Source organism: Podarcis raffonei, chromosome Z, assembly GCF_027172205.1.
Source record: "Podarcis raffonei isolate rPodRaf1 chromosome Z, rPodRaf1.pri, whole genome shotgun sequence".
In the NCBI taxonomy this organism is placed as follows: Eukaryota; Metazoa; Chordata; class Lepidosauria; order Squamata; family Lacertidae; genus Podarcis; species Podarcis raffonei.
In genome coordinates, this window is record NC_070621.1 from 33,267,382 (window position 1) to 33,383,992 (window position 116,611).

Below are 116,611 nucleotides of genomic sequence, written 5' to 3' on the forward strand. Positions count from 1 at the left end.
GCTGTCCGGAGACACTTCCAGGTCACGTGGCCAGCGTGACATCGCTGCTCTGGCGAGCCAGAGCCGCACACGGAAACACCGTTTACCTTCCTGCTAGTAAGCAGTCCCTATTTATCTACTTGCACCCGGGAGTGCTTTCGAACTGCTAGGTTGGCAGGCGCTGGGACCGAACAACGGGAGCGCACCCCGCCGCGGGGATTCGAACCGCTGACCTTTCGATCGGCAAGTCCTAGGCGCTGAGGCTTTTACCCACAGCACCACCCGCGTCCCAGCTTGGCATGATAACCACATGTAATAGGAAGCCCCACTATGCAATGGCCACATTTCCAACCCAGAGAATTATATCGTTACCTGTTATCTTGGTCAGTTTATATGGAATGTACTACTTAGTCTTCAATTTTGTATAATTCTCTACAACTGAAATTTTGACAGTGGAGGAGTCAACAGAGGGAAGGCAGAAATGGGAGATGCAAAGAGAAGAAATAATGAATATATGCAAACATAGGATGTACTGTTCTTACATGTTACCTGGGAGATCCATGTGACTGGCTGCTTCCAGACTATTGCTACTTTATGAGTAGAATTCAGTTGTGCATGGTCAGATTCAGGTTGCATAATTAAAGTGGATTTTGTACCCTTCTACAATCAATCCACTTTTTTAAAGGATTTTTTTTTCAGTAAGGAAAGTGATGTGAAAATGCACTGAGAAGTTTTAGATTATAACTGCTTGACCTAACTTCATGGTGCAAACAACTAAGCCACCATAGGGCTGGTGTGCAGCAACTCTTTCTGGTATTTTGAATTACTATAACATTATTAGTTTACAAAGTTTTGATTAATTTGTTGCTATTGTTTTCTTTATTTATATGCTGCTTCGTTTGTTATTACAGTGATCACAGTGTTAGTCGTTTTTAATGCTATCGTAACTATTGTGAGCTGCTTTGAGCTCAACATTTGTTGTTGGAAAAGTGGGATACAAATATTAAGCCAAGTAAAATCAAATAAAAAGCAGCATGAATGTTCAACTCTAGTCTTCTCATATATTGATCTACTTGTAAAGGAAGTTATGCAGAGCCCAGTTTGGATCAGGCCCATATTGTGGGAGCACAAGATTAAGCAGCTGGCATGTGTGTGTTGGGAGGGTGCAATTCCATTCCATACCCTGCACCAGTTCCCCTTCCCCAATGCAAATTGCACCTGCAAGAATTTGTTGCCCAGCTCTTGCTCTGTCTTTTATATTTCCCCCAATACAGCTAATATCAGGTGGCAGGGGCTAGGATTTGAATTTTAGTATCAGTATAGGGAGGGCAGTCCTGATCAAATCACCTCCCATTCTACCCATGATGCTTTTAGGAAATCTAAACAGAAATCTCCTGCTTTACATGCAGTCTGAGGCTTTCTGGCAGAGTGGTTTGTCGAGTAATCACACACCTCTGGGATGGGAGACAAAAGTGTAGGCTTTCTTTTGTTCCATTTGGCAGGGGCGAAACTTGACTTCATTTCACCCAGGTGAACGGCCCAGTTTGACACCTCCCATCTCGCATTTGTGTGTGTGCACGCACACACGCGCACACACACACAGGCTGGGAGCTTCACTGACACTCCTCTGGAAGCTTCACCCAGGGCAAAAAACCTGGCTAGACCCCTGTAGCCATGGCCCTGCATTTGGTGAAAGTGCTGCAGCTCACCTGTGTGCAAGAAGTCCCTGGTTCTATCCCCAGAATCTCCAGGTAGATCTGGGGCAGACTCCTGTCTGAAACCCTGGAGAACCACAACTAAGAGAGTGCTGAGCTACATCAGCCAATGGTCTGACGCAAGGCAGCGTCCAGTGTTCCATCTGCACTACTCAGATCTCATTTGGAGTATTGTGTTCAGGTCTGTGAGTCACACTATTAAGATGGTGATGTAGTGATGGCCACCAGTGTGTGTGTGTGTAGGTTTAGACCGTAGTGCTGATAACACCAAGGTTGCAGGTTCAACCCCCATATGCAACAGCTGCTTATTCACAGTATAGTAGTAGGGGGTTCGACTAAATCAGTGTTTTCAAACTTGGGTCTCCAGTTGTGGTTGGACTACAACTCCCACCATTCCTGCCCACTGGGATGATGGGAGTTGTAGTCCAACAGCAGCTGGAGATCCAAGTTTGCTAAACACTGGACTAGATGATCCTCAGGGTCCCTTCCAACTATGATTCTGATTCTAATTTGGATAGAAGAAGAGTAGAAGAGTTTGGATTTGATATCCCGCTTTATCACTACCCGAAGGAGTCTCAAAGCGGCTAACATTCTCCTTTTCCTTCCTCCCCCACAACAAACACTCTGTGCGGTGGGTGAGGCTGAGAGACTTCAAAGAAGTGTGACTAGCCCAAGGTCACCCAGCAGCTGCATGTGGAGGAGCGGAGACGCGAACCCGGTTCCCCAGATTACGACACTACCGCTCTTAACCACTACACCACACTGGCTCCCCAGCTCAAGAATTAGGCAAATTCATGGAGGATGGGGTTGTCAATAGTCACTAGCCACTGTGGCTTGACTCTGCCTCCACAATTGGAGGCAGCAATGCTTCTGAATATGCTACTTGCTGGAAACTACAGGAAGGGAGAGTGCTATTGCACTCAGGTCTTTCCACTTTAGTTTCTGGTTAGCCACTGTAAAAATAGGATGCCTGATTAGCTGGGGATATCGGTCTGCTCCAGCAGAGCTGCTGTTATGTACTTCTGAAAGCATTTTCATTTGTATTGATCAAGTGACTAGCAACAAGGTTATTAACCCAGGTGCTCAATGAGGTAAGTGGGCAAGCTTGAGACCTGCTGTGTTACCAAATGGTTCGCTTGCTCTAGAGATGAGAGGTCTGGTATGCCTCTGAATATGCATTGCTGGGAATCACAAGTGGTGGGGACAGGGGACAATTGCACTCAGGTCCTGCCAATCCAGCAGGGCTCTTCTTCCGTTCTTATAAACAGATTGGAATAGGTTAAGAGGGAAGCAATGTAGATGGTCAACAGTATGGAAAGCAAGTTATTTCAGAAAAGATGAACAGAGTTTGGTATGATTAGCCTAGAGAAGAGAAGTCTGGGAAGTCAGGGGGCAATGATTACCACGGCAACATGACAGCAGTCTTCAAGTATCAAGTTGTTGTTGTTTAGTCATTTAGTCGTGTCCAACTCTTCGTGACCCCATGGACCAGGCACTCCTGTCTTCCACTGCCTCCCGCAGTTTGGTCAAACTCATGTTCAAGAACACTGTCCAACCATCTCGTCCTCTGTCATCCCCTTCTCCTTGTGCCCTCCATCTTTCCCAACATCAGGGTCTTTTCCAGGGAGTCTTCTCTTATCAAGTATCTGAAGATAATTACTCTCTGCTGCCCAAGAGGGCAGGGCAAGAAATTGAATAGATTTAAATAAGAGGAGGGTGAATTTTGGTTGAATATTAGGAGACGCTCCTTTATAGTCGGAGCAATTTGACATTGGAGCAGTTACTGGCAGGGTTTGGGGGGCACTAGAGGACTTCAAGGAGAGGCTAAGAGAGACTGGCCCAAGGCCACCCAGACAGCTTTACGGCTTACTGGAAACTCAAACCCTGGCTTCTCAAGGTTCTTACCCAATAGTCTAATTCAGGGATGTGGAACCTATGGCTCTGCAGATATTGCTGGACTACAGCTGCTGTCATCCCTGACCATTGGATGTACTGGGAGTCCAGAAACATATGGAGGGCCACAATTCCCCCATCCTACTCTAACTATAGAAACATAGAATTGGAGAGCCAGCGTGATGTAGTGGTTAAGAGCGGTAGACTCGTAATCTGGTGAACTGGGTTCGCGTCTCCGCTCCTCCACATGCAGCTGCTGGGTGACCTTCTTTGAAGTCTCTCAGCCCCACTCACTTCACAGACTCGTAATCTGGTGAACAGGGTTCGTGTCTCCACTCCTCCACATGCAGCTGCTGGGTGACGTTGGGCTAGTCACACTTCTTTGAAGTCTCTCAGCCCCACTCATCTCAAAGAATGTTTGTTGTGGGGGAGGAAGGGAAAGAAGAATGTTAGCTGCTTTGAGACTCCTTAGGGTAGTGGTAAAGTAAGATATCAAATCCAAACTCCTCTTCTTCTTCTTCTAGAGTTGGAAGGAACCCTGAGGCTCCTCTGGTTCACCCTCCCCCCCGGCAATCCAGGAATCTCAACTAAAGCATCCATGACAGGTGGCCATCCAAATTCTGCTTAAAAGCCTCCAAGGGAAGAGCGCCAACTATCTCTTGTGGGAGTCTGTTCCACTGCCAAACTGCTTTTACTGTCAGAAACTTCCTCCTGATGTTAAGTCAGAATCTCCTTTTTTTGTAACTTGAAGCCATTGGTTCAGGTCCTAACCTCTGGAGCAGGAGAAAACAAGTTTGCTCCATCCTCCAAGGGACACCACTTTAAATGTCGAGTCTCTTATAGTAGCAGTTTTAAGAATGTAAGAGGAGCCCTGTTGTATCAGACCAAGGCTCTTTTAGTCTAACAACCTGTTTCCAAGAGTAGCCAGCCATTTTTTTTCAAGGAAGGCTTTGCACCTCTCCATTTGCCCCCAGGATCTCAGATACTGCAACTGCAAATGGAGGCTGTTTTCAATCATGCCTAACAACTAACAGCCATTATAGTTATAATATTGTGCTTTAAATTGCACTGGGAATCACTCTGGGGTAAGAGTTTGTGAAGGGAAGTGTGTGATTGTCCTAAATAAATACACAAACCTTCCATGGATCCATCTATCAGAACTTGCCACTGTCTTATAACCCACCACACATGCTAATACTGATACAGTAGAAAAAATATTTCAACATGGTACTGTTGAGTTTGTGGACCTTTCTCTCTCCCCCCCCCCCACGTTCTTTTTCTCATGGCTGTCCTCTCAAGAGCCCTGTAAGGCAGGTCACTTTCATTCCCTTTTTGCAGAAGGGGGAGCAAAGGTCGAGAGATAAGTGACTTGCCTAAACAAAGCCATGGGTCTGAGGCAGAGGTTGATGCTCCCTTTCCTGACAGAGGCTTCTGTGCCTCTATAAAGCCAAAATCCAAAAGGCTGTGCTTCTCATGGCAGTAGTTCCAAGACACATAAAACACTACTGGTTAAGTTTCCAGCTGTCATATTACTGCTGCAGCCTCTGTCAGGAAAGGAGTTGAAAGTACACCAGCAAAAAGTCTCCCTTTTATTGTTTCCCAGCAATCTGGGCTGCTTTAAACTCTGATCAACGAGATGATAACTCACCTCCTCTGTGGGAATGAAAAATGCACCTTTGATATTGGCAAATGTATTAATAGGGGGAAGTAGTCATTAACAGAAACTCCAGTATGAAGGTGTGTGCTCTGCATTCCCATGGAGAAAGATGAGTTGTCATCTATAGAGAAGGTGAGTTATCGCCTTGCATGGCAGCCAGGAATTCAGCACAGGACTGTTTCTCCATCAATGCACATTTATGCTGAAGAAAAGCTTCCCCTGTGGAATATCCACCTGCTGTGTAGCTGCTGAAAGCGAAAGGGCCCTTGCCAGGAAGAAGAAGGAAGAAGTTGCCAGCTATGCATATCTCAGTTCACTGGCAAATAAAAGGCAACTTTATATTCTGCTCTGAGAGCATCACCTGTTCTTGCACGACCCCTGAGAAACAAAGTTATATTCCGTTAGTGAACTTCTCCAGGTAAATATTGCTGCACACTTGGCTTACCAGGAAGGAAACAAGGGTCCCCTGGCAGGGGAGGGTCTGCTTGCCCTAGGGCAACCTTGGTCTGCTCTCAGCCAGTCCACCACCTATCTTCTTGCTTACAAGCGGAATGAAGTAGCTCTGCCTGTCATTGGCTGTGGCTGGAACCAGTCACCACGGGCAAGGGCGAGACCACCCTGGGCTCCTAAGAAGCAGAAGTTGCAAGAAGCTTGCGTCCCTCTCCCTGCACCGCCCCCCTCCCTGCCCTTCCCAAATAGCACTCGGCTGCAACTGACAGTTGCTCCAGGACTGCAGAGCGGAAGCACTTCTGGTCCCATTTATCAGTCAGGGGACTAAAGACCGCTGGGTTGGGTGGGTTTGAGGCTTGTGTATATAACTCTCTCTGTGTGTGCATTATTGCAGTCTATTGCAAGTTGTGCTGGGGACCATTGGGGTTTTGAAAGGCAAGGTAAAAACATATTAATTAAATAATAATAATTAACAAATAAGGCAGAGGCCACCCACTTTCCCTTTAACTCTGCTCTGCGCTGACCAAATCGAATGCCGGCTCGGGTATGTTTGTCTGAATCCCTTAAAAAAGAAACAATTCTCTCTTTGCTCCCTTCTTGTAGACATCCTACTCGACGAAGAACTCTGGACAGCTCGAAACCTCGCCACTGCTTTTGTGACATTTTGGCTGAGGATTTTAGGGTTCATCGGAGCGCGATTCGTATTCTTCTACTCCTCCCACCAAACCCCTCAAATTTTCAGATTCGTGCAATCTGAGAACTAGCCCCTGGCTAGGTACTCCCAATTCAATCACCATCCTTTTGTTCTCTTTGCCTCCCCAAGAAGCGATCGACACAAACAGAGCCTAACCCGGCCGTTCAAGAACTTTTGATAATTTAGGGGCTTGAGCGACCCGCGTAAGGAAAGGGAAGAGAGAGAGGCTCGTTGCGAATCCGAAAGCTTGCCGCACTTTAAGAGAAGCAGCCAGAACCGATCTCCACATTCCGAGACTCCCTTTTGCGCGTGCGGGCGTGTTGAAGCCCCGATCGGTTCACTCCCCGCTTCCTCCTCGCCATCCCTCCCTTTCACACGTTGCTTCGGCCCCGCAGACCCCTCCCTGGCCATCTTCCCCTAAACTCCCACAATCCTTTCTCCGAAAGCCAATCGCACGGTGGTTGCTTGCGTACATTCTGCCACAAACTCCGCCCTCTTCCCTCTTCACGCGACCAGCCTTTTTCGCGGAGGATGCGGTGGCGCCGAGGCGATCGTGCCCCACGGACGCGTTCCGAAGCCGCTGGAGGGCGAAGGTGGGAACACGTGTTTGTCTGCCATTGTGCCGCATGAGGTAATCCTTGCACACGATCCGGGAAGTAACACATTCCGCCGCTTAGCTTGCACGCACCGCACTCGGCTCTGTGTGTGTGTGTGTATGTTTGTATGCATGTATGTATGTATGTATGTGTGTGTGTTTCTTCTTCTAATGTGGAAGATCGTGCAACTTTGCAGAAAAGTTTCTTGTTATTGGTCGGAATAAGACGCATAGGAATAAAATGTGGGGCGAGGAAAGGGAGCACTGGAATACCTGTGAATACAGGCGGGGTTTTCGATGGGGTGTGCAATCTTACGTATGTACAGTGCAATCTCGTGTATGCCTTCCCAGAGGTTATCCCCACTGAATTTACTGGGATTTGCTCTCAGGAAAGAGTGCATATTTATATATATATATAAAGGTGGCATTAAAAATTTTATATATATATATATAAAATTGCATTTTTAATGCCACCTTTTCTACAGGGAGCTCAAGCTGGCACACTTAATTCACTTGTGCCCCCCTTCCGTTTATCCTCACAAGAATCCTGTGAGGTAAATTAGGCTGAAAGAGAGATCCCACATGATCATGAAACTCACTGGGTGACCTTGGGTCAGTCACTGCATCTCAGTTTAAGGTACCTCACAGGGTTGTTTGGGGGATTAACTGAGGAGGAGGAGAACCATTAACCATTAACCGCCTTGAGCTCCTTGGAGGAAGTGCTGGGATATAAGTTCGACAAATGCATAAATAAGTGGATGAGTTGGGATTTGAACCCTGGTCTCCCTGGTCCTAGTCTTGACATTATGACAACTGCCTTACACTGTCGTACTTACCTGTGCCCACTTACCTGAGAGCAAGTTCGCATGGAACTCAGTGGGGTTCTGAGTAGACATGCATGGGATTGTTCTGTCACTTTATTTATTTTAACATTTATATTATGTCTTTCTATGACAAGTATGCTCAAGGTGGCTTGCAGAATTTGAGCATGTGTGTGTGTGTGTGATGAAGCGAGTGAAAACCCAATTGTTGTATTCAATATGCAGCGATAACAGCATCGTAAGAGACGCTAGGGGAGGGAGCGAAAATAAAACTGCCAATAACATAACACAGTTATACAAATCTATGGTGCAGCTGCACATACAGTGTTGAGTTCTGGTTGCTGCACCTCAGTTGTAGAAATTGCAAAGAAAGGTTCAGTAAAGAGCAAGTAAAACGGTGATGGTGCTGCAGCAAGCCCACGTGAAGTAAAGCTTACAGTATTTTGGGCTTTTTAGAAAAAGGCAAGTTACAGGGGACATGACAGAGTTGAATTATGTATGGGGTGAAGAAAGTGGGTACAGTAGATACTTTTCTCCCTTTCTCATATTGTTAGAACTTGGGACCATTCAGGGAAGCAGAACGTTGGAAGATTCAGGATACACAAAGTAATAGACTTCTTCATAAAGTGCATAGTGAAACACAATGGAATTTGATGCCAAAGGATGTGGTAATTGCCACTAATGTGGCTTTAAGGTGTTTACACAAATTCATGGAGGATAAGGCTTTCAGTGGCTAACTAGCCCCGATTCCTATATTCTGCCTCCGCAGTAGGGGACAGTCGTACACTGACAAATAGCTGTTGCAGGAGAGCGAGCACAAGAGTGCTTATGCGGTTCACTTCCTGCTTGCAGGCTTCCTGTAGTCATCATTCTGGATAGGATGGGCCTTTGGTCTGATCCAGTACATAAAACACATTGCTATATATAAGCTGTAGTTAAAACAAATGAAAATAAAACCCTGCCAGAATAACATTTGGGAGCTTGTTCAAAAGCAGGCAAAAACAGAACCCTTGACAAGGTACTTTCCTGTTTCAGTGCCACAGCTGAAAAGGCCATGCTATGTTGTCCCTGCCAATTGCGCTGTTTCCTCAGAGGGGACAAAGAGGAGTACCTCAGAAACTGAACATAGACCTGAGAGAGGTCCAGAAGTTTCTCTTTGCTGCTCACCATGGACTGCTTGAGGTCTGAGGTGGCCCTGAGCAAAGTGTGGAACTTCTGTCACTAGGCCCTGGTGAGATTACTTGGTTGTGCCCGCAAGAAACTTTACTCAGAACACAGCCAGACAGTTGATTTTAGCCGCCATTTTGATTTGCTGCAGGATGCTACATTGTTGGCATGGATTGAGCGATGGAAATGTGAGCTAAAGTCAGCTATGTGGTCTTTCTGTAATTCTCAAGTCAGTATGGATTGGTAAAATAGGAACTGGTCCATCTATCTATATCAATAAGTCTTCTCCAGGGTTTCAAACAGGAATCTCTCCCAACCCATGCTGGGGTTTGAACTCAGGACCGTTTGCATGCAAAGCAGATGCTCTGCCGCCGAGGCACAGCCCATTTCCCTGCAAATCAATATCTCTCTTATCTTAAGCTCTTTCCCAACATGATAACTGAAGCAAACAGTTGAAACTGGAAGTATACTTGGGGCTAGATTGAGGGGCATGTGTCACAGCTGACTGCCAAACCTCAAGGGGCAGGAGTGAGGGGATCAACACATAGTAGAAACAGCCCGTTGAAAAGCTGGCACCAGTGATGTTCCTGGCCAGCGTTGCATTCATGTTGCTGTTGTCATTTTGGCCACACCCGCACCACACCTTTAAAGCACTATGATACCATTTCAACCATCATGGCTTCCTCTAAATCATTCTGGGGACTGTAATTTGTTAAGAGTGCTGAGAGTTGTTTAAGGGGCCTCTGATTTCCCTCACAGAGCTACAATTTCCCTCCGATTTCCCTCACAGAGCTACAGTTCTCAGAGTTCCTTGGGAAGAGTGAATTTTAGTTCTTTGAGGGGAAGAGGGATCTCCTAATGCAGTGATGGCCAAACTCGGCCCTCCAGCTGTTTTGGAACTACAATTCCCATCATCCCTGACCACTGGTCCTGTTAGCTAAGGAGGATGGGAGTTGTAGTCCGGAGTTGTAGTCCAAAAACAGCTGGAGGGCCAAGTTTGGCCATCACTGTCCTATGGCTCTCAGCATCCCTAACAAATGACAGCTCTTGGGATTCTTTGAGGGGAGGGAAGCCATGACTGTTACAGTGGTATAACAATGTTTTAAAGGTGTGCTGCCAATGTAGCCTTAGAATCACAGAGCTGGCCCTGACTTTCTGCAGTGGGGCTATGTACATAATATTCCTTCAGAGCAAAATAATTTCCTCAAAGAATTCTGGGCACTTTAGTTTGATAAGGATTCTGGGGAATTGTAGTTTACCCCTCACCAAGTTACAATCCCCAGCAATCCTTAACAAACAAAAGTGCCTAGAATTTTATGAGGAATCCCCAGCAAAACTTAGTGCCCAAAAGTCTTTGAGAAAGAGAATGTGTTTTGAATGTGCTTTAAAGGTATAGTGTATACACAGCCTGAATCTCTTAAGGTGTCACTGCATGCACACCATGCATTTAAACCACATGCATTTCCCCAAAGAATTATGGGCACTATCATTTGTTAAGTGTTGCTGGGGATTGTAGTTCCCTGAGGGGGTAAACTACAGTTGCCCATAAATCTTTGAGGGAAAGAATGTGCTTTGAATGTGCTTTAAAGCTATAGTGTGTACATAGCCCGGGGCAGTGGAGAACAAGCCCTTTTCTTCTTTTGTGCGACAGCCCTTTGAGTAGTTGAATCGTAGAACCATAGAACTGCAGAGTTGGAAGGGACCCCGAGGGTCATCTAGTCCAACCCCCTGCAATACAGCAATCTCAGCTAAAGCATCTATGGCAGATGGCCATCCAACCTCTGCTTTAAAAACCTCCAATGAAGGAGAGTCCACCACATCCTGAGGGAGACCATTCCACTGTCAAACAGCTCCTACTATCAGAAGTTCTTCCTGATGTTGAGTTGGAATCCCCTTTCTTGTAACTTGAAGCCACTGGTTCCAGTCCTACTCTCCAGAGCAGGAAAAAACAAGCTTGTTCCCTCTTCCATGTGACAACCCTTGAGATATTTGAAGATGGCTGTCATATCTCCTCTCAGCCTCCTCTTTTCCAAGTTAAACATACACAGCTCCTTCAACTGCTCCTCATAAGACTTGGGTTCCAGATCATTGGTTGCCCTCCTCTGCACACATTCCAGCTTGTCAACATCCTTCTTAAATTGTGGTGCCCACAACTGGACACGGTATTCCAGATGTGGTCTGACCAAAGCAGAACAGAGTGCTACTATTACTTCCCTTGATTTTGACACTGTACTTCTGTTGATGCAGCCTACAATAGCATTAGCTATTTTTGGTGCTGCAGCACAGTGTTGACTCATGTTAAGCTTGTGGTGCACTAAGACCCCAAGATCCTTTTCACATGTACTGCTAGTAAACCAGGTGTACCCCATCTTATATTTGTGCATCTGGTTTTTCCTGCCTAAGTGCAGAATTTCACATTTGCCCCTGTTTAAATTCATTATGTTAGGTTGGGCCCAGTTCTCCAATCTGTTAAGGTCATTTTGAATTCTGATTCTGTCTTCTGTGGCATTAGCTAACCCTCCCAGTTTGGGATCGTCTGCAAATTTGATGAGCATCCCCTCAATTTCTTTATCCAAGTTGTTTATAAATATGTTAAACAACAGTGGGCCCGAGACAGAACCCTGTGGTACCCCACTTTTCACTTTTTTCCAGAATGACAAGGCACCATTAATGAATACTACAGTGGTACCTCAGGTTACATACAGGTTACATATGCTTCAGGTTACAGACTCTGCTAACCCAGAAATAGTACCTTGGGTTAAGAGCTTTGCTTCAGGATGAGAACAGAAATCGTGCTCTGGCAGCGCAGTGGCAGCAGGAGGCCCCATTAGCTAAAGTGTTTCAGGTTAAGAACAGTTTCAGGTTAAGAACGGACCTCCGGAACGAATTAAGTACTTAACCCGAGGGACCGCTGTATTTGGGTTTGGTCAGTCAACCAGCTACAAATCCACCTAACAGTTACCTTGTTCAACCTAGCTTCATCACAAGAATATCATGGGGAACTTAGTCAAAAGCCTTACTGAAGTCAAGATACACTATGTCCACAGCATTCTCCTTATCCACCAAGCTTGTAATTCCATCAAAAAAAGAGATAGAGAGAGATTCGTCTTGCATGACTTATTTTTGAGAAACCCATGCTGGGTCTTAGTAATCACAGCATATCACGTCCCTCCTCAGCCTGCTTTGCATACAGAAGGTCCCAGATTCGATTTCTGGCATCTCCAGGTAGGTCTGAGAGAAACCCTTCCCTGGAGCCTTGCAGAGCTGCTGCCAATCAGTGTGAACGATTCAAACATCAATGTAATGAAGTGATTGAAATGCAATAAAAACGAAGATATTTGGAAACTGAGCAAATGGAGAAGGAGTGCTGAAAACTGGGGCTTTTGGTCTGGGGTGCAAAAGATTCACTTTTGAATTGTGTAGGAAGAAAGAATGATGTGCCATCAAGGGGATCCCACTTCAGGAGGCATGACTGACACAGTATTAAGGATAGATCAGCGGTTCTCAAAAAGGGAAGCGGGTGGCGCTGTGGGTTAAACCACAGAGCTTAGGACTTATTGATCAGAAGGTCAGCAGTTCGAATCGCCGCAACGGGGTGAGCTCCCGTTGTTCAGTCCCTGCTCCTGCCAACCTAGCAGTTCAAAAGCATGTCAAAGTGCAAGTAGATAAATAGGTACCGCTCTGGCGGGAAGGTAAATGGCATTTCTGTGCGCTGCTCTGGTTCACCAGAAGCAGCTTAGTCATGCTGGCCACATGATCCGGAAGCTGTACGCTGGCTCCCTCGGCCAATAAAGCTAGATGAGCGCCACAACCCCAGAGTCGGCCACGACTGGACCTAACGGTCAGGGGTCCCTTTACCCTTTACCTTTACAGCAGTTCTCAACCTGTGAGTCCTCAGATGTTGTTGGACTACAACTCCCATCATCCCTGAGCTCTGGCCTTGCTAGCTAGGGGTGATGGGAATTGTAGTCCAACAACATCTCACAGGTTGAAAAAGGCTGGGATAGATGCAGTGGAGAGCTCTGCTGCAAGCAGCTGGTACCCTGTTACTCCAGCAGAGCCCAGCAGTACTGCCATGTGCCCTAGTCTGTGTTTATGGGTAGCTGCATCCATGAGCCCCTTCATTTTAAATTTCCCATAATGCCCTGGAATGATATTCTGGAAGTGGTGTTGCCGCTACTACCAGGTAAGCCGTGAGGGAGAGCGAGATAGTGGAAACTTAATGGGGGGGGAGAGAGAGAGTCTTTGCTAAGAGATCAGGTTCACTCTGGCCCTAGCAATGGGGATCTTCTTTGCAGGTCATTCTGCATCATTAGAGCAGATTAAATGCTTCAGTTGCATCCAGCCAGAGATGGGCAGAATTCTCCCCCACATTGGATGCTGACTGGAAGGAAGCAAGACCAGACCACCAAATTGTGCAGATTTTGGGTTTCAAAAACCATCACTGGATGTATAAAAGCTTTTCAGTTAAGGCACTGCCAAGAAGCACCCCACTTAAACAGCTCCTTTAGGAAACAAGTTGACCATAAGAACATAAAAAGAGCCCCACTGGTTCAGGTCAAAAGCCTATCTAGTCCAGCATCCTGTTCTCTCAGTGGCCAGCCAGATGCCTGCAGGAGACATGCAAGCAGGACCTGAACACAGCACTGCTTTCCCCTCCTGCAGTTTGCAGCAACTGGCATTCAGAAGCACACAGCCGCTGACAGTGGAGGTAGCACACTCCTGCACTGAAAGGCATTTGATCAGGGAGCTCATCAAAGCAATTGGAAATGGTTCTGGTTTTTGTTCTGACTTCTGTCAATATGATATTGCAAGCTATTTTAAAATGTGTGCTATTAGTGGTTCAGACTTGTGCTGCTTTATTGGACTGTTTATGTCTTTGAAGATGGTTTTTCACCACCTGGAGAGTTCTATTAAGAATGGAAAGACAGGAAAGAGATGTGCTAGTAATGAAATGGTGTTTGATAATTTATCCAGTTTTCAGAGGTTAATTTTTGCATTGTGTCACTCAGGGCTTATTTCCCCAGCCGGAACTCACTGGAACTCAGTTCTGGCACATCTCAGGTGAGCATCACTGCTGTTCTAAGAGAATTAGGGAGGCATTCATGGTGAGTTCCAACACCTCTTTTTCTGGAAAAATAGCACTGATGTTACTAGGTTTGAATAATATGCATATGTTTATGATGCTTATATTCCATTGATGCTTATATTCCATTCTTCTTCTGAGGGATTTGGGGCAGTGTACATGGTTTCCTCCCCACTTCTTTATATTCGTAACAACCCTGTGAGGTAGGTTATTCAGAGAGAGAGAGAGAGAGAGAGAGAGATAGCAAAAGACAGACAGAAACAAGGCCAATATTACCTAGGGAGCTTCCTGACAAAGTTGAGATTTTAAACCCATTCCTAGCAGAACGCTTTAAACTAACTTTCCCCAGCTTTCCTCCAGATGTTTACCTCTGCAACATAATTTAACTTAACTTAACTTGCCTCAAGACTTAAAAGTCAGAATTGCTTGTCCAGATCTAAAGAAATCCACTTGCCTGAGAAGTATTCTCCTCCCTTAAATTCTTGTTGCATGAACCCCTTTTCATCTTCCCTAATGAAAGCACATTCTCTGGAAAAGTTCCTATCCATCTCAGAACAAAACCCAAGGCCACTGCAGTTAATTCAGCTGATTAAAGCATCACCAATAGCTTGAAAAGATATCGGGCAAAGATAGACGAGCAGTTTTGGCTTTGCTTTAAAATTCAAACGGCTTAAATGTTGGGCTTTGGGAAAGAATGGAAGCATTATACGGCCTGTTCCTTAATGTACCGTTCTCATTTTTCCGTGTTGAGTGGGGAAAACAGTAAAAAAAAACCTGCTAGAACTTTGGAGGCCCTCAGTAGGTCTCCCTTAAGCGATGGCTGGGGGGCGGGGGGCGGGAAGGCAGGCATGAAAGCAGAAGAAATTCGCCAGAGTCCTCTGGGGCACGCTGTCAGTTTGCGCAGCGGACTACTCCTCCCCTCCCCCAGCATACAACTGGCCTCTGGCCTTCCAAACACGCACACTCCCCCAACCCAGTTTTCTGGGCATTGCAGAAAACTCTGGGTGTGGGTGTGCGTGCAGGGGGGAGATTTGAGACAGAAGAACCGTAACTGAACATCCTGTGCAGTCTAGCTATGTATTCTCTCCCCTCCCCATCTCAAGAGGTGCCTTGTCATCCTCTTCTCCTCTTCCTCTTCCTCAAATAAAAGTTAAAAATGCCTGCAACAGAATGCAAGGCACATGGAAACACAACAAGATGACTAAAGGAATAAAGAAACCCACTGATTGCAATCCTTAATATATGTCATGCTTGTGGGACAATTACTTCAAAAAAGAAAGAAAAGAAAATGAGAATGGATATTTGATGCATATGTTATATTTGATGACATCATATAGTCATCCGCACTTGATTGGCAGTTAATCAGAAGCTTGAAGGCTTTCCATATAGTAAATAAAACTGAAAGCCACACTGCATTATTATTAAAAATGGGGATTCCTTGCTTCCTGTGTTAAGCTGAATTAAATTTGTTCCTAAACCTAATGTCCCAAATCTTATTAATCAACAACTGTTGAGAGGGTTGTGTTGGAGACTTCCAGCTACATGCTGTACACAACTTTGTCATGGCATACACATAGTCTAAGAAGGTCTTTATGCAGGAATCCTGGGACATTAGGTTCAAACTGATGAGGAAGCATTGCTTTGGGAGTGATCTGTAGTCTAAGATTGTGACATTTCTGGCAATAAATGTTCCAAAACTCTCGTACCCATCAAAGGAGAAAGAAACAATCTGAGCACACCTCTTCTAGCAAGACTGATTATAATTTGGACGTAGTAAATGAAGCCTTCTCCTTTTTTTCTCTTCAGCAGAGAGCCTACTTTCTTGGGTTTGGACCCATATGCTCAGATGGTTGTTCATGTTGAGTGGAACTCAGGAAGCTGCCTTAGATGGAGTCAGAACATTGGTCAGTGTAACTCAGTATTATCTACACTGACTGACAATTGCTCTCGAGGAATTCAGGCAGGAGTCATCCCAACCCTACGTAGAGATGCTGTGGTTTGAACCTGGGACCTTCTACATGCAAGGCAGATGACCTGCTACTGAGCATCATATCAAAGCTTGAAATCCCGGCTTCAGTCAGCAAGTTCATTCTCCTAAACTTAGGGTTTTTTATGTCTTGATGATGCACAGTGCCGCAGGGAAGTACTTTGTGCATGCTCAAAGGCATCCTTGAATATCTGTGTAGTCCAGGCTAACCTTGGCTGAACAATTCTGCTAAGGCTGTCATCCAGGCCTATGATCTGACGTATCAGAAGAGGTTTGCATGCCACCAATTTAGCACTGGTGGATTACTGGTGCACGCACCCCACTGGTGGGTTTCTGCATTTTGGATTTCTCTGTTACCCTGCTGTTATTTCAGAATAAATCATCCCGGAGTCAAAGCAGCACCACACTACTACTCCCTCCAGGGAGTATGGGCACAATACATTAATTACTACTGCCCTTCCCCTCTGGAAAACTAAGGTCAATTTCAGAACCAAAATGCTTTTTCTGTGCTGCTTGAGGTGGAGCAGTCAACAACATTATAGTTAATGGTTGTCGCTTGTCTTCACATACCCCACTCCACTTCCCTGCTCCCAGTTGTGAATAATATTCCCACGTTATGAATGATCCGTGTCACCATTAAGAAAAAGAGGTCAGAATAGGCCAGTATATATGTGGACTGTCCCTGGATAAAGTGGCTTTTCTTCTTTAAGTTCTCAAAATTCTTAACCTAGCTCAAGATTGTCCTCTGAACTAGCTAGATGTTTAACTGAGAATCATAGCCATTTGAAAAGTAAGACTTGCCCCAAATAGCAACTAGACATTCCATTTTGGTGACCTGTAACCTTGGTTTTAGGAGCCATTTTGCACCTGGCTTATATATCGTGAGTTTCTAACACTGCCTTCACTTAAATCACTGAAGTCTGCACTTCAGCCTTCACAAACCTGGCGTTCTTCAGAGGTTTTGTGCTACAAAATCTCAGCTGCGCTGGCTGCTGTTGATAGCAGTTGCAGTCTACGATGTCTGGAGGACATCCAGTTAGCAAAATTTTGCATGGCCTTTCTTTGTCACCACTGTAACAGCATAGGAGAAGTTTTGTTCTTTCTCCTTCTACTCTTTCCCTTCAGTCTCTATCAGGATCTCACCGCTCTTGTATTGTTCTCATTCAAGCCATCAGTTCAGCTGCCTAAGGATTTATCAGTTATCTGGTGTTTGCAAATATGTGTGCCTGCCTGGTCAACTCCCATAGATGAAGGTCTGATTCATACTTGCATGCTTCTTCACTTGATTACTGCACCACAAGACGTGCAGTTTGCATGTGTGAATGGTAGGCAGAACACCAAAGATAGAACTTTCAAGAGGAAACCTAGCTCAGCGGTAGAGTACCAGCTTTGAATGCAGAAGGTCGTAAGTTGAATCCCTGACATCTCCAGGACCTAACATAGCATCCCTAGTGAAGGCTGTGCCCCTACAGTCACTTTCCACCGCAAATATTGTGTTTGAGGAAATATGAGATGATGCCAATGTTCTGTTGGTGTTATAAGAGCTCTTTTCACCCATTCAGACATGCATGCTATCATTTGATGTTAAGCCGTCCAGTGGAAAAATCAAGCCATGTACATGTACGTACAAGAACCATCTCAAAGCTGCTCTCCAGTCAAGGTGTGATTTCCCCCAGCAAGGTCAGACTAAAAAAGGTGGTGGTGGGACCTTTGAAGATGTTGGGACTCCAACTCCCAACAGCCTCAGCCATCATGACCAAAAGCCAAGGATGTTGGGGTCTGTAGTTGAGTAACAGGTGTAAAAGGCATGGTCTCCTTTCCCAGACCCATCTGGTCTCTGCTAACATTCACCTACAGAAAATGCTCACATGACCCACATCTTCTCCTTCTCTGGTGCTGATCTCATCTTGCCCTGACCCCACCCCCTGCAGAGGGTTCTCATTGGCCCCTATACTGGCTGGGGTACCATTAACTCTTACCTTGTTTCAATTTGTGGGAAATGTATGTGACTTCTTTCGCTGCTTTATGCCAGGGGAACAGCAAGCATGTTCTGAACTGCAGGAACCTTAGAGAAATGTTTTTTGGGGGAGCACAGTGGAAACACTGAGAATCTGTGAGTGCTACTCCATAGTTAGTGCAAATCATGGTTTGGTCTGCACTAAGCCCAAACCACTATGCTTTACCAGCTGTAAAACCAGTATTTAAAGTGACATAGATCAGCAGAGCAGGTATACTTCAGCTATGCCCATTACATCTAGAAAGAAAGGAGTTATTTTATTAGACTAGAAAGAAAGAAGTTATTTTATTAGGCCCATTATCCATGTTAGGGAAATCCACCACTGAGCAGTTAAAGGGCAATATGTTCCTTGGGGGTAAATTGTTCCTCTCCCCAATTTCTAAGCAAGTTCATCCTATTCTGGTCTACATCTTACACAAAATCACCTGGATGTCTTCTTACTATGCAAGAAACTTCAGCTGGAGCTGGGTGTTGCTTTGGTTGCTGAATTACAGGCTTAGCTGTATATTTGTTAAATTTCTTCCCCTCACTTCTGAAACAGGGAAGGCGTTGTATCTGAGCAACTTTGTCCAATAGTAACACCCAGGAGGTCATCTTCATGGACCTGTCTTGTTCTAACTTTCACATCCTGTGTGATTTTGGCCACTGGCAGAAACATAAAATACAGGTGGCCTTTCAGCAGGTATTTAGTAAGGAAGATGAGGCAGAAGCACAGAGATATTGTACTGCTAGAAGAACAACACGTTGTGCACATAAACCAGGGAAGTCATACAAGAAGTAAACTTCCCCTGAGCACAGGAGGTAATGGAAATTTAATTTTAGCCCCCAGTCCACAATGCTCTCTAGATTGGGGCACATACAGTTTAAGGTAGTGTAGTGGACTTGCCTCTTAGGACTTTATGCTCTGAGCACCTGGTCAGGAATCTTAAATGGGCCTTCCTAGAGAAGTTTGAGTGAAAGCAAGAAACAAGGGGGGGGAGGTAGGAGCAGAAATAATAAATGGAGAGAGGGAGCTATCCTGATGGGAAGTCAATCCTCTTCAAGGCACTTATTTGTCTTCAGGAGTAGTAAGGGTTGTTGATTGGGGTTTGTTGGGTGGGTTTTGCCTGATCACAGTTCCATCCATCTCTGTAAAAAGTTTTTTGCAAAATGCAAAGCATACCTCAAAGCTGCAAAATGCAATGCAATACAATACATTCCTCCTGATTTTAGGATCCTTTAGAAGAATTCCCGCTTAAAGAATTCTTGGGGGCTGTTCAGGAAGCTTACTCGAGAGTAAGTCCCCACTAGCTTACTTCCCTGTCGCACAGTTTTAATAGCCCCAGATTGCATAGTTGCTGCTTGGTGGCGGTGGGGGGTGGGCTTCCCTGTGCCGGCCAACCAGGTTGTGGTAGAAAGAACTCCTAGCCCTGAGGCGGAATACAAAAAGCAGGAAGAACGGCTAGGGCAGACGATGTAAGGCGCTGGGTCCATACAGAGGGGAGTCGGTTTAAAGCTCGGGAAAGCGAGGTGTGGCAAAGAGATCGAGTCGCTCGGACGGCACACTGGTAAGGAGAGGTGTGTGTGCACACGCGGGTGTAAAGACGTGCGGGGCTGCCAGAAAAAAGGTGGGGGAGAAACTAGAGGGGAAACGGGATCAACGCCACTCGTCCTAGATGGACTGCGATCCTGGTAAGGGAGGGCGCTGGGCTAGGGTAGGGGGCAAGACGGCGCGGGTGGGAAGGCACTGGGGTGCGAGAGGAGGGTCCCGGCCGAGCAGAGGGGGAGGGCCTTGGGCAGTGGCGAAGACGACGGGCCCAGGGGAAGGGAAGCCGGGCTCGATCGTCGCCGAGACGGCCCACAGGGGGGCCGGACTGAGCAGGGCGGCGCGGCGTGGGCTTTCTGCTTGTGCTGCCGACGCGAGGTGGGACTCGCGCGGGCCTGGCCGGCGATCGCGGCCTTCGAAGCTCGAGCAACTTCTAGGGCAGGCGCTGCGAGCCCGGACAGACGGGCGGTGAAGGAGAGCGTGGCCGCCAAGCAGGCAGGCGACGGACGCTGCCGGCCGGCTGGGGGTCAAAGCCAGCAACCGATCCTCCGGCCGAGCTGGGGCGCCTCCCTCCGGCCGCATCCCCGAGAGGAGCCGAGCAGGCGACGGAAGGAGGTAGGCAGGCCAGCCGCTCCCCGGGGCGCGCCGGTGCTGATCACGGCTTGCGCCGCCCAGGGAGCGAGCGAGCGAGCGAGCGGGAGACAGAGAGACTCGGACGCCGCGTTGCGCTGCGACCCCGAGGGGGCGCCCACCCAGCGCAGGTGCGGAGCCTGGAACGCGCGCAGTATCAGCTCGGGCTGATCCAGGTACCCCCGGCACGGGCACCCTGCTTCTTCCCATCCGCGTGCTGCAGCCCTCCCGAGTCGCTTGCGGGCTGTCTCCGTCGGTGCAGCCACCGGACAGCACCGCTCCGGTCTTCGCCTCTCTTTCCCCGCTGCGCAGAGAGGCGCGCTCGCCAATCTAGGCACCGCGGAGCCCTCGGCTGATCCGCCGCTTGACCCTCTTGGGCTCCGTGCGCACTCGGGGCTTCCACTTCCCCCTCCCTTAACGCCACGCGGGTTCCTTGCGCCCCCTTTATCTTTTCAGGCCCCCGCTTGATTACCCAAAATTGTAGATCTCTCCCCAGAAAACACCTAACTCCCCCCCACCGCAATGTTTGATGTACCCCGACCCCTCCTCTTTTCTCTCTCCAGTCCCGTGACCTCATCGGTGTGGACAGCTAACAGTGCATATTTTTGGGATGGGTGCCCAGTACCACCCGAGGACTTGGTTTTGTGCGTGTGAATGGGTAACCCCGGGGGGGTTGAAAGAGGGGAGGCGAGCAAGAGCCTAGGCGCAGCAGCAGCTGCCGCCTCCTCCCCTTTGCCCCTTCTTATCTCTCCCTCCCCTCGGGTGGAGGACGGCCCCCGCCCTCGCCCAGCCTCTCCCCCTCCCCGGGCAGGGCGCGAGGCCCCTCCCCCTCTCAACCCCCCCAACACTCCACCCCCCCTTCTTTCCCTCTCCGGACTCGGCTGGCTCGGAGCAAACCGCCCCTCCCGCACGGGCAGGGCTCGCCGCGGTGCAGCCTGGGAGGCGTAGTCCGCAGGGCAGGGCCCGGCTCGGGGTGGGCGTGGGGGCGGCCGGACGACCGTACTACACTTCCCGGCAGGCCCCGCAGCAAGCAGCAGTCGGCGGCGGCTCGCTCTCGTCCTCACACTCGGGCTGCCGCTGCCAGTGCCGCCACCGCCGCTGTTCCTTGCGCTGCGCTGCTGATCGGTGGAGCCGCGCTGGCCGGCCCTTGTGCTCCTCCGGCTCCGCTTGGCTGGATTCCCTCGGGATCGAATGCCCCTTGTATCCCGGCGGGGGCCCGCCTTGGGAGCAGGTGCGTATGGACGGTCCCCGGCGGTTCCCTTTCCCGGGCCCGCTTCTCCTCTCCCCCCCCCCCGCCGCCTCCGTCGCCATCGGGGAGGGAAGGGGGGGCGGCGTGTGAGTGAGGTTTCCATGGAAACGGGGAGCGGGCCTTGGACCGCGGCCCTTTTCTCTCCCTTCCTGACCCCCCCTCCCGTCCTCCCTTCGCGGTAAGGTCCCGTCCAGGACAGGATGGTGACAGCAGGGCCGCTTCTGCTCCGGCCCCGACGGCGAGGGAGGAAGCGATCGTCGCTTCAGGCTAGCAGGCAGATTATTTCACTTTCTGTTCTCAGGAAGGGGTGCTTGGGCTTACCCCCACTACTTCGACCACCGCCACCCTCCTCTTCCTTACTCTCTCTTTCCATTTCTCCTCTGCTTCCATCGACGGAGCGGACAGAGGGGGTCGACACCCTTTTCGCTCTGGCGAATTCGGTGGCGGATACGGTGGTCTGCGCGAGTCTCTGCGCATCCCGAGCGTGCGGTGAGCCTTCGGCATGGGGAGCCTGAGCTGCACCACTCCGTCTAAATTCTGGGCTTAATTTTTTGAGCGAGGAGGGGGAATAATTCAGCGGCCACCCACTCCGGGCGCACGTTGCGGGGCGATCCGCCGATAGAAGAGACCTGATAATGGCATATACACTTCTGAATGGCAGAGACTCAAGCTTGGTTGGTCCCTCCCGTCTGCTTCCTTCCAGGCGTCTTGGGTTGCTGTTTTCCGCCGCCGCCGCCGCCTCCCTCTTTCTTTCCCCTACCCCGCTCCCTCCCTTCAACAAGAGACAAGGGCGATGCCCGTGACGGTCCCGAAGGGACGGGCAGCCTAGATCGTGGTGCGCGGGGGGAAAGGAGAGGAGGAACGCGGCGCGGCGGCGAGCTAAACTCGGAAGGAGTAACCAAATGTTAGACGGTCGGGAGGCAGAGATGGGCTGCTGAAGGCAGAACGGAGGCGACTCGTTCTCCCGGAGGTTGATTTCTCTGAGTCTCGGTAGAGAGTGTGTCCGCAGGAAGGGAAGAGAGCATAAGCTTGTTTTCAGAAAGAGGGGGACAACTTTTGCCCTATTTGGAAGAGTGGGAAGTATTGGTTGGCATCTTTGCAGTGTAACTGGCCAGCCCGTTTGGAATGGGCCTGCCCTTTAAAATCCAATGTCTCGGTGGGAGGGTAGCTTGAAAATGCTTGCAAAGCACAAGAGATGTCCGTGTGTCTGTGTTGGTGAGGAGGATAGAGTTAGGGCTTTGCATGCTATCCCAGTTTGCCTTGCCTTGCCTTGTCCAGGTAACACATAAGCAACACCCCCCCATCCAATTTGTTGTAATCAGGGCTCTGCCTCCAGGTTGGCCCCACAAATGGCAGCCCCCGGAGCTAGTCGTTGTGCATGTTTACTGTCGTGTAGTTCTCAGCCTGCCAAGAAAATCGGAGCCTGGCAGTGGCAGCGGGGAAGAGTGAAGGGATGGGACATTTTTTGAAGCTGAAATGGGGATGGAGGGTGGTTTGCGGGGTGGGGGGGGGAAGATGTGCTGCAGGCATCGCGTCATCGGCTGGACAATGTGTGTGTGCTTGGGGTCTGGAGGAGGCTTTTCCCGGTCTTGGTAGCCTGACTTGTGTTTTTTAGAAATGTGATGTTAATCTGCAGCTGCGACAGGTTTCCACGGTGAGGCTTCCCTTGCCAGGCTGCAGTGAGCAAGCGAGTGATGGTTCGTTCTCTCTGTGCCATTGCACAGTGTGAGTAAGAGAGAAGCTTTACCTGGAGACGGTTGGAAAGTTTGCAAGTGCCTGGCTTCGGTGGAGATGCGTTATTGTCTTTGCATGCTTAGGAGTGCATTGTCCTGGCCGCGCACGCTTAAGAAAAGGGAATGAGCAGGTGTGCAGGCAAAGATTGCTTTGGCAGTCATTCTGTATACATACTCGCAAGCAGAGTGTGAGGGGAGGAGCTGGTTTTAAATGGGGACTTCCACTCTGATCCTGCGCTCCAAATGCATGCCTTTATTGAAGCCAGTTGGAAGTGGTTGCTGACACTACCGTGATAAGGCCTTCCACTGGGTATAGTGGTGGTTTGTTTCTAAAAGTAGTGCCATACTTCAAGCGACTGTAGGCCTATAAACTTTGTTCCTTCAACCTGGATGTGCAGAATGGGAGCTGTGTTCTCTCTCACTTCATGAGGAGAAAGAGGCACTCTGTACACTCTCAGAAGTGTTGTGTGCTTAATTGCAGGTTGCCAGTGCGGACTCCTTGCTTCACTTAAGTTCTCAACGTCAAGATTTCCAGGTCGTTATAAGGTGCAGCATAAGTAAATAGGGTAACTTTATCTTTTCCATATTGCTAAAGTTTTGGCAACTTTTGCAAGCTGAATTTATTTCCTACATGATGGTTGCTGTTTTTCATGGGGTGGGGGCTGGAAAGTATATTTAAAAAGAAAAATGTCATATATGGAATTTGATTCAGGAGCATACTTGTTTATGTACTATGTGTCCGTCAAAGGCTAATTTAAAGAGATTGCAGGTTGGGAATAAACCTCTTTCTTCATCTGGAGGGCTGACCTGAAAACACAAGTGCTATAAGAAATGTTGTTAATCCGTCTGGCCTTTAACTGTTGACGGAGCTCATTTCCTTTTGGCCTTTGTCTCTGCAAGCACCAGCAGAGATGTCAATTTTGACTTTTTGTGGTAGCCACTGAAGCTCTCAAAGCTGTAGAAGCCGTTGGCTTTATAACATACAGTATATATGTAGGTAGTAAATTTTGCCCTGATTCTTAGTAAATATGTTCCAGCAACATCTAAAGCTTTATTCAGACATTGGTTTTTCCTCTGGGGCAGAGGTGGGAAGCCTGTGGCCCACCAGAACATACTGGACTACAACTCCCATCATCCCTGACCATTGCCCATGTTGGCTGGGGCTGATGGGAGCTAGAGTTCAACAACTTCTGGAGAGCCATAGGTTCTCCAGTTTCTGCTCTGTAGTCTTTTGGGATGGAGGAGGAATTCAATCAGTCCGTTTTTTCGTTTTTTGTTTTGCAATGTATTGACCCAGTTCAACAGTCCTAAACTTGTCTGTGGATTGGAACACAAGTCCTCATTAGAGAATGCTCTTAACTGGATTTTGCAATGAAGTTTTAGTGCGCAAAAAGAGCACAGACAAGTGTTGTTGATGGTTAAAGCACATGTAAAATGTATCTTTTGTGGAAAATACATTGGAAAGCATTGAAAAATACATATTTTGGGGCAGTGCATATAATTTAAGTACAAGTTTTTCGTGCTATCTTTAAAAAAGAATTGCACAAAATGGGACAGAACAGACCTATGATTGGGTGCCAGTGGAAAGGAAAGGGACAGACTTGGGCAGATCTGTCCATTACTAATGGTCATTTTTCCGAGGCAAGTTTAATATAAGGGCTTTGAGACTGAATTTAGGAAATCTCCAGTTCAAATTCTGTTCTTTCGTGAACGAGGTTCTGTCCCTTAGGAAAACTGCTGTTTGCTTTTCTACCCATCCTGGATCATAAAACTGACCTAACTTACAGGATTGTTGTATGAGTTATTGAAATAATGTATCTTAAGTGCTTTGAGCCTCTTAAAGCACAAACCTGAATTATTATTAGTGTTCCTATCCTGTCCATTGCCACCTATGGCAACCAGCGATTTGAGCTTTCTGGATCATTCAGTGTAAAATTCAAACAGCCCACTTGGAAGTGAATTTAAAAAAAAAAGAGGCTAGAATATCTCCAAAGGACAGCAGGAAAGCTGACTCTTGTCTTTTGTTGTGTCAAATAGAGGCCAAATGTTGTCCAAAACCAGAGCTGGTGTTGATAATCTGTGAATGGTGTGTTATGGCTAGAAAAGCTTGTGTTGTCATTGTCCAGATAAAATAGTGTTTGATCATTTGGAGTATGGTGTAGGAGGAGAAGAAACAAGGGAAACAATAAATTTAGCTATTTTGCTAAAGTAAGATAAGTTAAGGCAACATGCGGTTTGAAACTTTACTGCTGGAGTTTTTGCATCCTGCTTTTTGGGGATTTTATTTTGCAAAAATCAACCCTCCTTTTACAAATGCATAAACTGTAAAACAATTTCTCTGGACACTTCTTTTTGTCCGTCTCCTTTAGATTTTCATCCTTTTTGGTATTTTATTCCTTCTTTCTTTTCCATCTGTCCCTAGGACAGAGTTTCAGGGCATCTTAGACAAGAACACACAGGTTTTTTTCCTTGTCCCAATTTTGCCCTTTCCTCTGTGCTAGGACTAAGCTAATCACTTCTATTGAAGAGACCTCCTTGCTGTTCCAGCCAGTAGCATTGTGAGGCCCCTTCACCTGTTTGGCACCCTTCAGAGTATGTCTGGACCCTTCAGCAGAAAATTCAGACCATGATATCCAGGATGAAATACATGCTCTGCAGAAAACAAATCTGGGCACGAACAGATCTATGCAAAGTTAGGGATATCAGACATCGTTTCTACTGAGGACAAAGCAAAAAGCAATGGGTTTGAATCCAGACTTTGGAAAATACATAAAATTTCCAGGCACCAGCATTTATATAACATTGGTGTCCTGTGCACCCTATTTTGTATAATTATGTGCTAGAATCCAACTTCTGCCGTTTCCCTAGCTTTGTAGTGAACTTCCATGACAGATGTAGACTAAAAATGATTTAAGGAGTTTGGAGAGCAGTTATGCAATGGAGTTAACTTCCTGTCTTTCCTGGATGTCATCTAAGAGAGCTTGTCTCCTAGGGTAGGAGGTCATTTATTGTTACCATCAATCATGTTTGTATCCTGCTCTTGCTAGGATGAGTTATGGGCAATATGCATGAGGGTTATCATAGTTTATTCTCACAACAGCCCTGTCAGGTAGCACAGGCTGAGGATGAGTGACTAAGCCAAGGTCCTGCAGTGAGCTTCATGACTTAACACGGACTCAGACATGGGTTTTCCAGGTCCAGGTTGACACTTGTACCAACTACATTTGACTGAGATTACACTGAGATTGTATTAGATGACCCACTGAGTTCCATCTGGGGTTGGAATTCCTTTTCACATGTTTATTTTGAAGACCAAGAAATGTGCTGCTGTGGCTCATCTCTTGCACAGGATCAGGGCATTTTCCCTTGAGGAACTGCTTCTGAAAGGGTATTGCAGTCACCATCACCCCCATCCCTCCTGAAAAACACTGGTGGAACCATATTGTTGTTGGGAAATTTTAAATTCTTTGCTCAGCTGGGTAAGGGATTGCTATTTAGAGTGCTGTCTGGAATGTGGTTGTGTGAGTGCAATGGCTGGCGCTCATGACTTCACTGATGAGGTACGTTGTGGAAATTGTTTAGTTCAGTTGTGTACTTTCAGACTTTTTTATTGTTTATGGCTACTTTTGCTATGTTTGTAATTATGTAATATTTTTCATGTTGTAAGCTGCCTTGAGTTTGGTTTTAACTATGGAAAGCCTAGTGGTCCTTAATTCTAATGCCACAGCCTGTAAGAGGACCCCTGAAATTGACCAGGTTGAAGAGGACAAAAGTATAGAGAAGTCCTTTTGTTTGTTTGAGCAATTCTCCTCCCACCTGTGCAGATGGATGACCAAGGTGTTCCTCCAGACTATCTTGAGACTAGTTTCTCATGGTTTCAGCACAAGCTCCCTCTTGCATCTTTCCTGACCATTAGGAAGGGGTGTGTGAGCACAGTTGCACCTCTCTGCAGCAAGGTGGACCTCACCTCCCATCCATTAGGTTTTGACTAGCTATTACTCTATTGCCATTGAACCAGGATTTTGGAAAATAGGAAGCTGCCTTATACAGTAAAATGAAGCATGGCAGCCCCCTGTTTATGCAACTCTCTCCTGAGTATCGTCGGATCGCCCACCACTTTGGTCACAATCAGGCAAAATTTAAAAACTCACTAATCTGTCCTGCCGTTTGGGGTAGGGTGGGGGGACCAAAGGGTGTTGGGTCTATATGGTGCTGTTTATTGTACTGATAGGCAGTTGTGTCATATAGTTATTTTCATGTTATGTTGTTAGCCATCCTGTGCTGCTCTTTGGGATGAAGGGCAGGTTACAAGAACTATTGATGAATGAGTAGCAGGCCATTTCCTGACTGGTAGCAGCTCTCCAGGATTTGGGGCTGGGCTCTTTCCCAGCCCTACCTGGGGATGCCAGAGATTGGACCTGGGAGCTTTCACATACAAAGCACGGTACTCCTCTGCTGATCCACAGCCCTTCCCTGACTTGCAGGACTAACTCCTGCGAAAGCTTAAATGGCAAATGCAGTTGTGCTTTGAATTGGTTCTATGGGTAAGCTACCAAAATCCCTTCTATGCTTCCAGCAGCCCTCAGCATCCTGGACCAAGTGTAGCACTCCCAGGCGATGATCTTTCCTATATTATCGAGTGTGTTACTTCTTGAATAACTTTGCAATGAAACAGGAAAACAGCAAGCATTTCTGCATGGGTTCCGAATTGGATTCATCTCTGGCAATTGGAACAGGCTTCTGAAAAAGGCAGCTGAGGCAGGGGAATGGAGAAAACAGGCGAAGTGGGAGGCAGCTTTCCCCTTTCTCATGAGAGCTATATTCAAAACTCCATTGCTAAGGTGTTTACTAAATTTGGAAGACCCTACAGATTGCAGCATCCTCTTCACAGTTAGCCTCAACTGTGCCGAAAGCAGGGCAACTTCTGAGTAAACATTTGTAGGCTCGAGGTGCTTTCCTGGTGCCTCTGTTTTGTTGTAATGGTTCACTGTAGATGGGCAGAGAGGGAGCTTTGGGTCATGCTAATTTGCCAGGCTACACAAGATGTCATTATAGGACCCCAAGAGGTGTACATGGCTAGCTTCCTGCTGAGGGAGTGGCATACTGAGGATTGGAAAAGAAGGTGCTTGCTGCTTCTCAAGGCTCCTGACTCCAAGAAGGGGTGCTTGCCATCAGGGTGGCTTCTCAGTGGGCTTGGTCGAGGGCACTTCTGCAAATTCCTTTGTGGAGCCTGACCAGAAGGGAACTCCTTGTAGTTCCTTGGGAACTTGCATTTGTACTGCCTAGCTTGGAGTGTGTGTTTCTATGCCTCCTCTCTCTTTCTCTCTCTTCCCCCCCCCTACCCAATTTTCAATCCCTGGGTTTTGTTCCCCTGGTTGCGAGGGATTCCTGCTCTCCCCTTTTCTCTGTTCCCTGGGAATGGTTCTGCCTGGCTCACGTCCCACATCCTCCCTGGGAACAACAAAAAAAGAATGCACTCAACAATGTCCGTTTCTGTTGCTGCATCCTTCAAGGGGCCTTCGTGCCTCTGCTGTTGACCCCCATCCTTCCTTGCGCTTTCGGCAAACGCACGGCTGCCCGTGTAGCCTTGGCCTCTGCTTTTGGCATCTTTCGTCCGCGGAGATCCTGTCCCATCTGTGCTCTCTGCTTCTCCCCCAGCGCCGCCTCCCATTTTGTATGGTACTTTGCTTTCTTCTCGCCCTCTGAATTTAAGTCCCCCACACATCTGCAAGCTCTTTGATAACTATATAAAGCACTGATACGGTCGGTACATGAAACAACATGGGCAAAGGAGTTCACACTTGCTTCCTTCATCTCTCTCTCCCCCCTTTATTTCATATACTGCATTCAACCTCCATCTTTCCTTCAAGGAGATCTTGGTGGCATAGATGATGCTCCTCCCTGCCCAATTTTTATCCTCACAACAACCCTGTTAGGGAGGTTAGGTTAATACATGATGATGGGCCCAAGGTTCATGGGTAATTGGGATTTGGACTTGGGACTCCTTCGTCTCAAGCTCTAACCACTACACTACACAGCTTCCTAGTCACTTTGAATTTGCCCTTGGTGTTGTGTTTTGTTCTAACTTCTCATCGTGAGAAGTTACCGTACTCCCCTCTTTGGGTTTCCCACAACCCCTGTATGGTCTTCCCACTGTGGCCCCAGTCTGTAAATTCAACAGCTCATGTCTTGCATAGCTGTACTGAGAATTGCTTTGCTAATTAATTGCCTGGCAGTGCTTCAGTGCGGAGAGGAAATGACTCTTTATCTGAACAGAACTCCGCTCAAGGAATTTCAAGCTGACGTGTGTGCCTTTGCCTTTTGCACTTCTTCTCCAGCATCGCTCCATGCTTCCTCCAGCCATAGGCATCCACAAAGGAGACAATCCTGCACCCCATGAACCATAACTCCCAGATTCCCCACTTTTCATTTTAAACAAGCTAAGTTTCAAGCCTGAGATACGAGGCAAAAAAGTACAAGAACTAATTATTCTCATTTTGTGCAGCAGAGAGGTTAGCTTGCTTTCCCCTTTTTGGTGTTTTAACTCCACCTTCCCAAAAACATTTCTACAGATGCCCTTGCCTCCAGCCTAACTTTGTGCATGGCAGAACCCCACCTTAGCCAAGGGTCAGTGTGACTGCCCCCCTGCTCTTTATCTGTCTGAACTGCCCCTTAGAAGCTGAAAACAGCAACTGTCAAATCTGGCCCTAATGCTTTGTGTTTCGTTGGTTTTTTTCAATAGGCAGAGCCCGTGACAGGATTGAGACTGGCTGGCACTGAGCGGCTGTCATGATCTCTGCAGCGCCTCTCTACAGCGGGGTGCACAACTGGACTGGCGCTGAGCGGATTCGCATGTGTGGCCTCAGCGAAGAGAGGTGAGGTGCGTGTGGCCTCCACAGGCCGGGAGGGAAGAGGTTGGGCAGCTGGTGTGTGTGAGGTGGTCGGATTCCTTTTTAGAGGATGATTGGAAAAGGGGTGCCCTCCAGTTTGCAGAAATGCAGTTCAGCTGACGTCATTTGTAGGGCGTTTTAGGCAAAGAGACTCCGGAGTGGGGCTGGGGAACCTGTGGCCCTCCAGACTTTGCTGGGCTACAACTCCCACCATTCCTCATTGTTGCCTGGAGGCTTATGGGAGTTGCGGTCCAGCAACATCTGCAGGGACACAAGTTCCCACAAGTTCCCTGAACCAGACATCAGCCTTCAGCTGTTGCACCAAGTACCCACTACTTATCTACAGTGGGTCAAAACAGTAGCTCTACAACCATACAAATATACCGTAAGAAAAATAATAAATGGGTCAGCATATGTATGATTGAGCTAAAGGAAGTTCCTGGGTCTGAAAAAGCTGGAAGACTGCTGCTTTAAAGTAGCTATCTTGGTATGCACCAGATGTGCTGACTACGGCTCAGATCAGCACCAGCCAGCACATTTTACGATCTCTGTTAATTATTTTAACTCTCTCTTTTTTGCTGGATGTGTGTGGCTTTGTTGTTTAATAATAATGAAGGTTTTATCCTTTCCTCCAAGTAACTTGTGGTTCTTCTCTCCCCCATTGCTTATTCTCACAACAACCCAGTGAGGTAGGCTACTTTGAAAGAGAGTGATCAGCCCAAAGTCACCCAGGGAGCCTCATGGCTGAGGGGGGATTTTAGTCCAGCAACACCTGGAGACCAAGATTGAAGCATTCAGTGATTCTGAATTTCTCTTAAGTTATACAGGCCTCCTGCTGAAGGTTGGGCAGCCAACCTTGCCTTGCTTGCACATCCTTTAGGACAAGCGTGAGCTGTGTATGACTCATGAACTGCATCTGGCTGACGAAGCCCCCTGCCTATGTGCATCTGCTCACAAGAGATACCCCCAAAAGCGGGGTGGGGGGATGCTTTGGGTCTTGCAGGTTTGGGAGATTGTTTCTCAGCTTCACAATTCTTTCTCTTCTTCCTGCAACAGGAGAGCCCCACTTTCTGATGAAGAAACCAACACCAGCAACTCCCAGCATCTGGGCTCCCCTGACTTCTGCACTGGCAGCAGCTTTTCCAAGGTAAGGGCAGCTTAGTGGCTGTACCTAGGGGAGGAAGCTTTGGCTCTTGCCAAGATACAGGGGGCCTAAGTGGCTAATTATCTGGCCAGCTCAAATGGAATGGGCTGCTACAGGGTGGACTGACAGCCATGGACTTGGGTGACTTTTTTATATAAAGAGTGTTATGCACATTAATGGAGGAGAAGGAGAGATTTGTTGATGGCTGTTTACCCCCTGACCAAGAGGTAGAGCAACTGTTTCGCATGTGTATAGACCCAGGCTCAATCCACATCAACTCCAGAGGATCAGGTTGCAGGTTCTAGGAAGGACTCTTGCCTGAGACCCTGGGAAGCTGCTGCCAGTCAAAGAAGACAGTACTGGGCTAGATGGTCCAGTCATCTGAACCTGGTACAAAAGGATATTCCTGTTTCTTAAGCCAGGATAGCTAAATGGAACCTCCACGTGCTGAGACAGTCTGTCCCCAAGCACCAGATATTGGGGACAAATAGGGACCTTTGATCTGATGAAGCAGGAAAGGGATTCTTATGTTGCTTTCTTCGATCAAATGTTGCATAGTGGCTATTCAAACAAACAAACCAGAACATGAACTGGACAGTTCTCAGTTCAACTCTTGCCTTTGCCATGAAATTGCTAGGTAGTGGTAATAATAATATTTATACCCTGCCCATCTGGCTGGATTTCCCCAGCCACTCTGGGCGGCTTACAGCATATATCAGAACATACTAAAACATCAAAATTAAAAACGTCCCTAAGCAGGGCTGCCTCTAGATGTCCTCTAAAAGTCAAAGAGTTGTTTATTTCCTTGACATCTGATGGGAGGGCGTTCCACAGGGCAGGCCCAACTACAGAGAAGGCCCTTTGCCTGGTTCCCTGTAACTTTGCTTTTCGCAGTGAGGGAACCACCAGAAGACCCTCGGAGGAGGACCCCAGTGAATGATGGAGGTGGAGATGCTCCTTCAGGTATACTGGACCGAGGCCGTTTAGGGCTTTAAAGTCAACACCAACACTTTGAATTGTGCTCAGAAACGCACTGGGAGCCAATGAGATCCTTTAGGACTGGTGTTATACGGTTCCGGCAGCTACTCCCAATCACCAGTCTAGCTGCTGCATTCTGGATTAGTTGTAGTTTCTGAGTCACCTTCAAAGGTAGCCCCATGTAGAGCACATTGCAGTAGTCCAAGCAGGAGATAACCAGGGCACACACTACTTTGGTGAGAAAGTCTGAAGGGAGGTAGGGTCTCACCTGGTGTACCAGGTGGAGGTGTGGGTCACCCTTGTTGATTCCGGGTAGCCTTAGGCGAGTCAATCTGCCTTGGCTCCCTAGCAAGACAATAAAGCTGATTTCTAACCTGCTTTAGGATTCCTGATATAATTTGCATGTGAAACACCAGCAACGTGCTTATACAGTAATATTATTGACGCAACTGCCTTCCCTCGTTGCTGCAGGTGGAGCTCACGGCAGTTTCGAGTAGTGGCGGCAGTGCCCAAGGGTTTGAGGCAGAGGGCATCGTGGAGGAGGAACTCGGACCTACACTTAAGGAGCAGCCCTGCGAGCCAGACTGTGCTGAGAAGGCCTTGAAGGGTGGCGATGCCAACCCAGGCAAAGTTAGGGAGGGCGGACTCACAAGGCCAGAGAGCAGCGGCAGCCCGGACTGTGCACGGCCGTCTGCTAAGGAGGCGGCAGAGGTCTCCCCTGCTTGCCCAAAGGCTCTGGAGAGTGAGCATCCAGCAAAGGAGAAGAGCACCCCAGCTGCTGGCACAGCCTTGACAGCTGCTGCCACAGCTGCCGCCGCCACGGCCACCAACAGCTGCAGCACTTTGACCTCTGCCCCAGCCACCTTCACCTTGAAAAGCGTCTGTTTCTCCACTTCTCAGGCCCCTGCTATGCAAAAAATGGCCCTCTCCTTCCCACCCGGAGCAGTCATCACCCCCAGCCAGCCCCTGGTTTACCTCCCACCTCTTCCGAGTCCGCTCGGGGTCCCGTCAGCCCTTGCCCTGCCTGTCATACCCTCCTTCCCACAAGACCCCTGCCTGCCTAGCCTTCTTGCCCCCTCTGAGCTGCGCTCTTACCCGTATGCCTTCTCCGTGGCCAGGCCTTTGGCCGCAGATCCCAAAGTGGCGCCTGTGGAGACAAGCCAGCTGAACTGCCCTGCCCCGTCAGGGGAGAGCAGCGCCCTTGCGGTCACCGGACCCTCCTCTGCTGTCGATGGCTCGGACCTCTCGCCCAGCACGCCTGCCTCGGCAGCAGCAGGTGCCAGCACTGTCCCGCTGTCAGTCGCCACCAGCGTGCTCACCAGGGCCCTGGCAGTCCCGGAACAGCTTCCCTCGGGTGTCCTGGCCTCCATCTCCCCGCTGAAATCCCCCCCACAGCTGGAGCGTGAGATGGTCTCCCCGGAATGCAGCGAGATGCCCCTTGACCTTTCCGCCAAGTCAAACCGCCAGAAGCTGCCTCCTCCGAGCCAGCGCAAGACGCCCCCGATGCCTGTGTTGACCCCGGTGCACACCAGTGGCAAAGCACTGCTCACCACGGTCTTCTCGAAACCTCAGCGGGTGGCTCAGGCCATTGGCGGCCCAGGCACCGCTTCGCCCTTTGTCATCTTCCCGGAGTTCCTCCGCAATGGGGAGCAGGGCTCCTGGGTGAAGAACTCGACCGCTCTCATCAGCACCATCCCAGGCACCTATGTTGGGGTGGCCAACCCAGTCCCAGCTTCCGTGCTGCTGGGCAAGGATTCCGGCCCCGGCCTTGGCAGGGACTCCCGCCATCTCGCCAAGCAGGAGCTCATTTCCATTGTTGACCAGGGAGAGCCTCGCAGTGGTGGGCTGCCTCCTGGGAAGAAGAGTGGTGGAGAGGGGCCGCCTGACCCCGCAAGGCAGCTCCTTCGTGGCCGGGGTGTCCCAGGGGCCCAGTTGCACCCTTCAAAGGAGCTGGCCATTTGGAGCCCCAGCCAGGGAAGCGTTTACCCTCGGTGCTCAGTCAACGGGAAGCCTGCCAGCCCCCAGCTGCTGCCCGTGGGGTGGTCGCCTTATCATCAGGGCCCTCTGCTTTCCATCGGCATCTCGGCAGCCGGGCAGCTGTGCCCGAGTCAAGTTGCCCCCTGCAAGCCAGCTGGCGCGGGCGAGCTGGCCACGTTCCCTGGTGTGCAGCCGATAGAGTCCTCCGCTGTGGTCCAGAAGCCCCCCGAAGCCCCCTCTCAGGGCAAGGGTTGTAAGGCAGCCTTGCCGAACACAGCCAGCCCTTTGTGCATCTCACCAGCTCTTCAGACCAGCCTCCCAGACGCAAGGGGCTCCGAGGGTCTCATCCCAAAATACGACTCCGACAGACTCGAGGCTGACTTGGCAGCAGAGGCCACCCCGCAGCCCAAAGCTCCCCCAGAGGGCTGTAGCCGCAAGCGCCCCGGGGATGCCAAGCCTAAAAACCAGGTCTTGACTGCCTACCTATCTCACGGCCTTTCCTTAGCTAGCCAGCCAAGCGTGCGGACGACCTCTGAGACACCTCTCCCAGGGAGCAAGCGCAAGGACCGGAAGTGCAGCAACGCATCTCTGGATCAGGCGGCGGCAGAAGTCCCTCTCCGCAGCGTGCACCAGGTTGATCTCAGCCGCGTGAAGAAGGAACGGGTGGAGCCAGAGGTGCTGATCACCTCCACCACTTGTGTTCATGCTGGGGCTGCCTCGAGAAGCCCTCCGAAAGCCAAGCTCAAGGGGGTGGCCCACATCAAAGTGGAGGAGGGCTTCCCCTGCAAGTCCAAGCGGCAGCATGACGGGCCAGACCGCCTGACCCACAAGAAGCAGAAGTGCAGGGGCAGTGAGGAATCTCAGGCCCCCTGCAAATCGGACAGCCAGAACCTGCACACCCGCAAGGTGAGTGACTTGCCCTGATGTGAAAACAGGGCTCGCACCCAGCGTTTCCTGGAGCAGCATCTGAGGGGTGGCATGGGTGAGACTGGGCTGAGGGTTAGGGAGTCCTCAGGGAGGACTAATCTCTTGCTGAGGACAAGGATAAAGATGAACTAGGAAAGATGAACTTGAAAGATGTTGGAAGTAAACTCCTGTAGTGCTGATGGAGGTCCTGCAGAGCTGCTTCCAATACTACAGGAAGGAGAGAATCTTGCTTGGACAGCAGACAGAACCAGGAATTTCATGTGATAACACTGTGCATCTTAAATTATTTTGTGACTCTCCCTCATGAGAAGTGCTTGTTTGATGCATGAGAGCACTATTAGGATCAGTGTCCATTGTTAACACAAATGTCCTGATTGGTTATTTTTTATTCAGTTTCTTATTTTCGCTGTATCTTAGCTAACAGACAGAATGGATCCAGGGGAAATAATTACATGACAAATGCCTCTGATGTTACATTTTAAAATGCAGTTTGTCCTCTAAAAAACTGTAGCCAGGTTGAATCTCTGTGTAACACACTAGTTGGAGGTGAGGCTGATGTGTGAATCCCAGATGTGGTCTTGGAAGTGTTTCTAGTTTTGTCTGGTGGTTCCAGCCTTATCAGAATGCCTTGGGCTTTTCCCTGGGTTTGACTTTATTTGCGTCAGAGGTTTCTTCGTGCAGCTAGATGGAGCATGTGACGTCAGAAGAGGCTCAGAGGCACTTGGCTGTGTCATATGGCTTAGGGCAAGTCTGTTTTAATTGCCACAAGTGCATGCCCTGTTGCCAGCAGCTGCTTGATTGAGACGCAGCCATTAAGAAGCCACGGCCTGGCCACTGATTCCTTTCAGAGTTCAAAGTGGCCCGTGCTTATCACTTTAAAGCTCTTGCATGGCTTGGAACCCAGATTATCCTCCCTACCACTGTGACTGAAGTTCACTTCTGTAGCCTTTCTGAGGGTGACTTGCCCTTCAAAGGCTAAGTGAATGGCAATAAGGGCAGTGAGAGACCTTTTCAGGTATTCCTATACACACACACACACACACACACACACACACTTCCCCCAGGTGGCACCTGATTTGATATCATTTTATCACCAGCTAAGACCTTTTCCATTTTCCCAGGTTTTAATTTTATTTATTTATTTTTTTACCTGTTAAGCAGATTGGGGTAGCGGTTTTTATTGCTGTGCTTTTTTAAAATCTGCTGGATCTCCCTAGCATTTCAGTTCCAGAGTTTCATTCTGCCTTGTGTTGTATTTCTGAAGTTTCATTTCAATTGCAAGCAGCCCTGGGGACATGGGAGCGCTGGATGTGCGGGGTACAAACTTGGGGAAAAAATAACGTGGAACAAACCTGGCAAAGACCTCTCGCTGCCTCTCACCGCCAGTGTGTCTCTTCTGTGTCCACAGTGGCGGAAGTACCACAGCTCCCACGAGGTCAGCAAGCAAGAGAGCCGGTCGGGCTCCACGAAGGAGCATGGCAGCCCCCGTGCCAAGCGCAAGCGCCGGAAGGCGTCTCCAGGGCATCATGGGCACAGCTGCGAAGAAGGTACAGGAGCCAGGTCTGGGCTCTGGCGATTACCTTTCCTAAAAGTGTCCAACATCCATGGAAGAATCTCCTACACTTGATCTCTCTCTGCTGGGCACGGCCCATCTTTGCCTATCTCTTGAGAGAGGGATCGAAATGGGAGTGAGCCCCCCTTAAAGGGCAGAGCTGCTACCTGCAGTGTGGGGGGTTTCTGTCCATCCTCTCTGGGGTATATGAGGCCCGTTCTCTGAATTTCTGGCTTGCTTAAAATACATTAGCGTGCCTAGCATTTTCCTTTCTTGTGAGGAAGCAAAATACGTGTAAGCAAAGGTTTAACAAACATCAAGCCTATTAGACAACTTAGATGCAGGTTTTTATTTTGTTTTATTGCAATTTCCTCTACCTCAGTTTTTGTTTGTGCAACCATGGCAGGACCACGTGCCTGTTGAGCTGGGCATGAGGGTACAAGCTAATGATAATGCAAATCAGAACACAACTGTCCTTTGGGTTTTGCTCCTGGGGGGGGGGTACCAAAATACGTTTTAAATGTGTATTTTATGTGGGCGGGAAGGGCGGGATAGAAATGAAAAATTTAAAGTATATTTTCCAACTAATGTGGAAGTGGGACAGAGCAGACTGAACGACTGAACCCATGCACAGTTTGATCTGTTGTTCCCTAATCTCGAGTTGTGTGTCTGAAAACCCCCTTTTGGGTTTGTGGGCTCACTTTCCCAGCTTCACACCTGCTTGTGGCTAAGATCTCCTCTGGGGATGGGGGCAGGATGGAGGATGTGCAGCTTCCCTGGACCAATAGTTGTATTTTTCCAGATGGCAGTTTAGTTTTCAGAGCTCTCTTCTTTTTCCTTTTCTTTCCCCCCAACCAAACAATCCTCCTCAGCTTTTGTTGAGAAGAAATCAAAGAACAGTTTCCGGGACTTCATTCCTGTGGTGCTGAGCAGCCGGACACGCAGCCAGACAGGTGAGTGGCTGATTCCTTCGACCTGGGGGAGGGGAACCTGGCTTTTTTTCAGGGGGTTGTGGTCTGTCTGAAACATATGCTTGTGTGTTGTGTGAAATCTTCTTAGCTTAGCTGCCTCGGTCCCTCAGTCCCTAAACAACCATGCAGAAAGAGACAAGCAATATCTGTACTTTGGGTCAATTTAATTTTGAAACCAAGTGTGCAGGTTTTTGAGTTGCACAGGTCTCTTCCTCAGTATGTGAATTTTGAAGAAAAATCAGCATCTGGATTTGCTAATTGTTTTGTTGTTGTTGCATGTGAAATAAATTATATATTAGGGGATTCCGAGAGGGAAAATCGGGCACGAAAGAGGGAGCTGTAGCTAAAGCTGAGATCCCGAGGTGTAGTGCTTAATTCTGATTGAAGAGCGAGGGAGTCCTTTCCTTTCCTTCTCCCTGTAGGAAGCATGGGAGGCTCTTCTGTTAACATGTTGGAGGAGTGTGGCCAGGAGATTCTACCGCCGGTGGAAGAGGAAGAAGAGAATGTCGGGGGAGAGGATGAGCTTGCCCTGAGGCACCGCAGGCTGAGAAAATCCCACCGCCTCTCCCCCCACTCCGGCTGCAAAGACGGAGAGCGGTCGCGGTCAGAGAAGAGCAGTTTCCACTCGCGCAAGAGTCAGGGGATGCCGTGGCAAGTGGACGCCACTCGGCAGCTGTGGAGCCGCAAGGAGGCAGAGGAGGAGAGCGGCCACATCAAGAGGAAGAAGAGGAGGAGGCAGAAAAGCTGGAAGTACCAGACTGGAGAGTACTTGATAGAGCGGGAGAAAGAGGAGCACACGAGCTGTTGCCATAAGCGGCGGAAAATGAAAGCAGGTAGCGAAGGGGAGCCACCGGGAACGGGCACAGGGCATGGCTGCAGGGCAGGGATCCTCAAGGCGGCAGCCCTTGGTGCCACTTCTGCGCTGTCAGGCTAGTGTTACTTGGCCCTGTGGCAGCTTCGCATTTAACAATTCACTTAGTCGCCATGGGCAACCAGGAATCCCATGCAGGCGAGTGAGTGGGCTCGCAAAGGAGGCATGGACCTTTCTGCCTCTCCTCTGCCAACCTGCTTGGCAGAATGCAATTCTTAAAGAAAGTGTAGCCCATGTTTCTTGCTGGCCGTGGGGCAGGCTGGTAAATAAAAAACACAAATTTGTGGGCTGAGCCAGTCCATGCCAATACCTGTGACTGGGAGGGTTGTAAGGGGCAGAGAGGGAAACATCGTTCATCCTGTGTGCCCCCGCTGCTCACAGTGGTTGCCAGCACTCTTAGTTTGCCCACCATGTTTCTGTGCATGTGCAGTAGTAATAGCCCATGGAAACAGTGTGAACTTGGGACTGGCGGTCTCCCTTCTTCGGGTCTTCTGAGGTTTTGCCAAGCATTGACCATGCATTTTGAACCATGTGCTGCAGTCTAAAGTTTGTCATCCTGCACTAAGTACTGCACAAACTGCACACAGCTCTGCCTGTGCCTGAAGCACCCCTGGTGGATACCCATCCAACTTCACTTCCCTGGAAGTTGTCAAAACAGACCTCACCAGCGTCTTAGCCTGCTTATTTGTTGCTGAACGGCTGTTAAGTCTGTGGAGTGCCCTTTGAACAACTTATGCTGCAGCCGTCTCCTCCCTAGAATTTAAAAGGCAGTGCTTTACCAGAGAGGAAATAACAAGCAATTGTCCCTCTCCTTTCTGGCATCTTTTTTTAAGAAACAAAAACAAAAACAAAACCCTTTTAGGCCATTGGAAAGAAGAGGGACAATTGCTCTTGCAGGCTTGCCAAATTAATCCTGCTGTCGGCTGCAGGAAGGCATCCCTCTTCAGCCTGAGTGAGGACAAGTCTTCCGTAGTGGCGCGGAGCAAGGCACAACTGTCCAGTTTGTCAGCTGTGGTAGCCACCAGGGGGCGGCTGCTTTGGCTTGGGCTTTGCTAGCAGGGGTGGAAAAAGCTGCGGAGTGCTTTGCGAAGAGCTTAAAGGCCTGGAAGCCTTAAGGGAGGACAGGGCCGCATGTATTGTGGGAAAACTCATTAAGCAGGAGGAAACTACGTAGAACTTCAAGCACAGCTTCCCTTTGGGGCGATTGTGGACGTCTGCAGTGTATCTAACAGCGTGTGCTGCCAGTGGTGGGTCCGTCCACCAGTCTCTCTTCGTCCTCGTTTGTATGCTAATTCTTTGCTTCTGGTCAAAGGTGTCAGTTTCCCAGAATCCTTTGCTTTTGCAGTTCTCTGGCCCGCTGAACCATCTTCCTTTCAAGTTGTTAGCAAAGGATCATGTACGTCGGTGGCATAATAATAAATGCAATAAAGTTACGGAACTCGCTGCCACGGTAATGTGGCAGTGGCTCAGAATAGAAGGGGGCTAGGGAAATAGGTGCGGAAGTTGTGACGTTAGTTCCATTTCAGTTGGCTAAAATGGAGCAGTTGCTTAGCAGCACTCCATAGACTGAGGATACTGGACAGCTTCCTCTGACGTATCCACGGCTGGCTGATGGTATGCAAGGGGAGCAACCAAGAAGCTTGCTCTGAAACCTCTGCTGTTCCTTTCTTTTTCTACTCCCCACTTCTGTTTGCATGTTCGGGAGCTGATTCTGAGCCCTCCCGGAAGGGCTTCACAGGGATGTGTGCATTTGAGCCTCCTTTGTTCTGTTTAATCCTCCTCTGGCTTGCCTTGCAGACTTCAGGTACCAAAAGCACAAGGATGCTGTGCCGAGCAAAGGCTCAGACCTGTGTTTGAGGAGCAGGCTTTCTCCAACCCTCCAAGGACGCCTGGACTTCCACAACGGATTCCTCTTGGATCACCCCGACTCGGCTCCCATCCAGGATGTGCTAGAGAAACCTTCCGGGAAACGCAAATGCAAAACCAAACACCTCTCAGGCATCTGTGAAGAGGGGAAGGTACAGTATTGCTTAGGAGGTGCTGGAGTTGATTTCGGGATAGGGTTAGACGGGTGCTGCACCCAGGGCTCTGTGGGAGTCTGAGCTACAAAACCAGGCTCAATTGCCAGTTAAAAGGTTTAGCTAGCAGTTGCTGGGAAATAACTTACCTTGGTTGCCTGGGGCCTTGGGAAGTTGCCACTTGGTATTGCATACCAAGGAGGGGCAACCCATAACCCTCCTGGCTGGGGTGGGAGGGAGCTGAAGTGCCACAGGCAGCGCATCCCTGTTGTCAACAGTATTAATTTAAGCATAACAAAGAGTCTCATCCTGGTGTACAGCTGCTCCCTCACTTCATAGGATCTGCCAGCATTTTTCATTTTATTTTAAAGGGCTCTCAATATGATCAGAGCAGAAGCCAGGTGTGTATGTGTTCAGAACCCAGATTGGCAATCTGATCTGCCCTCCTGTGCACAATGCAAAGGCAGAATGGATTACTGGGAGCCAAATCCAACATTTGGGAGTCTCAGTTTTCTTTTCTTTTTTTTAAGATTTAACAAAATGTGAGTGATGCCTGTGAGATCCCAGTAAACTGGGCTAGTGTGGTGTTGGAGAGTGTGATTTACACTGCTGAGATTTCCGGACTTCCATATTGCATATCATTTTCTGCCCTTCTCCACAGCTAGCAGAAGCAGAATTGAGTGTGCATACAAAAGTAAACATGTTATTGATGTAAACTGTGACCTTGTGGAATGCAAGCTTTTTTTGGTTTTTTTAGAGGTTCAGAATTCTTCTTCGCTTAGTCCTGTTCTGACACTATTCTTCCTCCCCAATTGTTCTCTGTGTTCCTTTTTTTTTTAAAGGCCAAGGCACGCCTGAGCCAGTCCAAGACACGCTCTCCAAAGAAAGCTCGGGAACCCTGCTTGTTGAACAAGTCCCGGCAGCACAAATCAGAAAGAGCCCTCGAGTCCCCCGCAGCCCCGCCGGTGCCCCCTGAAGCTCGCCGACTGATTGTGAACAAGAATGCTGGGGAGACACTGCTGCAGAGAGCAGCCCGGCTTGGCTACAAGGTGGGTGCCAGTTCTTGCGGGGGGGGGGCAGGGCTGGTAGATAAACAGCAGGAGACAAGTGCTGCCATTGTTTACTAATCTTGGTTGGGGGTTCTTTCACCAGGATGTGGTGATGTACTGCCTGCAGAAGGAAAACAACGATGTCAACCACAGGGACAACGCAGGCTACACAGCCCTGCACGAGGCCTGCGCTCGCGGCTGGGTGGACATCCTGCAGCTCTTGCTGGAGCATGGTGCAAACGTGAACTGCAGTGCACAGGATGGCACCAGGCAAGTCCACCGCTGCTGAGGAACCACAGTTGCCAGGGGCTTGGCCAGGGGCTAAGTAGTCCGCTGACTCTGGGCCTCATTTGGCGCGTTTTAGCTTCTGGATCTGTAACATTGGCGAGTTAAGCCAGTGAGAGCTGCTGTGGTGCAGTACTTAAGAGTGTCAGATTTAGGGCAGGGGAGAGTCAGGATCCATTGCCAACTTAAACTGTCTGCTGAAGTGGAGCTGCTCTCTATTTAAAAATCCCTGCACGTAGAAAAATAGCATGCTAGGGAGAAGGCTCAGCAGGAATCCCTCTGCGGTCTTGAAAGCAGTCCAGTCCAGGCCTCACCCCATGAGAAAGACGCGATGGATGGGCTGTCTAATGCACTCACCTACCCTGAGGTGCATCGGTTCTGCAATGTCCCGAGCCCAAAGTGGCGGTGCCTGGAACTTTTATCGAGTAATTCCGGGGACTAAATTGTTGTCCCACGTACTTGAAAGGCATGTGCTTTGCCATTGAGCTGTGGCTCCTTCATGTCTGGTACTTCTTTAAATCCTTGCAGCTCGGGATAATTATTTATTAATAATATGGCCGTTGCTCAGTTACCAAGGACAGACCAACAGTGGACATTTCTCCATATTCATTTCTCCCTATTTAAAATATGTAGCAGAGCACAGGACCCTTCCATCCACTTCAGCATATTGTTTACGCTGGCTGGCTGAGGCTGGCTGGTTTTTCAGACAAGTCTCTCCCAGCCCTACCAGAAGCTCCTAGGGGTTGAACCTGGAACCTCTTGTAGGCAAGCAGATGCTGAGCTTGCCGCCTGTCATTAACAGAGAGTACACAACACTTCACAAAGGCAAACAGGAGGGGTAGGGTCCCTTGCAGGTTCCTTAAGGGTTCCCTGATGGCTGGCCTATGGGGAGGCCAGGGAGGAATGGGTGATCCCTGCTCAGCTCCAGCCTTTTGACTCTGTGAAATCTGATTTAAAACTCTTTGTCTCTTGGCAGGCCTGTCCATGATGCTGCAGCAAATGACAACTTGGAGATCATGTGGCTCCTGCTGTCTTACGGTGCTGACCCAACCCTGGCTACATATTCGGGGCAGACTGCCCTGAAGCTGGCCAGCAGCGAAAACATGAAAAATTTCCTTAATGGTAGGTTTCCTTTTGTCAAAGGTAAGGCAGCAATTTTACACACACCCCAGCCATTGGATACTAGATATGACGTGTGTGTTGCTGCAGTCGAAAATGCACATGGGTTTTGCAGGAAAAGTGCCTGATTTGCACTAAAGGACATCATTCTGCAGGATATATGCATGCTTCTTTGGGTTGATTCTGGTACATAGTTTTCCCTCTGAGGAGGGCTTTGGACGGATTCATGTTGGAGGGCTCTACCTTGAAAACATTAGACTAGAATCCTACATGAATATTTCTAGAAGGTACCCGTGAGCCAAAGACGAAGATTTTTGCTCCATTAAAGGCTTGCAAAGTTCAATGTGGATTTATCATAACATCACAATCTTTCATAATAAATCCACATTGAATTATGCCTTTAATCCAGGGTTTCCCAAGCTTTGGTCTCCAGCTGTTTTTTGGACTACAATTCCCATCATCCCTGACCCACTGCTCCTACTAGCTTGGGGTGATGGGAGGTGTAGTCCAACGACAGCTGGAGGCACAAGTTTGGGAAACCCTGCTTTAATCAGTTTTTATGGCAAGGATTGTGGAACCTTCATCCTGCAGGCCAATTTTGGGTCAAGTTTGGCCCATGAGGCCATTTCCCCTAAACTGTACCCTCTCTGGTCAGTCACCTGACATCACTTTGATGGGTGGGTGAAATCAGCTGATGGGCTGTGCCTGCCTGTTCCCCACATGGAGCTGGTATGCTCAGCCAAAGCATCAGTATTTTAAGTGCCCTCCCATCACCTGATGAGAGAGAGTTCAGTTCTGCTCCTTGCTGCTTCCTGGTGACTTTTTCCTTCCACAAGTTAACTTAAACAGGTGAGCAAGATTGCCTACTTAATGGTCACCTGATGGCAGATGGGTTGCCTCTGCCTACCTGTAAAAGTTCAGCCACAAAGGATGGGGAGAGATAAAATATCTGGCACACCAGGTCAAAAAGTCCCCCACCTTACTCTCTGGGAACCTTGCCTAAGCACCCGAAAACACATTGACATCTCTGCTTCCTTTATTCCATTTTATCTTCTTGCAGATTACCTCTTGGATCTGCAGGGTCGAGCTGAAGGGGACCCCCATACAGCCTGGGATTTTTACAGCAGCACTATAGTAGGTGAGTAGACCCCACCTACCTCTTTTCCCTGCTCCCTGGAACAACAAGTAGTGGAGCTGATTGGCTTCCCTCCGTCCTTAGAGGCAGGATGTTTGGAGCAAGGGAATGAAGTGCAGGGCATTTTTTGATTTGTTTCCCAAGCACTCTGTCTTTTGGTCTGAAACCACTTGCTCCTGCAGCGTACTGCATGGAGGAGAAAGATCTTCAAAGATGTGTTTGAACCATTTTCTTCAAAAGGTGGGTGATTTTGCCCAGTTACTGCCCTTTGAAGAAACTGGTTTGGTTGCCTCTATGGAAGAGCCTTCAAGCTCAAGATGTGTTGGTCTCACAAGCGCACCTTGGGATGTTTCCTCTGTTCTTTGTTCCTTTGCTGGTGCCTTCCCTTCTTCAGCCTGGGCAGGGATAGGGAACCTGTGGCCTTCCAGGTGCTGCTTGATTTCCGCTTCCGTCATCCCTAACCATTTGCTTGGACTGTTGGGAGTTGGGAGTCCAGCAACATCTGGAGGGCCACAGGTTCCCTGTCCTTGCCCTAGTGGCAGCTCTGAGCAAGCAGTAGGCAGCAAGAGATGGGTGACTTTTGGCGTACCTTGTGCCAGAATTCCAGCCATTCTCTGTGGGAGAAAATAACCTGCTGCTCCTGTGCCTGAGGAAGTTGGCCTCTCCCATCCTGAGAGTGGAGAGACTGGGGAAATGAGAGGCAGTATGTATCTAGGACTGTTTGTATTCTCTGTTTAAATGTGGGAAAGAGGAACCCAGCATTTTTGCATCCGTGCAGTCCAGAGGAGTTGAATTTTGTGCCTGCTGAAAGTAGCCTCCCCTCACCTGGTGCCTTCTAGATGCTGCATGATCCCAGCTCCCATCAACCCCAGCCAGCACTGCTGACAGTCATGAGTAATGGGAGTTGTAGTCTAAACACAACTGGAGGGCACCACATTGGAGAAGGTAGCTCTGAAGGACAAGGATTGAGCACCGTGCATGTTCCCTTATTATGCACAATTTATTCCACTGTTTGGGGTTTTTTTTTTTTTGTCATTTATTCTAGCTTTACTGATCTTGGGAGGGGCTGATGAGCTATGCACCCCAACCACTGGAAATCTTACATGCTGACTTCTGAAACATCAGGAGACCCCGCTTACTTGCACTGCCAGATGTTTCTCTGCACCTAAAAAGGCTAGATGCATGGGGTTTTTCAAAACAGGAGCTGTCATTCTTGCAGACCTACATTCCTCACCCAGCCTGAGCCTTCTGCACTCCTGCAGCATTGCAGCGTAACACAGCCCCATAGTGGTCTCTAAATTTCTATTGGCTTCTGCCAGCTGTTCCTCCAGGCATCTCCATGCTGGGCTTCTTTTGCAGCCCGTGGTTGGGTTGCTATGGCGATGGCTGTCCAGCAAGTGAACTGGGCACAGGGAAGGCTAGGGAGCAAGGTTGTGCGTGCAGAGTTCTTTGAGCCCGTGGCGTTTCCCCTCACTCACCTCCCTCTCCCTCTCCATTTCCCATATCCCTTGTTTCAGAGGGGAAAGATAAAATCGGCTGTGACCTTCTGCTCAACCCTCCCGGGAGCTCTGATCAGGAGGAAGATGAGCAGGACTCGGACCACCTCATGTTTGAGTTCTCCGACAAGCCGCTGCTCCCCTGCTACAACCTGGAAGTGTCTGTCTCCCGGGGGTGAGTAGTGCCAGCATCTCCTTGTTGGGAGAGCTTGGGGAGCTTGTGAGAACAGGCCACATTGTACCACCCCACCACTCCCTGGGAGAAAGAGGAGACCTGAAGTCCAAAGACCAGTGTCATTGGAAAGTGGTGAGCAGGAGGGACGGAAGGATGGGTCTGTTGCAGACAACAGCTTTTGAGAGCCTTGGAGAAAGGATGAGCGAGACGTGCATTTGCTTGCAAGTCAACTTTCCCTTTCCTTCTCCAGCTCACACAGGCACAGCAAGGTTTTTCCCAGCTGCTGAAGGAGGGGAGGGGCATTCAGAGAGCCTGCTGTGACAAATGAGAGACTGGCAAACCATGACAAAATAACAGGCTTTGTGGTGGTGGTGGTGGTGGGGGTACGTGATGCCTATTCTGCATATTAAGTGTGGAAGTGGTGGGAGATCCGTGGTTCCAAAAGGACGGGGGTGGGGGCAGGTAGGGTCGTGGCCAAGATCCGGCATCTGCAAAAGCACCATTCCAAACTGCTGGTGCTGCAGTCATTACAATGCTGTGACCCAGATAAAGGATGCAAAGTAAGCAGATCTCAGAATGTCTTGTGCTTTTGCACCATTGGTTCTGATTTTTAGTAGGCAGAAGCTGGGGGAGGGGTGGGGGAGGGCCGCACAGCACAGAGAACGAGGTACCCAGAAGTCCCACTACCTGACCCAAGTCATGCCTCCAGCTGAGATGTCGGAAGGGACAGGCCTGCAGTGTATTTAAGCATAATGGGCACCCAGGAGGGTTTGAAGCATGGTGTTCAAAAACAAAGCACTACCATCCTTTTCACTTACTCGCACCAGGCAGTTGTGGCCCTGGGTGATGTGAGGTGGGTGCTAACGGCTGGGGAGAGAGGTTGTGTGGAGTTGCAGCGCAACCACTTTTTAAATAAAAACACTCGAACAGTGTTTCCCAAACTTGGGTCTCCAGCTGTTTTCAGACCACAACTCACATCATCCCTAGCTAGCAGGACCAGTGGTCAGGGATGATGGGAATCATAGCCCCAAAACAGCTGCATACCCACGTTTGGGGAAACACGGCACTAGAAGATAGGGCAGTTGCTCTGAGTACATTAGGGATGGGGAACATGTGACCCCTCCAGATGTCATTGAGCTCCAACTCCTGTTGGCCCCAGCCAGTTTGGCGAGTGGGAAGAATAATGGCAGTTGCGATCCAGCAACATATGGGGGAAATGGGCTTCCATCAAGATGGGATGGTGTCGCTTATGGGTAGGTTTCAACCCTTGCATTTCAGCTTTTAGAACATTGACTGTAGGGGTGGGAGGGGGAGGGTGAAATAGAGAACAGGGGAGGGATGGGCACAGAGAGCAGGTCCCTACTGACCACCGCGCTTCTCCCCTTTGCCCAGGCCCTGCAACTGGTTCCTCTTCTCGGATGTGCTGAAGCGGCTGAAGCTCTCGTCCCGCATCTTTCAGGCCCGCTTCCCACACTTCGAGGTGACCACCCTGCCCAAGGTGGAGTTCCAGCGCCAGGTGTCGTTGAGCCAGGTGCTGGCCCCGGAAGAAATCCAGGCGCACATGGCGCCCCCCTTGGCTCTGGGCGCTGCAGAGACGGTGGAGCTGGTGCGCCACGAGCCGGAGCTGGCTCGGCTCCTGGGCTCGGAGGTGATGTTGGAGGCCTGGAGCAGCTGACGGGGGGCTGGGCATTCCCCTCTGTCGGCGTCGGACTGCACTGCGAGGCAATAATCTGGACCAAGGAGAGAAGGTGGCCTTCTCGCGGGCAGGGCTTCTGTCTGCCTGGTCCTCCCTGACGAACTGCAACGGGTGCTCACCGCCTGCCCTCCTACCTTCCCACCCACCCTGGGAGTAGGAAGCTGCCGTCCCCTGTGCCCTGGACTCTGCACTCGTTCACCTGCTGCAGGGCCTCGGTGGTTCGGAAGCCTCTCCATGGAACTGCATCTCTTTCCCCACCCCCAAGCTCTCCCAGAGTATTTATTTAAATTAGTATTTAATTTGTGGTGTTCTTTTTCTTTTTTGTTCTTGCTAAGTCTGTATCACTGTGATTCGGGGGAGGGGGGTGAGTGGAGAGACAGGGGACAACTTCCTGCAGCCACCATCGCCTCTGGGATTCCCCTGAGTGACTAAGCTGGGGCTACCTTTCTCCTCTCCTCCACGAAATAGCGAGAGGGAGGCTATTGTTTCTTCTCTCCTCTCTGTTTTAGAGACAACCAGCTACAGTAGGAGCCAACCTTCAGCCTCCACAATAAAATATTTGAGGGGCCGGGGCCCCCCAGAGTTGAGGAGCATAACCATTCAGATGGTGTGCGGTCATCAGGTCTTGTGAGCAGCTAAGCAAGGCGACACCTCCTCCCCCCCAGTACTTTATTCAAGTTAGCACCCCTGGTTGGGTGCATTTCCCTCCCTGCCCTTTTTATCATATTATTTTGTTTCTTATGTCCAGCCAGCCACTTTTCGAAACAGAATTATTATACAGCCAAAGGCACCTGTTGGTCTCAGCAATTTTATTTGCCCCCCCACTCCCTCCTTATAATTTCATCCTTGTTCAGTCAGTTCAGCGGGCAAGGCAGTACGATCTTCAATGGGGTGGGGGCAGCAGAGAGAGAGAGAGGATCATTTGGAGGGTAGGGGGGCAGGGGGTGGGGGGGTGGTACAGTTTTATTGTACAGGTGCTAACAAGGACTGGACAATCTCTTATTATTTTGGCTCTTCCCCTGCTCTGGGGAGGTTGTTTTGGGTGGTGACATTTTTGTTCTTTTGTGTTGTGTTTTCCCTCCCTTCCCATTCGGGGAGCTGCATTTCCTTGCACAGCCCCAAAATCAGTTTTGCAAGCAGGCTGCCTCTACTGGCCCCCTTCCTTGGAAAAAGCAAACAGCGTTCCCTTCTCTCCGCCCCCATCTCTCTTTTCCACCAAGGCTTTGGGCCTTTGGGGCGTGTGCTGCAGCTGCTGCTTTTTCTTCTTCTTCTGATTTGTTTTAAGCAACGCTTTGGTGTCAAAAACACTTATGTACAGAAAAACCTGCATCAGGGCCTCAGTCTCCTGCCTCGTCTTTTGGGTCCGGCCTCTCTTACTTCTGAAGCCTGGTGGGCAGGGCAGGGGGTGGGGGGGAAGCAGCCCCATCACAGAAGCACTTCTGCTCCGAGGGGAAAACGAGTGTTATACATATGCCATAATGGCTGCCTCTTCTACCCATTTTTGGCAGTGAGCTGTGCAGACCAAAGAAGGCTGTTAACAACTTCCACTTGATGCTTACCTGTACAATAACAATTGGCTTTTGAAAACAGTTTCTTGCCATCCCTCCCAGGAAAAAGCAAGCTGTTGCTGGTTGGGGGAAGAGAGAGCTGGGCTCTTAGTCCCAGTACGGGCCAGTAAACCAAGATCAGCAAGGAAGGGAGATGGATTTTGGCACCGATACTCTTGTCCATTACCTAAACTGTTGAGCACGAAGGTGTCTTGCAAGACAGTTTTAATTTGAGAGCCTGCACTGTTTTTTTCAAAGGTGCATCATTTAAGCGACTTGCATTTTCCTGACTGGAATTCCCATCCACTCACCCCTCAGCTAAAGCTGCTGTGATTCCAGTTGTGTAAAACGGGGTATGAGGAAGTTGAAAGGGTCAGCCTCCACATACACTTTCTCTCCCAGCTCTATCGGAACCCAATGTTCTAATTTCTTTAAAGGAGGCAAGTGCTCTGTTCACACAGCTGGTTTTTTAGGACTTAGCCCCCTTTGCCTCCTCTTTAAACCAGGAGTGGGGAACGTGTGGCTCTCCAGATGTTGGGGAAACTCGGAACACCCCGGCCAGCGTGGGCAATGGCCAATAACTCTTGAGAGTCACAGGTTCCCTATACTCACTTTAAACAGCACCAGAGTATAATTATCTGTTGCAGAAAAATCTTAAGGCACTTTGCTGGGTTATCCCTCATACCATTCAGCGAAGGTGGGATTTGCTGCAGCAGCACCCTGTCTTTGCAAAAGTCTTCCCAGTGAGTGCTGCGCAAAAGGAAGGACTAGCTGCGGGGGGGGGGGTGCTGTTTAATATGGAAGGTTTTGCCCAGGGACAGGAAACCTGTGGCCCTTTGGTTGCTGTGGGTGGACTTCAAGTCCAAGCACTTTCAGCCAATTTACCCAATGGTCAGGGATGATGGGAGTTTAAGTCTCAGCAGCAGCTAAGGTGGTGTTTCCTATCTCCAATCAGCTCCATCATAGCTTAACTGTACACAAGGTTTCTGTTACTCCTGGGAGGAGGATTGGTTTGAAAAATCTGGTCTCCCTAGCTGGGATTATCTCCCACTTTGTCTTCAACAGTAACTCAGCAGTTAGGTTGGCTTTCTAGTCAGGAGTGTTATGTGGAGCTGTCGCTTCATTTCCCAGAGTCTGCTGGCATGGGCAAAGAACCGAGGGTGGGAAGTCAAGGCACTCCTCTTTGATGCAGGTATTGGGCAGAAGGCAATGCTGGAGGAGAGAAGATGCTGCTCCAAACTGAACTGGGATGCGCACACAATCCTTGTTGGGCACAGCTGTAGCTCCCAAGGGACAAATTTTGCCGTTTAATCTAGAAAAGCATTTATTGGCTATTCACTGGAACGAGGCATGGTCCCTACTCTGTAAGGCAGGGATTGGAAACTTGTAACCTGGCCATACTGCCCAGGGCTGATAGCAGCCGGGAGTCCAACATATGGCCAGTCACAGGTTCCCCATTTCTGTTGGAAGAATGGATATGCATGCCAGATGAAAAACTACCCAGTAACCTAATCATGGATGTGAGCCTCATTTAAATTTCTCCCTCCTAACTGCTTGGGATCCAAGCTAGGGCCTAGCATGAAGCTGTAGCCAATTATTATTACATGTTAGACTAGAATCCCCCAATTGTTTCCCATACAGAGCAGCTGACTGGATTGGGTGGCAGCAAGGGTTGAGAGGGAATTCAAGGACGTCATGTGCCACCAGCAATGTGGAAGGAGAACACAAAAGATAAACCACTCCCCATGCCCCGTATCAGCCAATGAGCTGCAAAGGAGAACACTGGTGTGTGACAGGCTCAAAGAGGGCATGGCTTGTCCTCACTGGTCAGTCTTCAGTATATGACAGCAAACTATATATCTAGAGCCAGCTAAAAACAGGCCCTTGGGCAGCTGCAGTAGTTCGCCTGAGCTCATGAAAATCCTTCACATCGTGTGGAACATTTCAAAACAAGGGTGTTGAACAGCAGGAGCTTAAGTGTAATCTTAAGAACTGAAATGTGAAATTGCTGATTGGCTGCCAGAAGTATGCAACACCCTAAGATCAGCCTCTGTGCTTGAGGTCCTAAAGGTAACACCAATTTTTTTAAAAGGTAGTTGGCTGCTGCCATGAAATTACAGGCCAGTTAGCTTAACATCTCTACTGGAAAAGCTATTGCAGAGTATTATTAGAGGTAGAATTACCAAGTGTACAAAAGAGAGAGCCTTGCTGAAAAATAACTAGCACAGTGTGTATGTCTTTGCCTCCCATACCAGTTATTTTAAGAGCGTCAATAAGTATATCTGCAGAGGTGCTGTGGTAGATACTGTATTTTCAAAACGTTTTCATACAGTTCCTCACCAAAGACTAATGAGTAAGCTTAGCAGTGATGAAATAAAGAGGATAAGGTCTTATGGATCAGCAGCTGGTCAACAATCAGCAAGCAAAGGGTAAGAATAAATGGGCTGTTCTCACAATGGAAGGCTGTAAGTAGGGCCCCCCTAGGATCAGTACTGGGACTTGAGCTTTGAACTATTATACTAATAACCTGGAGTTAGGGATGAACAGGAAGATGGCCAAGTTTACAAATGGCACCAAATTGATCAGGGTGGTAAGAACACAAAGGATGTTTCCAAACTGGGTGAATGGGCATTCAAATGGCAAATGCTATTCAATGTAAGTGAATACCATCTTATGGACCATTAAGAAAGGGATTGAAAACAACTGTCAATATTGCAACACTACTATACAAATCTGTGGCGATACAGCACTTTGAATACTCTGTACAGATCTGGTCACTGTCCCTAAGAAATACATTGTAGAACTGGAAAAAGGTTCAGAAAAAGGCAAGCAAAACGATCATGGGACAGGAACAAATCCCCTCTAACGAAAGGATACATTTGTAATGCTGGAAAAAACAGTACGTGTGGGAATGTGTATACAATTTTATGCAGGATGTGAAGAGAGCAGGTAGGCATTTTCTCTCTTCTAATACAAGAACTGGGTCATCCAATGAAACCTAGAAGATTCAACAAACAAATGTATGTATGCACCACATACTGAAACCATGAGATGTGCTACCACAGAATGCAGGCATGGCTATGAATCTGGGTAGCTTTAAAAGGGATTGAGGATAAGACTTTGAGTACAAGTACTCATTACTGTACTACTGCCCGTATTGGGGGCAATGTGTGTCCAAATAACACTTGCTAGGAATCAAAAGTTGGGGAAAGCATTGATGCATTCATGGGCTTCCCAAGGCCACTGTGAGAATGCTAGAGGAGATGGTCTTTGGGGCATCTTACCATTTAAGGCAGACATGGCCAAACTTGGCCCTCCAACTCTTTTGGGACTACAACTCCCATCATCCCTGACCATTGGTCCTGTTAGGTATGCCTGATTTAAGGCAACTGCATCATTTAAGTCTCCACTGTAATAGCCTAGGGCAGAGGAGTCCTCTTTCCCTGATTGCTTCATCCCATCCAGGTGCAATTCTAGCTGGACCAGGGTGTAAAGCAGATCAGGATCTATGGTAATTCACTGGGTGTCTTGCTGTAGAACAGAAAGGCTCTCTCATACCCAATTGCTTTAATGGCATCCTCCCCTCCCAAAAAATTAGACAGCTGAAAGGAAGAAAGCTTGGAGGAAAACCAGGAGTGTATTTTGGAATGAAAAGGACTCTGAAGCCTGGGCCCCTGTCATTCTTCAACTCCAGGCCTCTAAATCAAGGGTGGCTAGGTTAATGCTCTCCAGCTACTGCTGAACTGAAACTTCCATCAGCAGCACCAGTGGTCCAGGATGATTCACCACATTTGGGAGCACATATTAGCCACTTGTGCTCTAAATCAGTTTCTGAGAGAGACAGAGGAAAGGAAGGGAAAGGAAGAACTGCAGCTTCCACAGTTAGCTCCACCATAAATCACGAGAGAGCAATCCATAGCTCTCTGGCTGTTGTTCCCTGACCACTAACTATGCTATCTGTGGCCTGACGGGTATGAAGTCCAGCAACTGGTTCCCCAGCCCTGCCATCCATCAAACCCACTAGTAGACACTTCCTTCTGCACAGTATCACCTGCACGTTTGAGTCAGGAAATCAGCTGAAATCCAAAGTGGCAGGAAGTCAGTCATAAACACCAGGTATTGTTTCCCCAATATAATATATCCTCTTTTAATGGTGGTTATTAAGTAACAGGCTACACCTGCCTGCTTTGGCACCAAAGTTCTCCAGATTACTTCACCCTGTTTTACAGTGCTAGAAGACAGATTCAACACCAATTTACTTGGCAGTTTATCTGGCAAGGGAAGCTTTTGTTGCATGCCATCAGCAACAAAACAAAACCTGCTCCTTGTATTGGGGGGGGGTTTCAAGAAAAGGAACATGAAAACCCTCAGCCTGAAAATAACTCCTTTTGTCTCTACCCAAGAAGCTCCCCTTCAGCTTTTGAGAAAAGAAGGTGCTACCCTCTTGCTGTTACGGGGCAAAGGGATTTCCCTGAGTCTCTCGAGTGCTCAGTCTCTCAAGCCTCCCCTACAGCCAGAGGGGCAAAGGGGAAGCAAACATGGACAGAAAGCCAGGAGGAGGATGGTTGAAGCCAGGGATGAGGAACCAGCAGCTCTCTAGATGTTACCAACTCTGATCATCTCTTACCATTGGCCATGCTGGCTGAGGCTGATGGGAGTTGGAATCCAACATCATATGCAGGACCAGAAGTTTCCCATACTGTTGCAGCTGGGCTCTGAAGCTCCTGATTTTCACTCCTACCCAGCACAGTTGTTCCCCCTCAAAGGCTGATGTCAGAAAGGAGTGGCTTGTTTTACACTGTGACTGCCCAACCTTATCCTTCACACGACCATTGCTCAGTGCTTTTTCCCCAGGGGGTACTCAAGGGTATGCAGTACTAGCACCTCATTTTTTGTTGTTTAAAAATTGTGGCACTTATTGTAACAACTTCATGGTGAGTACCAACACCTATTTCTCTAGAAAGAAAGAAAAGCATTGCCAGTGTCCAATCAGCAGCAGGGAGGTTACCAGGAAACAGGCCGCGATTGCTATTTAGAATCCGGTTTAATTCATGGTGCAAAGAGAGCCCAAGTCTTGGGCCATTACAAACATTCACAAATATTCACACACACTCTGGTGGGCAGGGCAGGGAGGGGGCACACAAGCAGACAAGCCCATTCAGCCTGGTGCCTAGGCCTTCATCTCTCGAGTTTCCAAATGCATTCCAGACCGAGGATTTGGGCGGGACACTCATTCCTCATGAATGTTGAAGAGCTTGGCAACTTCATTGAGGTCAGCGTGCTCTTCCCCATCCTTGATGATCTGCAAGAGAAATAAAGCGGCTTCTGCCTTGTGTTCCTTTACCTGCTATGAGCCTACACTGTTCAGCTGAAGCTCCTGAACTGCCACTTACTCCACTCTGCTATCAACCACCATGGGGTGTCCTTTTTGAAAAGCCCCCCGCCCCCAGGCCAATCTCAGCACTGCTACTATCTCAGAAAACAGATTAGATGCAATGCAACATACTTAATCTGCAAAACCTGGGATGAGATAGAACTAATGGCCCGGCCTAGGCCAGATGTAGAACGCTGTTTCTCAGGTTTGTTCCCTGGCATCTCCTGATAGAGGGAGGGGGCAGGGCTAGGAAATACCCTTGTCCAAGGTCTTAGAAAACAGCTCCCAGTCAGGGCAAATAGTACTGATTTATATGGGGGACAAGATGACAAGACCCTAAATGAAATCCAGCTACTCATGTAATCTTGAGGACTCATATCCTGCCTTCTCTATTCCTTAGCTGTTGTGCAAGGCAGGCAAGAAAACCAGCCCTGTACTTCTCTTCCATTAGGCTATCAGGAGCATCACCTCCAAGCCTCCTACCTTGCAATTCACAATACATTTATGGCTGTAAAGTTTGCTTTATGCTAGCTAGATCCTATTTGCAAGGTCTTCTTGTTTTTGCCACACGGAAAAAAGTGTGAGCTGGAGAAGCACTGGTGTGCTGCAGTTACTCTAAATAGTCACAGAGACCGAGCACTAGGGTATCACACCAGATATATGGGTGAACACATGGAGAATGACACATTCCCTAGAAGCACTGTCCGTATCTTCACTACTGGATCACTGACATCTCATCCACGGAGAGTTGCCCATCTCCTATTCACAACAGTCTGATTACAGCTTCAGAGTTTGGCAGACAAGTCAGTTCTAGTTCTGTTGGCCCTTTTTTAAAAAAATAAAATACAAATTAAATCCTTTCTGAAGACCACTGATGCTAACTGCCAAACACAGCATCTCGAGGCAATGAGTGCCACAGGGTGCATCAACGGAACTATTACTTCTTCTGGACTATCAAAAGGCTGCAAGTGGCTTCTACAGGAAGTGCTTCTTTTTGCCCATGATATGATTCTTTTAAGTTATGTATCTTCTACCTTTTCAGCCCCAGGGCCTACTTTTAACCCAAACATGCATTTCTTAATCTTTTCCCGTATGTCTGCACAATGGCAACGCTCCTGTTGTGACCCACCCTGGATCACCCTGAAGCCCATTAGTGGGTTCTGACGCACCGGTTGAAGACCAGTGAGCTAAGTAATGGCAGCCACGTGGATGTCAACAGCACACGCCATGAATAAACCCGCCCCCAGACTCATGCTGCTTACCTTTCGAGCAATTGGCATTCGGTTAAAAATGTTCCACAGCACAATTCCCACCACCACTTTATCCCTGAGGTAGAAAATGACGCCTTTCCCGTAGTCCTCTCCCTGCTGTGGGGCCTGCAGGTTGGAAGGCGAGGCGGCCGAGACCTTGAGCTCTGGTGCTTCTAATTCTGTTTCACTCTCGGAGCGGATTCCAGTTCCTAGAATAAACTTGGTCTTAGCCTTGTGTACAGCCTGTTGGGCTCTCCTCTCCGGCCTGCCTTGCATGCCAGGGTTTCTCAACCTGTGGCCCTCCATATGATGATGGACTACAACTCCCATCAGCCCTTGTCAGCATGGCTAATAGCCAGGGATGATGGGAACTGTAGTCCAATAAGGAAGGGCATGGATTGCCCACTTCTGGGATAATCTTTAGTAGGCTGCGTTTCACTCCAAGGGAGAAATCAAAAGCTACCCCTATGAGAAGAAACAAACACTTCCTCCAACCCAAGATGACTCTTTTATGAATCAACCAGTGGAAAAACTGAAGCTAAGCCCCCAAGCATAGCATGGTCAAGGAGCGAGGTCTCACCTGATTCCTCTGTGGCTGATCTTGGGGTGTCCTTTGATGTTGCTTTAGCAAACACTCCCACAGTGGGCAAGCTGCCGTCCACAAGACCAATAGCTTCATAGCCAACATCTGGGCCCAGATCACTCCTAAAGAACCAAGCAAAGACAGTAAGGGCTAGCTCAGAAATCCAAGGCAGGTTGTGACTGGCATTCTCAAAGCACAAAGAAAGTGACTGAACACAGAGAGGCTCTGCAATATCTTGAATCTCTTTATTATAGCCCAGGAAGGTTGCCATGTCTTTAAAAAAAACCCAACTGCATCCATGTTTTCATAATGTGGGCTGAAAGCAACCAATGTTTTGGAACATAACTCTTAGATTACAAGAAAAACAAAATGCTGTCACAGGTATTATGTGGAGTGGCATGTCATTGGTTGTTTTTAGATGCATTTGTTCTACTCATGTGAACATGTTTTTAGCCATATGTGTTTTATCCGTGTTTGTTTTCATTTTTGTGAGCTGCCTTGATTCCCAGTTCTATGGTAGATAGATGACACACAGACAGACAGACAGAAAACTCATGGGAAGTAAGGGGCAGGGGTAAAAGTACAATCCACTGAAAACCCATCAGATATCCAAAGCTGCCTCATCCAGGTCAACTGCTGTCCACCAAGCCTAGAACTGTCCACTGTAACTGGTAGCGGCTGTCCAGGATCTACTGTAACAGATTTTCCCTATCAACTGCTACCTGAGATCCTTTAACGGGTAATGCTGGATTGAACCTGGAGCACTCTGCTCAACCATTTTAATGCCCTAAGAATTAGAACTTTCCTCTTTATTTTAAATAAAAGCTGAAGCATCAAGGACACTGACCACCGCACCAAATCCTAGTTTGGCAGAATATATACAGCTTTTTGTTATAGCAACGCCTTCTAACGTGGTGCTCTCCAGATGCCGTTGGATTCCAACACCATCAGCTGCAGCCAGCAGGGCCAATAGTTAAGGATGGTGGAAACTGTAGTCCAACAACAACAGAGACACACCATGTTGGCTACTCTTGCATGTAGCAGAGGTAGGAGCCTTGGGGGAGATGTCTGGAATTCTGAGATGAGGAAAGGAATATTCCATTTCATATTGCAAGAGGGGAGGAATAATAATAATAATGATGATGATGATGATGATGATGATGATGTATCCAAGAATTAAGGGAAATTAATGAGTGTTAAAATGTTTTGAGTAATGAAAAATAGAATTGCAGCGATAAACAATTGGACATGAGAAAAAGGATTTAAAGGAAGTGTTATAAGTAATTAAAATCAGGGGTTGCTGGAAAGATTTAAAACAGGGATGCAGAAAAAGGAGGTATGGGGAAGTCGATGAAAGAAGGCTTAAGGAAAAGAAGGTTAAGAAATTATACGTGTTTATATGTTTGTTTGTTTATGTATTGTTTTGTATTGTCTTTTAATATGTGTTGGAAAATTAATAAAAAATTTATTAAAAAAAAAAATTAAGGGAAAGCATATCAGGAAGAAATGTTAGAACCTCTCCTTGCTTTCTACTTGTGGGTTGTTGGGTGCAGGTTTTTTGTTTTTGTTTCTTTTGTATAGTAAGGGAGCATTCAAAAACCAACCTCAATCTATAGCCTAACCATCTTATCCCCACCTTATTCTACTGCCTGGCAGGGGAGATACCTTGATCCTACCAAGGATCTCAGGCACCAACACAGGGGGAAGATACCTCTGCCAGAGACCCCAGAGAGCCACTTTCTATCAAGAGCAGACAATACTGGGCCAAATGAACCAACAGAGTGAAGTTAATATGAAAGGCAGATTCTACAACTTTGCTACACCAAGTTGATGCAAATGCAGCACATTGAAAAGGTCCAGGAAGATCAGCTCAACCTGAGCAAAATCAGACAGAACAAGAGAATCCACATTACCAGAACATGGACTGGTGCCAATATGGCTTTGCTGCTCCCGTCATGTTCTCTCCTGCCAGCCTTCCGCTCACCACAGCATGATCATGGTGCTCCACACGCCGCCTGCCTAGCTTGATGTCATAGAAGCAAGCAGCATCCCCTGCCTGGGAAAGGTGCAAAGGGTGAGGACTGGGCAGAGAAAGGTCAAATTAATGAGAGATTTATCAGGTCCTTCAAAGCACCACTGTGGCTTCAATCTGGGCATTGTTGGTCTCCAGCTGGGAAAGGTGGCCTGAAACTCTTTTTAAGAAGGCTTGCAGCGTTGGTGGAGATGGAAAAAGAGGAAATGGGCTTTTGGAGAGTGATTAAAACTAGAGCGGAATGAAGCTGTCCCATATTCAGCACTGAATATGCTGCTAGTCACAGTCAGGAACCCTTAGCTATTTTCTTTTGGGGAGTAGGAAATTTGTGTCATGATGACCTGAAGCTTAACTTTCTTCACTTTAAATGGGAACAGTTTCTCAGCATTCCATGCACATTACTAGATTCCATGCCAACAAGCATGTCATTCTCCTTTAACCCCTGCTCCTCAAAAGCAACATGCTTGGATGTTCCTTCCAACTGTCATCATCCAGAGGGAGAGAAAACAGCATTTGGGCACTCCTCCATTGTGATTAGATAAAAACAGAGCTTGGTCTCCCCCACTTCCTCCAGCAACCAATTTCCATTGCTGAGACCATTCAAGGGAGAAACAGCTGTAGCCACCTCTCCATTGTACTTACACCCAGATCTATGACCTGCTGAATTTCTGTCTGGCATACAGGTGTGAAGAGTTTTGGAGGAAAATTAAGACAGTCTAAAAACAGACTTCTCCAACCTCCAGATAGTTAGGACTCCATCTCCCATCAGCCCCAGCCAGCAAGGATGACAGGAGTTGTAGTACAAGAACATCTGGAAGTCTTCAGGTTAGGAAACACTGGTTGAAACCATATCCAAAACAGACTGCTGTTCAACTTCCAAAACCTTTCCACCCTTAGAACAAAGTTCCGAGGCACTGGACCATCCAAAGAAAGAAGCAGAGACAGGGCAGGGGAACCATTGATGAACAGGCACAGTGAAATAGATCACAGGGTGATGGATAAATAATTGGGGAGTGGGGGTGGAGAGGGCTAAACTGGAAGCATTGCAAGTGGATCATTCTGCAGGTCATTTGTAAGCATAACGTTCATGATGTGTACGTAAAGCTAGTTCTCTTTTGTAAACCACATTGGGAGAGCTTTGCCCTGGAAAGCTGCATGTATGTAAGCACTTTAAATAATAATTGATGCTCTTATTATACAGGTGTGTGTCCACCCCCCTTAAGAGTGATCAATTTGTGTGTGGTACTGGGAAATAATTAAACAGTTCAATTCAAACTTGGAAATGGTGGGAGAGAGGCTCTCTGACAAAAGTCACTGAAGTGTTCAGTGAGGGTGGAGAAAGCCCCAAAAAGACCAGAGGCACAGCAGGGATTTGTATTGGCTGCTCAGCCTCCTTGCCTAATAGCCGACGTGCGGGGTAGCTCAGGAGCAGCACCGCTTTCCCACGCATCCTCCAGCTATCCCCAGAGCTTCAATTCCAGTTATGGGTACTTTTGGATACAGTATTTTTTTGTATGGATTGAAGAGAGAGTGGTAGAGGTGTTTAAAGGGTGTTTAGGGGAGCTCCCCATTTTATGCAATTTCACTCATGCGCACAGGGCCCCAGAACATAACCACTGCATTAAGTGGGGAGTTGCCTGTACTAAATCTTTATATTCAATAAACTCTCCAGCAACTCAGGCCCATTCAGACGCTCTCTCCATACATACACAAACACACTTACCACCCAGATATTGGAGCGGGCCTGGAGCTCTGCATTGACCCTAAAGCCCCCAAAGTCTGAGTCCACCTCCAGGCCAGCTGACTTGGCCAGTTCAACATTGGGCTCCAGGCCCACAGCTGCCACAATGTGATCGGTCTCCACCTGAAAAAACAGAAAAAGCAGACCGTTTTTTAATTCCTCTGAAACTACCTGTGTACTATGTGGCTGCCAACACTTAGAAGTCTTAGCCCCAAAGTGCTTACAGTCCAAAATTTGACAGAGAGGAGAAAGCAGAAGAAAAGGAGTGAAACAGGAGTCAGCTTAACTGGGGTGGAGAGGGGAAAGACTATGCATTTACTTCAGTTACACCGACTTAAGTTGGTTTCAGTAGGGAGCAGGAACCGAGGGTTGGATTATATTATGATCACAATTCACTCCTTTTGTGCGCAGACAGACACGCATAAACATAAGAAGCAGGACCTGATCACAATAGCACTCTCCCCTCCTGCGGTTTCCAGTAACATTATTCACAAGTGTTATACAGTGGTACCTCGGGTTACATACGCTTCAGGTTACAGACTCCGCTAACCCATAAATAGTACCTCGAGTTAAGAACTTTGCTTCAGGATGAGAAGAGAAATTGCGGCGCGGCGGCAGCAGGAGGCCCCATTGGCTAAAGTGGTGCTTCAGGTTAAGAACAGTTTCAGGTTAAGAATGGACCTCTGGAACGAATTAAGTACTTAACCCGAGGTACCACTGCACTGGCTCTGACAGTGGAGGCAGAACATGGTAAAGGCAGGTGATCCATCTTGTCACTTGCCCAGTACTCACTTTCCTTCCATCCTTCAGTCTTATTTGCAGCCGGTTTCCAACAACAGATACAGACTTGACAATGGCATTGGGCATCACATTCACTCCCTCTGCAAGTAAAGCACAGAAAACAACTACTGCCTGATGGCAGGAGGCATAGAGATGCAGTGGAGAAAGACAGAATTGCTAGGGCTCCCAGATGTCTTCATTTTTCCGGACATTACTGGGTTTTCAAAGGTGGAATTGACGTATGGGGGGAATTTCCAAAACGTGGTGCTTCGTCCTGGATCTCAGGCAGGTCAACAACTTTTGGGATCTTCTTTAAAAAATCAGGGGTGTCCTGATTTTTACTTTTTGAAATATGGCAACCCTAGCAATGCCTGAAGGTTGCACACTGCCTTGCTGCCAGACAGAGCAGAGCCAGACAGAGAAAAGACACAGCAGCAGGGTTGGTCAAGACCTGGACAGCATCCAGCTCACCCCAGGGCAGCAAAAGGAATAGTGCTGGTGATGCAACACCTTCAATTTAAAGCCAGTGATCAATTTGCTTCCCCCATGCTCATTGTAATTGCTAGCACTGCACTCTTGCCTGCCACCTTTTCTTTCAATACCGGAAGTGTGCGCATGGACGCTAACTTTATGAGCGAGTGACTCTACATGCCTTGACTTCCTGTTCTTCCCCACTCCATTTGGGCTTTCATATCTATTAGGCTCATCAGCCTGCAGGCAGGGACTGTGGCATTTTAATAAATCTGTGCAAACTTTAGGAGCTTCATAAACTAAGCATGCAGGGATGGAACAGGAGTGCCACCAACCATTACAATGCAGCAGAGAGAGAGAGAAGGTGGGGGATTAGAATAATATAATTGTAGAGTTGGAAGAGACCACGAGGGTCATCAACTTCAACCTCCTGCAATGCAGGAATCTTTTGCCCAACGTGGAGCTCGAGCACACGAACCTGAGATTATGAGTTTCACGCTCTGCCAACTGAGCTATCCCAGCTTTTGCTTAAGGGGGAACATTAATAGCTGAGGCAGAAAGAGACTTGGCAGGGCAATTACAGAGGCATGGCAGGCTGGGATGCAGTTTACAAAAAGGGATCTTGCCTGTGGTTATAGCTGACAGCAGGGAGATCCTAGGAGGGGTTGCAACGCAGGGTGCACAGAAGTCGGGAAGCGTTTTAAGTCAAGGGCCACATTCTCTCGGGGGGGGGGGAGTTACATACCAGCAGACACTTGCTTTAATTCTGTTTCTGCCAGTCCCCCCCTTCCCCCTCAAAAAAAGTATTTTTCTTTCTCATGGCCCAACACAGAAACAGAACCGGCTCACCAGGAGAGGAACACAGCACTCGCTCCTCATTCCTGCAAGTTGCTGGGAGAGATGAGGTGAAACTGCAGCTGGGTGCGAATCTGCTGCAAGCCGGATTCAGCCTGCACAACAGCAGTTCCCCGCTCCCGAGCTGCAGGAAGGAGCCTACACCTGGCTGCCCAAAGAGCGAAAACGTAGAGTAGCAATTGCACAGGGAGTCAGAATGCAAATGCTAGGTGGCTGCTTTGGATGTAAGCGGCAGGACAGATATGCTTTAAGCAGCTAGGAGAATGTGCCATGGCCATACTGCAGGCATGAGATAAGCATGCTGGGGTGGCAAGCCTCAGCTATGCCTCCTAGGATCAAACGGCAGAGCTGCCTCATTGCACAAGGACTGTGCAACAGAAAGATGGCTTGGAGACAATTCTCATGCAAGTCTTCCTGCTGAGAGGCTGTTGCAGCCTCAAAATCAGACTATGCCAGTCTACAGCCCAGGCTGACATGCGTCTGGGTGCTTAAGGATAGCCTCTCAACAGCTCCAGCACGAAGGCAGAAAAGGAAGGGCCTTACCTCGCCTGACTTTGTTGGTGGTCCAGTGGCTCAAGTACTCAGGAAGAACTTTGCCCATGTTGCCATTCTCTGGGAACATCTGGATCACTTCTAGGCCCCTTGACTGTGCTGCAAAGGGAATTGGAGAGTGTGAGCTACAATTTGTTTTAGGGCATAATTCAAAGTGCTGGTTTAAGCCCTAAGGCCTAGGAGCAGAGTACATGAAAGATTGTATTTCTCCCATTTAAACCTGTCCGTGATTTAAGAAGCCCTTCAGGTGTCCCCACCTTCACAGAGTAAGCAGGAAAAGACCTGGAAAAAGGGTCTTGTCTGAGCTAGCACCCGGTGCAAGAAATACCCTCCACAGACATGCCCATAAAATTAAAAGTTGGAATGTGTGTGAGAAGGGTTGAGCAAGTGAAGGCTATGTTTGCAAGGGAACCACGAGAGAAGGATGAAATCGCATGCACACAGGACTATAGCTGTAACTAGGAGGAGGAAAGGGTCGCGGGTGGCGCTGTGGGTTAAACCACAGAGCCTAGGACTTGCCGATCAGTAGGTCGGCGGTTCAAATCCCCGCGACGGGGTGAGCTCCCGTTGCTCGGTCCCTGCTCATGCCAACCTAGCAGTTCGAAAGCACGTCAAAGTGCAAGTAGATAAATAGGTACCGCTCCGGCGGGAAGGTAAACGGAGTTTCCGTGAGCTGCTCTGGTTCGCCAGAAGCGGCTTAGTCATGCTGGCCACATGATCCGGAAGTTGTACGCCGGCTCCCTCGGCCAATAAAGCGAGATGAGCGCCGCAACCCCAGAGTCGGCCACGACTGGACCTAATGGTCAGGGGTCCTTTTACCTTTACCTTTACCGAGGAGGAAAAGGTAAGAAAGTTGTTATGGCTTGCGATTAAACCAATAGAAGCTAATTGGCAGAAGTACTGCCATATATGGACATAACAAAAAAGCTTGTGCTTTTTTTTCAAATTTGGGATGCCACCCTTCAACTACTTGCTGGTTCAGGTTGCGTTGCACTGGCTTTGCAACACCTAAATAAAAATCCTGTTTGACTGACAATTGGTGTCTGGGTTCTATTGGCTGTCCAGGCTATTGGGTATGGAATCCAAAATTCCCCCAACAGCACCATCAGTGTTAGCTTTTGGCATCAAGTCAATAGAATTCACTGATTGTTTGGGGGATAATATCATTTTACAATTTTCTCAATTTGCAGGAAGACTGCAGGTGTTCGCTTCCATTGCTTTATCTTCAGTGCTGATGCTTTCTGATACTGTTGCTTCTTGGTGCTGCGTGCATGCACGAATGAGAGACAGATTTATTGTAAGATACCTTGGGAGCAAAAGACCAAGAGGTGCCATATGAATATTTAAACACCTGTGCATGCGTGTGCACACACAAGACTGAGGCTGGGAACAAGATTGGTCACAGCAAAAGCCAGTAAATGCATGTACTCCTGCTTTCTTTTATGCCCAGCAGACTTCTGCACACTCAAAAGTGAGAAACTCCTCAAGGCTGGTGTATTTCTGCTTGGCTTCCTGGGAAATTGGTACACATCACCACTTAGGCAGGGCTGTTGTGCTCCAAGCTCCCAGAACCACCTATGCAGGAGAACAGAACTTCAGTATCCTGAGAACAGCCACATTTAACACATTAACAACATTCTAGTCCTCATCACTGCAGAAGAGAATCGTGGGAGGGGGTGGAGTGGCTGGGCAGCCTCTGGTGCAGTTTCAGAACCTGGGAAGATATAAGCTGGACCTCCAATCAGCGGTGAGGATGGAAGGCTAAGCAGCCAGTCATTTTTTTAAAAGGACAACAGACTTAGCACATCTAGTCTACAATTAACCTTACTAGTTCTCAAGAGAGCGTGTCTCTCAACAACAACAACTCCAAGAAGTAAATCAAAAGGCAAAAATTTGAACATGGGCAGAACATGTGAGATTTTACACACTGCCAAGCTGACCTAATTGCAGTGAAAACAATCCAGACCTGACTAATTCATTCCGAGCAAGGAAACCCACTGTGTTTATTCCACTATTCTCATTTCTAAGTCCTTGCATTGTGGCAGAGCGCTTTAAAATTCTTGCCTTGTTCATCACCACAGCAGCAGGTTTGAACAGGGAGTAAGAGTGGTTTAGCCAAATAAGCTTGATGATCCAGTGGCTATTTATACCCTGGTATCACACTCTCAACTCCTGCTCTTTGCAGACTCTCACTAATCAGAGGTCACACTTACCTCTTCGCCCCAAAGCACAGGCTAACTCACTACCCAGGAAACCACCGCCAATAATGGTGACTGACTTGACTTCTCTGGAAATTTTCTCCAGTGAACGGAAATCTTCAACCTGCAAGGAGACAGGGGAGCATTTCAGTGGTTCTCTTTAGTCAGTGTTAGTAACGATGTCCCTGTTCAGTACATTAATCAGAAAAGTTCTTAGTTTATAGTTTCTCACTGAGACCAGTGAGCTACAAGGTGAGCAGAGGACCTAGGAGCCCATTCTCTTTTGATATTGCTTGAGGTCTACAGGTAACACAAGACAGGGATGTGGGTTTTCCATAACCAACAGGTGAGAATCTGCAGTTCACCCAAATTGTGACTGAGCAATGCAAAAATGACAAATCCCCCCATTTTTTTCAGTTCAATATCCACACCCCATTTTTTCCTTCTAAAGAAGCCTTCTAAAAGCAACATAGCAAAAACAGATACAATATCAACACAATAAAGCAAAATAAGAGAAGACATTGTCAAACAATGAAAGTCAATGCAAGCTAAGCTAGCAGTTTGAAGGAAAGCCAAGCTTTTGTTGTTTGTTACTAGTTGATTAGGGGCGCGGGTTGCACAGTGGGTTAAACCACTGAGCCTAGGGCTTGCCATTCAGTAGGTTGGCAGTTCGAATTCCTGCGACAGGGTAAGCTCCCATTGCTCGGTCCCAGCTCCTGCCCACCTAGCAGTTTGAAAGCACAAAGTGCAAGTAGATAAATAGGTACCACTCCGGCGGGAAGGTAAACAGCATCTCCGTGTGCTGCTCTGGTTCACCAGAAGCAGCTTAGTCATGCTGGCCACATGACCCGGAAGCTGTCTACGGACAAACGCCGGCTCCCTCGGCCTATAGAGCGAGATGAGCACGCAACCCAAGAGACGTCTACAACTGGACCTAATGGTCAGGGGTACCTTTACCTTACTAGTTGATTTGGTAACTATGAAAACTCTTGGTTATGGACAAGATATCAATCCAAATTAAATGGGGCACAGAACCTATTCCTTGCGGATAACAGCCTAGAAAAGTGTTTGTCATTTGCTGCACATTTTAACATTTTTTAAAATGTTCTTAACATGTTTACATGTTTGTTATTGTTTCCAACGTTTTTAATACTTTTATTTTAAATCAACTGCACTGTTCCAACTACTTTGTTGTCTGCCACCCTGGGCTCCTTTGTGAGGAAAGCAGGATAGAAATTAAACTCTCTCCCTCTCTCTCTACACACTCACACACTCAGGAAAAACAACACATGAAAGACACTTGCATCTAATGTTATAAATTTGGGGTGGCAGGGAGGTGGGGAAGAAGAAAAGGGAAAAATGAGAAATTGCTCTGGGATTTTCTGATATCTTTCATATCTTGAGATGTTCAAGAAACACTAGTGCTTGTCTGCTTTGCATTTTTTCTTTGTTTTTTAATATGCTTTTTAGGGGGGAATCAATAAGCTTTCAGTTCAATACAATTTCTTAAAAACTAGTCAATTAATAAGCATAAATTTATCATGGTAACTGATGGATGAATTGTTGGTCAAAATATGGTTCCCCTCTTCAGATTACCTTCCGGAAAAGGGTGAGCCTCTGCTGCACCTCTTTGCCTGCCCTCTCAATCACAGGAAGATTCCTTGGAGAACCACCTGAGGACACAAACGAAATACCAAAATCACATCTAGGCAGAATATCAGAGCCCTCTGGCATCTTGGCTAATACACCCCATGTCCACCCACTGTAGACTGAAAGAGAAAAAGAGGCAGCCTCCACATCCTAACCTGTGGCAATTAAGCACTTGTCGTAGGAGATCTCTGAACCGTTGTCAAGTTTCACTATGTTGCCTCTGATGTCCATGTGGACCACCTGCAAGTCAAACACAAGCTCATGTTTCGCACAGAAATGAGTGAGCACACAGAACCTGAGCAGCATTCCCTAATGCAGCCTTTCTCAACCTTGGGTCCCCAGATGTTGTTGGGACTACAACTCCCATTATCCCTGACCACCGGTCCTTCCAGCTAGGGATGATGGGAGTTGCAGTCTAACAATGTCTAGAGACCTAAGGCTGGGAAGAGCTGCCCTAACAGATAACCTTTGCTTGCCAGTGGTGTGTGGGGCCAGAGGCAAAGTAGGCAGAGAAATGGTTCTAACTCTTACTTCTGTACAGCTGGCTTCATTCAGCCATGTAAAAGCCAAAGATTCCCATTCCCTCTATCTACATTCAGGCAAACAGGGTGCATCACTGCAGTTCAAGGATGAATTCCAGCCAGGAAAACACACACAAGGAGGATAAAGAGAAGGGCTGGTATGAGTCATCGCCTAAGGCGAGGGGCTAAGCAGAGAGGCTTGGAGGGCCAACATTGCCCCTGAGGCCTGAGGTTCCTCATCCTGCCTACATCATCTTGAGAGGACCTCCTATGGGCTCCCCTGGCTTGGGTGACAATAAGAGAAATGGAGGCAACCACTGCTATGGAACAAACTATCCATTGCCTGGTGCCAACTCTTATCTTCTGGCACCAGGCAAGCCCTTTTTAATTTTTGCAAGCCTTTTAACATTTCTCCTCCCTAGGAACATAGGAAACAACCTTACTACAAGTCAGGCTACTGATCTATCTAAATACACGTTGTCTGTGCACTGACTGGCAGCAAAAGCTCTCTGCCATTTCCAACAGAGGTCTTTCCCAGCCTGACTCGGAGACTGAACCTGTGACCTTCCGCAGCCAACACATGCACTCCGCCAATGAGCTACGACCCTTCTGCCAGCCCCCTGCTAAAATTGGGTGTCATGCTGTTTTATATACAGCAGCATCTCTTTCAGTTTTGACACTGATTGGGTTTGTTATTGATTCTGCTTTGGTTTCAAGAAATAAAGGAGAGGATATAAATCCCTTCAGATATGGTACTGATGAAACAGATGTAATCAATGCTACACCAACCTTCCTTCCAGTGAGGACGGCCACTCCACCATTCTCTAAGTGAGGCAGGTCACGTGCAGATACATAGAACGAAGGTGGCTGGAAGTATATACTGCGGTGGGGTGATAAATAAAATGGGAGAAAGTGATGCTCCACTGTAAGTAGCCATTATCTTCAGACCTGCTTCCTTCCATGTATACCTCCACATACTCAAACCCAGTAGTGGCCAATGTGGTCCCCTCCAGATGCTGTTAGATGACATCGCCCATCATCCCTGACCACTGGCCCTGGGGCTGGTGGGTTTTGGTAGTCCAACAATGCCTGGAAGACCCTACATTGCCTATTCCTGTTTTAATATCTCCAGAGGTGACCCTGCTTCAAAGTGCTTGCACTACTCTCCTCAAGTTAGGCAGCTGAAGATTAGGACTTCTGGGTAGTGATATCCTCTGGGTGGAATTCACTGCCCCATGAGGCCAGTGAAAGTCAATCCTTGATGAATATTTAAAAGCAGGTAAAATCTTAGTTAGGAACAACACTTGCTGCTTAAGACTGGCTGCTGCTGCTGTTATTTTATTGTTGCAGGTTATTATTATACAGGATGCCCATTTTTATTGTGCTTACTGTTGGATTATTATATCATTCAATGGATTGTAAGCTGCCTCAAGAGCCCTTAGCTTTTGGTCAACAAAATTGGACAAAAATACTAAACTGTACATTAAACTTAAAACTCAAAAGCAATTCTTGGGAAAGATACCAGGAACCTTCGTGCCAGGGATGGGTTGACCTCATACTTTTTTTAAAACACAGAATCTTCATGGTTCACCAGCATATTTTAAAGATACAAAGTAAACAATTCACAATGTCTCAATACTTAAGCCGTAACTGATCTGTGTTGAGCAATCCTGAGTATACACTCTTTCTCAAGGACATACAATGAGCCATGCTGGACCAAGAGCCAAGAGGTCCATCACTGTTTGCAAGGATCCTGGCAACAAGCACGTCTAGGAGCCAACGCCCCAACCTGCAGATAACAAACCAACTTTTTTGCTCCAAATTTATTCAGTTGGGAAAGAGCTCATTGCCAAGCAGGAACATGAGGCACCTATTTGGGTAACAGCAGATACTTTCCAGGGCATTGCTTTGGATTCCAAGTCTCAAACACTCACATTGTTTATCATTTTGGCACATTTTGGGGGAATATGTAGTGAGGGAGGAACAAGAAACCCACCTCCTCTGTTTACCATTCCATTGCTTGAACCGCAGCGTTTCTGGGACATCTGGGTCATCTGAAAACCACAGTTCTTTGGAAAGTGGGGGCCGCATGTATGGAAGTTCAGGGTCTTCAGACACAATCAATACCTTGGACATGAGGCAGTGGAAATATTTACCTCGAGAACCTCAACAAGTACAAGAAAATTTGATGTCACAGCCAAACTCCGTGCTTCTGTCACTTACCTTGGCCCCAGGATCTCGAGCACGGATGGATCTGGCTGCAGCAAAAGCAGCAGTGCCTCCACCAATTAGTAGGAAAGGAGCATGGGACGGAACTTCTGAGCGAGCGGCTGCTTCTGTTTCTTGGGCTGCAAGCAACAGATAACCAAGTGGACAGTGAAGGCAACCACAAAAGTACACCCGAACAGAAAAAGGTCTCTCGTCCAAAAGAAACAGAAAGGGAAAAGAGCTAAGTCTCATCTCTCTGCCTGAGAATAATTTTAATACCAAAGAAACAATATTAGTGTGTAATATAGTGACTTCATGTATTCAAAATGCATCTGGTATTTTCATTGTTGTAATCCTCAGAACACCCCTATGAAGTAGGTCAATAGTGCCACCCACAGATTGGAAATGAGGGGCTGAAGCTGAGAGGACAGTAGCTTACTTAAAACCACCTATCGGCACAAACAACTGTCAGGTGTGATGTGAATTGTAGCAACACCTGGAGGGGCACAGGTGCTCTGCTCCTGTTGTAAGCTTTACTGCAACTTAGCAAACCCTCCAAAATAATGGTGGTCACTCCAAAGAGACAAACAGGGTCAGCCTAAAGCGTAAATCCCAGGTTAAATTCCTTGACATCACCATGTAGGGACAGGAAACCCTGGAGGGCAGGAGATAATATTAAGCTAGACAGATCACTGCTCTGACTCTGTAGAAAGCAGCTTCCTGTATTCACAGTAGCATCGAAACCACACCAGGATCGCAAGCCCAAGCACAGGGGCAAAATACAGAACTTTCCTAGGGGACCCCAAAAACGTCTCTTCCTTCCCTATAATCCAAAACAGAAGAGCGGACAGCAGCTCCATCATAGCCTCCACTGCAGCATTTATTTCTGAACCAGCACACATTGTAAAAATAACACTATTCAAATATACTTTGGTGGTGGTGGGAAGAATACAAAGTCTGTCTGTCTTGAAGCACTCTCTCACCTGCTGTGCTCTGGGAGACAGCATCTGCTTCTGGAAAGAGAGGAGATGCAATTTGGAAAGCTGCCCTGCACAGGTAAGCAGAATGCAACTTCACACACAGATCAGGCCAACATGCTAATTTGATGGGGATGTCTGCTACAGCTAACAGGATAGGGTCGTATTTGCTCAGAATCTTACTGCTAAAGGCCTATTTTCCCTCTGCTTGACAGCTCCGTTTCCTTACATGATGGTAAAATCTTTTTAATCAGCGAACCTCATTTTAACTCTCTTCTTTGCAGATCCCAGCTTGCAAACCAACATTTTATAGCAGGGACCTGCTTTGACTCGTATCAGCCCCAGCCAGCATGGACAGCTGTCAGGAGTGATGAGAGCTTGAGCTCAACAACATCTGGAGGTGTTACACATCCCTCTTCTAAAGGTTGAGGCAATCCTGATAAAGCTAGATACATACCTGAGAGGGGTTTTGCATCCTGCTCAGGGCGCTGATCCATTGTTGCAATGCGCTCATTATACCGCTTTTGATCTTCTCTTAATGTCTTGTACGCCTAGACAACCAAACAAGTGACAATTTTGACATACATTTGGTTTATCTTTGCATTTACTGTTAGCTGAGCAATTGGCTTTTGTCCACCCGGCACACTCAGGAAAAGTGGCTTCATTCCAAGGAAGTAAAGCAAAAAAGGGAAGCGTCTGCCTCCCCAGGGGAGGGCGGCGGGAACACATTTTATACAAGGATTGTGGGCTTGAAATACAAGGGGTAATTTGAGAGTCCCCTTTTGCAGATGGGAGAGAATTTCTGCAACTCCAAGTGAAGGTTGCTACAGAGGACTGGCCAGGCTTAGATTCAGCAAACATATAAAGGTGCAGACAACTGGAAAACCTGATCCGTGGATCAGCAGCTACTGGGCTCAGGGGCCAAATCAAAATGTTGCTCTCTTAAGGCACCATCAATGCAGGGGCAAGACAGCTGTGGGATGGGGGAAGCAGTGGCTGTGGTCTTGAGAGGCTAGATACCGGTAAGTCTCAGCAGGCTAGTCATACTCAAATGTTGCCTCTAGTGAAAGTCGCTGTCGACTGGAGTTATATTGCTGAGAAATAAGTTGGTTCAAAGTGTGCCTGTGGACTATTTCTTCCCCTCTCAACAAAAAGTAAATAAATAAAACCATGTATACTTCCCCAAAGGGGGTCTGAAAAAGTAACAGGATACCCCAACTCCATGCAAAAAGTGAATTAAAGCATCTATTAGCAAGAAGCAAAAATCACACAAATATGAGGAAGAAGACGTGGGGGAGAATGGAAAGTTAGCAATTGCTAAAAATGAAAAAGTGTGCAAGGTTCTTCTTAAACAGGTACAAAATTATGTAAGATAAAAGAATAATGATGGGGAGACAGAGAGAGAGATAGACAGAGAATCAACATCCATCAACAAAGAAGCTGAGCCTTCAAAGACAGCAGGAGCAAAGACAAGCATTTGATTTACCACAACCAGAAGCATGAACTCCAAAGTCAGCCTTCCTCATCCTGGCACTCTCTAGATGTTTATTTGGACTCCCACTAGGCCAAGCCAACATGGCTGAAGGTCAGTGCTGATGGGAGTTGTAGTGTAACAACAACTAGAGAGCACCAGGTTGGAGAAGGCTGCAGTAAAGTTTGATTTTATAGAAAGATTAGGTTGTGAACATTTAAGACTGCCAGCATGAAATGGCAAGCTTCAGTTATGTCATGCACCACCCACCAGCCCCAGCAACCAAACTCAATGGAAAGCAGCTTACATAAGCGCCTGCCCCCGTAACTGCTCCTCCTACAATTAAGAAGTACATTAGGTTGCTGCTGCCCTTGCCAGGAGCACCTGGAGACGTTAGCGATCTAGAAGGGGGTCTGAGATGCAGGCACTGCAAAACTGTAAAAGGAGACAGGGAGGAAAGAGAAGAGGGAAAGGAAGCAGAGAGCTCTGAGTATGAAATTAGGACACTGGATTATACAGATCTTGGGGTGAGCAAGGGCTGTGTCAAAACCAGTATGCTAAAAGACAGAAGGTCTTCATTTATAGCAAAGAAAAGGACTCTTTTCATCCTTGATTCATTGTAGATTTAGCTTTGACGATGAAAAGAAGCAGCCTTGTTCAAGAACAGCCACTGCCTTCCCCTCCTGCAGCTGAGGCATGTGAGAAGATGAGGTCTGCACATAACATCTGCTATTTCATGAAATTATTCTGCAGAAGAGAATGCTAAAGCAGGTGTTTGTCTTACTCCCAGATGCCACAATTCTTTCCCATTACCACCAGCAGTTGCAAAGGTTCTGCTGCTTCTTTGGATTGGGTCCTAAACATTTTGACATGATGATGACGATGTATGAAGTGGCAACATTGCACAAGAGGTTCACACTATTCCGAAGGTCCTTTCCTATCATTCAAAATAAATGAGAGGCACACTCTGAATCTCCATCTAGTTGCTTTCTGAGATTATTCACATCTCTCTGTTCAAGGAACCCAGCATAATGTCTTAAGGTGGCAGGCAACTGTACATTTGCACAATGCACTAGATTTACCCATGTCTCCACCAAAACAGGTTTCAAACTGCCCATCCCATACCCTATACTGTTTTTTTAGAAGAGGAAGCACATGCAAAGAGTAGAGTGTGTGCTTTGCATACACAAGTCTCCAGTTCAATTGCTGGCATCTACACTTTTAAAAAAGTATCGGGAAGTAGGTCATGGGAGATATCTCAGCCCCAAACCCTGGAAAATTGTCACCATTCAGTTGCCAAACCAATGGGCAGCTTAATGGCCTCTTTTCATTTACAACATCAGTTATTAGCTCCTTTGAAGAGTGTTTTAGGCTGTCCCCAGCAGTTTCCCTTTAGAAAATGATTTTGGTGTGTTCCACGGGCAGATCCTCTGAATGGTTTGGGAAGCATCTGATGCTGCGTAGGTGTTCAAGCAAAGAAGGGTTAGACTTGGCCAGTCCACTGGGATCAGAGACCACTGGGAACCTCAGGTTAAAAGTAGTTAGTATAATAAATATTACTTAGAACAATATTTTTATATATTGTTTTGTTGTTTAGAAAACCTAATGCTTTAATTGTAAGCTATGCTTTATATAGGCAAAGTCCAACGCAAAAGCTTTCCTAGTAAAAGGGTTTCAACAAAGAGACAATGGATGACTGGTAATAGCCAGGCTAGTAATAGACTGTGACTTGGTAATGGCTCTGGACAGATCAACTGCTTGTCTGACCTGGTAAATATTTCTTACACCCATTCTCCCTAGTCCCACAGTTCCTGGCAGCTGCTCCCAAATCAGCACAACTCCAAAATAGCTGGTCAGTAGTGGTACCAGTGGCTGATGCAGGATTTCACTGGGGTTGGGGGCAAGAAGAAGAGACACTGAATAATAGCAGCTTTTCTATTTTAAAAGGGTCTCCAGTGGGCCATGGAAAGCTTGCTGAGATAGAACAGCATCAAAGCAAGACAAATCAATACCAGGGAAGATTCTGGAGCAGATCATTAAGCAAACAGTCTGTGAGCACCTAGAAAGGAATGCTGTGATCACCAATAGTCAGCATGGATTTCTGAAAAATAAGTCATGCCAGACTAACCTGATCTCATTTTTTGACAGAATTACAAGCCTGGTAGATGAAGGGAACGCAGTGGATATAGCCTACCTTGATTTCAGCAAGGCATTTGACAAGGTGCCCCATGATATTCTTGTAAAGAAGCTGGTAAAATGCGGTCTTGACTATGCTACCACTCAGTGGATTTGTAACTGGCTGACTGACCGAACCCAAAGGGTACTCATCAATGGTTCCTCTTCATCCTGGAGAAGAGTGACTAGTGGGGTGCCACAGGGTTCTGTCTTGGGCCCGGTCTTATTCAACATCTTTATCAATGACTTGGATGATGGACTCAAGGGCATCCTGATCAAATTTGCAGATGACACCAAACTGGGAGGGGTGGCTAACACCCCAGAGGACAGGATCACACTTCAAAACGACCTTGACAGATTAGAGAACTGGGCCAAAACAAACAAGATTTAACAGGGAGAAATGTAAAGTATTGCACTTGGGCAAAAAAAATGAGAGGCACAAATGCAAGATGGGTGACACCGGGCTTGAGAGCAGTACATGTGAAAAGGATCTAGGAGTCTTGGTTGACCACAAACTTGACATGAGCCAACAGTGTGACACGGCAGCTAAAAAAGCCAATGCAATTCTGGGCTGCATCAATAGGAGTATAGCATCTAAATCAAGGGAAGTAATAGTGCCACTGTATTCTGCTCTGGTCAGACCTCACCTGGAGTACTGTGTCCAGTTCTGGGCACCACAGTTCAAAAAGGACACTGACAAACTGGAACGTGTCCAGAGGAGGGCAACCAAAATGGTCAAAGGCCTGGAAACAATGCCTTATGAGGAACGGCTAAGGGAGCTGGGCATGTTTAGCCTGGAGAAGAGGAGGTTAAGGGGTGATATGATAGCCATGTTCAAATATATAAAAGGATGTCACATAGAGGAGGGAGAAAGGTTGTTTTCTGCTGCTCCAGAGAAGCGGACACGGAGCAATGGATCCAAACTACAAGAAAGAAGATTCCACCTAAACATTAGGAAGAACTTCCTGACAGTAAGAGCTGTTCGACAGTGGAATTTGCTGCCAAGGAGTGTGGTGGAGTCTCCTTCTTTGGAGGTCTTTAAGCAGAGGCTTGACAACCATATGTCAGGAGTGCTCTGATGGTGTTTCCTGCTTGGCAGGGGGTTGGACTCGATGGCCCTTGTGGTCTCTTCCAACTCTATGATTCTATGATTCTATGAGGCAAGAACTAAGAACATGTTGCACAAACGCAATCAAAGCATCCTGCAGATCCCAACTGCTTAAAGACTCAGGGGTTCAATTCTCAAAGAACAAACAAACCAATTGTTCTGCTATCAGGTTCACGCATCAGGCTCATGTACCCATTCTTTCCCCAAAGTTTTCCAGTGATGGCCTGGAATCTTGGTTTGAAATGGATTTCCAAATCTGTTTTGGAGGCAAACCATAGCTTGATCGAGTTAAACATAACAGCCACCCATGGTATACTCAAACTAGGAAGGGAATGAGTGTGCGCAAGGAGTGCAACAAGTCTGAGGTCTGATCCTGGTGACCAAACCATAATTTAAGAATGAAGCCAATGTTCCTTTTTTTGCCCTCGGTTAAGTCCTGCTATTTAAGAATCTGATTTTAAATAATAATTCATAACTGACCTTCTTTTGAAAAAAGGGTATCGTGGGAGGAAAATCCTTAAACCAAATTTGCATATACCCAATCTCCAGGAATACCAGAACACCAAATCTGCAAGTTTCCTTGGAGACCAAAACAATGGCTTTATCTTCTGCTAATGTCATAAGTTATGGCATTTACAGCATTATAATGTGTCTGGAAAGCAGCAATAAACAGAACTCTCAGGCTAAACAAGTGTATCAGCCTGTGTTTAGGGACAAGCTCAGTGTATGATGCAATAATTGCTAAAAAAAACTCTCCTTTACAAAAAATATCAGAATTCTTCCAACCAGTAAGAATAAACATAGAATTTCAATCTAGTTTCTGTACAAACTCAATAAAGTGGTACCTTGGTTCCCGAATGGCTTGGCTCCCAAACGCTGCAAACCCACAAGTGTTCCAGTTTGCGAATGTTTTCTGGAAGCTGAACATCTGTTTCAGCTGTTGGCATTGTTTCTGGGGCCAATCAGCCCCAGATTAGAAGCCGAGCCTTGGTTTGCAAACGTTTTAGAAGTCGAACGGACTTCCAGAATGGATTAAGTTCAAGAACCAAGGTACCACTGTATAGCAGACAAAGTAGCCATTTGTTTGTGGATATATAGTGTTTGCCCTTCTCGTGAGATAACTGAAACAATGAGAGAAAAGGTTAACTTTTGAGCCAGGCTTAACTTTGCTCCTGTGAGATTTTGCTGACGGAGAAGAGAAGCACAGAAACAGAGATGAGAAGCAGGAAGAGCAGAAACCAAAGGAGAGCTTAGAAGAGAAATGACCACCGTGTAGCAGGAGACATCTTGCTCTTTTCTTGACCATCAGGCCTTTCTACTTACATAGGCCCCTGCTCCTAAGGCGGATAAGCCCACAAGAAAGGCAAGGACAGTATTTTCGCCTTTGCCTCCCGGAACACCAGAACTAGTCATTTGTCTGCTCAGCTGAACTTCTAAGGGAACTTTCCATCGCTGAAAGAAGTTGCCTGGAAACACAATTTGTTAGGAGGGAGAATAGTCAACAGTGTACCTTAATACACCAGCTAAGTTATAAATTGACAGTTGAGCAATCTACTTGTGTCACAGCCAGTGCTACATTGGTACTAAAATTATTTCACTGAGACATCCCAAAAGATAAAAATTGAGCTGTTTACCCTCTAATGCAAGGCACAAAGGTGGGCCTCGGATTTAAAATAAGGGGCTCAAGGTGGCTCACAACAAGGTTCCTCCCCTCCCCCCCATCTCTATATTCACAATCACCTTGCAATCACCTTGTAAGTTAAGAGACAAGAGCCACATAATAGATATTCTGGCTTACCGTGGTTTATTGCGAATATGAAATAGGATAGGCTGGTACACATGCTGTCCCATCACTCCCACTTTAGTCTTCCCCGGGGCAAACAGGATAAGCAAACCACAAAACCTTGGTTCCCTGTTATGTCTGAACCAAGAATCATGGTTTGTAGCTCCCTAAGAGGCCATGATCTCCAAGCCATGCCTTCAGGTTGGCTAGCAATCATGGCTTGTTAGGAAGCACCTGTACTTTGAAACTCCCTGCCTATTGCTATTAGGCAGGCACCATCACTATAATCTTTTAGAAGCTTGCTGAAAACTTTTTGTTTTAATCTTATACCTATCATATGCAATCCTATACATGTATATTAGCCACATTCAGTGATACTTCCTCCCAGGCAAGTGTGCAACGGTTCTTGGTCAAATTCAGTTGGCAACTGGGTTCAGCAGAATACACTCAAAGGTACCAATAGTAATCTACATCATTGGCAACTCTAAGGCCACAACTTAGAACCATAGCAAGCTTTGAGGCCACAGCCAAGAACTAAGTTTAACACTGACTAAAAGCATTGATTGACAACTTGGCATTCCATTCCTGTCCACAGACAAGTGGATTGATTTCCAAAAACAAGAGTAACTGTTCATAAGCACCCATTAACTTCTCCCTGTTACTAAGTCCCCTAGCATTAGAAACCTGCAATAATTTTTACTTACCTGCTTTGTACTCATGAGGGACATTGCTCTTGTGAGTGAAAAACAGACTGGTTTGTTTGTTTAAAGGAGGCTTAAAAGTGCAGCAAACATGTGAAGGAGTGGCAGAAAGCACTCTGTCCCTCCTTCATCAGCTTGCTAACTTGCCTATGTGGAATTCCTGATCCAATACAAGTCTGCTTCAGCTGTGATTTGACACCTTCAATGACATAGTAAAGGTTAAGTAAATGGGAGTCTGTTTTCCCCATCATGCCTACTACAATTTAGTCACATGAGTCTTGAAGCCCAAGTCTATGCAGAGCTAAGGTATTCCTAAGCTCACTGAAATCACTGACTTTAAGCACCATTAATGTGTACAGAATCAGACTTGTCAGAGATGCAGAGAGCTAAGCTTTAAATATTCCAGCTTCCCCCCTCACTTCTTTCTTCATTACTATAACCGCATTTTACTTGAAAACAGAAGAAGCTACAACTAACACACATTCCATTCCTCAAAAATGATCAACAGGGAAGTTGCACCAAAATGATTTGAGACTTATTTCCAAGCAAACACTTTTATAATTGATCAGGGAGAAATATAGGCTTACGTTCTTGATTTCAGAAATGAGATCATTTTAGGAATTCAATAGCCAAATATCTACACTGACCAATTAGTTAGATGTATGAACATGTATGTATGAAGAGCTGGGCTCTTCTTGAAATTTTTCATTTGATTAACCAATACCAGGAGGGTTTGTTGACTCTAGGCACTGTACTTTGATATTTGCCCATTTAGGTTTACCAAATTCTCTTCTCTGGCCTCTTAATACTATCCTAACTTCAATCCTAACCAATTTGAAAATAAATAAATAAATAAATAAATAAATAAATGTTCTCCAAAAATGTAGGCTATTAACATATGGGTGCCATATGTTAGGATGTAAGCAAAGGATGAAACAACAGTGATAATTGGTTGCAAGACCAATAACTCTACCTTTTAGGATAGAAAAGTGAGTTCCATTCACTTGGAAAGATCTGGAATTGTTGTTGGCATCCATCTATCTCAAGAGACAATGGAGTGTCCCTCCAGGAGTGAAATGGGTAGCTACATATCTGTACTTTACACATGTTTATTACTTAATTAATAAGCCCCACTGAAATCAGCAGGGATAACTTTCAGGTAGACCTGCTTGGGAATATTACGTTGATCCTCGTTTTTTTCCCCTTTAAGAGCTTTGGGGGAGACTTGGCATGCACATCAACCTTTGCAGAAGTATAGTGTCATAACGACCCATAAACTTCCTTGGAATAAAGCGTCAGCTTCGCATTGCCTTTGTGCATTATGCGGTACCTCGGGGTTTTTCTTTGTTTTTGGTTAGCTGGCAACTCCATCCTAAATAGCTCTCCTTGGCCCACCCCCACCCCGAGAATCAAAGCAGGTGGAACTGATTTCCTTACGTGGGCATCTGGAACGAATGAAGCAATTTCGTAACTAGAAGTTGTGAACATGTTACCTACGTTCAGAATTAGCGGGTGTGTGTGTGTTTAATGTACCCTAAAAACAAAGACACGTCATTTATGGCAATCGCACTGCAGCAAAGGAAGCACTGAACCCATTTCCCCGAAGGGGAGACTGAGGGACTTCTGGAAAGACCTTCTGGAGATTCGCACCCCCCCCCCCGCCTGCCCTGCCTTCCCCTTTCAGGCCACGCCGGCGAAACCCCCGCTCACCTGTCCCCGCACGGCCCCGTGACCTTGGGCCCAGCGCCCGCACTAGCCTGGTAGCCACGCGGCAGCGGAACATGATGGCGGCGGCAACGGGCACCGACCCGATTCAGGTCCGATCCCGGTCTCCACCTCTACTGACAGAAAGACGCCCGCGGAACGCCGGTCTCCCTGCGCACGCGTGTTCCCTGTCAGCGCGCGCTGCCGCTCTAGGAAGGGGGGCGCTGCGGCTCTACGGCCAGGGGGAGGGGCGCCTGAGAAGAGGCGTGGCCTCCTTGTCCTCCCCGCGTGCGGCGGTCATGCTGCTGCTGCTGCTCCGCTCCCTCGCCGCGCGCCGCCTGCTCCGCGCTGCTCTCCTCCCCGGGCAGGGCTCGCGGAGAGGCTGCCACGCCTCGGACCGGAGCGGCCAGCCGCTGCTGCTCACCACGCCCATCTTCTACGCGAACGGCCCGCCGCACATCGGGCACCTGTACTCTGCGGTGCTGGCTGATGCGCTGCACCGGCACCGGGAGCTGCAGGGCCGCGGAAGAGGGCGCTTTACCACGGGTCAGTGAGAGGGCTGGCAAAGGGAGTTGTGTGAATGGGTGGTGGGTTTTCTTCTCGTGTCAAAGGATGCTAGATGTTGCTGATCGGTGGAGGCTTTTCCTTGAGTGTTCTTTAAAGCGGTTGTTGTTGTTGTTGTTGTTGTGTTCGTCTCCCTTGTGCGGAGGCTTACCTCCCTCAAGCTTACAATCTTTTCCGCGGGGAGATGGGTAAATAGCAGAATGAAGTTTCAGTGAAGCACGTGTGCATGCAAGTATGCGGAACCAGCCAACTCGCGAGGGAAGGTGAGGCAGTCGCTTTGTGGGCAGGATCCACAGGGGCAGCAGATCCCAGACAGTAATGCATCACCTGCTGCTGCAGTGGCAGCAACAGCCTTGACACACTCCTTACCCACCCACCTAGCTGCCAGATGTTCTTGGGCTGCAACTCTCATTAGTCTCAGCCAGAATTGCCAGCAGTGATGATAGATGGATGCTGTAGTCCAACAACATATTTGGGGGGGGGATTCTTTTTCCTTTAATATAACCAGTTTTCTTCATTTTCCAGCCCTAAGAACATCGGAACAGCTGGATCACATTAGAAGGTTGTCTAGTGCAGCCTTCCAACCTTGGCTACCCAGATGTTGGTTAGCTGCAGTTCCCATCATCTTTGATCATTGGTCAGGCTGCCTGGGGATGATGAGAGTTGTAGCCCAACAACATCTGGAGGCCCACAGATACCTGTTGGATTCTTAATTCTTTGCACTCTCCTATTTCTCTGCACAGGAACTGATGAACATGGTCTGAAGATCCAGATGACAGCAGCAGCTGCAGGCAGTTCCCCTGAACCGTTCTGTGACTGTATGTCAGCTAGATTTCAAGAACTCTTCAACCAGGCGGGCATCTCTTATACAGACTTCATCCGTACCACAGAACCTCGGCACAAACGGGCTGTAGAGCATTTCTGGGCTGCTCTGCAGGACCAGGGCTGGCTCTACCAGGCCCACTATGAAGGCTGGTACTGTACTGCTGAAGAAACCTTCTTGGCTGCTTCCCAGGTCACTGAGCGTCCTGATGCTCATGGCAACAGGCACATGGTCTCGCTTGAGAGTGGCCACCAGGTAATGAAAAGCACCTCTGTATGAGTTCCCCTCTGTGTCTTTTCAGTTGTGATAGGGAAGCCAGTTGTGATAGGGGACATATCTTTTGGGATTTGCAGCAGAGACTGCTTTAGGATGGCCCCTATGATCTCATGCAACACATCTCAACAAGCATTTGGGGCAAATAGGAAGCACACAGATGCAGTTATATTTTAGAAACACTTTTCATCTTACCTCTGCCTTGGCTTTAAGCAAGAAAGGCTTCAGTGATACTTCTGAAATTTAATTATTTATTCACCATAAATATTCCCAGGTTGAGTCACATAATAAAACAAATACTATTAAAAAATTTAAAGGAAGATTGAGAGCAGTGGATTAGCAACTGTAAACAATTAAATTGTTTCAGTTTTCAGAGTTAGAAGCTGGTGGGTGGGTGTTAAAGAAATATATTTCCATGGTGCTGAAAAGTTAGCAAAGTAGGTATCATGTAGCCCTCCTTTAGTAGAGCATTTCAGAGACACGTGGTATGTCACAAAGTGAGAAGACCCTGGCTACATTCACACCATACATTTAAACACCTGCTTTTCCCCTACAATCCTGAGAACTGTCATTTATTAAGGGTGCTGGGAACTGTAGCTCTGTGAGGGATAAACTACAGTTCTGAGGATTCTTATTTGGGGCACAGGTGTGATTTAAATGTGCTTGAAATGTATGTTGGGTACACAGCCCCTCACTCCATACTTCACCCCCCTCACTTTGATGACCTCAGCACATTGGCAGACTGATGTGAAATCTCAAGTCCATAGTCATTGCTTTGATTTTTCCCCCTCCAACCTTTGATTATTATATTTGAAGACCTACCTCTTTTTATCCTGCTAAGAAATCCTCCTCTGCCCCTTCCTTTTCATGCAGTAGCAAGAACACAGTCACAATGACTTTACTGCATGGCTGATTCCCAAATGACTGCAGACACCATGAGGTTACGTAGTGTCACCAAGCAATGCTGCATCTTGCAAAATCACTCCAGAAGTGCTTCTGTCCAGCCATTCAATTGCAAGCACACAAACCTTCTGTGTGAGTGAGGGAGGCTGAATGATGAGAAGAGGTTGCTATATGAGTCATGGCTTAGAAATTTGGCTCCTTTTTCTATAATGTGTCTCTGGCATAGGAAGGGGCATTGGGAAAATGCAAATGTTTCTTGCAACATTGGTACACACAATCTCATGCTTTTTTTACAGGTGGAATTATAGCAGAAATGACTGAGCAATTAAGTCACGTATGAGGCCAAATAAGGGACGCGGGTGGCGTTGTGGGTTAAACCACAGAGCCTAGGACTTGCCGATCAGTAGGTCGGCGGTTCGAATCCCTGTGACGGGGTGAGCTCCCGTTGCTTGGCTCCTGCTCCTGCCAACCTAGCAGTTCGAAAGCACGTCAAAGTGCAAGTAGATAAATAGGTACCGCTCCGGCGGGAAGGTAAACGGCGTTTTCGTGCACTGCTCTGGTTCGCCAGAAGCGGCTTAGTCATGCTGGCCACATGACCCGGAAACTGTATGCCAGTTCCCTCAGCCAATAAAGCGAGATGAGCACTGCAATCCCAGAGTCGGCCACAACTGGACCTAACAGTCAGGGGTCCCTTTACCTTTACCTTTATGAGGCCAAATATGTGTGTGCTTCACAATCATGCTGCACAAGCATAGAAATCTGATAATTGGTGGAAAATTCAGCATCCTGGGAATTTCCTGGGGATTTGAAAAGCAAGTTTCTAGTCCTTCAGTTTGCAAAGTTAATATGTAATACCTGTCGCAATCTCAGAAGTGAGCAAGTGGGGCTGAGCAAGATTTCCAGTAAGAAGCCTTTAACAGTTGTGTTTCTGTATTCTATGAGAAGCAAAGAAAAACCAATCCTGTACATTAATAGTGAAAGTTCTCTGACTCTGAATCTTTATTTTGCTGATATATCAAAACTGCATAAGAAGGAATTAGCAGCAGGCTCAGAGGAACCTTGTAGAAACACAAAAACCTTAAGGGAATAAAAGCTATAAAGGTGACAGGTAGGAACTAAGTGAGGACTGAGCAAATTTAGTGGGCGCAGAATGATGATGTAGTTTTGTGTGGGAGGGGGAATGGAAACTGGAAAGATAGAAAGAACGTGGCTGGCTGGGACCTTGAATAGTCCAAGCGAGACACTTAGCACTGCAACATTTTGTTGCAGGTTCGACTTGTTGGTGTAACATAAGCAGACACATTAGGGTTGCTTAATTTGCACAATTTATGCAGGTTATAGGATTTGGTTTCTCTTGGCACCAAACAATGCAGCATATGCACAGCCTCTGATTATGCAGAAACAACAATTTGGCCTTTAATTCTGGGTGCACATTTTCTGCATATTATGAGGAATTTGATTTATTTCTATACATTGTTTAATACTTAATCCATTTTGGAGGGTATAGTTGGTGTTTGTGTAAATGAGCCTACTTTATTATAGAAAGGCATGGTATAAATGCTGGGGGGAAATGAATAATGGTTCCTGGTTATTGGCTGAAGCAGGGCAGTCCAACTTTTCATACTAAGTGGGCTGCAAGAGCACTTCAACACAGAACCAGCAAACTGCATGCCGTGTTGTCACGGGGACTGGAAAGCCAAAATGTGGTGCCCCCCTCATGCTGCCAGATAAATGTACTGGTTTTTGGCAAGGAGGTATGAGGCTTAAGCAGCAGCACCTCCTTCCCGAAGCTGGTGAAGCAGGAACAAGGTTTTGGAAAGGAGGCAGGCGGACCCTCATGCCTCCTTCTCAAAGCCTAGTGCCTTGCTTACGTGGTTGGGGAGAGTCAAACGTTGCTGAGGGCCTCAAGGGTGACATGTGGCCCTTGGGCCATGTGTTGAACTGTCCTGGTATGAAGGAATATGGTGTAGCAATTTTTCTGGAGCCTAGCAAGTCTGAGGACTCATGTGTGCTATACTTTCAGTAAAATGTCCTGGGAACTGTAGTTTCGTAAGGGTGCTGAGAGTTTTTAGGAGACCCGCCCCCCATTACCTTTGCAGAGCCACAGTTACCAACACCCTTAACAAACTACAGTTCTCAGAATTCCTTGGGGGAAGCCAAAGCCAGGATATTGCTTTAAATGTATAGTGCTCATGGGGTTTGAGAGTGGTCAGTGCCTGGGTGGGAGGCTGCCTAGGAGCTCTATATATGCTGCCTTAAACTCTATGAAATAAAGGGGGAATATAAATGTTTGGTTGGTTTTTCAAATTAGAATTTTACAGTTACGTGTCCAACTTACAACATAAAAACAAGATTCCAAGGAATCTCCTGGACTTCCCTCCTCCCCTTTGTGGGTCCTATTGTTAATCATTTCCTCCTGCATCTTTTATGATAATCCAAAATCTTTTACCTCTCCATTGTGTCCAAAATTCACCATTAAAATACAAGTGATATTCCAATCCTACTAACGATTTTAACTGTTTACAATGGTTTTTAAAATAAGTTATAATCTTTCCCCATTCCTTATTAAAATTTCGGTCTTCCCGGTTTCTGATTCTTCTGGTCATTTTGGCCATTTCAGCATAATCCATCAACTTGATCTGCCATTCTTCTCTGGTAGGGACTTTATCTTCTTTCCATCTCTGGACCAATAACATCCGCACAGCCATGGTCGCATACTTAAATAGTCTTATCTGCTCCCTTGGGATTTCAGCATGGGGGGAATATAAATGTAATGCAGATGTGGGGGAACTTCTGGCCTTGCAGATGTTGTTGGACTCTAATTCCCATCAGCCCCAGCCAGCATAGTTTGGGGTGATGGGAGTTGTACTTATGAACTATAAAGGGCAATGGGAGTAATAGTCCAGCAATATCTGGGAGGCCAAATGTTCCATCATAGATGCAATGAATATAAACAAATGAATAACTATTTGTAGGGGAGACAGCAAAAAAAAAAAGGTTGTGACCAGTTTCTCTCTTGCATCTCAGGTGCACTGGACCAAAGAGGAGAACTTCATGTTCAAACTGTCCGAATTCCGGGAACCTTTGCTGAGATGGCTCCAGGACAGCAAGGCAGCCATAACCCCTGAGCCTTTCCACCAGCAGGTGCTCCATTGGCTGGAGCAGGACTTGCCTGACCTCTCTGTGTCGCGTGACCGAAAGCGACTGCAGTGGGGCATCCCTGTCCCCCACGACTCGACGCAGACCATTTACGTCTGGGTCGATGCCCTGGTGAACTACCTGACCGTTGTGGGTTATCCTGACACACACCACACCTGGTGGCCCAGTGCAACCCACATTGTGGGCAAAGATATCCTCAAGTTCCATGCCATCTACTGGCCTGCCCTGCTCATGGCAGTGGGGCTGGAGCCTCCAGAGAAAATCCTGGTGCACTCCCACTGGACAGTTCAAGGGCAGAAGATGTCAAAAACTCTGGGCAATGTGGTAGACCCTCAGGCCTGTTTCCAGCGGTACTCAGTGGATGGCTTTCGGTACTTCCTGCTGAGACAGGGTGTCCCTGAGCGAGACTGCGACTACTATGATGAGAAGGCTGTCAACTTGGTCAATTCAGAGTTGGCTGATGCCTTGGGGGGTCTTCTTAACCGGTGCACGGCCCCCAGCCTCAACCCCAGCGGAAGCTACCCAGGCTTTTCAGAGGCATGTTTCCCTCGGGTCATGGATGCTAATAGGAGAGGCAAAGCCTTGGCTGAGGACTACAAACTGGTGTCATCAGTGAAAGACCTGCCTGCTCATGTGAGCGACTGCTTCGAACGCTTTCAGATCTACAAAGCTTTAGAATCGATCCTGGACTGCGTGAGGCAGACAAATGGCTTCCTTCAGAGGCACGCGCCTTGGAAACTACGTCGTGAAGATCCTGAGGAACAGCAGTGGCAAGACACCATTCTGCACATCACTCTGGAATGCCTTCGGATTTATGGGAGCCTCCTGCAACCAATGATCCCAAACACTGCTGATAAAATCCTCACCAGGCTGGGTGTTAGTCCCACAGAAAGGTCTCTAAGCAACTTGAACTTTCTTCCTCGCTACTATGGCAAAAGGTCTCCCTTTGAAGGCAGGAGGCTTGGGGCAGATGCTGGGCTCCTATTTCCAAAGCTGGAGAAATCCAAATGAACCCAATTTCCAAAGCTGGAAAAATCAACAGATGCTGCAGAAGATCACCCACAAGTAGTCTCTTTTTATGCTTTCAGAAGGAGAAAAAAATGGCAGCTTGTGCCTTATGGTTACATTTTAGTAAATGGTTGGCGGCACGGTGTAGGTATTTACTCTCTCAAGTTCATTCACAATAGTGCCTAGTAACAAGGTTCATTCATTGAAAGGGAGAGCTAGCTTGGCTCTGGTGCATATTACTCTCATGGCCCCACTGAGGATAATAATTCCTTTTAAGGCACATCTCTATCAATCCCCACACACAGAAGAATTAGGATAGCACTCACTTCTCAATGACCAGTCTGGGGATGTGGTGTGGTGTGTTGGTGATGGCTGACTCTCCTGAACATTTTTGCTGAACATCATTCAGTTGTCAGCAAAGTAGAAGTGGCAGAGTATGGCTTTGCCCACACACTGGTTGAGGAGGACAGTCACAAATGGTGAGCTGGGGTTCTTATTGTCCCCTCGCAACAATCCTACTTAAGAGAGAGATTGACTGGTCTAGGCAGAGGTGTACCTGGGGGCGCTGGCCAAGTTGGCCCCCACCCCCACCCCAGCAGGCAGCACGCACACTCCACAAAAATCACACAGTTGCTTGGCACTCCTGGGTTACCAAGTAGTCTGGGTTGGGAGAGTCCCTGCTCTTCTAACTGCTCACAACCATCTTGTAAGGTGATGGGCAAGGATCACAGATCTGGGCAGCATGTGGCCCCTTTAGGCAGTGGGGTGGGGGAACAAAGAAAGGACTGAGTGCACAACTTTGGGGGATCTCAAACTTGTGGTGTGAAACTACCTGGTTGTCTGCTTCCTTTCCATTGTGCTCAAGGGAAGTGCACAGGAAAATGAAACAAAAAGGATGACTGGAGGGGGCCCCTAGTTCTGAGCATGGAGTTGCAGTGCAAGCTATTTACTAAATGGGTACAGTTGCTGAATCCCCAAGAACAGGGCATCAGCCTGCAGACTGAAGAAGATATGAAAGATATAAAAATTGCATAAAGCACTTTGTAAACAAAAGGGAAGGCTGATAGAAATGATAAACAAATAACAGCCATAATAGCACCAATATAATTTCTGTAGCCCAGGTGGTGGTCAACACTTTTTGGGACCCAAAGGCACATTTGCAATCCAGAGCAATGTATTGTGGGCACCACGTATAATATGAGCACTGATCTAAGGCTTGGCAGAATTCTAAGATTGCTTCAGCAAGAAGCAACTGAGCCTAAGCTTTGTATAGTAGTAGCAGCAGCAGCTTCATCCTAACTGTCATCCTCACCAGCATTGTAAGATGCTGCTTTGCTGAAGCAGGCGCCAACCTCTTCAGCAGTTCTGCCACAAGCATGAGAGCTTCTGGTTTCACCTGGTCTTCTGCTCTGGATTTCTCCAAGGATGACAACAGAGTCACAGCTGAAAAACTTCATGCACCCTTTAACACGCCAGGAGAACAAGAACCCTGTTTACCATCAAGCATCATTTGTGGAAGGCGACTGTCTCCTTCTGTAGTAGCAGGGAAAACCTAGGGATTTTCATCTATCTTTGAGGTTGACCTTATTCAGTTAGAACTGAGAACCACTTGCCCATGGTCTTATTATTGTTTCTGATTATCTTATGAATACTGCACAATTAATTATATTCATCTGCCCCAGCTGCAACAAAACATGTCTCTCCTTCATCAGTCTCTACAGCCATAGCACTGTAACCTTTTGACTTCACACCCAAAGGTGCACTCCTCCATTGTTGCCCAAGACAGACAGATGCCAACCGTTATATTCCATTTAGTTAATCGCTACTTCTAGACCAGATTAAAACAGCAAACCTAAAATTATATACCAAACCCAACAGAATTCACATTGGATTCACTGATGGGTAAGCATGTTTAAAGATGACAACTCTGCAGCACAATCTTATCCACGCTAACAGTAAAATCCTAACCAAATCTCAGAAGTAAATTTCAGTGGAATTTAAAGGTAAAGGGACCCCTGGCCATTAGGTCCAGTCGTGGCCGACTTTGGGGTTGCGGCACTCATCTCGCTTTATTGGCCAAGGGAGCCGGCATTTGTCCGTAGACAGTTTTTCCGGGTCATGTGGCCAGCATGACTTCTGGCAAACCAGAGCAGCGCACGGAAACGCTGTTTACCTTCCCGCCGGAGTGGTACCTATTTATCTCCTTGCACTTTGATGTGCTTTCGAACTGCTAGGTTGGCAGGAGCAGGGACCGAGTAACGGGAGCTCACCCCGTCAAGGGGATTCGAACTGCCGACCTTCTGATCAGCAAGTCTTAGGCTCTGTGCCACCCGCGTCCCATAAGCCACCCGCGTCCCATCAGTGGAATTTAGTCCCAGGTAAATGGGGTTAAGATTACAGCCTAACCTGAGAGCATATGCCATTGAATCTTCTGTGTTGGATCAAGGTTCTATTTTGGGGGGTGGGCATATGCAGCTCCTTGCCAAGGGCACAAGGGACCCTAGGTAGGCCACTGGCCAGGGCTAGTCAATGTGGAGCCCTCCAGATGTTGTTGGGATGCAGATTCCCATCAGCCCCAGCAAGCATGGACCAAAGTCAGGGATGATGGGAGCTGAAGTCCAAGAAGCATCATTTTCTGCTGGACTTGCCCAAGGCCAAGTTAGCTTCATGAGTGAGGATTTTAGCATGGATCTTCCCAGTCCTATCCCGACATTCTCAGCAATACAGCCCTCCCCGACATTGGAGCGCGTTGTTTAGGCAGCATGTGTTCGTTCCATCACTGTAAACATGAGAGGCCTCCGTACGTGTCTTTTATTATAATTGTTTTTACATTCCTTTGAGCAGCAGAACGTGGGTCACCAAGCACCCCCGTCTCAGATGTTAGCAAGCGCTAAGGAAATGAGCACATTTCCATGCGCAGCAGGGGATGAACAGTTAGGAGCCGAGAGAGCCGGCAAGCAAGCGGGGGCCACCCAGGCTTATTGGTTTCCCTCGTCCTGCCTTCTAGTTGGCTAAGCGCAACACAAGGCGCCGGTGGGGTGCTGCTAAGGCTCCGCCTTTGGGGCTGTGCCTGGAAGCCGGCTGGGTGTCGGCAGCCAATGAAAGCGCGGAGCGATGGGCGGCTCCTGGCCGGTGACTCGAGGGTGCTCCCGCAGCTGCGACTCATTGCTTAAATGCGGCTGGCTGGACCGACAGCTTGGAGTCTTGTAGGCAGGGAGCTGTGTTTCGCCCCGGTCGCCATGCCGGCCGTACTGAGCCAACCCTGAGCTTTTCCGTCGAGTCCTGCCTTCGTTGGGTTTGCTTATTTGTTCCCTTTTGCGCGGCGCGTTCCTCCCGCTCTCGCGCTACGGAAAAGCCGAGCCTTATCCTCGCCTTGCCTACTAGCCAGCGCCAACGGCGTGTCCTTCCAGAATGGAGCTGGAAACCTCGATGGAGCAGTCCGTTCAGACGCGCATCTTCAAGATCATCGTCATTGGCGACTCCAACGTGGGCAAGACCTGCCTGACTGTGCGCTTCTGCGGGGGAGCCTTCCCGGCAAACACCGAAGCCACCATCGGCGTGGACTTCAGGGAGAAGGCGGTGGAGATTGAGGGAGAGCACATCAAGGTACAGCACGAAGAAAAGCAGGGAGGGAAGAGGGAGAGAGCGGGGGAGCCGGGCCTGGTGCACACAGCCTTTTCTGGGAGCCGGGTCCTCCTTCCAGGTGGCTTCGTCTGTTATTATCGGGGTGTTTTTTTAAGCAACCATAATTGAGGATGCTGCTTCTGAAAGCTCCGCTCGTCTTCTATTGCTGCCATGTCTGAAAGGATGTAGGGCGCCCCATGGAGGTGAGGAGAGCTGGGGAGCAAAAAATCGATGGACTCCCGGAGAAGCAGGCTATAGAACCCTGTTTGGTCTTGGGAGAGTAACGGGAAACCAGTATAAGACAGGCTTGGGGAGGAGGAGCAACAGTAGGCAATCTACCCTGAACTGCAAGCTTCTTAAGGCACAGTGTGTAAGATGTATATATTTTGTCTAATCCAAATCCTGGTGCTGTTCTCCTCACCACCATCTTAATATGCTCACAAAAACCCTATTGGGTGGGAAATGAAGAGGGAGGGAGAGACAGCAAAACGAGGACTGGCCCAGTAAACTTAATGGCCAAGTAAGGATTTGAAGGGCCGTAAATCTGTGGTAGAGCTCCTGCTTTGCATGCAGAAGGTCCCAGGTTCAATCCTTGATAAAGCTGGAAGAAAGAACCCTGCCTGCAACCCTGGATAGGCTCTGCTATTCAGTATAGACAGACCAATGGCAGACTGTGTTGCATGTATATTCTCCCTAACTACTTACATCATTCTGGCTCCAGGTTCTTCTGAAGGTTGGGGTATTAATTTCACAGTGACTAATTTCTAAAATTACAAGTGTTTTAGGGCTCCACAGTGTCTGGAAGTCAAGTGTGGTGGAAGCGTTCCCCGTCCCTCACCCCCAACTTGGCAACTCCCGATTGCTAAAGCTGGTTGTGATGCCCTATAGTGGCAAGAGAAAAAGAGGGCCAGGGCATAGTGCTCACTGCATTTACATCACTTCATTACTCAACTACTTGATGACTTGCATCTGTGAACTGACACCCTCCTCCCCTGTTATGCCTGATATGAAAGTTCTGGCTTCAGTGCTGGAATCTGTGATGGCCTGTTCCTACAGGCAGTTCACTACCATGTCCATAATCAATTGGCATGCATGAATGAACCAGCCTCCATAACTGTACTGTGCTCAGATGCTCTGTTCTTTATGGCTACTTCACGTGTTTCACTAAGCAAACACCTCCTTCCCAGTAGAATGGACAAGGTGTGGGAGAGATACACTGGTAGAAGGGGGAGGTATGAGCAGGGCCAAGATTTAAGTGCATTCTCACAGTCACATCACATCCCAAAAACTGTACTCAGCCCTGGTGCTTCTGTTATGCAGACTTCTGTTGAGGTCTCTGTGATTGCACAAGGACTGCCTATACTGTGGGATTCTGAAGCTGTTATTAACTCTGGATGTTTTAGTTTTGGATCACTTTTGCACACCAGGAATTAAGGACTGGATATATGTGTGCTGGCTCAGTCATCTCTGCTACATCCTTGCAATGTTAGGCCAATCGAGAGCACACATATTGACATTGGGGATGGGAGAAGAAAGATATAAAATCCAGAATATTTAGATATCATAAAATCAGCATCTGCAGAAGTGTTCAGATTGCTCAGTTACAGTAAATTCCAGGGCAAAGTATACCTTACATACTAATGCCATACTCAGTTTAAGAAGGATATTGACAAGCTGGAATGTATGCAGAGGGTAACCAAGAGGATCAAGGGTTTGGAAACCAAGCCTTATGAAGAATGGTTGTAGGAGTTTGGTATGTTTAGGGTTCCTTCCAACTCTACAATTATATGCTTCTATGAGTCATAGACCTTTAAAGAGCAAAAATTCATATAGGAGATTGCCTATACTAACCTTTCTCTTTTTTCCTCTTTTTTCCAGTAATTTTTTAATTATTTTCCTTATTCATACTTTAACAATACAATACAGTAAATCACATAATTACTTTAGCTCTGCCAAGCTCACAACTTCCCATCCGCTGAAGGGATACTTCAGCGAGTATCCCTTATTTTCTTATATTGCATATTCTATTTATTTAATCTTATATCTGCCATACATAGTAAGAGCTATTTCAATCCTGCCAGTGTTTTTAAAGTTTTACAATTGTCTTTTATATACGCCATAAATTTACTCCAACTTTCTTGAAACCTCTGGTCATCCTGGTCCCAAATTCTTCCCATCAGTTTGGCTAACTCTGCATAACTCATCATTTTCGTCTGCCACTCCGTAATGGTAGGGACTTCTTGCACTTTCCAGTTTGGGGCAAGCATATTTCTTGCTGCAGCTGTGGCGTACATAAAGAATCTTTGGTCTACTTTATTAATTTATTTCACCATCAAACCCAACAAAAAGGCTTCTGGTTTTTTGGGAAAAGTGTACTTAAATATTTTCTTAAGTTCATTATAAATTAGCTCCCAAAAGTTCTTAACTTTATCACAAGTCCACCACATATGATAGAAATCTCCATCCACCTCTTTGCACTTCCAACATTTTTTATCCTTCATCCTGTACATTTTTGCCAGCTTTACCGCTGTTAAATGCCACCTATAGATCATTTTCATTAGGTTTTCTTTTAAAGCCGTACATGCCGTAAATTTCATATTTACCTTCCACAACTCATACCGTGCATCCAATTCAATATTATGCCCAAAATCTATAGCCCATTTTATCATTGCTTCTTTCATTTCCTCATCTTTTGTAAACCATTCTAATAACAAATCATACATTTTGGATAATGTTTTACCTCTGCCTTCTATTAAGTCTATTTGAAATCTTGATTTTTTGTCTTCAAACCCAGCTTTCTTTGTGTCATCCTTCAGTATATCATTAAGCTGATGGTATTGCAGCCAACCTGTAAGCATACCTTCTCTTTGATCATATGGCTTAAGTTTTATCCCTTGTTCCATTTTTCTAGTACCGGTAATTTCTTCTTTCCCTCCATGTTAACTTTCTTGATGGTCAACACTTCTATTGGCGATATCCACCATGGGGTATTCCTTTCCAATATTTTTTTTATTTCTTTCCCACACCTCATACCTCTTATCATATGGTTTAAAAAACCTTTATGGACCTTTATTTTATCATAACACAGGTACGAGTGCCACCCGTACCTGTTATCATGCCCTTCTAAATCCAAAAGGTCTCTGTTTTCCAGTGTTATCCATTCTTTTAGCCAAACAAGACAGGACGCTTCATAATAGAGATTCATGTCTGGTAGGGCAAATCTGCCTTTCTTTTTTATCTATCAAAATTTTCATTTTAATCCTCGGCTTCTTTCCCTGCCAGACAAATCTCGACAGTATTTTTTTCCACTCTCTACATTGTCCTGTCCCCTTAATCACTGGAATTATTTGGAACAAGAATAACATTCTAGGTAAAACATTCATCTTAATCACCAATATTCTGCCCCGGAAAGAGAGTTTCAGCCTATCCCAAATTTCTAGATCTTTCTTAAACTCTCTCCATGTAGTTTCATAATCATCTTTATACAAATTTATATTTTTTGTTGTCAACCATATTCTGAGGTATTTCACTTTCTTAGTCACCATGATTCCTGTCTCCTGTTGCAATTCCTCTGTCTCTTCTTTGTTCGTGTTTTTAACTAACATTATTGGTCTTTTCTCAAAGGTATTGAAGCCATATATCTAGAACAAAAAGCCAAACTTATTATAAATAATAATTTGTCAGACACTTTTGAAGTTTCCAAGGGGACCAGACAGGGGTGTCCCCTGTCACCTTTGGTGTTTATTACAGCTTTGGAAGTTCTAAATAAGAATTTGAGAGAAACATCAGAAATTAGGGTGGGAGTAAAAGAGTTTAAAATAAAAGCATTTGCTGTCGATCTAGTTATAACATTAGAAGATCCAAAGAAAAGTGTACAAGAAGCCCTGCAGAAAATAGAGGAATTTGGCAAAGTGGCGGGGTTTAAACTTAATATACTAACCTTTCTCAACTTGATGCTCTCTAGGGGGTTTGGATTACAATTAACATCATCCCTTACCACTGGTCATGCTGGCTGGGACTGATGAGAGTTATAGTCCAAAAATCTGGAGGGCACCAGGCTGGGAAAGGCTGGTCTACATGGACAACCAATAGGGTTTTGACATGGATCTTTCCCAACCCTACCTGAAGATGCCAGGGCTTGGACTTGGACCTTTTGCATGGAAAACATATACTCCATAACTGAGCTACAGCCCCTTCCGAAAGAGCAGGTGCTCATGGGATTCAACCCCACCTCAAACTCTACAGAGCAATTTCATAAGCATTCAGCCATAGCATCTGACCTGTCCATCACTCTCATGTCCACCTTTCTCCTTTTTCTATCCACAGTTCCCAAGCGCAGTTCAGAACAGTAGGGAATTTTGTTCAGGAGAGGGAGTTAGTGTAGTTGCAGTTATCTTTACCTAAGGTTAGGGACGCAGGTGGCGCTGTGGGTTAAACCACAGAGCCTAGGACTTGCCGATCAGAAGGTCGGCGGTTCGAATCCCCGCGACGGGGTGAGCTCCCGTTGTTCAGTCGCTGCTCCTGCCAACCTAGCAGTTCAAAAACACGAAGTGCAAGTAGATATATAGGTACCAATCTGGCGGGAAGGTGAATGGCGTTTCTGTGCGCTGCTCTGGTTCGCCAGAAGTGGCTTAGTCATGCCGGTCACATGGCCCGGAAGCTGTACACCGGCTCCCTTGGCCAGTAAAGCAAGATGAGCGGCAACCCCAGAGGCGTCCGCGACTGGACCTAATGGTCAGGGGTCCCTTTACCTTTACTTTTCCTAAGGTTAACAAGCTGCTGCAGTCAACATTATTCCCTGTCCTGCTCAACTGTCAAAGGTAAAAGAGCTCTGCCTTCCCTTGCATCTGATACCTCATTCTCTTTGTTTCTCCTTTTTAAAGAAAACTGCAGATACCCCAGTGGTCAGGATGCCATGCAGTTGTGGGTTATGACCTGGAGTGCCCAAATAGATGTAATGTTTAAAAACGTATTTCTTTCTTTTTAATGCTTTAAAAAAAGGGAGGTTGACAGTGGAGAGCTAGCAGGAAACATTTTGCTTGACCCTTTCCTCACTGCAATTTTTTAACTGCAAACCTCTCCCCCCACAGCAGCTTTTTCCTGCCACGCAGGGTTGTAAACGCACATGTTACCCTCTGTATGGCAGGCTTGCATCCTCTCCCAACCACATGAACATGTTCTCTAAAAATAACCCTATATAATGTGAGTGTGTGGGTACATGCAGTCAAAATGACCGTTGCTCTCATTCCCCATAGCTAAGGGATGGTTTGGCGTAATGTTAAGTCTGAACTCTGAGGCTCGGGGTTTGTCTCACTCCAAACAAACCATGAACTGTAGCCAAGGTTTGCTTTTGTATTACTGCTCATGCCTTATCTGCAGGAGGCAAACCATAATGCTAAGCCAGAGCATGCCTTAGTTCCAGGTACTAGCATGGGAGCAGGATGACCCTGGGAGGAAGTGAAGCAGCCACTATTCTTTTTTACTGTGAGAATTCACATACTAGTGCATTCATGCTTAGCTGTGGTTTTGGCTTATTGCTGCGGGCAAACTGCACCAGTCTGTGGAAAAAGTCACTTCAAATATAAAGCCATCGCAGCAGACCAAGATCTGCATGCAAACCTTTCTCCAGGAAGAGCCTGCCTGCCCCAGGTTACAGAGAAGATGCAGTGTGTGGGGTTTTTTAATTAAAAAAACAACAAAAAAGCAAGGAAGCATTCAAGAGTGGAACCAGCCCACATGGTCTTAAACCAGGCATGTGCAAAGTCCGTTTCAGGGGCCTAATCCAGCCCAGCGGTCGATTTAATTTGGTCGGCCCTCATGCATGTTCACTTCATCAAATCTGGCCCTCTTTGAAAAAAAGCATGGGCACCCCTGTCTTAAGCAGTGCAGTGTATTCCTATTGCCTCATGAATGCAGACCCAGTTTCCTTGAAGCTCCTCTGCCTCCAGGCCCTCAGAAAACCTTCTGAGGACAAAGATTGGCCATTTGGCCTTGTTTTGCTTCAAGACCAGATTACAAAGGCTAACATGTGGAAGAGATTGCTGGTTGTGGGAAAAGATTAGGTGAAGGGAGGTCAATTCATGTTTATTCAACTAAGACATGGGCTAGGAAGTAGGCCCATGTCTTCTTGTTAATCTCTCCTTGTCTCAGCTGGGGAGAAGGCTGACCCTACCTATGAAATGGGTCATATTAGGGAATAATAACTCTATAATTGTAGAAAAAACTTTAATTGACTTTGATTTTATTGAATTCATAATCTTTTAGGCCTCTATATTTGATTTTTATTTAATATACCCCTTCAGCATATTTTTCTTGTGAAGCAGTTTATAAATCCGCATATATTTTAAACTAGATCACAACCAATCCACACTTTTACCACTTTAAAAGTTAGAGCTTCTCCCAGAAAATCCTGAGAACAGTAGTTTACCCCTACAGAGCACTGCAGGCAAACTACATTTCCCAGCATTCATTAGGGGAAAACCATGTGCTTTAAATGGTGTGGATATGACCTTAGATAATGTGGTGGCCTAAGTGTGTCAGACTAGGGTCCAGCTTCAAATCGTGAATCAGCCACAAAGCTCAGAAGATGAATTGGGAGAAATCTCAGCCATACCAGGGGGTTTTATAAAATAAAAGAGGGAGGAAAAACCATGTGGGACACTCTGGGCTTCCTGAAGAAAAAGCTGGATATAAATGGAGGCTGAACATTTTCTGTCAGCTGTTAAAAGATTCTATCATTTCCTTCAGAGCTCATTTGCCCTGGTTCCTGTCTTGGGTGTGTACATGTGCGCTCACACACACGCGCGCACACACACACACGCACACACAGTGGCTGGGTCTGTGAGCTTCCTTGTTAGTTTTCCCACAGTGCCTCTGGCATTGCTTGGCTCCATGCCATTACACAAAATAAAAAGACGACAGTACAGCATGGGCATTGTGGGAATTTGTTTCAGTGGCAGCTTGTAGCTGCCTGCTGCCTCAGATGGGTGAGCCCAGAGCCAGCCAAAAGCACTTTACTGAGGGCCTTTATATGAGCATAGATAGCTGACCCAATACCCAGTCAGACCATTGGTCCTTCCAGTTCAATTTTATCAACAAAGACTGGGAGCAACTCTTGAGGATTTAGGCAGGGAACATTCCAAGCTCCACCTGTAATTGAACCAGGGATTGTCTATAGGCAAAGTAGGTGTTCATACCTTGATCTTTGGATCTTCCTCCATGTCGACCCTTAATGCTGGAGCTGATCCTGCATGAATGTACTCTCTACCTGGCTTGCAGACTCTTCAGAAATTCTGCTCTGTTCCACAGGTGCAGGTCTGGGACACAGCAGGCCAGGAAAGGTTCCGGAAGAGCATGGTGGAGCACTACTACCGCAATGTGCATGCTGTTGTCTTCGTCTATGATGTCACCAAGATGGCTTCCTTCATCAATCTTAAGACCTGGATTGAGGAGTGCAATGGCCATGCAGTCCCTGCCCTTGTCCCTAAAGTGCTTGTGGGAAACAAGTGTGACTTGCGGGACCAGATCCAGGTGCCATCCAGCATGGCCCTGAAGTTTGCTGATGCACATAATATGCTTTTGTTTGAAACCTCAGCCAAGGACCCCAAAGAAAGTCAGAATGTGGAATCTATTTTCATGTGTCTGGCTTGCCGGCTGAAGGCCCAGAAGTCTCTACTTTATCGGGATATGGAGAGGCAGCAGGGGAAGGCACCTAGAATGACGCTTAATGCAGACGGGAGCAGCAAAAACCCTTGTCCCTGCTGAACTGTTGAGGTTGCAATTCCTGACCATTTAATGGGTATGTGTGTGACTGTGAGTGAGAAGGGCAGATGGTTTTGCCCCTCGATGAACTGAAACAAGACCCACTTGTCTCAATCTAAGTTAAATGTTAAGTTAATAATAAAATTTGTATGGCATTCAACTGGTTTGGTTGTAGCTTTGTTTCTGCTGGTTTGTGATCTGAACAAACCCTTGTGATAAAACACCTTCACTGAAAATGGGTGCTGGGTAACGTGACTGGTTTTATTGGTATATTAACAGGAAAAACAACAACCCTGTTATTAACTCAGGAGAGAAGTATAGACTTAGCTGTTTCTGGTAGTATTTATGATTACACTGCCAAGCAAAGTGGTGTACTTTTGCAAAGGCTGCACAATATTCACTCATTTCCCATGCATAGGTTCAAAGGATGAAGAGACACTTTGGTAACAAAACTGAATGTTTATTTAGTTACACACTCTGAGAGTGTAAAGCATGATGGTGACGCTAAGCGGGACCCTAAACTTGGTTCAAGACACAAACTCTTTACAGAGAATTTAAAACAGCACTTTTTCAATTTTAAGATTCAGATAGACTTTTCCAACCTAGAATGGCTATTCATGTTCCTAACCAGCAACACCCACCCATTCCCTTCTAGAATTTAAGATCTCTTCAGGGAATCAAAACTGGGTTGCCCTGCCTAGCTAACCCACTCAGATAGCTCAAACCCCAACTGCCCACACTGACAGTTTCTCCCTATCTCCACTGTCCCTGTCTAATATGCAAACCAGAGCATTCCGTACTGTGTCACAACACATTAGTGTGTTGGCCGCAGTGTGTAGGTGTGTCGTGCAAATGCTCGGAAATGAGTTAGTTTAACCTCTGGTTTGCTATTAAAAAGGGACACGGGTGGTGCTGTGGGTTAAACCACAGAGCCTAGGGCTTGCCAATCAGAAGGTCAGCGGTTCGAATCCCGTGACGGGGTGAGCTGCCATTGCTCGGTCCCTGCTCCTGCCAACCTAGCAGTCAGAAAGCACGTCAAAGTGCAAGTAGATAAATAGGTACCGCTCTGGTGGGAAGGTAAACGGCATTTTTGTGCGCTGCTCTGGTTCACCAGGTGCGGCTTAGTCATGCTGGCCACATGACCCGGAAGCTGTACGCCGGCTCCCTCAGCCAATAAAGCGAGATGAGTGCCACAACCCCAGAGTCGTCCACGACTGGACCTAATGGTCAGGGGTCCCTTTACCTTTGCCTTGCTATTAAAACTGAACTACTGTCTTGCAAAACGATGCCTGTCTAAAAAGTGTGCCACCACCAATATGAAAAGTTTGGAAAGCTCTGCCACATATAATCCCGGTCTACATTCTTGAGTACCTACCTTGAGTTAAAACAGTACCTTGAGTTAAAACAGTAAGCCTACACTTAAAACTTCCCCTCACTTTCTCCTGACTTGCTGTTGGTTTCACCAGCTGTCACTGGTTTCTGAGTCACCAGGAGGCAGGCCCAGGGCTTGACTGTCACAGCCTTGTCTATGAATGGTGGCAGTAAATGTTCTGATCTCCTCTCTTCCTGACTAGATTAACCAGGATGCTCAGTACTGAACAGAGCAGTGCTCACTGACTTGAGTTGGAGCTGATCTCTGAGCTGACCCATCACCCATCAAAGATTGGCTGAAAGGTTGAATCCTAGTGCTCATTGATGTGTCACTTCCAATATTGTCAGTTTGCTTTAAAAGGTCTGGTTCTCAAACTATATTACCAGGGGATGGAGGAGCTGCTATGACACAATGATGCCCAAACCCAGCTACATTAAATGTCATAGTTTCTCCATTGATGTGCTTGAGCAATCATCTCTTCTATCCTTGGGGACATTTAAAAATAGCCACTTCAGTCTACCTAGTTGTCTGTTATTTTCTCCACTTACACAGCTAGTTAGCTATTAGGGGGCTGGCATTTTATAGGGCAGGGCGGGAGGAAGGAATAAGAACATAGGACTTTGCCTTATGCTGAGTTGAATGAATTGGTCCGTCAAGCTCTAGAGTTTTGGACAGGGTACCCTACAAACTGTACCTGGTGACGCCAGGGGTTGAACCCGAGACTGTCTGTATGCATGGCACATGCTCTAGCACTAAGCATGTTCCTCAATGCAGCATGGGCAAGTGTTTCCCCTTGCACATTTTTTTTAACTATCTGCAAAACTCCTGGTTAGCCTAACTCCAGTGGTCTCTCTCTTTTGTACAAGGATTGTGTTGTTTTGGCTCCAACTCTGTAAGCATGAAAGGACTTGAATTGGCATTAGTATATCATAAAATCATAGGATTGTAGAGTTGAAAAGGACCATAAGGATCATCTAGTTTAACCCCCTACAATGCAGGAACATTTACCCAAAATGGGGCTCAAACCCACAACCCTCAGATTAAAAGGTCTCACGCTCTACTGACTGAGCTATCACAGCAAATCCATCCAAACCTGCAACAGAATCTGCAAGAGAATGTTGCATTATGAACTGCTCCTGCTCAGGATACTCTATTCCATTCCCCCTCCTTCCTTATTTTCCACCCCACTGCCTCCACCTGTCAATTAGCATTCTGTGGCATCTGATCATGCTCAGAGTCCTCAATGGTTTTCCCCTTTAGGGGCTTTTTTCACAAAGATAAAATAACATGTTTTGTACTTTGTAAATCTTGGAGTTACCCTGATCCTGCTGATGCCTCCCTATCACACATGGGAAGTACTATTTTGGTTACATACGCAATGACACTCACCACCTGAACATTACAAATAGAGGGGATTGTGATACTTTCTTCATGGAGATGGGGAATCCCATTTAAATTTCTCTGATCAGGCATAAAACTAGCCTAGGTCATCTCTGAGGAGTGTATTATTAATGTGGTTCTTCTCAGACCTGTCTCGCTCTCTGTGGGAGGAGAAACACCATCATGGGAAGGAACCACATAATTGATGGGGTCCGCATGGATCTTGTGAAACATTTACTGATGCATCAGCTTTTGTGGATTAGAGCAGAGATGGGAACAAGCTGCTCTCTATATGGGGATGGGGTATATAGCTCCGTGGTAGAGCATCTGCTTTGCATGCAGAAGATCTCAGTTTAATGTTGACATCTCCAGGTTGAACTGGGAATGCCTCTGTCTGATACCTGGAGAGGTGCTGCAAGCTACAGTAGACTACGTGTAGCGAGCCTTTGGCCAGATGTTACTGAACTACAGCAACCATCAGTCTCAGCAAGCATGGTCATTAGTTAGGGAATGATGGGAATTGTAGTTCAGCAACACCTGGAAGGACAATGGTTCCCCATACCTGCTGTAGGCAACATTGAGCTAGCTGGACCAGTGATCTGTCTCAGTATAAGGCAGCTTCTTGTGTTCCAATTGTGTTCGACTCTCAACTCCCATCAGTACCTGCCAGCATAGCCAATGGTGAGAAATAATGGGGTGCCAGACAAAGCTTTCTGGGAAGACTGTACCATAACCAGGATGCCACTCCCTGGTGCAGCCTTTCCCAACCTTGGGTCCGCAGATGTTGTTGGACCACAGTTCCCAACATTTCTCCCCATCGAGCCATGCTTTCTGGGATAACGGGAGCTTTAGTCCAGCAATATGTGGAGACCCAAAGTTGGGAAAGATTACACTAGTGGTTCCCCGCTTACTTAATTTGACGGGGTCACTCAGAACAGGACCTCTGAAGGAGATCATAATGTTTAGGTAGGTAGATATGAGGGAAGGCAGATATTCAGATAACCTGGTCCCAATACTCTTGAGCTTTAAATATTAAAAATGTCTTAAATTGGGTTCTGAGATTAACTGGGAGCCAATGAGGCTGACAAAGCACAGGTATTGTATGATCAAATATCTGCAATTCTGGACCAAATGGGACCCACCAAGTTCTGTCTACCCTCAGCTAGCCCCACCCTGCCTGCCTTCCTATTTTAAACCAGTCAGAAGTGTGGAATTGCTTGTCAACTTCCTCCTCCACAATCTACATGTTGGCTGGAAGGAGGATGGGGACAAAACAAGTAAAGGTTGGCTCTGCTATTATTGGCTCTGTATCTGCTATTCATTTTGCCTCGGTCTCCTGCTAGCCTTCCATCCTACCAGTCCCAATGGACACCAACCTTCCTTTTTGATAACCAAATGGACCTGCCCTGATACAAACACTGGGAGGGTGTGGGAGAGGTTGTCCTGGGAAAAGGCATCTCAGGGGCATATTTCAGCCCCTGCAGCTTTGGTTCCTGATACCACACTGCAATAGGCCGGAAGCCAAGTAAGCCCAGTGTGATAGTTGTTTATAAGGGAGAGGTAAATGTTTAGAAATGGACCAACACTTATCAGGCACTGGTGATGTCATCGCCTGCTGAAAAGTACTTATCTGGCTCTTTATGAGGCTGGTCACTATTGCTCACACCTCATTGCTTCCTTCCTACTCACACCAGCTAGAAATGCCAAAGGACAGTGTTGTTTCTTTTACAAACATTTGTACAGTGCTTAGATTGTTAATAAGATGCCAAACTATAAAAACACCGTTTGTTGGTGTCATAAATTGCAGGACAAGGTCTTCAATGCTCCCATTCCAATATGGTTAAAGTAGTAGTCTTCAACTTTTTCAGACCCAGGACCCACCCAACATGCCTTTGAGGACTCACTTCTTATTCTGATTACTATAGTATACCATAATTGGAGCGGGGGGGGGGAGTGCTGCTGTCATTACCCACACCACCTTAGATTAGGTTATGACCCAGTAGTTGAGTTGAAGACTAGTGAATTAAATGATACAGTAACTCACAATAGCTACTAGTCTACAATTACTAGCTGGATGCAACATGTAGCTGCCCCTCCAAGTGTCCCTGTTTTCCAGGGACAGTCCCAGATTAACATAAGCCATCCCAGTTTCTGATTTTACTCTGAAATGCCTCGCTTCTCTTTAGGAAGTCTCTATTTTCATCGAATAAATATTGGCGCATATGATAGAATGTCCCTATTTTCATCAGATAAATGCTGAAGGATATGGAGTTATGTGACCCCAAGCCAAGGAGATAAGTAACTATTGATACAGTAACTAGGGGTGGTTGGCTTTTTCTGCCCAACTCTGCAAGGGACTGAGTCCCCTAAGCCCGGAAACTTATGTCCCCACTGTGGAAAGACGTGTGGATCCAGAATTGACCTCCACAGTTGCTTATAAACACACTGTTAAGTCAGTGTTCATGGAAGACAATCTTACTCACCAAAGAAGAAGATGATCAGTCAGAGATGAATGGATGGAGGCAGGATAGTGAAAGCAAGGCAGATCTTAATTTTTCTGTTGCAACAGAGTTCTGTTGTAAATAAAAATTTTGCCCTTTTCCCTTATGGGGTATCCAAGAGCCCATATAGAGTCCTTACATAGGTTCCCTATTGGTAGGAGAAAATAACAGAGGCCAACCAGAGAATATTGAGAAGCAAAGCAGCTAGTAAGCTTGATCTTTATTGATCTGTTGCAACAGGGTGCTCCCCTCACCTGCAGGAGAGAGGAGGGACCCAGAAAAATGGCATGCAAGGCCTTATAAAGACTTTTGAAATTGCCACCCTGTAGATCAAGACCACCCCCAGAAACATCATACCTACATCACAAAAAAGGCGGTCTAAACAGAAATTTAATTGTTTTTCTCCTGTTGTTGTTTATCTCCTGTCTGGCAGGTTACTTGATTGGATTGCCTGGGGAGTCTGGCCAGTCTTTTGTAGTGATAAATACTTAGTTCCTGGGCCATGTCACAGGCTCACACCCTATTCAAACACAGACATACCCTTAAGACAGGATTTGTGAAGGAAAAGACAATGGGGAGGCTTTTCCACTTTGACCTTGCAGATAAAACATTTGCTCAGTTTAGGAATCAAAATGGCTTCAGGTCGGTCTTCCTGTGCTGATCTATGTACGTGCGATTATGAACATTACCATATATCTAAGACCTCAAAATTCCTATCACAGTTCCCTCCCCTCCTTGCAAGGAGGTAATAGAGACCCAGAACAAAGTGTGCAGGAACCTTTAAATGCTTTTGAAACTGCCAACCCCTTAGCCCAAGGTCACCCTAAAAAAAAGCTACCAGGTGTCCCTGTTTCCCAGGACAGTCCTTGGATTTACAAATCAGTCCCCATACAAAATCAATTGAAGTTGAAAAGTATCCCGGGATCCATTGGAAAAAAATCTGGTAAATTTACCCTAATTTCAGAAGGGAGGGGCTGAATTGTAGGCAGTTTTGTTAATGGGATTTGCAAGTGAACATACAACTGGAAAACTTTCCCCATTTCCTCCTATTGCAGAGGAACATTTGAGGTCACTTCAGGATTGCTCTCCTGTACTATTTCAAACATGTGGTTTATATACTTAGGTATGTGTGGTTACCTTGTGCATTTATGACGACTTATTCTATATTTGATAAATTAGAATTCTGATAAAGCTATACAACCTTTAGAAGACATCTGAAGGCAGCATTGTATAGGAATGTTTTTTTTTTAATGTTTAATGTATTACAGTATTGTGTTTTTATATATGTTGGAAGCCACCCAGAGTGGCTGGGGCAACCCAGTCAGAAGGTGGGGTATAAATAATAACATTATTCTTATTATGGAATAGGACGTCCCTATTTTAATGGGAGAAATATTGGAGGGTATGCATGTAGTTGAATTGACTGGAAACTATTATTACTATGCTATTATTACTGTTACTATTATTACTAATTTCTTACCCACCCTCCTGCCACATACAGTCCTGTGATGGGTTATAAGAAATTAAGTACTGTATGAAGAACAGTTTCCAGCTGGACGAGTATGTGTCCATTTTTGTATTGTTTTTAAACTCTTTTGTTTTGTTTGTGCTGTCTTGTAACTGTTTCTACTTGTTTCTTTTATACTTTGTACATTGCCTTGGAACGTATGTGGAAGGCGACTAATAACATAACCCATAGCTGTCAACATTTCCCTTTTTTTTAAAAGGAAAATCCCCTTATTCCGAATAGGATTCCTCGCAAGAAAAGGGAAAAATTGACAGCTATGACATAACCTACCCTGATTCTCCACTGTTTTTTAAACTCTATGCAAAGCAGACGCTCTTTTCCGGGGCTTTTCCCTGAGGAGCCGCCTCACTCACTAGGAAAGATGTCCCTTGTACAATTTACACACGAGGAGCACAGCCACCAGTGTCCACCGATACCCACATTTTTAAACACCTTGGTTTGAACACGTGGGAATTCAAACCTTCTGCATCTTAAAAAGGGTTTATGAAATTTAAAAGCATTAAAACATGTTGATTGCATTGAAATTTAGTTTGGATCATATTATTTATTAATCAAAACGCAGACAATTGGAATCGAAGCCCCGCGCTCCAGAGTAGTCCGGTCCCCCCAATGGAACCTCCCATTACGAAGGACAGAATAATTTTCACTACAGGGATGTGAAAGGCTAGAGCGACACCTCTTGGCACCACCAACGCCAATGGGCAGGTTTTCAAATTTCTGAACTGTAATGTCAAGAATGCGTTCTACACTGTTTCTGTCTCTATGGTTCCATTGTATTATAGAGCTCCGGGTTGGGACAGCATGACCGAGAGAGACGTAGCATTGGGATTGGTCATCTCGTCAGGAGGCGCAACCTATCAGGGACAGGAGAAGGCGGGACTACGCGTGCGCGGCCGGTCGGGCTTGTGCAAGGTGGTTTTTTTTTTGGTTGCACGCAAGAGACGAAGAGAACCCCCATGAAGTAAGTGAGCGGGCGGGGTAGGGAGGTTTTGGTTTGGTATGCGTGTGGAGGTTTGGGAGAGCGAGGGTGCTTCTCTTGAATCAGCGCTCGGCCCTATAGATCGTCTTTCCGAGAGCCGAGATCCAGCCTGAAACGTGTGACGCCCTGACACGGAAGAAGAGCACGTCTGAATTTGCGCAAGGTCGCCACGCATTCCTCTCGGGTCCTTAAATCATAGCTGTCAACGTTTCCCTTTTTTTAAAGAGAAATTCCCTTATTCCGAATAGGATTCCTCGCAAGAAAAGGGAAAAGTTTACAGCTATGCCTTAAATATGCCTCAGTATAGCGTGGTGCTAGGACGAGATCGGCGACATGCAAGTCTCTTTATTCTGCCTTGAGCCTCGCCAGGTGATATTTGGCTAATTACCTCTCTCTTCCTCACGGGGACGGTGTTTTTTAAGCTGCGGAAGGACCATGTACTCTGGCGCGAATTGCTGGGACACCCTTCAGGGTGGTGAGAATGGATGTGAAGTCTGTCCTGAACTCACACGGCTTTTGTTTCTCTCTTTTTCTCTAGTCCACTAACCAAAGTGAAGCTTATCAACGAGCTGAATGAGCGCGAGGCACAGCTTGGTGTACAAGAGAAGGTCTCCTGGCATGCTGAGTACAGCGACAGTGCCTGGGTGTTTGTGGGTGGGTGTCAAGCGCAGAAGCAGCCTCTGAAAGTATAGCAGTTTGTGCGACTTTTGCTGGGAACTGTACTTATTTCCTCCTCCCCTTTTTTTGCTTCTAGGTGGTCTTCCCTATGAGCTAACGGAAGGCGACATTATTTGTGTGTTTTCACAGTAAGTGAAAAATTGAGATCTATTTTGTATTTTACATAAAAACATAAACAAATGAATTAAATACATAAACACATAATCCCTTTTTTGTATTTAATTTTTTATTAGTTATCCAAATTTTAACAAATCAATCCAAATTGTTTAAACATTTTTTAAAAAATAATTAGGTTTCCTGCTCCTGTGCAAACATATGTCCAATTCCTCCAGTTGTTGCCTTCTTCATTCTTCTTATTTAATCATCTTCTCATCCTTCTATTCATTTTAATCCATTTACATAGCTAGCCACTCTTGTTGCCTTACAGTCAGCTCCTCTGTTATTTCCCAAACACATAAATGTCTGTGAGCAGCCTTTCAGGCACTCTTCTCAGGTCTGGTGTGAAGAGAGATTAACTGCCATCATTTATTGTCCATTCAACATTCCATTTCTTTGAGAACTCCTTGAAGGCATCCCTTTTGACTTCCCTCCCCCACATTGTGGATCTTAATGAAATGATTTTCCCTATTCTGTATCTCTATCACAACTATTTTTATAAATCCTTTGTCAATCCATAGTTGAAATTTTTACTACAGATTTTCTGTCAATCCTACCAAAGTATGTAATTGATCACAATAGCTTTTCAAATCAATTATAAACTCCCCATTCTTTATTAAAGACCTTCCTGGTTTCTTTTTTCCCCCCCTGTAAGTTTTGCCATCTCAGCATAGTTCATCAGTTTTGTCTACCACTCTTCTTTGGTCGGTGTTGTACCATCTTTCCATTTCTGGGCTAAGAGAGTGTGCACAGCCGTGGTCGCATACATAGTTTTGTCTGGCCCATTGGGATCTCTGGTCCTATAATACCTAAAAGAAAAGCTTCTGGTTTCTTAGGAAGTTATTTTCAACATTTTTTCCAGTTCATTATATATCATTTCCCAGAGGTCTTTAAAAACATTTATGGTGCAGTCTACTCAGAAGTAAAAGGTAAAGGTACCCCTGCCCGTACAGGCCAGTCTTGACAGACTCTAGGGTTGTGCGCTCATCTCACTCTAGAGGCCGGGAGCCAGCGCTGTCCGCAGACACTTCCGGGTCACGTGGCCAGCGTGACAAAGCTGCTCCGGCGAACCGGCACCAGAGCAGCACACGGAAACGCCGTTTACCTTCCCGCTATAAAGCGGTACCTATTTATCTACTTGCACTTAAGGGTGCTTTCGAACTGCTAGGTGGGCAGGAGCTGGGACCGAACGACGGGAGCTCACCCCGCCGCAGGGATTCGAACCGCCGACCATGCGATCAGCAAGTCCTAGGCAAGTCCCAGGCGCTGAATTTTTACCCACAGCGCCACCCACGTCCCATACTCAGAAGTAAGCCCCATCAAATTCAATATGACTTATCCACACTTCCTTTTGTTCTGCTGCTTTCCCCTGGGGAAAGCCATTCTTTATAGTGCTTGATCATAATTCAGGTTTTCTTCAGATTGATGTTCGCTCCAATTTAGAATTAAAAGAGAGTGTTTACCCTGGGAAAGGAGCAGGGCAAGGGGAAAGCCACTCAGACCCATCCATAAAAAGCACAGGGCAAGCAGAAAACTACTTGGCCCCGTGCTTTCTAGATATGGGACATGAAATTAATGGACAAGGCTGAGTTAGGTCCATTAATTAATAGTGTTACAACCCACCCCAGTTTCCATGAGTGGTGTGAGACTCCCAGGTGTGCTTTCCAGGGTCTGTGAGCCTGCTGAAGGCAATGAGACACAGCAGAATCTGTGGTGTCATTATGATATGTGTTTTATTTACACGTATATAGAACTTGTTTCTAGATGGAGGGACTGCAGAGTGTTCGCATCACAAGATGGTCCTATTCTCCCATTGCTGCAGCCTCAGATTCCAAGAGACCGCAAACATCAGGTCTGACCCTCTCTACAGCATAGAACAAGACTGCCTGCCTTGTACTTTGCCTCCCCACACTCCAGCTTGAAAAGGGACACCTTTGTCCTGTTTGCTTATCTCATCCATCACTGCAATTCTGCCCCTCGCTTCTGAAATTCTGGCTTCTTGTCTCTGCTAACTATCTCTCACTTCAGGGAGAGGCTTTCCCCCATTGTAGGTGGGGGAATAGCCTGGCTGGCTATTTATGCACTGTTCATACTAGATGGCTCTTGATGTGACCCAGTGTGGCAGTTACATTCATGGATACAATTTTTGAAGCAGGGTTATACCCTTCTCACCTCTCTGCCTTGAGAAATTAAACCCTACCTCAGCATTTGTGTTTTCTTAATATTTCTTGGCTTGACTTGTATCCTTCCATGTTTTCAGTGTGAAGCCTAACTTCTGTTGATCTCTGTTTTTCTTTTCAGGTATGGGGAAATTGTGAACATAAATCTAGTACGTGATAAAAAGACAGGGAAATCCAAAGGTTTCTGCTTCATTTGCTATGAAGATCAGCGAAGCACCATTCTTGCGGTTGATAATTTTAATGGAATAAAGGTTGGTTTGGCAATTGGAGACATAAAGTGTCTAGAATTCCTCTCTGTTGTACTTAGCTACTAGAGTCAGGCTGTGATAAGTCCTCACTCTGGAAGATGCATTGAGTCACTAGACTCTTCTAGGAAAGGTTTGCAGAAATTGAGCATTTTCAATAGCCCTCAAAAGGACTAGTCATAGTATTTTGTCAGGCATCTTAACATTCTATGAGTTTAGTTCTTATTTTGCTCCAGGCTTATGTTTTGTGGTGCCACTTCTGCCTAAATCTAAAGAAGAGGAGAATAACAAGGTTGCCAGTTTAGATGTGTTTGTTCCATAATTGTAATGATTCTCTGCTCACAGATTAAAGGAAGGACAATTCGTGTGGACCATGTGGCTAACTATCGCCCACCGAAAGACTCTGAGGATATTGATGATGTAACAAAAGCTCTCCGAGAAAAAGGATGTGGTGCTCAAACACCTCCAAGTTCACCAGAGTCTTCAAAAGATAGTGAGGTGGTAGTAAAGAAACACAAAAAAGGTAGGATTGTCTAGCCTTTGTTTAACGGGTGGTTTGAGGAGGTGAGGGTGAAGGAACTGAAACAGATGGCTAGTCTTTATGTGTATTTCTCTTAAACTGTTGCCCTTGATCCTTACAATGTATAATGCAAGGTCAGCAGTAGGGCAGAAATGATACCAAGAATAAAAAGAGCGAACTGAATTTGGGAAAGATGGGTTTAAAAATGTTTCGTGTCTGATTGTCTTGGGATTGTTACGGCATATGACACACTAGGAAGAAGAGTTTCCTGGAGAGATGAAATATTTGGGAATGGTTAGGTGAAAGAGCAGAAATAAAGAGGACCTTTAGTAGGGATGTGGCAAACCTTTTTGACCTCTGTGTCTTGCTGTTCATCTAAAGAGAAAAGCAAGAAGAAGAAGAAAGAGAAGAGAGAGCACCGAAAATGCGCGAAAGAGGAACAGCTTGCAGACTCGCCTCCTTCTAAAACCAGGATCAAAGTTGAGAAGGAAGACCCAGGGTATGAATGGCATGCCAATGCAAGTCAGCAGACCTGGAGTAGCACATCTGGGCACAAGCATGCAAGCAGGGCACATCATGAACAGGAGTCTAAGTATGAGCATGTGAGAGTGAGGTCTCGAGACAGAGCCACAGACAGGGACAGGCAAGAACAGAGAACAATCCACAGTGAGAAGCACAAGAAGGTAGATACTTCCAAAGAAAGGCCCCGAGCAATAGAAAGCAGAAGATCCCGGGAGTGATGGGAGAGAAGAAAAGACCTGCAAGGAGGAGTCTTCAAGCCACCACAGACCCACCTGACCCTGTGACATGCAGGGAGCCCTGAATCCTTGGTGGAGTGAATGTTGTGTGCTGTTGGCCTCCGTTTGTTTTTAAGTAACTTTTTATTGTTTTAGAAATAGAAATAATGAATTTTGCAAATAAATAGACCATGTCTTCACATGTCATTTGTATATATCACAATCTTGTACCTATTATTTCTCCACTGATCCCAATATCACATCACCCAGATTTTTATCAGCAAGGGAGAGTTAAACAATTTGAACACTGGGAATTCACATTGCAAGATTTCTATACCAATAATCAACCTATATTTGGTAACCAAATAAAATTAACTTTGTCAAATCTTAAACACAAACTGGATTTATTTTAATCGTATTCATAGTTTCATTATAAAAGAACATGTAAAAACACAAGCTCTGAGAGCCTTAACACAATCTGAAAATTTATTAAGCATAAAGGATTAGTGTCTAAATTGTACTCTATATAACTTAGTGCAGGATTGCCCAACAGGTTGATCAGGATCGACTCGTAGATCACCTGACTGATTTCTGTCCATCGCAGCCCAGCTCTCCGAGGCAGCCTGAGAGAGCACAGCATGCTCCTCGCAAAAGACGCACCTGCACAACAAAGGCATAAGGAGAAGGAGAAGCAAGGAGGCAGGAGGAGGCATACACAGACTGAGAGGCATGCCATGAGAGAGAGAGAGAAGCTGGGTGCAGAAAGGATTCCTTTAGGTTCACACTGTGATAGGAATTTTATGGTCTAAGATATATGGTAATGTTCATAAGTGTACCAACCAAGCACATACATAGATCAGCACAGGAAGACCAACCTGGAACCATTTTGATTCCTAAACTGATCAAATGTTTTCTCTGCAAGGTCAAAGTGGAAAACCCTCCCCATTCTCTTTTCCTTCACAAATCCTGTCTTAAGGGTATGTCTGTGTTTGAATAGGGCGTGAGCCTGTGACCTGGCCCAGGAACTAAGTATTTATCACTACAAAAGAATGGCCAGGCTCCCCAGGCAATCCAATCAAGTAACCTGCCAGACAGGAGATCAACAACAACAGGAGAAAACAATATTCAAATTTATGTTTTATACTGCCTTTTCTGTGATGTAGGTGTGATGTATCTGAGGGGTGGTCTTAGGTTACACCCCTTCTGTGATATATGTATGATGTTTCTGGGGATGGTCTTGATCTACAAGGTGGCAATTTCAAAAGTCTTTATAAGGCCTTGCACAGCATTTTTCTGGGTCCTCCTCCTTTCCTGCATTTGAGGGGAGCACCCTGTTGCAACAGATCAATAAAGATCAAGCTGACTAGCTGCTTTGCTTCTCAATATTCTCTGGTTGGCCTCTGTTATTCTCTCCTACCAATAGGGAACCTATGTAAGGACTCTATATGGGCTCTTGGATACCCCATAAGGGAAAAAGGGCAAAATGTTGTTTACAACAACAACAACAACAACACACACACACACAGAGAGAGAGAGAGAGAGAGAGAGAGAGAGAGAGAGAGAGAGAAGCCCAGCACACTCTGACTGGCTTTTCAGAGAACTTTTGCCTCCCTTTCTCCCCCCCCCTTAAACTCCCCCTTCTCATGTTAAGTTAGCCACCTCCTTCCACACATGCACCCCATGCACACTCCTTGTTCCTCCAGTTTGAGTGTTTTTCCTCCCCCCATCCCACTTAAACTCCCCCCTCACATGTCAAGTTAGCCACCTCCTTCCACACACGCATGCACCCCGTGGTTACTTGAAAAATGGGCACTTTTCACATGCAGACCACAATTAAGTCATCAGCTGGAAATTAGAAGCTAAGGTTGCGTTTACAAGCTGACTTCCTTGCTCGAAAGCAAAAGCCATCCAAATCCAAAGGGGCAGGCGAAAGCACCATCCGTGCTGCTGTTAAAAGACCTGAAGGGAAGTGTTGATCTCGTTCCAGGGTTCTGAGTGTTAATATGCTCTTGAAAAACTCTTTATTAATTGGTTTCTTTTGAAACACTTGTAAACACCATGTAATGCAAAAAGTCACATTTCACATAACGACATGTGGCTGTGCTTTTGTCGTTTTCGGTGACTGCCTACCTTGATGTAGTCCACTTTTCTTCAGCTGGTGGGTGTTATGAGACCCAGATTTAGGGCACATTTCAAGCACACCAGCAAGAGCCATGGCAGCGCCAGAGGGAGGAAATTGCTCTCCTCCCCCCCCCAGGATACAGCCCTCCCCACTTGCCTCCTCAATTGCTGGGCTCCTGTCCTTAATGCATACTATTTGTCTCAAATTAGACCTTAATATAAATGAGATTGCCTGACGAAAGCAAGCTCACACTTCTCTTTGAATTTGTATAGATACTTAAGGTGCATATGTAAGAAGTTTGTTTATAATTATATTTTGAGAATGATTCATGTTCTTATGTAGCTGCATTGTTTAATACTTTCTGGATTTCCCATGATCATATTATAAAGTAACTGTGTTCTATGTTACAAATCAAGCACTGCTAGGAGTTGTCCCCCCCAATGTACCGTATTTTTCGCTCTATAACACGCACCCGACCATAACACGCACGTAGTTTTTAGAGGAGGAAAACAAGAAAAAAATATTCTAAACGAAACACTGGATGTATGATTTTTGTGGTTCATGCTGTGGCCACAGACATGTGATCTGACATGCAAAAATCCTGAGGATCCATGTGGATCCATGCTTTGTAACCACGTTTTTGCACCACTGAGGCCCCAGGCAACAGTGGGTGCATGATTTTTTTGGTGCAAGATGTAGCCATGGACATGCTATGTGATCTGATGGTGAATTTGGGGTGACCCAGTGCAAAAATCCTGAGGATCCATGTGGATCCGTGCTTTGTAACCACGTTTTAAGTGGGGAGGGAAGGAAAAGCACTCAAGGGACAAGGAGCACGCGTGGGGTGGGTGGAGAAGGATGCTGCTAATAATGCAGAAGAGGGGTTTAAGGGGAGAAGAAGCACGCGTGGGGTGGGTGGAGAAGGATGCTGGTAATAATGAACAAGAGGGGTATAAGGGGAGAAGGCTCCTCTCCTCTCCTACTTTGCTCCTTTAAAGCAAGCAGGCTCTGCTTTTCTCCCTCTTCCCCGCTCATCCTCGGCTTAGCGAGCTGAAAATCTTTGCTGCTATTTAGCGAGCTGAGTGGGGAGGAGAGAGGGACAGAGAGCCTGCTTGCTTTAAAGGAACCAACCGGACAGGAGCCGCTTACACTCGTGTAAGTGGCTCCTCTCCTCTCCCGCTTTGCTCCTTTAAAGAAGCAGGCTCTCTGTCCCTCTCTCCTCCCCACTCAGAGGCTCTTCTCCCGCTTTGCTGTTTCAAAGCGAGCCAAGGAGGAGGGAAGGAAGGGGAACCATGGATCCTCTGCTCACGACTGCAGCAGATCCCCCCCGCCACCCGTAGGCATTCCCTCCATAACATGCACAGACATTTCCCCTTACTTTCTAGGAGGAAAAAAGTGAGTGTTATGGTGCAAAAAATACGGTATTTCTTATTGCTAAAAAATTCAGCGTGGACTAGATATATATATTTTTAGAACCACTGTGTTAAAGAGTCAAGCATCGTGTTTAGTTCTGTTAGTGGATTTTCCATTGGAAGCATTAGTTCTTTCCAAGTATTTTACAATAAGCTTTACAGCTACACACACAGACACACACATATACACACAAAATAAATGCATTTGCAAAAACTTACAAATTTGGTTGCATATGAACATATCATTTACAAGAATTAAATAAAACAGTCAAAATATTTAACTTGTACACTGAGTTACGAGTACCATATTTTTCACTCCATAAGCCACATTTTTTTACTCCTAAAAAGTAAGGGGAAATGTCTGTGCGTCTTATGGAGCAAATGCGTGGTCCATGGAGCCGAATTGCCCAGGGGCAAAAAGCAGATAATGCTTTTTTTTTTAAGAAAGCAGGAAGAGGGTGTTGAAACAGAGCCGCTGAGCAGCTAATCGGCAAGCGATCGGGAGGGGAGATAAGGGACTCTAGCGATAAAGGAGGCTGCCTGGGAGGGGGGGTAAAGACAGCGAACTTGCAAGGAGAGGAGACAGGAAGATTAAAGCAATAAGGAGAGTAATTAGAAGAAAAGAAGGAGCAAAATACTGCTCCAGCTAAGTAAAAGACACTAAGAGGGAAGGGGGTGTTGAAACAAAGCCGCTGAGCAGCTGATTGGCAAGGGATCGGGAGGGACATAAGGGACTCTAGAGATAAAGGAGGCTGCCTGGTAGCGGGGAGGTGAAAGCACATGGATCCTCAGGATTTTTGCACTGGGTCACCCTGAATTCACCATCAGATCACATAGCATGTCCATGGCTATAGCCTGCACAAAAAAAACCATGCATCCACTGTTTCATGGGGCCACAATGGCCCAAAAACGTGGTTACAAAGCACGGATTCACATGGATCCTCAGAATTTTTGCACTGGGTCACCCCAAATTCACCATCAGATCACATAGCATGTCCATGGCTACAGCCTGCACAAAAAAACCATGCATCCACTGTTTCGTGGGGCCACAATGGCGCAAATACGTGGTTACAAAGCACGGATCCACAAGGATCGTCAGGATTTTTGCATTGGGTCACCCCAAACTCACTGTCAAATCACATATAATGTCTGTGGCCACAGCATGAACCACAAAAATCATACATCCACTGTTTCGTTCAGAATATTTTTTTTCTTGTTTTCCTCCTCTAAAAAATAGGTGCGTCTTATGGAGCGAAAAATACGGTAATTCCAATTAAATCAGGTATAATAACGTATGATGTTTAGATTGGTGAACATAGGCAAATAATAGTTTATACCCGTAACAATTCAAAATTATATGTTTTAATATCCATTCTTTTTGCCATTGGTTACATATATCATAATTAGAGAAAGACAGTGGTATCTCGCTTTTCGAACGTTTCCGTTGACAAACATTTCTGTTTTCGAATGCTGTAAACCCGGAAGTAAATGCCTTGGTTTTCGAACATGCCTCGGAAGTCAAACATGTCATGCGGTTTCCGTATTGAGGCTTCCGTATTGAGTTTTTGGTTTTTGAATGTTTTGGAACTCGATCTGTCTTCCAGAATGGATTACGTTCGAAAACCGAGGTACCAATGTAATAGGGAGTGAAGGAAGAGGGATAACATATGTTCACCAGACTGTATTATAGATGTACTTTCCTACCATATGCTTCATTGTGAAATTGTAATAAAATCATACCAAACTGCATAAAAGTTGCCATGTTTCTTTTGTCCTGTCACTTTTAATTTTTGTATGAGTGTTTCTAGCAGTGCTGTCTGCCAGATGATGGTCTATATTTCATAACTGTAAGGATTTCCATGATCTGGCAGTAGCTGTTCTTGCAGCGGTTAACAAATGTGTTATAAGTTCTTATTTCTAATGCATAACATGTCTTGGTTGTATAATTTGAGCCAGCTCTGGGTCATGGGAATTGTTTGTGCTCTGATCAGAGATATTTATGAAAAAACAGCTTTCCAAAAAATTTCATATTTGGGGCAGTCCTACCACATATGCTGGCGTGTCCTTATGGTAGCACATCCTCCCCAAGACATGGGAGAGCTGTTTGGTTTTGTATATGCTATACATCTGGGAGTTAGGTGCCATCCATGTACTTTCTTGAGAATTCTTTCCCTTGTCATTGCTGATAGGGATTTGGTCCTAAGTTAATTTAACCTTTTCTTCTATGTCTAAATACCAATTTAAAAAAGATAAATGTAAAGGACCCCTGACAGTTAAGTCCCGTCGCAGACAACTCTGGGGTTGCAGCACTCGTCTCGCTTTACTGGCAGAGGGAGCCGACGTTTGTCCGCAGTTTTTCTGGGTCATGTTGCCAGCATGACAAGCCTCTTCTGACGAAACCAGAGCAGTGCACAGAAGCGGCGTTTACCTTCCCACCGGAGAGGTACCTATTTATCTACTTGCACTTTTTGGCGTGCTTTCAAACTCCTAGGTTGGCAGGAAAATACAAGCTTAGTTCTCACCAATTTCCTAATTTTGCTGAGGGCAAAATTGTACCTCTATAATAGTTATATACATGGATGAAGTTAGACCTTTCATCACCATGTTTTCTCCATCTATTATTTTCTCATATGCTGTTAATTATCCAGTAGCTTCTTTTTTAGCTTGAGTGCGTATTAAAAGGATTGTAACTGATAATCCAGCAGCTATAGAATCGGAACATATCCCAATTGATTTTGTATTTCAGTTGCATACACACAAACCCTGCCCTGGGATAGGACCTTCACCCCTTAAAAGTTGTGAGTGTAAACAGGTTTATGAGCCGGTGTAAGGAACAGAACTTGTTTTTCATAAATGCTATTGCACTTATGGACACACCATCTGCTTTCTGATATTGTCCATTGGACTCCTGTTTGAGTTGACACTAAATCTGCCATATTGCTTAAGTGACTTGATTCATAATAACTAAGTTTGGGAGTCCCTATCTACCTATGGTGGGATGAAGGGAAAGCATTAAAAAAAAAGAAGTATGATCTATCTGATTGGAATTTGAATTCATTAATCCTCCTTTGCCATTATGCAATATGGGCTGATAGGTCCTAGACTGGCCATATTTCCAATACAAAAAGTAATTCTGGCACCAGCATTACTTTAGATACAGCCTGTCAACCAGTAATAGACAGATTCATTTTGTTCCAGTGCCATATGTTTGAATTTATTGTTTTCCAAACTTTGTTATAATTTACCTGGTGTAAAGTTATAAAGGTAAAGGTAAAGGTACCCCTGCCCGTAAGGGCCAGTCTTGCCAGACTCTAGGGTTGTGCGCTCATCTCACTCTATAGGCCAGGAGCCAGTGCTGTCCGGAGACACTTCCAATTCACGTGGCCAGCGTGACAAGCTGCATCTGGCGAGCCAGTGCAGCACACGGAACGCCGTTTACCTTCCTGCCAGTAAGCGGTCCCTATTTATCTACTTGCACCCTAGGGTGCTTTCGAACTGCTAGGTTGGCAGGCACTGGGACCGAA

At 46.7% G+C, this 116,611-nt stretch overlaps 5 protein-coding genes across 25 annotated transcripts; 4 read left to right on the plus strand and 1 right to left on the minus strand.

Annotated features, from left to right (window-relative positions):
• The first annotated feature begins 6,624 nt into the window (after positions 1 to 6,624).
• On the plus strand, positions 6,625 to 48,816 carry BCORL1 (BCL6 corepressor like 1). Of its 16 annotated transcripts, none has more exons than XM_053373498.1 (15): positions 6,625 to 7,019; positions 13,984 to 14,035; positions 29,941 to 30,073; positions 31,145 to 31,235; positions 32,682 to 35,093; positions 36,523 to 36,661; positions 37,539 to 37,619; positions 38,060 to 38,470; positions 40,306 to 40,526; positions 41,369 to 41,575; positions 41,679 to 41,845; positions 42,837 to 42,982; positions 44,040 to 44,117; positions 45,632 to 45,785; positions 47,178 to 48,816. In XM_053373498.1, exons 3-15 carry the CDS (start codon positions 29,988 to 29,990, stop codon positions 47,458 to 47,460), a joined length of 4,476 nt encoding a protein of 1,491 aa, XP_053229473.1. In that variant the 5' UTR covers positions 6,625 to 7,019; positions 13,984 to 14,035; positions 29,941 to 29,987; the 3' UTR covers positions 47,461 to 48,816. The 16 variants fall into 16 exon arrangements, with proteins under 16 accessions (XP_053229473.1, XP_053229470.1, XP_053229481.1 ...); XM_053373495.1 differs by lacking the exon at positions 13,984 to 14,035 and adding an exon at positions 23,680 to 23,764; XM_053373494.1 differs by lacking the exons at positions 6,625 to 7,019; positions 13,984 to 14,035 and adding exons at positions 19,387 to 19,608; positions 23,680 to 23,764.
• Positions 48,817 to 54,053: 5,237 nt separating this feature from the next.
• On the minus strand, positions 54,054 to 79,361 carry AIFM1 (apoptosis inducing factor mitochondria associated 1). 6 transcript variants are annotated; one of them, XM_053373408.1, is made up of 17 exons: positions 79,169 to 79,361; positions 71,999 to 72,126; positions 70,678 to 70,771; positions 70,227 to 70,256; positions 69,259 to 69,383; positions 69,032 to 69,162; positions 67,825 to 67,915; positions 66,670 to 66,754; positions 66,461 to 66,537; positions 64,880 to 64,988; positions 62,658 to 62,765; positions 60,801 to 60,889; positions 59,991 to 60,131; positions 58,149 to 58,291; positions 56,233 to 56,357; positions 55,665 to 55,861; positions 54,054 to 54,330 (listed from the first exon to the last, which is right to left on the minus strand). In XM_053373408.1, the coding sequence occupies exons 1-17, from the start codon at positions 79,239 to 79,241 to the stop codon at positions 54,259 to 54,261; spliced, it is 1,818 nt and encodes a 605-aa protein (XP_053229383.1). In that variant the 5' UTR covers positions 79,242 to 79,361; the 3' UTR covers positions 54,054 to 54,258. The 6 variants fall into 6 exon arrangements, with proteins under 6 accessions (XP_053229383.1, XP_053229382.1, XP_053229381.1 ...); XM_053373407.1 differs by lacking the exon at positions 71,999 to 72,126 and adding an exon at positions 76,298 to 76,440 and having other exon boundaries at positions 70,227 to 70,253; positions 79,169 to 79,360; XM_053373406.1 differs by lacking the exon at positions 71,999 to 72,126 and adding an exon at positions 76,298 to 76,440 and having other exon boundaries at positions 79,169 to 79,360.
• A 60-nt stretch (positions 79,362 to 79,421) lies between these two features.
• On the plus strand, positions 79,422 to 86,037 carry MARS2 (methionyl-tRNA synthetase 2, mitochondrial). The gene is made up of 3 exons (XM_053373412.1): positions 79,422 to 79,708; positions 80,470 to 80,804; positions 84,753 to 86,037. The coding sequence occupies exons 1-3, from the start codon at positions 79,462 to 79,464 to the stop codon at positions 85,893 to 85,895; spliced, it is 1,725 nt and encodes a 574-aa protein (XP_053229387.1). The 5' UTR covers positions 79,422 to 79,461; the 3' UTR covers positions 85,896 to 86,037.
• A 2,103-nt stretch (positions 86,038 to 88,140) lies between these two features.
• Positions 88,141 to 97,437, plus strand: RAB33A (RAB33A, member RAS oncogene family). The gene is made up of 2 exons (XM_053373413.1): positions 88,141 to 89,498; positions 96,825 to 97,437. The coding sequence occupies exons 1-2, from the start codon at positions 89,304 to 89,306 to the stop codon at positions 97,278 to 97,280; spliced, it is 651 nt and encodes a 216-aa protein (XP_053229388.1). The 5' UTR covers positions 88,141 to 89,303; the 3' UTR covers positions 97,281 to 97,437.
• Positions 97,438 to 104,916: 7,479 nt separating this feature from the next.
• RBMX2 (RNA binding motif protein X-linked 2) lies at positions 104,917 to 109,770 on the plus strand. The gene is made up of 6 exons (XM_053374072.1): positions 104,917 to 105,019; positions 105,576 to 105,691; positions 105,792 to 105,843; positions 108,173 to 108,302; positions 108,642 to 108,819; positions 109,198 to 109,770. The coding sequence occupies exons 1-6, from the start codon at positions 105,015 to 105,017 to the stop codon at positions 109,554 to 109,556; spliced, it is 840 nt and encodes a 279-aa protein (XP_053230047.1). The 5' UTR covers positions 104,917 to 105,014; the 3' UTR covers positions 109,557 to 109,770.
• The last annotated feature ends 6,841 nt before the right edge of the window (positions 109,771 to 116,611 follow it).

Excerpts from the sequence above, each read along its gene's own strand:
- BCORL1 (XM_053373498.1), top strand. The coding sequence starts at position 29,988 with ATGATCTCTGCAGCGCCTCTCTACAGCGGGGTGCACAACTGGACTGGC. Across the intron at positions 38,471-40,305 it reads GCGGCGGAAAATGAAAGCAG|ACTTCAGGTACCAAAAGCAC; the intron begins GTAGCGAAGGGG and ends CTTGCCTTGCAG. Across the intron at positions 45,786-47,177 it reads GAAGTGTCTGTCTCCCGGGG|GCCCTGCAACTGGTTCCTCT; the intron begins GTGAGTAGTGCC and ends CCCTTTGCCCAG.
- AIFM1 (XM_053373406.1), bottom strand. The coding sequence starts at position 79,241 with ATGTTCCGCTGCCGCGTGGCTACCAGGCTAGTGCGGGCGCTGGGCCCA. Across the intron at positions 69,384-70,226 it reads TGTCTCCCAGAGCACAGCAG|CCCAAGAAACAGAAGCAGCC; the intron begins GTGAGAGAGTGC and ends TGTTGCTTGCAG. Across the intron at positions 60,132-60,800 it reads GACTGAAGGATGGAAGGAAA|GTGGAGACCGATCACATTGT; the intron begins GTGAGTACTGGG and ends CTGTTTTTTCAG.
- MARS2 (XM_053373412.1), top strand. The coding sequence starts at position 79,462 with ATGCTGCTGCTGCTGCTCCGCTCCCTCGCCGCGCGCCGCCTGCTCCGC. Across the intron at positions 79,709-80,469 it reads AAGAGGGCGCTTTACCACGG|GAACTGATGAACATGGTCTG; the intron begins GTCAGTGAGAGG and ends TTCTCTGCACAG. Across the intron at positions 80,805-84,752 it reads CGCTTGAGAGTGGCCACCAG|GTGCACTGGACCAAAGAGGA; the intron begins GTAATGAAAAGC and ends CTTGCATCTCAG.
- RAB33A (XM_053373413.1), top strand. The coding sequence starts at position 89,304 with ATGGAGCTGGAAACCTCGATGGAGCAGTCCGTTCAGACGCGCATCTTC. Across the intron at positions 89,499-96,824 it reads TTGAGGGAGAGCACATCAAG|GTGCAGGTCTGGGACACAGC; the intron begins GTACAGCACGAA and ends TCTGTTCCACAG.
- RBMX2 (XM_053374072.1), top strand. Across the intron at positions 105,692-105,791 it reads CAGTGCCTGGGTGTTTGTGG|GTGGTCTTCCCTATGAGCTA; the intron begins GTGGGTGTCAAG and ends TTTTGCTTCTAG. Across the intron at positions 105,844-108,172 it reads ATTATTTGTGTGTTTTCACA|GTATGGGGAAATTGTGAACA; the intron begins GTAAGTGAAAAA and ends TTTTCTTTTCAG.